The sequence below is a fragment of the Calypte anna genome, chromosome 6 (genome assembly GCF_003957555.1).
Source record: "Calypte anna isolate BGI_N300 chromosome 6, bCalAnn1_v1.p, whole genome shotgun sequence".
NCBI lineage: Eukaryota > Metazoa > Chordata > Aves > Apodiformes > Trochilidae > Calypte > Calypte anna.
The window spans coordinates 5,244,182-5,388,360 of record NC_044252.1 but is presented as its reverse complement, the minus strand read 5'-3'; the positions used below and the strand labels follow the sequence as shown (position 1 = coordinate 5,388,360).

The window sequence follows — 144,179 nt, the reverse complement described above, 5'->3', positions numbered from 1 at the left end:
TGCCATCACCCAACTGCAGGTCTCAACCTGAACTCTGAGAAATGTTCCAAGTACTAACATGATTTATTGGTACCAAGTGCCTCTGTGTCAGGCTGCCTTGGAAAAGCTTCCAAAATGACATGGCTTACAAGGACTTGGGATATTTTTAAATTCACGAGGACATTGACAAGGTACAGAAGATCTGTGCCCTCTATTCACTGAGTAAAAGTGTTCCCCTGCTTCCAGCATAAAGCACAGAGCTTTTGGAAATACTGGGTATTTCCAGATGCCATAACAGAGATACTCAAGGCTGTTAGCATGCCAGAAGGGCCTGGCCCAGAGGGGACAGCTCGTGGCTGTGAAAGGTGGCCAGTGACAGATGTAAGGAGTATCTTCAGCCTTCTTTGGAGCAACGAGGGATGTGGGTTCAGGGACCCTTTGAGGCTCTGTGTGAGGCTTTCAACTCCATCAGCTAACAAAATCATCCTCAGGCTGAAAAGCAATGCTTGCCCCGTCTCTCCTCCTCATGAGGATGCTCAAGGGACACCAAGAGTCTCCCTGTGCTCCCACACTTCATGGAGCTGCAGATCTCCCTTCACCCTCCTCTGATCTGTGCCAGGCAACCAGGTCCCTTTTGCCTGAAAGTTTGAAGATGTTCTCACCCATCACAAAGCTAAAAATCACCCCATCCTGTAGCCACTCCTCCTGCTCACCTCTGCTCTTTAGCAGCATGTGCAATCAGCTGAACAGAACCAGACAAATCAGTGGAGAAATTCCTTCCCAGCCTTCTGAAAAATCCACAGGTTTTTTTTGAGTTATTAAGCACACAGCCCTGCTGAGTGATGATTTTGGAGTTATAAAGGTATTCGCTGCAGGAATTTTTTCTCTCTTGCCATGGCAACCAGGGTATTGAAGTACTTCAGAGAAAGGCAGTGCCTCATAGTATCTAAAAAGCAGCACATCTGACTTGTTCATTTTTTCTAATGAATTAGGCATTTTTGAAGCTTTTTTAGAAAACCTGGTTAAAAAAAAAAATCCCAAAACAGTTTGAGTTTTTTAGTGGTTTTTTTTCTGCCTGCTTTAACTAAAAGATGTGGATACAGTCAACAGCTCATAGAACTAAGAGGTGCAGAATTCTAATAAAGGGCAAAGACAGCAAAACAGGACTAGCTTGTTTTCTTACAGTTACAGGGCACACCTAAAGGAAAGGGCAAAAATCCTAGGAAAAAAAAACCTAACCCCACTTTGTCTTTTAAGGGCAGTTCTGTGAGGATTTGTGGAAATGCATTAACTTGGGTTTTCCTTTTTTGTCAGTGCTCAAAGTTCAGGATCCTGCTTCTGCATATCTTATCTGTGTGCCCCTAGCCAACGCCTTTCCTCAGCTGTAAAAGACAACAAAGAAATAGAGGGGAAAATTGACATCCCTAAAATACTCTGTGTTTGTGGAGGGAATGAACTGATAGCTGAAGGACTCCTCTCACCCAATTCAGGACCAAGTACATAGCATTTATCCCAATAACAATGAAGCAGGAGATTTTCTCATTCCTAAAGCATCTGAAATGATTCCTGCACCCAGTCAGACTTTTATGTGTCTGTTGGGATGCAACAGGAGACAGGCAGAGGTAATGATGAACTGCTCTGATTCAACAATCCAGTAAAAAACAGTTGTCAAAATCAGACTAATTTCCATAAAAAGAAGACATTCCATTAGCAAGAATTGTCTTGCCTTTCTCTTGTTACCTTTGTTGAGGCAACAGAAGTGTCTTCCTAATAGTTATTTGAACAAAAGATAAATTACTTGCCTTAGGTGATGTCTTATGACAGTGCTTTCAGCCAGTTAGCTGTAACAACACTTTTGTACTCTAAAATGTTTCCTTTTACTCCCTTCCAGTAGAGTCCAGAAAATGGGGAGACTTAAATCTCTTACCACATTTTCAGAAATCTAAACCCAATTATTTTAGACTTTGGGAAGTCTAAACCCCATACATAAAAAGACTCTTAGTGGTTTTGGCAGACTAAAGAATAAGATAGAGTACATCTCTGCTCTCATCCTTCCCACATTTTAAGATTAAAAAAGGAATTGAAAAACAATTAAATGGAATGAAATAAAACTTCCAAGTGCCTGAAAATATCTTTTAGGCTTTCTGAGCATTGTGACAGAAAAAAAGGGAAATGTTATTCTCAGATATTTATAAATGAAATTTGTAGGAATTAAAAATAACAAATGCTTCCACTAATGAACACTTCCCAAATTCTGTCACATTTGTATTGATTCTGTTATCCGTTTGCTGAAGAACAGAATTTATCTACTCTTCTGCAATTAAAAGCAGAATGAAGAGTAGCCCACTTCTATATAAATCATGGCAGATTCTTTAGTTAAAACAGTTAGTAAATGATCCTACTGAATAACAACAGGCACAACTGAAATCCAGGGGTAAAAGCCCCTCCAGACAGTGTTGAAAACAGATTTCTTGCACACTGATTTTAGGAAATTAATTGCAACATGCCACCACCAACACCAAAGTTGATCCTTCTGTACCATCTCAATTTTGGAAAACGTTCCAACACCAGTCACCTGATGACTGTGTTACTGCCCACTTTAAAAAAAACCAAAACCAAACAAACAAATAAATGCAGGTTTTCTATCCAACCCCAGCATCGTTTCATTACCATAAAAACATTTATTATTGCCTATTTCTCAAGGAAGTTCATTTGCCATTTCTTTCTTTCTTATTTTTTTAATATGCTTTATTAGCAATCAATAATGCACAATTGGAAGGATGCTTCTTATGTCTGGAGAAAGTTATTTCCATGGCAATGCTTCTATAGCAGCCATCTCTTACATTTTCCCAACACCCATGGCTGCTGGAGTTTTGCTTAAAATTAACCAATAACACTGAGTACAAAGAACATGATCTTAATAGAGACTTCAGTGTTTCCCTTAGGTAACTTAGATATTCTTAGGTTTATTAGGTCTTAAGCAATTAAGATCTCTAATTAGACACAGGTGTACAACCTGTTGAACACAGTTCTAGAGACACATTCACCCAGATAAGACTCTTAATGAGGTCACAAGGAGTGGGTGGCCATAGGACCAGAGCTACAGGACCCAGTGTTTTCTCTTACTTCTTTTGCAAATACCCTAATGCAAAATTATTTTACTGCTGCAGAATCAGTACAATTACTGTGGTTTGCTTTGTTGGGTTTTTGTGGGTTTTGGGTTGGTTTTTTTTTGGTGGTGGTGTTTTGGTTTTTGGTGTTTTGTTTTTTAATTCACAGTGGGTATTTTAGCATTGGCACATAGCAGGACATGCAGTAGCACTGTTTGCTTGTACTCTTTATTTACCTTTATAACTGCTTTTATATCAGTATAGACAATGTCAATAAACTCCTCTTTAGTCTGACAGACCAAGCAGACTCTCTGATGTCTCTCCAAAACATGCAACAGTCCAGATCAAAGCTTTCTGAGCATTCAAAGTTAACACTGAAATAATAATTTTGATCAAAATCTGTAATGTAGATAATTCATATGGCAATCTTATTGGGAAAAAATGAAGATAAATAAGAAAGAAATATTAACACCTTCATTATTCTCTGAGTAGGGGGTGTTGCTTATACATTTTACCAATACAGTAATATTGTATATTATATATATATATGTCTTGTATAATATTTCAGTGTTAATACCAGCATATTAGCCAGGCTGGAGACATATGTCCTATTCCCCTGTCCAGAAGGGCAAAGAGACACACGGCTTCCACACCCAATTGCAAGGTAAGGGTTGAAGTTCAGTTGTGCTGTTGCTGTTAACCCTGGAGTCAGTTCTGACTGTACCAGGAAGATACCACAACTGATGGCAAAATGAAGATATTCTGACAGAGCAAACTGATAATTTTCTTCTAACCCTCTATGATAAATTCAGTTTGATCCAGCTAAGAGGGAACACAAAAGCATATTATAATCTGAAGCATATGGCACTAATCAAAGGAATTTAACTTTCTTTTCCAGGCTAAAATGGTTTTCTTTAGTAAGACCAGAAGTAGCATTACTCTGCTTTCTTCTTCATGTTTTAATTCAGCAGGATAAGAGTGATTTATCTGCATTTGAAAAAATGTACAATACCTTCAAGATGATTTACTTCAGGCCTGCTTCTCATTTAATGACAACAAAGTTTGTTTAGTAGTAAGAAGGCTGGGTGTTTGCTTATGTGCAACCAACAGCCAAATCTGAGGAAAAGACTGATTGTGTACCCTTAATCTGAAAAGGTTATACCATTCCCTGAAAAATAAGTAGTTGATGGAATGAGTGCCTCAAGAAGGGGTCAACCAAAGTAGAATCTAAATTGCCTAGTAACATTCTGATCCACTCTAAATAAGAAACATCTCGTGCAGAAGGCAGTTCAATGATCTGGCATTGCATTACTGCATTAAATATTGATACTGATATTGAAATGACCCTTCTGCTAATGCAGGAACACCACCCACCAGGGCCATTCTAAATAGCACTGCACTGAAAAAAGGCTCAGCCTTGCTGCTGAAGTACCATTTCAGGCTCTGAAACATCACTCAGGAACACTTATGGATCTAAGTGAAGTCTTGCTGAGAAAATATGGAAGCAGCTCAGTGAGTGAGGAAGGGGAGGAGAGGATATAGATCCAAACTAAATGAGGCAGCAGCAACCACTTTATGTGGTGCCAGACTGTGCACACATTTGTCAGTCCTAATGGAGAGATTTATGAACTCCCTTGCATAAATATATGTCCTTATATCAAATACTCCACGCTGCAGCTACATCAATGGCTACTACATTTTCGAAATATATTCACATATCTTAATAAATCTTCTTGTTTGGAAAACACTCTGACTGCAACACTACAAAGTGGGAGCTAGAAAGCCTCTCTTGTCCCTTGCTTCACTTTAAGGGGCATAGTACATTGCTATTTCCCTCCCCTTTCTTAAAAGAAGCTTCTTTCCACTGGAGGTCCTGAACAGACCTACAGTAGTGAAGAAAAGCTCCAACCTTTTCTGCATCTTCATTCTCTCATCTATTTTTTGGGTACCTCAGAGAACACAGAGCTGAGAACAACACAAATGTAACTTCACTGCAGCACAACACAGCTCCAAAGAATCACCTATTACTTCTCTCCCTAATAAATTGACTGTTCAGAATATCACACAGATGACTGAGTCCCCCTTACTCTTAGCTACATGGAACTGCATGGGAAATAATTTCCTTCCAACAGTCAATGAAAAAACTGCAATCCAGATATCAGAAACCAAGGAAAAAGTAAGGCTAAGCTTACAATATACAGTATTTTAGCATGAAAACAACAGTATCCCAGTCTTCAAGCTGTGTTTCCACCACAGATTTTGTATAGTGATTGGCTTAATGTTAAAGAGTCTCTTTGCTAAACTGCTGGAAGAGTAACACTGAATCAGTCAGGACTGCTACACATTTCTTTTTTTGGTGGTAATGCTAAACAACAAACCATTAAACAAGCTGCAGGATTGTGGAAGAGAAAGACACTGCATAAACTGATGGTGCACATCAAACACTTCCCTCTGAAACATGTGAAGAATTTGCATTAATAGCTTCAAGAGTCTACATATGGTTCAGTGGCATTTTGCATTCTGTATTGATCAAAAATTGGAGGGGGAAAGGGAAGAAGATTACCAGTTCCATAGACTGAAACAATACATATTAAAGAGGCACTATCTTCATCACTTAGACATGCAAACACATACCTGAATCAGAAAACCATAGAATATATACACACACACACTGAATTGTTGCCATTATATTTTGTACTGTGAGCCACGGTTGCCAAATCACTTATTCTCTCTCATTTAATTAGACTGAGAATTCTGGAACAAATTTCTACTGAGCAAAAATGGATCATATACCTTCCTGTCTTACATGTGAAGAAAAAATGGAATATAAAATCATAATCCACAGAGTGTGCTAAGGTGGTGGTTATTAGGGTATGACCCAATAAATCCTAGGATTCTCTCTCAAAATCCTCCTGTCTCCACCAGTATCTTCAAAGCTGCTGCTTCTTATTTGGTTGGAATTGAAAAGTTCATATTGGTCTTGGAGGACAAATCAACAGAATATCTGAATTTCCCCATAGACTTTAACAAGATTTTATGTTGCTCTCTTCCATTCTGAAAGGTTTTGTCATGTTTGCTTATTTTCTCCATTATTTTTAAAACATGAAAAGCAAGAGAAGAAAGAAAACATCAACCCACTACACAAGCTTCTGAAGGCACTAGTTTAAATTCCTTCACTTGCCAAATATTTCAAATGGTTTTGGCTTTTTTTTTTTTTTTAATTATTTTTTTTAATATAAAGAGAAATAACTGCTCCCCGGGGCAAAAAAATCAAAACTGATAAGTCACTCCCAGGTTAAAGAAACTGAAGGAGCACGACACAAGATTTATTCTAAGAAAAACACCCCAGCCTTCTCACAGAATTGTACCATACAGCCTGAAACATCCAAAATATGGCTGAGAAACTAAGAGAAATACAACAGCAAACTCTAAAGTGTACAGGGATTCTTCCTCATATTTTCTTTTTCAGCCTTTTGTTACAGAAACTGTGGAATGATTACATGAAAAGGACAAAAATACCTTTCTAAATGGAAAAAAGGACAAATCCCTTAGAGAAACACAGAAGTCCCTCTTTTGACATCTGTCCCTGCTTTTCAGTGACAGCATGCAATGTGCCTTAACTTTTTTAAAAGCTCAAAAGAACTGTAAAAATAGCTTGCTTATCTATTTATTCTTTGTTAAAGGAAAGAAAAACACATTGCCTGAGTGAATAATACAGAAAAAAAAAAAAAGTTTCTGAAATACTTGTTTTATCCAGACCTGGACCGTTCAGTGAGAAAATGTTGGGGCAGAACATCTCTACAACCTTAGTCTGATGAGGCAGGGATCCCAGCTTCTTAACCAAGTGACTGGTTCTAAAGTTATGTTTTGATACTGGATTGTAACCAGGCTATTCAGCTGATGTGCCCACTTAAATTAAGCAAGGACTTGCTTAGTAGACATTATAACAGTTTAGTTTTGATGTATTTGTCCTAATTTTCCTGAATCTAAGGCAGAAATTTAAGCAGGTTGATTTCCAAAATGACATTCTCTCCAATCTTGCAGGACTTCTCCACAAATGCAGATTTTTCTCTTAAGTATGATTGGACACATTAGGGTGTATACTTTTCCAGTGTGCACTTACTGTAGAGAGTTTAAAAAACAGAATAACCAGGGCACCAAAAGTAGCTGTAATCTGAGAAAAAAGAAAAATTAAAATAAATAGTTCAGATAGAAACTGAGCCATTCAGACTGGAAAAACTCTTTGGAAGTCTCAGTGTGCCACTAGTTGTCATTAAGGCAGCACAGTTTACATATTTCTATTCTTCATTTATTGTAACCACAGAACTTCTTTAAAAATATTTAGATACTGGAAGCTCAGAGAAGATGTGTTTACATAGCTGAAATAGTGAAGGGATAGGGATTTCTCTGCTGTACAATGATCCAAGGGGTTTTATCCCTTGGGCAGGAAATACTAATGCTCTAATCTAGATAAATGATGTTTTACTAATGTAGGCAGGCACTGAAGAGGATATTTCTCAAACAAACAGCATCACACGAAGCCACTTGCTGATTCACTGTGCCATGTAACATTTGGGCAACTGGGTATCTCAAGAGGAAGAAAGCCACAAGATTGGGCTTTCTTCAATGTCTTCATTGATGATTTAGATGAGGGGGTTGAGTCCATCATCAGCAAATTTGCAGATGACACTAAGCTGGGGGGAGTGTGGATCAGCTGGAAGGCACAAGGGCTCTGCAGAGGGACCTGGACTGGAGAGTTGAGCTGATTCCAACGGGATGAGGTTCAACACGGCCAAGTGCCGGGTCCTGCACTTTGGCCACAACAACCCCATGGGGAGCTCCAGGCTGGGCACAGAGTGGAAGAAAGGGACCTGGGAGTCTGGATTGACAGGAAGCTGACCATGAGCCAGCAGTGTGCCCAGGTGGCCAAGAAGGCCAATGGCATCCTGGCCTGGATCAGGAACAGTGTGGCCAGCAGGTCCAGGGAAGGGATTCTGCCCCTGTGCTCAGCTCTGGTGAGGCCACACCTCTAGTCCTGTGTCCAGTTCTGGGCCCCTCAGCTCAGGAAGGAGATTGAGGTGCTGGAGCAGGTCCAGTGAAGAGCAAGGAGGCTGTGAAGGGATCCAGCAGAATTCCTGTGAGGAAGGGCTGAGGGAGCTGAGGGTGTTCAGCCTGGAGAAGAGGAGGCTCAGGGGAGACCTCATCACTCTCTACAACTCCCTGAAAGGAGGTTGGAGCCAGGGGGGGTTGGGCTCTTTTCCCAGGCAACTCTCAGCAAGACAAGAGGGCAGGGTCTCAAGTTGTGCCAGGGGAGGTTTAGGTTGGATATTAGAAAGAATTTCTTTACGGAGAGGGTGATCAGACATTGGAATGGGCTGCCCAGGGAAGTAGTGGATTCTCCATCCCTGGAGATATTTAAAAAGAGACTGGATGTGGCACTCATGGGATCTGCAGCAGTAGTGGATCAAGGGTTGGACTTTATGATCTCTGAGGTCCCTTCCAACCCAGCCAATTCTATGGTTGTATTCTGTTCTATGATTAAACATATTAGGACTGATTTGCACAGCAAGTTAAGCAGCAGAACTGGCCAAGTGGTTGCTAATAGAACATACTCACACATAAGCCATAGTTTAGAAACCTCCAAGCAAGAATTAAAAAGCCCTGTTAGCCCTTTCCCCCCCTCAATTCCAGTGAAGCACAAGTTTTGTTTGAAAAAGAGAAACAAAAGGGGGGGAAAAGGACAGCTCTTTGGTACTTTTGCTGCTACTAAGACAATTCCCTAAAGAAAGCAGAAGGCCAGACACAGCAGGGCAGAACCCATGGGACATATGAGGTACTTTGTTAGGCAATTGTGACTGAGCTTCAGTGGATCATTGTAAACAGTAGAATTCAGTTTCAAGGTCAAGATAATATTTGCCTCGTCTGCATAATCTTATGGCAAAGATGACAGTTTTGATAAACTGTGGAACTCCCAACCTTTCAGACTGAGTTAATGCAACCATTAAGTTTACAGCAATAAGACTCAAGTCACTTCTATACTTCCTCTACAAGAAAGTGCTTGGTGTGTGAGAAATGTCATTCCTCAGCCACAACTGGATTTTCAACTCAGTTGACCTCATAATCACATATACCTTTGACCTGAACAGCAATTTATTTTAAAATCAGTTTATAACCACTTCACTGTTAGTATTTACAAGTAGTTTCTCTGGGAAGACCAGTGTGTACCACTAGTTGCATCTTATATATCTGAGTTTTCTGAAAGATAAGTTGGGGTGTGGAAAGCACACAAGTAAATCCACTGGATTAAAGGAGAGAATAAAATTTTTTAAAACGTGAAGGAGGAAAATTTTCAGCCTACACTGCAGCAACTGCTGAAAGCTACCAGAGAGCTGCTGTGAATCATAGCTGAGGCAATTATATAACACTGCAGAAAAAAATAAAAGCAGTCCTGGTAGGTAATGACAGGAATATTATATGCTATATGCAAGGCAGAGGAGGTAGTCATGCCCTTCTTGTCAATACATCCAAATGGGATACTGGGCTCAAACTGGAGCTCTTCAGAGAGTACAAAAGGATAGAGACAGTGCCCAGCAGACAGAAGCAGAAAGGAAAACACATTTTGGGAAATGAAACTGCATTGGTTCATTTAAAGAGCACCACGCTTCGTTTGCTGGTAAGTAAAAAATTGCCCTAAAGTGGACAGGAATAATTATTCTCAATGGCCTCGTGAACACTTCTGGTTAGGAAGGGGAGGAAAGAGGCAGCCACAAAAGTGTTGTCTCTATCTGCAGCAAGAAGCATTGCAGTTACATAGTGTGAAAATGTTGATCTGCTCTTACTGAATCACTTGAAGAGCTCAGCTACTGACACAGCCCTGGGGTGACAAAAAGAGTGCAAGTTTGCAGAGCAGAGACAGGAACCCACCCACTGGATATTACACAGGGGAAAGAGGGCTGAGGAATAGGAAGAGGCTCCTTACAGAAAACATTCTCTAGTTACATCAAAATGTTAAACAGATTTCTTAAAGTGTTTTCTTGATATTTACAAATAGTTTAGAAAAAATATCCACCAGGAAATTTGTAGGTAAATCTGATCTCGTTCAGTGTAGGGTGCTGAAGAAGGTTATCTCTCAAGGAGAAAGAAGCCTTTTTTTTTTCTATTATTCTAAGATGCAGGAAAAGACTAATTTTTGAGAGTAAATTAGAGGCTCTAAACCATCCTTTTAACTGAGATTATTAGGAAGGGAGTAATGAGGCTCAGGTCCTAATGAAACTTTCTGTCTTGTGGAGACCTTAATATAGTTTTAGGTTCACTTGTTTATTTATGAAATGCAACTTCTGAAACATAACTCAGAAAAGACAGTCAAGCAGCATCTATGGTTAAAATATTTGCCTTTTTTTTTTATGTGGCTTAAATTCTACTCCTTACCTTCAACAAAACCAATTAGCTAAAGATTTTAACCAAAAGAGAGCTACTTTATTAGCTTCACCTGGGCTTGCAGGAAAAATTAGGCTTCTACCAAATTTCCAATAATCTTCATGTACAAAACCCACATGATGCCAGAGAGATTACATCTACATCATTTCTCAGCAGGTGTTTTTTCCTAGGGACTGCCTCATGCTGTGCAGCATTTCAGACCCAGAGCAATCAAATCCCATTACAATAATCCCAGTAATGCATTGCCTATAGCCATGACCATGTTCCTTCAGTGAAGTGCTGGCTGGGATTTCAGTGATCCTTGATGGCTCCCTAACATTTTTAAGGGTTTGGGCACTGGGAGAAGCAGAGTAGTGGCAACTAGTGTTTGCCTTAGCTTCTAAATTAACTGGTTACTAGTTACACCTTCACCACTTCCATCTCTCTCTACAGTGTCTGGGTGGGATTCACTCCCTCATTTCCCATGCAGGACCCCTAGGTGGTACTGGTGAATTAACCATCACTTTACCTCATATCTTCCTCAACTGGGTCTTTTTTTTTTTCCCATTCCAATGGAAGGATGGATGGCATCTCTCTCTCTCTTTTTCTTCCTTTTTTTTTTCTCCCTCTCTCCAGAAAACCTCTTTTGCAATACTTTAATGAAGCTCTGAGAGGAATAACTATGCCAGAAATAACATTATTTTTAGATCTACATGACAGTACCCATTATCAGCAGTCTTATGCAACTGGCAGCAACTCAACTACTCATGTGCTGCCTCCTGAGGGGGTTGAGAGTTTTATAATGCACTCTGACACCAGAAATTCTAACAGCTGCAGGTAACTCTGGCAGTTCTCTCACCTGTATCTTTTATCACATGAAGTATCAAGCACTGTGTGGTATTGGGCTTATTTTACTCTGCAGCAGCTATTTTTAAATAGATCACTGTGCTGGAGGGTTCTGTGAACATGTATTCATGCAGCTTTTACACATTTACTTGAACAAACAGTACTAGGTTTAACACATAGTTTACACCCTTCCATTTTGCTTTTCAGAAGAACAAATTATAGGACAGAAAACAACAGAACCCTGAAATACAGACACACACAGTAATTTTATGTAGAAGTTTAACTTGTGGTCATATTTTTGAGATTTATGACTTCCACATTATCTCTCATTTCCAATTACTGCTGTGTGTGTAACTTGCAGGGTGTGTGCTATGCCTTATCATGGCCATATAGTTCAATAAATTAATCTGTAAGGTTTCCAATCAAAGTATTGGACTGGGGAGTAACAGGGAAGATTCAGTTATAAAATTAATTTTAAGCATCTCCACATTGCATTAATTTATAAACCTTTACTTACCTTGGAGAACCCTGCAAATGCTTGGTGAGGAAAAAATATTTCCTAGTCCCCAACAAAATAGGTGTCATTAGAGATGCATTTATAATGGAATTTGACTTAATGGAGATGAAGGTCTGCAGACACTGTTAATGCTTTACAGCAATAAGGTTGTAGCAAGCTTTTAGCACAATATAATGACCCACACCAGGCTAAAATTATACACTGAGCAGTGCTTGGTTGAACCAGCACATTATGTTTGCTGTTCATATGCACACAACTTGGCAAAACACAGCTCTCTCAAATTGCAAACATAATGTATAATAATTGGCAGTATCTTCCAGTTGTGCTGCTGAAGTTCCAGAAGAAAAAGGGGTTAAACAAACATCATCACAAACCATCATTGCACAACTAGTTTTATGGCTCCTTTAAAGAGTTTAATATTAAAACCACTGATATTGTTGCTTATAGGAAATTCATAATGGATAAAGGCTAAGTATACCCTTGTTTTCAGTAAGAGGTCATTTACAGACATTTACAGGATCTTATCAGCTCTGTATTAAATTCTTTTAGATGACCTTGTGGAATGCCTTTGTGGAGCAATGAACACCAAAAATGATCATAAGGATTTTTGTCAGAGTTTAACCTCACACTACAAAGAAATTTTCATTAGATACAGTGCATAAAATTTTCAGAAGTAATTTATGCCATCCCTCAAAACCAGCAAAACATGTGAGAAGTTCTTGCACTTTTTTTCTTTTGCACCTATGGGCTTTTGCAGAGCTGCTAGGAATAAATCTGCTACTTTTCAAGGTGAATTTTAATATGTATGGGAAGTGACAAACTGATGGCTACTGTGAATAAAGCAGCCTTTTTATCTAAATGACAGACACAGCACAGGCATCCTGAGAACAAGTTACTCTTATTGCCCTCCTGCTGATCTGAAAAATTGCAAGGATGGTCTAGTTTGTGCAGAATTACTCCTTGGCCTCTCAGCTGAGGCTGTGAGCAAAGGTCTTCTCCTTCTGTTCTTTATGATTATGATACCTTTCCACACAGAGATCCATCAGCTCCTCAACCCAGTCAGCTCAGATAGGAAAAGTGGGTAGAAATGCATGGCAGATGACAAAAGGCTTTCCAGCAAAGGAGGTATAAAACCTCACTGCAAAACAACATAGTATTTTATTTTGGTCTTGTGAAAATTCTTGTAGGCAATTTCTGTATTTGAAAGTAGCTGTATGAAATTGAATAAGTATACATTTCTTACTTCATTTTTCTAATATGCAAAGGAATAATGTCTGATTCATCAGCACAACAAACAAAAAATTAGCCTCATACTACAGCCAGTTCTACTAGGCCTCTAAAAATCAGGTATCAATAAAAGCAAAGTCAGGCATTTTACTTCCTTACATTTCCAAGTCAAAATGCCCTTGCACTGACAGTTAGCAAGAGAGAAAGGGAGCTGTAAAAGCAAATCAATAACTTGTCAGAATTATTAAACAGATCCGTGAATTACAGGGGTGTAACTGGGAGTAACAAGAGAAGATTGTTGAGGATTAAAAGCTGCATAGAATATTAGGAAAGAATTGGAAATATCAATATTCATTACCTACATTTCCATACTGCAGTCTTACTGCACCACAAGTTACATCCAGATGTACAGGGACAGCTCTGAATGCTCACTCAAGTTAGGGATTTGGGAGACATCGTTAAATCCCAATACTGTTTTATCACAAGTAGTGACAGATGATGACCAAAAATTAAACTCTGAGGAAAGATCCCTGAAGATGGTTAGTTAGCACACATATCAAACTGGCAAACTTGAAGGAATACCCATTTTTTTGCTATCTTTGCAGTATTAACTTCATCAAAATGTATTTTTATGCCAGATGCTCAGTTGGCAGCATATGCACTAATAAAACTTGTGGAATATTTATTTGCCATCTGAAGACAAAAAAAAAATCTCATCTAGAAACAAAATAAAACTGGGACAGACTGTTTCTAGTGCTCTGAAAATTTGGAAATGAGAGTAAAAGAGGAAGAAAGCCAGAGCAGATCTCTTGCACCTTACAGATTGTTGCTCACAACTCTTTTACAGCATTCCAGTATAACTTTTATGGAGCCTTCTGGGCCAAAACAAGTAGAGGTCTCTAAATTTAAGTAACAAGGGGTAAAGGCTGGTTCAGTTTGGAAACCATGTCTCAGAGAGGTGAACACCAGGAGCAGACACTGAGGCTGAAGATGCAGAGCAGCCAAACCCTGCCTGATCCCTGGCCCCTCCACACCTGCCCAGATATTTTGGCTTTTCCTTTTCCATGGATTCTCACCAGGGATGGCATTTTTCACCAGTCACTTCGATGTGCAAAGACAGTAGGAAAATCACCAAACACCAATAGCTTTTTCATTAGTGACACAGTGACAACTATGAGTGCTGAATAGATGGCAGAAAGCACTGGAATTGCTTCTGGGGATTTCCTCTCCCTCCCACACCCTTCCTCCCCCTGTCCACCCAAAGCAACCAGGACCAGATGAAGGAAGCAGAAAATTGTGCTTACTTTTAGAAGCTGCTCTAACTGGAAGGTTTGTCAGGTGTGAAGACAACACAGGAGTGAAGGTTTCTCTCTTGGCGTTACCCAGAATATAATCTGTAAAAAAAACAAACAAAAAACAGTTTGATTTTATTAATTTTCTTTCCTAAGTCAGCAACCAAGAGCACCTCAACTGCAGGTTTAGCAACATCTATTTGTTATTCATTATGAAATATTGAAATACGTATTATAGCAATATATTTTACAGACCAAAATACTCTTGTATCAAAAAGAAAAAGCAGTTTACCTCACCATGATGCATGTGTCTTTTAGTTTTATCACTGAGAATCACAGACTAACAAAGCAAACTGAGTTTGTACTCTGTATCCTAAATGCACAGTGTCAGTTTTACTTTGGAAGACTAAAGAAAAACACTTGAGGATAAACAAAAAACCATTCTAGAAATAAATCCCACAATTCTGGAAGAAGAGTTTACCAAGTCAGATAGGAATAATTTTTTTTTTAAAAATTAATATTCCTATAAATGCAAATATGATTAGCCCTGTTCTTGACTACTCCAGCTCAAATTCTGGATGTAGACTTTTTTCTCCATACTGTTTGGAGAATTCATTGATCCTTTGTGCTGCTATGTGTAGCAGAGAAAAAATAATCATATATTCAACTTCATATCTACAGAAATTTTACAGAAACCACCAACAGGACTACAGTGGGATAGTTTTTAAAAGGCAAATAAGATCATCTTCAAAGCACTTCTTATCTTTCCATGCTCTGTGACTTTTTATACTCCCTAGCTTGCAACGTTACTGCCCTTCTTTCCATACACCAGCTGTTACTGGAAGATAGGTCTGTAAAACCACTAAAATACAATTATTTAATCCAAATGACATCATGAGAAGCACTGTGTATTTTTTTTTTTAAATTGCAGTTGTATATATATACACACAAATCAATATCCATACAATGTTAACAAAACCAGCTAGACTCTTAACACCAAAGTTTACAGCTGATTTAGCAAACAAAAAACTCATAACTCTTTTAAAACAAACTTCTCAAACAAAACATAAAGGTAATTTCCAGCAATAACCTTTAAATAGAGTCAAAAGCAACTGCAAGGACTGCAAAAAGAATCCTGCTTTTCTGGGATGATAAAATTGGACAAGAGATATTTATCCACATAGTTACAAAAACTTTGTTACACAAAGTAGTAAATCTAGGTCTGAACATATGGGAAGGTATACTCAGAATTTATTAAGCATTAGAAGAATGCTCCAAAAGGTCAGAGAATATGAATTTACAATCTAAAAGGCAAAGCTTATTTTTACCACCGACCACAGGATTCCTCTCTTTACACAAAATATTTTAAGTAGTAGAGTTCTGCAAGTTTCTACAGGCTCCCCTACCTTGAACCTTTCATGAAGGACCTACCAATAAATGGGTTGGAGAAAAACTCACAGTGGTAATTTTGATACCTAACACAATCATCATCATGTTCAGAGCATTCTGATTAATAATCTGAACATCTTAGCAAGCTTCTGTAATTGTGATCCCCTTTTCTCTAGAAATTAGAATTATGCTGTAAAATGTCTGTACACAAGTCAGCTCACACGATTAATGGTTCTGGTTGCTGTCCTTGCATAGGAAAATGCTCATCAGCAGTAGGGAGATTGTCTATGATTAAATCACAATAAATCACAGTAAAAGCCCCATGATGACACTTATGTGATCTTTAGCCCACATCAGTCCTGCTAAATTTGTGGCTTTTTCTCTGTTCATCTGAGATCTGATAAACTTTCCCTTGATATCAATATAATATTCCCCTACCAGCCTCAAAAGGAGTTCAAAACCCAAGGGACAAAATTTCAGACTAACTTGCTACTATTTCTGAGATACCATGTTGTGCTTTTTCTTTCTGCTCTAGTAGGTCAAGGGAGGTTCTCCTCCCCCTCTATTCTGCATTGGTGAGGCCGCACCTGGAGTATTGTGTCCAGTTCTGGGCCCCTCAGTTCAAGAAGGACAGGGAAGTGCTTGAAAGAGTCCAGCGCAGAGCTACTAAGATGATTAAGGGAGTGGAACATCTCCTTTATGAGGAAAGGCTGAGGGAGCTGGGTCTCTTTAGTCTGGAGAAAAGGAGACTGAGGGGTGACCTCATCAATGTTTTCAAATATGTAAGGGGTGAGTGTCAAGGAGATGGAGTTAGGCTTTTCTCAGTGGTGACCAGTGATAGGACAAGGGGTAATGGGTGTAAATTGGAGCATAGGAGGTTCAAGTTGAATATCCGGAAAAATTTTTTTCCTGTAAGGGTGACAGAGCCCTGGAACAGGCTGCCCAGGGGGGTCGTGGAGTCTCCTTCACTGGAGACATTCAAAACCCGCCTGGACACGTTCCTATGCGAGGTGCTCTAGGTGGCCCTGCTCTGGCAGGGGGGGTTGGACTAGATGATCTTTCGAGGTCCCTTCCAACCCCTAGGATTCTATGATTCTATGAAACAAGGGACCTTGTCTTCTTGGTTGACTTAGAGACTCCTTAAGAACACGAGTTCAAAATAATAAATTGCATTTGTCTCATGAAGGAGTGGGTTTTACAGCAGGCTTGCAAGATGCTAGGAAGAAAGCTGATAGTGACTGTCCTCAAATCCAGTTTTAAAATAGGTGTGTTGTTAAATGACACAATTAATTCTTTCTACAAAGGCAACTCAAGCAGCTTGCATCCAGAGAATCTCTTATCTTAATGCTTTTACTGGAACTAATGCAGTCAGAAGGTCACTTATCATAATCTGTAGTCCAAAGATAAACAAACATTGGTATTTTTGAGGGTTAACAACTCCAGGTGAGAGTTACAGGAAGGAACAAGAGGACCTATCAGTTCATGAAACAGGATACCAGGAATGGGTGCAAAAAAGACTCAGGGGCTTTTCCTCTTTCAAATCAACTGAATTTGTGATAAGGTTCCCAAGAAATGTAGCAGATTTCCTGGAAGCACATTACTGCAACTGCTCACAAGCATGCTCAGTGCTAAGTTTGGGGATAAACTCTCTGCCCTGACTGAAACAACAAATTTCAAATGATTATATGTATTCTTTATAAGTAAGAACCTGAGAGGATGTGAAACACAGCAATGTAGGCTTTGCAGATACTGCAAATAAGGAATAAAACCTCGGAATCTGACATTTCTGTTACATCCCCCTGATTTGCCCTATTTTTTTGTGTCTCCTCAGGCCTGAGAAATGCAAATAGATCAGCAACAGGTTTTGCTGTGAAGCATTTTTGTCAAAGACACTTGGACATATCTGAGCAAAAGATGTTCAGGTGAATTGCAGACACTCTTCTTTCAGGAGCTGTTGAACAGCCTGAATTATGAGGGGCAGGGCTGGAACAGGTGAGCTTAGCATAGCAGCTCAGATCTTGGTGCAAAACCAGTCAAGGTTGTCCTGGAAGCTAACTGTATTTTATGAAGGATTTATAATCGTTGAAGTTTGTATGCAAAAATCACACCAAATTTAGAATGATAGTTCTGTGCGTGATGTAAAGCTGAAAAATCAGTTAGATATAAACATCTGATGTTTATTTAGGTTAATTAATCCTCTAATAGCTCAGTGTTCACATGAGAAGCTCCCGAGAACAGATATGTAATTAGTTTTCCAAAATTCCATTTGTGTCACTTGCACAATGTTCTGGTCTGTAACCAGCAAAGTGCATGGAAGGAGAGATGTTAAATTACTGCAGAAAGATCAACAGAGCATTTTAAAAGGTGGAAGCAGGAGGGACTCACTGTATTACATCCAAGGACAGCAACTGTAATGCTCAGGATAAAGCCAGGAATAAAATCAATGTGTAAGCTCCTAGAGAACAACCAAGTCATAGAATCATAGAATTGGCTGGGCTGAAAGGGACCTCAGAGATCATCAAGCCCAACCCTTGATCCACTACTGCTGCAGTTCCCAGCCCATGGCACTGAGTGCCACATCCAGTCTCTTTTTAAATATCTCCAGGGACGGAGCATTCACTACTTCCCTGGGCAGCCCATTCCAATGCCTGATCACCCTCTCCGTAAACAAATTCTTTCTAATATCCAACCTAAACTTCCCCTGGAACAACTTGAGACCCTGCCCTCTTGTCTTGCTGAGAGTTGCCTGGGAAAAGAGCCCAACCCCCCCCCCTGGCTCCAACCTCCTTTCAGGGAGTTGTAGAGAGTGATGAGGTCTCCCCTGAGCCTCCTCTTCTCCAGCCTGAACACCCTCAGCTCCCTCAGCCCTTCCTCACAGGACTTGTGCTGGATCCCTTCACAGCCTCCTTGCTCTTCTCTGGACCTGCTCCAGCACCTCAGTCTCCTTCCTGAGCCAAGGGGCCCAGAACTGGACACAGGACTCGAGCTGTGGCCTCACCAGGGCTGAGTACAAGGGCAGAATCCCTCCCTTGGACCTGCTGGCCACAAGTTGTTGCAAGACGAACCTCTCTTAGGGCACAGCCCTCTGAGGTCCAACAGGTGTTCCAGCAGAAGTGCACAAATAGTGCTCTGAGTTGGTTGCCCTCAGGACTGGTTAGCCTGGCTCCGTGCTACTGCTCCAGATTCAACTAACCTCTCTGCTGGCTGGCTCGCTCAGGAGTGATCTGAGCCTGTGTTTCAAGCCTCACCTTTTATTGGCCCCCTAATCCTGCTCATGCGCAGTTGGGACCTGCCCTAATCAGGCACAGGTGGGCTTAACACAAGCTCATGCCCATTACCTGTTAATTAGTGGCACCTGGTTGCCTCATTGCCTCATTTCACTACAAGTCATCAGAACTAGCCAATTTGTGAACCTGCCCAAAACACATCATGTCAAACCAGCCTAACTTCCTTCTTTGCCAGGGTAACTGGCCTGGTGACAAGGACAGAGCAGTAGGAGTGACAAATCTTAACCACGCTGAGCTCTTTGGTCTGTCACAGGAGGCATTCTCAAATGGAGCTTAAGAAAGTTACCCACAGGGGAGTGAGCACAAGCAAGATCCACAATCAGCTGGAAAATCCTAATGGAACCACTGGGATAGAAAGCTGTCTCCAGTGGGATTATATCAGGTCCAAGTTGTATTCTCCCCAGTCTATTCAGTATTTTAACACCATCAACAATGACATAAATCAGACATGAGAGATTTGGGAACATTACCAGAGTGGGAGGAGATGTACTTGGGAAGACAGCATTTAAATTCAAAGCGTTCCTGGCAAACTGAAATTTCAAAATAACAGGACAAAGTTCAAATTTGAGACATGCACACTCATGCACATTCTAGCAAATGCACACTCATACAAGCAGAGAAATTCAGTATGCAGGAGGTGTAGCAGATCACAGTATAAGCCAATAATCTAAGTCAGTGTGACTGCTAAAAAAATCATAGAATCATAGAATCATAGGGGTTGGAAAGGACCTCGAAAGATCATCTAGTCCAACCCCCCCTGCCAGAGCAGGGCCACCTAGAGTACCTCGCATAGGAACGTGTCCAGGCAGGTTTTGAATGTCTCCAGTGAAGGAGACTCCACGACCCCCCTGGGCAGCCTGTTCCAGGGCTCTGTCACCCTTACAGGAAAAAAATTTTTCCGGATATTCAACTTGAACCTCCTATGCTCCAATTTACACCCATTACCCCTTGTCCTATCACTGGTCACCACTGAGAAAAGCCTAACTCCATCTCCTTGACACTCACCTCTTACATATTTGAAAACATTGATGAGGTCACCCCTCAGTCTCCTTTTCTCCAAACTAAAGAGACCCATCTCCCTCAGCCTTTCCTCATAAGGGAGATGTTCCACTCCCTTAATCATCTTAGTAGCTCTGCGCTGGACTCTTTCAAGCACTTCCCTGTCCTTCTTGAACTGAGGGGCCCAGAACTGGACACAATACTCCAGGTGCGGCCTCACCAATGCAGAATAGAGGGGGAGGAGAACCTCTCTTGACCTACTAACCACACCCTTTCTAATGCACCCCAGGATGCCATTGGCCTTCTTGGCCACAAGGGCACATTGCTGGCTCATGGTCATCCTCTTGTCTACCAGGACCCCCAGGTCTCTTTCACCTACACTGCTCTCCAGCAGGTCAGCCCCCAACCTATACTGGGACATCGTGTTGTTCTTCCCCAAATGCAAGACTCTACACTTCCCCTTGTTGAATTTCATCATGTTTCTCCCTGCCCAACTCTCCAGCCTAAGTCTCTCTGAACGGCAGCACAGCCTTCTGGTGTGTCAGCCACTCCTCCCAGCTTAGTGTCATCAGCAAACTTGCTGAGGGTACATTCTATACCCTCATCCAAGTCGTTGATGAAGATATTGAACAAAATATCTTAAGATATTTTGAACAAAATAATCTTAAGAGATTTGAGAAATGTTATATGCAAGCAGTGAGGGTAGCTCTGTTCTACTCTTTTCAGTGCTGGTGCCTCTCCAGCTTGAATACAATGTCTAAATTTGATCTCTGAACTACAAAAACCCAGAAAGTATCCAAAGTAAAGCACCAGAGATAAAAAATACTGGGAAATATCCTACAAGAAGAGATTGCAATTGTTTTGTTACAATACAGACAAACCATTCTTTCATTAAAACTTCTAAAGAGCCATTGAAGCCATGTTCCAAGAAGACTGTGTACCTTCTCTGGGGTAGATTTTAAGTGATAACTCAAGGTCTTTTCCAGGCCTCATTTCTGTGATGCTCTTCCTGAAGTATTTCCAACAAGACAAAACAAACTCCACTACTGAAAGTTTTCACTGGATGAAACAGATGTAAAAGCAGAAAGGTTTGCAAGCAGTCTTGCAAATAAAAACAGCTTAATGAGGTGATCCATATAATTCAGAAGTTAAAAAATTAAAAGCCTACTTAATCTAAAATCAAACTATATACTACTCTTCTAAAAAACCAAAAAACCCCAAAAAAACATACAGCATCAAAAGATAATACAACAATCAAAGAACTCCTAGGCTTGATATTAAGAGAACAACCACTCCTGGTGTCCCTACCTGCTACAGTAGAGAAATGAAAAAAAAATGAGGAAAGAATTCTACTCTTAATTCAGATTTAACATGCAGTCATTGGGGAAAAACTCTCTTTTCAGCAGCACAGAAAATAAAAATATTGTACCTGTCTTCCAGATCAGCTAAGATGCATTTAGTATCACATAACAATGACAAAGAAGGACGTGAGAGTCAGAAAAATATTTCCAATATTTTGGTGCTCTGACCTCAGTGGACAGCATTGCTTGTTAAATGCAGACTCTCAGGGCTTTCCACAAGAGAACATGTGCCTGTTAACTATCTATAAGAAATTGCAAATACTTTTATAGATCTATGATAAATTATGAATAAGCTTTACAAAACTTTTAACAGTTAAATCTCTTTTCAGTCCCCTGAAAGCTAAAAGGCACTTGAAATTTCTTCACTGGTAGAAACTGTACATTAACTGCACAAAAGAGTTTTCCTCCATGGAGCTACAAAGGAATGAGGAAAGGTCAAAGAGAGGCAGCAATGCTATGGGGTTGTGTGGGGGTTTTCTACCAACAAATGAAATGAAGGGATCACAGAAGTGACACAGATGGTGTCAGAGCTGGACTGCCTACCTGGCTCTGCCATTCATTCAGAACAGCATCAGAGGAAAGGAAAAATAAAATTAAAAAATAAAATTTAAAAAAATCACTAAGCAGAGAACTTATTGCCACACTTGAAAAAATAAGTTAGTGGTATCACTTATGTTTTTGGAATCCTTCTCAGTCTATGAGGATGGAACATTAAATTGCTGTTACCCAGAGGAAAAAATAAAGTAACTACAGCAGCACTCCTGAGTTTTTGCAAACTATTTTAAGTAATTCACTCAACATCCTGTAGCCAGCAAACCTAGCTGTTAAAAAATATCTCATAAAGTCCAGGTCCCTGCAGGGAGCTGAACATTTCAAGCACTGGCAGCTTCTAGGACTTTTTTTTTCTAATTCTCATTTCTAATGATGGCTTTGAGGTTCATTCTTATAAAAGTTTGCACTGAGATGTTTTAACTCCTGACATTTCCAGGGATTACAGCAGTGTCACATGCTACATTATATACCTCATGCATCAATAAATGAGTTGGGTGATGCATTTTTAGTGCCCATCTCATTGAGGCTGCCAGCCTGAGCTGACCAGGTTAAATTTCCATTCAAAGAGGTGTGTTTGAATACCAATACCACTGTCACAAACCTCACACTAAAACACCAAGCATAAGCAAACGTGTGGATTTATGAATATAAATACTTAAAAGTAATCAGGCAGGACAGAAATTGCATTTCTCACCTTCATTCCTGATCAGCTCAACTTGTATTTGCTCATGTCACACACATCTTTCTCCTGAGGCAGAGATTAACATGTGACAAAGGGCAGACACCACACTCCGCTAAACAAGCTCAGTGGCACCTACCAGGGTGTTTGTTCACACCTGAACTTCCCCAGGTTACTTCCAGATCAAGGCCAATTCTCTTGTGGAAAGTGTAGCCCTGCAGGATGCCAGGAGAGGATGGGGATCATAGAATCATAGAATTAGCCGGGTTGGAAGGGACCTCAGAGATCATCTAGTCCAACCCTTGACCCACCGGAGCAGTTGCTAGACCATGGCACTGAGTGCCACATCCAGTCTTTTTTTAAATGTCTCCAGGGACGGAGAATCTACCACCTCACCGGGCAGTCCATTCCATAGCCTAATCACCCTCTCCATGAAGAAATTCTTTCTAATATCTAACCTAAACCTCCCCTGGCACAACTTAAGACTGTGTCCTCTTGTCTTGTTGAAGGTCGTCTGTATAGGATGCCTGTACCGAGCTGCAGCGGGCACATCGGTGCCTGGCCCAGTCCCAGGAAAACCCTGGGGAGCTTTTTTGTTGCAGTTTTGGGAAAACCACTCCTGGTTTTCATCACACCTGACTTGTGCCTCCCACATCACCAGTGGCAGGGAAAAGATGCAAAGCAAAAACCACAGCCAGACAAATCCTGAGAAGACTTTACCTTGCACTGTGGGAAAATTGAAAAGCAAAGGGCTGGTGACAAGTGCACAAAGTCATTGCTGCAACAGAGGGGGGACTTGGAAAGTCCTGATAACAATTTTCAGCACCCACTACTGATTTTTCTTCCTCCTCCCCCTTTTTTTTTCTGTGCCTCTTCATGGTAATGGCTGTCTACTTTCTGTAATTATCAAACGTGTCTTTCTTGGTTGTGTTTTCCCCATCACAGCAAGTCTGTAGTGTTAATAAGAAATTTTTTCCAAGATACAGAAATATTTGCTGACAGTTTTTCAAACTGGAGACATTTCTGCTGCTGGAAAGCCTCAACAGCCACCAGCATCAAATCATACCCCACTCTGTCATCCACTGGTTATGAGAAAAGGAGGGTAAAGAGGTACAGAGTTGTTTGAAGGAAAGGCAACTTCTTTTTTTTTTTTGAAGACAACTTTTCTAAATCATAGAACATTTTTGGTTAAAAAAGACCCTCAAGATGATCACATCCAACTACTAATATAACTTCGCCAAGTCCAGTGCTAAGCCATGTCCCTAAGCATCACATCTTTTAAGCACCTCCAGGGATGGTGATTCAACCACTTAAAACTATTTCATACAATTTGTCAATAAAATCCAAACTGTTCAGAGAAGACAGGTTCCATTATACTTCTAAACATAAGGAAAAAACCCAATACTTTAATTAAAATAATTAAAAAGCAAGGTGTTGATTCAGAGGACCCTGTCTGATAAATAGGGATCAGTAACTTCTCAGTAGCCTGAGTCAGGTCCACATTATCGCTGATGCTACAGTCATGTTGTACTTCTCATGAGCTCCAGACTGTGCACAGCATCACTTGCCAAAGTTTTGCCCATACTTTTCTCCAGCCCCATGAGGGCTGTAACATGGTAGGACTCAGAATTTCTAATTGTTTTTTCACTCTTCATGATGTTTCACTCCTGAAGCACTAAAGCACAGCATAACACTTTGTTTGAAGTAAATAAATAGCTAAATAAATAAAAGCACAGTATAGTGTGGGATACTAATCCAAAAAAAGGTGATGGAGCCTAAGATTAAGTGAAAGTAACTCCAAACAGATTGAGAAACTATAAAAAGTAGGGAATGCTTCTACTGGAACTACTTGACAAAAGAATGCCAAAGCACATGCATGCAAAATATCCTCAAGCAAATGTTCAAAAAGGAAGGATATGACCAACAAAATGAACACCTTTTTAAATCAAGTGCCCTACATTTCTTTTCCCACCTCGTCCTGAGAATATATGAGAATCTTGCTCTTTTCACCTCTAGAGAGCAGAGAACCCTAAAATAAGAATAATCTGCTGGCTGAGGCTTTCCTTGTACATTTTCCTAGGGTGCTGTGGAACAGTGGCCAAGTTGTGGGGTTTTTTTTTCCTTTTTTTTTTTTTTTTTTTTTCAGTTTGTCACAACAAGTTTTATTTATCCATTCAAGTCAACCTTCCATCAAGTGGCCTTTTGCATCTACCAGGAAAACAACATGCCACTGGGAAAATAACAACATTGTGATTCATGCTAGGAGTTCACTGTCTGCTGGCCCTCAGCCCAGAGCCTGAAGTGTCCACACTTACTTTGGGAGCCTGCATTACCCTAATAGCAATATTTTATTAGCAGAGAACTTCTTACTTTTGACATATGCCTGGTTTTTCATGGCTACCTAATGTATGCCAAGTCCAAGTTCTATTTCACTTCCTTTTCACTTCAGGCCAATGAAACACCCTGGCTGCAACATCAGCTGCCTCTTCTTTTCAGAAGTATTCCAGCAGCTTCTTCCATCCTGCCTTCTTCCTTGGAATAAAGCCTGTTTCTCAGTTCTCTGCTCCCCTTCTTCCACACTATCACTTTCCAACAACATTTACAACAGTTCTCATGTTGTATGAACCATTCAGAAATCCAAGAGATTGGAGTTGCCTGCAGACTGCAAAAATGCTGAAGGTTTATGTGAGAAATTGTTCGGTGCTTTCCAGGCTGGATTTTTTTTCACTTAAGCTGCTGGGTTTTTCCTTTCAAAATTAAGGATGGTTGCTTTTCCCACAGCTTCTGCTTTGGTCACATGTGGTGACCACCCAAGGTCTCATGATCTTCAGAGGATCCTCATTCTATTCTAGGACACACAGTGGGGGCCATCAGAAAACACAAGACTGCAGCACCAGATAGTAGCTGAATGCATCAGGTTATCCACTGATTGCTCTCCATGAACAGACAAGCTATAAAAGATCTACCTGAACATAAACACAGCCCCCTCAATGAGACAAACCAAATATTTTAACACAACTCTTCCAATGGAGAGTGTTTAGTAAGAGGCAAAGAAAGATTCATCATGAATGCAGATGTAAAGTGATTCACCAATAATGAAAATTGGGTTTTGGAGGAATTTAATGTTACAATGTGATCCTCGTATAAATATTTGTGCTAAGAAAGATGTGAAAAATTGAGCTAGAGTCCAGGAATGGAGATAGGCCACTTAAAATTTGGCTCAAAATTTGAAAATGTTGAGCTTGTGCCAAGCAATCTGCTTCACCAAGGAAATTCCCAGTAAATGAACCTATTTCCTGAAAAGTGTACAGCTATTCTACAGCCAGAAGTTGCCCTTCTGACTTGCAGATAGAAATCCTTCCTAATAAAAAAAGCAGTGCACTCAGTACAAGTAATTAAGTCCTGAATTCAGCACTGTAAGTAGTTCTACATAATGAAATGGTGAGGCATAGTACAGCCTTGCCAATTAGTTGCCCACTTCCAGTTTTATGTACTGAAATAAAAATGTTCATTAGGAAATGGATGAAGATGAAAGTGAACTTAAGAAATGGAAAAAATATATATTCTATCCTCCACTTTCCCAGGAATGTTTCAGAAAAAGAAGAGTAGCCAACACCAATACAGCCACATTGATATAAAGCAAAAGACCAGGGAGCTGACACACAGCTCACTAAGGAATCCACAGCAAAACCAGAAAATAGACTTGGTCACAACTGATGTCTTATAGAATCATAGGACTGGCTGGGTTGGAAGGGACCTCTGAGCTCATCAAGTCCAACACTTGATCCACTCCCACTGCAGTTCCCAGCCCATGGCACTGAGTGCCACATCCAGTCTCTTTTTAAATATCTCCAGACACGGAGAATCCACTACTTCCCTGGGCAGCCCATTCCAATGTCTGATCACTCTCTCCGTAAAGAAATTCTTTCTAATATCCAACCTAAACCTCCCCTGGCACAACTTGAGACCCTGCCCTCTTGTCTTGCTACATCTTGTCTGATGTCTTCAGACATCAGTTCTAATGAGATTTATAGGAGCAGTACATAGGTGAACAGGCAGCATACATATACTCTCCATAATCCTGTGCTCCATAATCAGTACAGTGAACAAACCATTGCATTTCTTCGTAAAAGATCAACACTCTGCTCTGCTACAGCACATGGAGAACAGGGAATTGCAGTCCTTGCAGCACTGCCAAGAGGGACAAAACTCTGCCACTGACAGCTCTCAGCTGTTCCTTACTCAGGTGGCCAAAAATGCTCACTGCCACCCCGAAAACTCTGCTCAGATAGCATCTGTCTTGTTAGTATTTGTAGTGTGCCTCAGACCTAATGGACCCTAGCAGAGGTGGGACCACAGAGGTTGTGGCCTGAAGTCCACATCCTTATTTTTCATTATGTCATTTTAGAAGAATTAAAGCCATTTAATGGTATCTACATTGGTATAACAAGAATGTCTTGAATAAACTGCAAAAAAACCCCCTGTGGCAGTTACTTAGTCCACAGTGTCTTTGGCTTGACAACAAAAGAGCTCTCAGTGAAACTGATATGGAAGAAAACATTTTCTTTCAGTCTCTCTCTCTCCACTATTTAAAATGAAGTATGTAATTGAACAGGTGTTAGAGGAAGGAATAAGAGTTGGGAGTTTAACCACAGCTTTTTGCATTATATGAGAGCTCTGAAGACTGAGAGTAAAACGCAACATCCCAGGCTCACTTTCCAAAGCACAGTCAAAAGTAGCAAGAAAACTCCATCTTTTTAAGTGCATATAAAATACCTGTCAAAGGCAATAATGTCACCAGCACATTTTTCCACATTTTGAGGGTCTAAATGTTGCAATTAGCTCTACAGATCTCAGTTTCCTTCTCTGGTGTGAAGGCCTGGCACACTATCAGACCAGTCCTGCTGCATTGCTTCCACATGTAAGCAAATGCTTCCAACAGCACTGATCTGTAGTGTATGCAGGAGCAGGGTTTGGGACATCTGTGTGATTCTCCACCTCCCACTGCAGATGGGCCCTTAGAGACTTGTAAGGAATCATGAATTTCCCCTTCCTTTGCTAGCCATTAGCCTATAAGCAGCATAACAGGCACAGCTATAGGGAAACTGATCTCATTTTAAAGGCAGAAATCTAAGATAGCATCAGTCGTAATCTGTTTGTTTTCCTACTACACTTCTGAGTTTATTGTGTGTTCAAAGTTTCCATCCTGTTGTCACGATCATCAGGAAGAGACTTTCTTTCGAACACCAAAGCCAGCTTCAAGCACAAAGTTTCTCCTTCTCTCCAACACTCTCAAGCAAAAAGAGCAATGAAAGAGAATCTCCAGAAAGCCACAAATCAGACATCATGCAATGATATTCTGGGTCTTTTTTTAGAGTGCTTCCTCTTTTACTACTTTAAATAAAACTGAAAGGGAACACAGTTTTATTCACAATACATGAGAAATAGCTCAGGGAGCTATTTCCTCAAAATCTGCACTATTCAATAAATGATTTAAAATAAAAAATGCAACGTTCCTGCACATTGAAAACCATCATGACCATTCTCTTTCACTATTCCAAGTTTACATTAAAAGTTTCAACATCAACAAATGCTTGGTCCCCAGAATCCTTGCAAACCCCTTGCTAGAGTAATAGAAAAATGGATTAACAATAACTCCTTCCAGGCCACGTTGCTATTGTCCTGTAACAGAATACAGTGCTTGACATTTCCTCACTTTTGAAGAGCATCATTTCCCTTTTGGCAAAAAGCAGGGAAAAGGTAGAACCAGCTCCCTGTTCTAGGCCAGTATTTCCTCACAGCAACTCTCACTGTGAGAGCTGCCACCCCAGCAAACAATTTATCTGCTCATGGTCCTAGCTAACTGGAAATAATAATTTTAAAAGCTAATAAAATCTCTGGATTTCCCACCTTCCTCTTCTAAAGTTCCATTTTGCTAACAGCAGAATCAATGGCACCAAAGAACAATGACAAGACACCAAGCAAGAGCAGACTCCAAGGTATTACCTAACACCATAACAAAATGCAAGTCCAAGTAAAGGTACCATGCACAAAAAGAACAGAATTAAATCCATATTCATAAGCTGCAGCAGTTTTGGCATTGCTTTGGGATAATACTCCATCAAAACTAAACTGCAGTAGTAACATTCAGGAATGGACACTTGGAACCAATCTTCCTATGTCAAAAAGGGAGGGAAAATTAAGTGTCTCCTTCCAAAGTCAGTGACTTCCAAAGAAAACTATGCCTGTGTTGGCAGCTGGAAATATTAGCACAATCTACCCAGTAAAACACAGTTTTTGTTCAACAGAACTCAGAGCTTTTTTTTTTTTTAGGAAGTAATTCTAATTTTCAGGCTGCAGCATCTTTGATACTAGGAACAATCACAATTGTTTGCCCTCAACACCAAACAGCACTTATATATTTAAGAACAATATTCAGAATACTATTTTAATGCTATCATAATAACAAGGAAGATGCTGCAGAAGAGACATAACTGCTGTGTTCTCTAATACCAAATTTATCCTCTAATGGCAGTTTCAGTGATTCCTTTGGGATTTTATTAGCTTTATGGCATTGGTCTTTTCCTCCAAACCACTACACACAAGTAACAGGGTGGATAGTGAAGAGAAAAAAAAAAAAAAAAAAAAAGAACTTTTTACTCCCACTAGTTTCCCACTTCTCAAAAAACCAACACACCATTTCACTTCTACACTTGCTGTAGGTTCCACTGCATAAAATGTCGAAGGGGATGGGAGTTTCCACTTCACCTACTCAGGGCTGTATTGCAGTATCCGTGCTAGCAAGAAGCTCTTCTCTTTACAAAAAGGGAAGCAGGCTGCCTACAGTTTTTTTGGGGGTTTTTTGATGTCACAGCCTAGTTTAACCCTACATGGGAACATGTGGCTCCCGTCTAAACCCAGCCCATTCAGGCTTTTCAAATGTGGTTGAGAGAAGCAGAATAAGAAGTGACAAAGTGTTGATTGCACCTGATATGCTTTACTGAAAAAAAAGAAATATTCACAAGGAAGATGCATAAACATATGTGGTTTCCTGGTAACCACATTTACTAATAACACAGCCTAAATACAACTCTCTGCTCCTTCTGCCTCAGGTTTTGATGGAATCTGCAGCAAAGTTTGAAAGGCCTGCCCTAAGGTCTGAATTACTTATACAAATGTTATCTTCATCCTTGGAGACATTAGAGAAGCTCTCCTGAATCAGGAGATTAATTTATTCTTGTAAAAATATTTATAATTTATTTTTTTTTAAAGAAAAGGCAAAAAAATAAAAACAAAACAACATTTTCACTTCAGTTCCAGGGCAAATCTGCAGCTGTTAGCATGGAAGTGAAACAGAATTTCTTCATTGGCATTATTGACACCAGAAAAGCCTCTATCATATGAAAGTAACAGAGCAATGTACACCCAACTGAAAACTGTATGCTACACATTTCTTGCTTGCTTCCTGTATTTCCTATTTATTGGTATAATGAGAAACAAAAAAATCAGATTTTGCTTTGAGAACAGTTACTTCAAAGTAACCCATAGATCAATTGAGACTTCTAAGAGCCCTGGAAGTTTTTTAGAAGTTAGTTTAAACTATGAGATTGATAAAGCACTACCCAAAAACATAACCTGTTGACCCACCTTGGAAAATTCAGACTTAAAGGGGCAAATATATGAAGTGTTTAGTTCTTAACTCCTCATGGTCATGAAGTCATTACCACTTTCATAACAGTTAACTTACTTGTTGCAAAATACTGAACAATATTTACACATTTAGTCTCAAACTGGGTTTTGTGCAAACGAGTGGTTTTGCAAGGGAAATGAGTTTTGCATGAGTAGTCCAACCATCAGACAAGCTACCCCACTACTTTATTCCAGCAAGCAATTTGAATTTGAGAAAGATAGAGATCTGAGTGCTAAAGAAATACTTTCTCAGAGAAAAATTACTCAGGTGCCATCAGTGAAGGAAGGAGACCCATGTGGCTCATGCCAGCCAGCACAGCTCTAGTTTAGTTTCTTTTTTTTTTAAAAAAAAGCATTAAAACCATAAACACCTTCACTGAATTCAGTGGTACTAATCACAACATAAGTTCAGTTTAGTAATGCAGCAGCAGTGAATTTCCTGTAGAAAAAAAGTGAAAAAAAAAAACCCATGTTCTACTAAAAACCTACACCAGACTGTTCTGAAGTTGGTCTGTGGTAACTTATCTCTGTGTTTATCATAACTACAAGTCCTGAAACAGCTCAGACTTGGATTATCTTCAGTCTTTTTTATGTTAGTTTACAACAGAACGGTTGCCAGTTTCTCTATATTCTTTATTTTATGTCATATTTAATACAGCTTAGTAGATATTAAGCACGTGCAGTTGATTTATCTGTCATTGTGATGAGATATGATTGTGCTGTCACTTTCTTCTGCTGCCATAGTACTTCTCAAGAAGAAAAGATTTATTACTTCTTCTATCACCATAACTGCACTAAGGAATAAAGCCCTCCAAGGCTTTTGTTAAACAGTTTTCAGCATGCAGTTTTAATAACCACTCAATTTAGCAACGTAAATATTTATATTTTACTAGATATTGCTTCTTAATGACCATTTGGGGTCGAAGGGTTTGACCCTTACAACTCCTTTCTAATTGCCTTTTCTCTTGGCACCCAGTAGTTAAAATTCTGCCTTTTCCTCTTTACTGCAATACTTTAATTTGGGCTATTTCCTTCATCTTATGACCCACCCATCTCTAAAACTATGCATGTCAGTTTTTATTCTGATACTACAATGCCTTTTCAGTGGATAAAACCTGTTCTGAATAGTAATCCATTGCACGCCTCATTTTAAGGGGAAGGAGGCAAGACACATGACAAAAATCATAGAGAGAAATAGCTGGAAGTCCACCCACTGGGAAAGGCTGGATGGCAGAACCACTGTGCAATGCTGCTGTAAAGAAATGCAAAGTGAGTATTATTTTATTTTTTGTGATTCTTACGTAAAAGTTTCTTCTTTTAAAGCACTGGTGGAGGATAATTTCTAGTTAGAGCTCTATACTGTTCACAAATCACACCAGGCAGCCTTAGACTTGAATAAAAAATAGCTCAGAAATTAGAAGACTGCAAGCAGGTGCAGGAGAAAGAATCTTGGAACTATTTAAAGCCCAGTTGTGCTACAGGAAATGCAGGCAAAGACACTGAACAGTATCAACAGTTCATAATAAAATTAAATATCACTGATATTTGCTTTCAAATACCCCCTTACTCTCTCTTCTACCCCCATTCTTTCCTTCCATCACTTCAGACAAATCTCTAAGGAACTCATTATGTGTACCTCAACCATCCAGTTGTCCAGCATCTACTTCTCAGATCTCTTCTAAAAACCCCACACATCACAAGTCAAATCCTTCTTATCCATTTCTACTGTTCATCTCAGATACCATGCCCCACGCAAGATTAAATTAAATGCATTGGACTAACCTCTTCCCAACATATTCCATTAGTCCATAACCACATTTCCATCTTGTTACCTTCCCTTTCTAAACTCTTCCTCCAAATTTCCTCTGTAGAATTTCCAGCTGCATTTCCATAAAGGTTTGTCATTGCCTTTTGCAATCACCTTTGTGCTTTCTCTCTCATTTCCTGTGGCAATTGTCCAGTTTCCCCAGTCCTTCTACATCCTCGTGTACATTTCCATACCTTCATAAAAAAAAAACAGTACAAAATAAAACAAAACAAAGCCCACCTCACTGCTGAGATATCATCTTCATTAACTACAAAACAAAATTATCTACATAGAAAACTTTTGCTATTATATTATTTTCCTCTGCTTGGAAGATATGCTGTAGACACACATGGAATATAGAGAATTCCTTGTTATTATTAATTTAATTCACAAGCCTGTAACACCATTCAGGAAAACCATTCAGGTGTCCAACCAGGCTACAGCTAGTACAGCATTATTTATCCCAGCTCCTGAAGCATGTTTGGTACACTGTGGACATAACTGTGCTAAAATCAAGTACAAAGAGTGGTCAAATGAAAACTGATTAAAATGAAAAGCAGCCAAGAGTTTAATTCCATTGTGGTTTTTCCAACCTGTCAGATTTCCATAGAAAACATTGTAATCATTTTCCAGATAAGTTTGGAGAAATTTTGCATTAAAAAAACAAAACAAACAAAACCCACCAGATAATCAAATTAGCACATTTAAAAGTATGCCAAAGCAAAACCAGACTTCTGGATAAATTTTATCAACAATGATTTAAGAAAGAAGTCAGTTAGCAAATGCATGTTCAAGTCCTGCTGGTAGCTGGTAGCATCTCTACACTGGTTTTAACTGGCAGACCAGTTCCTGTGACCCTATAAGAACAGCTTTGGTTTTGCTGCAGCTCAGGCATTGGAATGGGCTGCCCAGGGAAGTAGTGGATTCTCCGTCCCTGGAGATATTTCAAAAGAGACTGGATGTGGCACTCAGTGCCATGGGCTGGGAACTGCAACAGTAGTGGATCAAGGGTTGGACTTGATGATCTCTGAGGTCCCTTCCAACCCAGTCGATTCGATTCTATGATTCTATGATTCAGGGACAGAAGTGGAAGTTCCCAGTCACTCCCCAGCAGCCCACCACATGACACTTACGTAGGAGAAAGCTGAGACTCAGAACTTCCTCTTGTCTACTACCCTCCAGAGCACTTTCAGTTTTGGGGGGTACATTAGCAATGGGAAACCGAGGGCTCACACCACAGCTCTCAGCACCCTTTGCCTGGCCATGAGACAGAGGTGAAGCAGAAGGCAGGGACAGACCTTAGGACGTGCCCCAGTTGTGAGAAGACATGGTCCTTGAGACCAGGGTAAGTTTTGCACAGTGCTGTGTGCTCTATACTGTTTGTTCTGATGTTCTGGTGGTGTTTTAAGCAGCATGTATGGCTCTAGGGAAAGGACAGAGAGAGCATCTCTGGGCTGGGCATTGCTACTGCAGTGATGGCAGAGTTCAGCCATCAGGAGACCTCGAGTCACGCAGGTTGGAGACAAAATAACTTAAATCCTTGTCACAGAGATGACAAAGCTGTTGTGAAGAAATGGAAACAGAAGTTGGTATTTTATGCTATGAAATTTTCATGAAAAGCATGATTTGTTGTTTTATATAGCAGAATACAGAAGTGTTGATCTGAAGGAATGTGCACCAAGTGAGATGGTTTCAGTAATGTGCAGGCAGGTTTAAAGGGATGTAGTACACTGAAGAGCTCTAAACAGAATCAAAGTTCAGCTTTCCAGGGATGTTTGAATTTATCTTTTGGATGTTTGAGTCAAAGATAGGTATTTTGTCTCAAAGCTTTCATTCTCACTCCTGTCTTTTCCAAGTTAATGAAACAACTTACAAGTAACACCAAACCTGACATTTCAAGAGTAACTGGGCATCTGTTGTTGTATTACTTGCATTAATTGTTGCATCAATTGCAACTGATCATGCCTAACAAATAGCTTGTGGAACAGAATAAAAGAGATTTTCTGTAAGATTAAGAAATAGCAGGCTTTGGTGTATTACAAAAAAAAAAAAACAATTAGAAAGGGAGAGCTCTAATATTCAGACACGAGGGATTCATCCTCTCCAGAAAATTCAGTTCAGGAATGCTCTCACTATCATTTCTGCTCAGTACAAAAATGCCATCCTGGTACTTTACAGGGAAATTAATGTTTCTGCTGTAGCAAATAAGATCCAAAGCAGCACTGAGTTTCTCAATCTGGTGTATTTAAGCTTTAAGAGGATTGGTAGGGACCTGATGCACATAAGCCAGGCAATCCCTGGAGAAACGATTTTCAAATTAACTAACAAGATATTGTGCTGCTTACAGCTTATTAGAAAGAAACTGTGAGCAATAGCACATAGCTACTATGCCTGGGATTTAGAAGCTGGATTTGGCTGTCATGTCCATAATTCTTACTGCATTGATTACATAAAGAAGAAGGTGAGAGGAGGGTTTTGTTTCATATTAAGGAAAGTAAAAATACTCTGTGGAATGAATGTAGGATTAGTAAAAAATATAAGGCAGCTTTGTTCCACTATTTACTTATCAAGGCAATTTGTGGAAATCTTCACATAGAAGATTTCAATAATTGAAAATGGGATTCAGAAACAACTTGGTCTTAAATTAAAGGATAAGTAGTACAATTTTTCCAGATATCCAAATGATAGCACTACCTCTACGTGTTGTTAGAATTTCTATGCATAAGAACATTTTGACAGTAATTACCATTCTTCCTGATGTGGAAAGTTCAGGCTAAATGGACAGAGCAAGCAAATGCATTGCAAACAACCTGGGAGAGGAACCATCACAGAATGTGGACAACACTGAAGGACAGAGAAACTAGAAAGACAACAGCTGAGACCCAAACATGGTCTTGATTAAGCTAGCTGGGCAGAGAAACTAGAATTATTAGAATAAGTGACAGAATACATGCAATCCTGGGTAGAGAAAATGAGGGTTTCATAAAAAGGATTTTTAGCAAAGCTGCCACCTCAGTAGTATAATGGCACAAAACTTTGAGACTGTGCACCAGAATGCTTCAGTGAAGATTGCCATGGTAGAAGCTAAATTTAGTACAAAAAAAGTACCAAGGGAGCAAATTACAGGACAAAAGAAATATAAGTGATTGACTTGAGTCTGATAAAAATGCCATGTACTGGTGGAACAAGTGATCTAGTTGTGTGTGATTGCAAAAGGGGGCACTTCAAAACAAAATGTAAAATCTTTGCAGAGGATGGAAGTGAAAATGCTTTGCCTGAAGTTCATATAAAGCCAGTGATTATTACTTTCTAATTAGTGAAACCAATTTCAGAACCTTCTCACTGACACAGAAGTAGTTACCACCTTTTTTCATATAGATGACACGGTAAAGGAACTGAAAATGTAATAAATGCCTTTTCACCTTACTTTAGCAAGAAGGTTATTAAAATAACTAATTGATATTTGACGTGTAAGGACCTCTAGTTCCAACCTTTAGCTGCTCTTGTCATGGAGTTAAATTACCCTTTCTCACATAGCCATCCTTGCACAAGACCTTGCACAACTTCTCTCCTGTCCTAAGCTGTGTCCTAAGGAGACACAGATCAACCTCCCTGCCACATCCCATTAGGAGCAGAACTGATAAAAGGTACTGGTATTCCAAGGTGACACAGCTTCCTTCATTAGGTCTGTCACAATATTGATTAGATTAGGTCTGAAGTCCTTCTTTAGCCTCCTACTGCCCCAGCACATCTCCTGGGAAATTCTGCAGAGTAGGAAACAAATTGAAAGTGACTGTAAAAATAGGGATGCTCAAGATGGTGATAACTCATGGGACTCACACAGATGTGACAAGTGGGGAATTTTGCTAATTTTTGCATCTTGATCCATTAATCCCAAACTTGATGGCTAAATATTACATTATCTTCTTCACAGTAGTTAACCTTTGGAAGCTTGAAAATAACACACCAAATATATCCATTTCTTTCACTGGAGTAAATAACAACATGGTCAAAGTGCTGCCTAGCTCATTTCACCCACCAGAAATTTAAAGAATAAATAAAGAGCAGGTAGATCTGCTCCCTGGGAAGCCTTGGATCAGTTGCCTTCTGCAATTTAGTTTTAGAAATGGTGCAACTGAGCCATATGGCATTCAGCTAATCACAGCAGTCAGTAGCTAAATACAACTAAATACCTGTTCTTACATTTTCAACTGGCTTTACTTATGGGCATTAACTTTAATAGAATACAAGTCCTTCAGTGATGGAGCCTTTGTATGTGACAGATTTGACAGTTCTGAAGGCACAAAGAACAACTGTGAATTTCTAAATACCTTTTTAGATTTAGAAAGAATAGAGGATAGAGATTATTTTTTTTCCTTTTTATGTATAAGGTCCTTTTTTTCCTCTCACACATGGGCTACTCTACAAATACCACAAGTAGGCATATCTGAACTACAAGAAGCCTGAGCAATAAGTTGAGTAAATGTCACTCCTTTTTCTCTGTGCCACTACCTCCCCCACACAACACCCACTCCCTCTGACAGCACCAAAACTATGATTTGATTTTTCCTTTCTTACGAGTGTTCCCTCCTCCTCCTCCTCAACTTCACACACCTTAGGCAAATACGACAGCTGAGCAATTAGCATCCTGTAAGTAAAAGAAACATCTCTATTTGTAGTATGGAAATAGTACATCTGTCACAGTCAGTGACACCACTGGAGACAAGGTGACACACACTGTGAGAGCCTGGGAACCACAACTCTCATCAGACATTACCTTCTTGTATGCCTCAGTGGATAAAGCAACATAAAGCAGAACAAGAGTTGCATATTTCATTCCAGTTTAGTATAACAGAGGATCCCATCTAGAGCCTGCTCCTGTATTTATTTTATTTCTGTGAGTGTAAAAAAAAACATAAGGGGGCTGGATCTGGAATTTTCTGCTATGTAAAAATGTTATTCCCTATGTTCCTATGATAATGCACATTCCAGGTTACCCCTTTCATCCCATTCACAACTGCTAAACTTTTTTCAAAATTAAATCCACTTTCACCTTGTTCTTAAACCAGCCATGGTTTTTTTCCCACTTAGAAGAAAAGGGTAGAACTTCTCTTAATTTGACCTAGCTTTTTATTAATAGAAAGTTTTTGTATATTACTGAAAGATTTGGCAAGATAATTAACATCCCTTTAAAAACGAAGGGGGAGCAGGGAAAGAACAAGAATTGATTATGGATTCACTTTAATTAAATCTGTGTTAAATATGCTCTAGGATACTTAAATAGAAAGATTCATCTATCTATAGCCATAAAGATTACTCCAGGCTCCAAGAAACTCAAACAATGTATCTTCATGCTTTGCAGACTCTTGCCTGTAGGTTATTACTGTGCAGACTTTAATTAAGATTCAGTAACAGCTTTTACATCCCAAAACTATGGTTTGCACCTTGAGAATGTTAAAGAACCAATCTTCTGATGATTGTCCTGGAATAGTGGATTCATTTCTTACGTGGGCTTTTTTTGGGGCGGGTGGAGATTTCAGCAAAAATTAGAAGATTTTTCCTTATAAGGGTACAGGTCAACTCCCAAAGAAAAATATTTAGAAGATCCTTTCCTGAATTGTCAAACAGTATTCTCTAATTACTCTACACTTACGTCCTTGAAGATAAAAGCAGTACAACAGCTGCACCCCTCATGGATTACAGAATTGGGACATCCTGAGCACAGACACAAAGGTGGCCATTCCTCAATATTATAACACAATTAAAAGATATTTTTGTTCTAAGCACAGCCATTTATTTTTGCCCAGAATAGACCACACAATTCTAAGAGAACATTTGTCTTGAAATTCTTCATTCATGTTAACAATAAAAGCAACTTTTTCTTTCTCAAAGGAAGTAATATACACTCCACATCTGCGGAGAAAGCTTGGCAAGTTTTAAATCGTTTTAATGCTTTCAGGTCAAAGATTACTGAACATTTAACTCTGTCTTGTCCCACTTCTTCATTCCTCTCTCTTCATCCTCTTTTCTATATTCCCACTTTATGCATCCTGCTTTCCTTGCTCCTCTGTGTCTCCTGCTGTTCCTCCAGCATCTACCTGCTCTCTGCCTTGCTCCCTTCTCCACACTGAGGTGGCCATGCAGCCCAGCTGTCTTTTGGAGCATTTTTAATGACATTCCTCTCCTATCAATTACTGACCTCTTCATTACCACTGCTGGGTTGGCTTACCAGGAACAGGATTTGTTCCCACTCCCTGCTTCCCTTCCCCCCTCATCATCTTCAGGTCTAAGTGAAGAGGCACACTAGGGCCACACACCCATTTACACATCTCCACCTCTGTGGGTTTTCCAGGTCCTGCACTTTGGCCACAACAACCCCAAGCAGCGCTAAAGGCTGGGCACAGAGTGGCTGAGAGCAGCCAGGCAGAAAGGGACCTGGGAGTCTGGATTGACAGGAAGCTGAACATGAGCCAGCAGTGTGCCCAGGTGGCCAAGAAGGACAATGGCATCCTGGCCTGGATCAGGAACAGCATCGCCAGCAGGTCCAGGGAAGGGATTCTGCCCCTGTACTCAGCCCTGGTGAGGCCACACCTCGAGTACTGTGTCCAGTTCTGGGCCCCTCAGCTCAGGAAGGAGATTGAGGTGCTGGAGCAGGTCCAAAGGAGGGCAACGAGGCTGGTGAAGGGACTCGAGCACAGATCCTATGAGGAGAGGCTGAGGGAGCTGGAGGTGTTCAGCCTGGAGAAGAGGAGGCTCAGGGGAGACCTCATCACTCTCTACAACTCCCTGAAAGGAGGTTGGAGCCAGGGGGGGGTTGGGCTCTTTTCCCAGGCAACTCTCAGCAAGACAAGAGGGCAGGGTCTCAAGTTGTGCCAGGGGAGGTTTAGGTTGGATATTAGAAAGAATTTCTTTATGGAGAGGGTGATCAGACATTGGAATGGGCTGCCCAGGGAAGTAGTGGATTCTCCGTGTCTGGAGATATTTAAAAAGAGACTGGATGTGGCACTCAGTGCCATGGGCTGGGAACTGCAGCGGGAGTGGATCAAGGGCTGGACTTGATGATCTCAGAGATCCCTTCCAACCCAGGCAATTCTATGATTCTATGAATAATTGTTGAGTGCCATGATTATTCTGCTTGCTGTGTTTTGTAACCCAGAAAGAAGAAACATTAGCTGAAGGCTGAGAGTTCTCACAGACTTCAACAAAAATGCCATTAACTTAGCTGGGTTTGATGGTTTCAAATGCTTCTTTCCACCACAAAACCAGAAAGTTCAGGTATCCCAAAGCTGCCTTTCAGCTGTGTGAATATGCTGCTTTGCAAAGGTAGAAGGAGGCCACAAAAAGAGGGTGGAAATGCCAAAAGAAATGTCATTCTTTCGGATTATGCATAGCTTGCTTCTGCCAGGGTGCTTTCCTCTTCCTGGTGACTGAGCCAGAAAATCTGAGGGATAAATGTGTCCCCTGCCTGCACTTCCTTCTCACCTGCAGGGGAAGAGTTTGCGAGTCAAGTTTGAAGAGCACAGGAGACTGTAAAAAGAAGAGTAAAGGAACCCACTTCTTTCAAATTGCTGACATTTTGGAGGATAAAAGAAACTTGAAATCTCTAGGGCTCAAGCCTCACAGGCAGTAGAAAATATAACAAATCCCCTAAAAAGAAAAGAAATAGAAGGAGATAAACTGCCTACCTCTGTATTTAAAAGATCATATATATAAGTCTCCTGAGGAAAGAAACAGGTTAGGAAACTGACAGTGAAAAATTAGATTGAAAATAAGTCTGATTTTCTGCTGTTACTTTCAATTTAATTTTATTTTTAATGAGAAAGAGGTCTTAAAATGAAATAAATATATCTGTGAAAGCCATATTGATACACTGTAGCCACGAGAGGTCAAGAATTTAGGGAAATACAGGCTAGGAACAGCAGGAATAGCCTGGCCAAAATTTCATTTGCTTTCAGGAACTGTACATGTTTATCACCAGCAACAGGCATCCCATCACAGGACTACAGAACAGATGGCAGCACTGAGTGCTTCCAAATTATAACCAGATTCTAGCTTGAGTACCTTACTTATATTGCCTTCTGCCACATCTTTTGACCTCACTTTTGCAACAGAAAAAAAACCCAAAAAGTCCTCTGAAAACAGTGTTTACATACTTGAATGAGAGAAGGAACTAAGATCCCCTTACATTTTTCATTTCTGAAGGTCTTAAGGGAGGAGTGAGGATGCACAGTAAATAAATAGCTTTAGTTTAAAGAACAGACTGTAAGCAGCTAAACTTTTGCCTCTTGCAAAACTATAGCCAGTGTGATTGATGGCTCAGGAATTATATTAAAGTGCAATAGCTTTCTCTGCAGACTGGTAATACCCAGGAAAAAAGTGTCTCTGCTTTGAATGAGTTGATCTGCATATTCTACAAAACCAAAGAATAATATCTTAAAATAAATGGATTTCTTTTACAAAAGCATCATCTTCCCATTTTGGTCACAAATTAAACAAGAAAAAAAAAAGCAAATAGAAGTCAGGCTGCCTGAATACATGAAAGAAAGGGAGAACCTGCATGAAGCAGTCCTCTCTTGTAATTAACATCAACAAACTGATGAGCACTAATTCTGCTCAGCACCTTCCAGTAAGGCAACTCAGAACTGCAGTGTGAAGGCTGCAGACACTGCTGGCAGCTCCTTTCTTAAAGGGTTGTTTTTGCAAAAAGACACTTGTCAGCAAACTGAGTATAGAAGAACTTGGAGCTTCAGTTATTTCTGGGCAAAGATAGCATCCCAAACTTTTGGGGGTTTTGGAGTTTACTCTATATAATTGGTACTTTTCTCACCATTCAGACCAAGAATGAGGCACTTGGTGACTGACCTTAATTTTTAAGAAACACACTCTAGCAGAATACTGAATTATTAAAGGATACAGGACCACAACCACCAAAAAAAAAGAAAAAAAAATTAAAAGATATACACAGAGCACTCGAAAACATGGATGTAAACCATGATTAAAACACTGCTTCAGGTGCCCGTAGCCAGGCTCTCCTCCCTGCTGCTGGCATAGCAAGGCTGCTCTTTCTAAAGGCTGCTTTTCCCACTCTGTTCCCATGACAGCAAGCTCATGTTTCACCACACGTTCAGCAACTCTTTTCTGCACCACAGTCACTGATTAATGCCCTGACCCTTGACTCCTTAACCTCGGCAGTAACAAAACAGAAGGCAAAGGCTCACAGCCCCAGATTTTGAATAGATTCAAGGATGGGTTGCCCTATGTGGCAACAGTGGGACCTTCAGAGTTATTTGCATGAATAAATACAGGCTTTTCTTAACCCCTTTAGCCTTGTCTGAAATTTAGCAGCACTAGAAAAGTAAATAGGTAACCTTTCCAACACAACCTTAAGTGACTCGAAGGATTGTGTTCTCTGCCTACCTGAAAATACAGAGCAACCCCCATGACAGTAAAGAAGCTTTTAGCTGATTCTAAAGTAATAAGGATGTAGAATATGGATGGCAGGAAGATTTAATTTACTTTGCATTGGGCAATATGTAAAAGTGCCTGAACGCTCCTCTCTTAGGAAACTGAAATAGGAACAGGAGTTTTTAAATAACCTACTTCAGGGCACAGCTGCAGGAAGGACTCACTACTGAGCAGTTCTTGAAACGCTCTCATGCCATTTGATGCAGTTTTAACCACTGCAAGGAGCTTCAGCTATGCCTGGGTGTCTTGTTCTTCGTGGTGAGCATAATGGGAAAAACCTGGAAAACTGGAGGTTATTGCACCACAGGGGCTGATGGTGCTTCCATAGGGCAGAAGTCACGTGAGGGTGTAGGATGGGAGTCAAATGTTGGGATGACACTCGGGGCTTGTAAAGGAGGAGGAGGCAGCTGGTGAAAGGGCCGGGCCACCCAGGCTCTTTCCAGCCCCATGATTTGCACAGTGTCTGACCCAGCCCAGCTGCTGCCACTTCTGACTGTTCCCCCCCACACACCAAACAACAGAGGGGACACTGACTGCTGCCCGGCCTCCTCCCTCCTGCCTGGTTCTGTCTGGGGAGCTGTGCGTCGGTACCACAGGGCACTCTGCACACAGGGATCAGTCAGTGAGAGGTGTGTCCTGAGAACTATCCAGGAGTTCCAGTGGCTTCTTTGAAGTGGAAGGGAAGACTAGCTACAGTTCAAGCAGAGAGAAGGAGTTCTACACTTTAAAAGCTTTGATTTCTTAATTTTTCAAAGGGCAGAGAGTAGCAAGTAGGACTGTGAGGCTGCTGGGAAGCACCGGGCCGGGATGCTCGGAGGCTGAGCCCCCCAGCCAGGTGAGAGGAGCAGAGCAGCCTGGTTGGTTTACAGCAGCATCTGGAGGTCACAAGCTGAGCACCAGCCTGGAAAGCAGCAGCTCCCTTCCCTGAAATGATGGCAAGAAGAGAAGGGCCGTGTTTGCTAGGATGAAACAACCCCAGGGAGCAGGAGCGAAGGCTTTTGGCGTAGGCTGTGGGGCTGCTCAGCAGCTGGAGGAGGAGGAGAAGGAGGAGGAGGAGGGGGCAGGAGCAGAAATACGGAGCCTTGGGGACATTGACCCCCGACACCAGAACAACCGATGGATGGATGGATGGATGGGCTGTGGGGGTGTGTGTGGGGGTGTGTAGGGGTGTGTGGGGGTGTGTGGGGGTGCCAGGGGCTGAGCCACAACAACCTGGCAGACTTGACAGCTGCTTGCTGCAGTGATACCCCTTGCAGTACACCCCTGTCTTGTCTTACAGCTACAGAACCACTGCCCTCTGCTTGGGTCACCTTCATCCCCACGTTCTGATCCAAGTATTTTCAACCCTCGGTTAAGTTAGGATGAAAGAAGAAAAAAAAAATGAGGAGAGAAACGTAGTTGGTCATGCTTACAGTCTTACAGCTGTAGCTGTAATTTCAAACACAAATTACTTTTACATGATTGACAGGGAGAGAAAGCTACTGTCAGCACTTCCTAACCTCCTTTGGAGCACTCACAATACCTGTTTAAATTAACAAGCAATCAGCACCCACAGCAATTAACATCACATACACAGTGCTCCAGTTGTGTCTTCTCTAGCTGTTCTTTTCTCCCATGGAAACCTGTATCCCATTGGGCTTGTTTTGACAAGTTACCTGTTTTTCCTTCAAGAATCCTAAGTACTTTTCTGTCAGGTTTTCAGTTTCATATGGCCATTATATTCTCAAGGTGTATTTACCATCAACATAACTTAATCAAACATTTGTTTCCTCTTTGTTCTGTATTATGACTTTTTCTCCTAAGTTCACCGGGGAAATTAACAGATATTTTTTTCCTAGTAATACATGACTGACAGTGAAAAGCTAAGTCTTGAAGTGCAATTGATCCGACAAATTCAATTTACATTTGAATTTCTGTGTTTTGTTCTAACCCCTACAAACTCAAAACAGAATTCAGTTGGTGTGAATCAAAACCAGAGGTTTGGGTGAAAAAACAGTGACTGGAAACCTCTGAGCCTGAGAATCAAAAACAGTGCTTGGACCTGCACAGTGAACATGTCTTGCAGGCTTGGCACAAACATTAGTTTTTCTTGCAAACAATTCTAAGCCCAACTAGTTTTTTCAATGGAAGCCAAAGGTCTGGGGGGCCAGAGAAAGGAGAAAATTAATTTGAAACGGTATCTTCAAATGAGAAAAAAAAAAGCAAAAAAGCAGGGAAATTACCTTTGCATTTTTGGTTTTCAAGAGAAAGAGAAATGGAACTGTGGCCACAGGGGGAAAATGCATGAGAAATGCAAGTTGTGTGGTTCAGGCTGCTTCAGGGCTTGCTGAAAGATTTCGGAAGGTGGACAGATCCCTTTCTCATTAATGAAGGGGCCCTGACTCTAGAGACCCTGAACTCACTCTGTGGAAAGCTATTCAGCCCCCTCCTTTGATTGAAAGCATGAGCCTGTTACTTATGGGCTCTTGGGAGTTTTCCTTTTAAAAACTTGGGGGAAGGGGGAAGAAGATGGCTGGAGGATGGGAAGGATGAGTAGCAAAAAACACTGGTAGTTGAACATAGATAGGGCTTCAAGGAATTTGCAGGACTGCTTTTTGGTGAAAGGTTAAAAGCTTACAAGGTAAGCAATGCTTTTCTTGGGCTGATTATTCTTCCCTTAACACTGATATGTTAAGAAGAAAACTTTTCCACATCTTTAATTCAAGCCTTACCCTCCTACTCTCTCATAGTTTTACCAAAATCTTTATTCTGCTACAATGGAACTAAAAAAAATAATTTTAAAAAAAAGTGCTGTTCCTTTTTCTTGGTGGATATCAGTTGTATTTGAGTAATGCTAAACAAAAATTAATAAATAAAATCAAATCCTGGCCCTCTTTCCTGCAACAGGGAACATGCAGCTCACTTTCCTAAATGGCACACAGCATGAGCTCTTGTCAGACTTTGTGGAGGCTTGAAATGTTTAGTCCTTTGCAGCTGAAAGCTGAACACAGCTTAAAACCAAAAGGATAGGAAGGTGATGGTGGGACATTTGGCATAACTGTACAGGATCACCCCACATGGGAATCAAAAATGTGAGCAGATTAGTTAGCCAGCTCAGTTAGGAGGGCTGTATTGCCAGCTAGCTGTTTCTGTTAAAGGTTCCCTTTTCATATATACAAAAAGGAAAAGATTAAAATACAGCTAAAAGAAATCCACACATGGTGCAAGTGCCCCCGATAGGTACCAGCTTGTAGGTGAAGGGCAACACCCAGCAACAGTGTGTCTAGGCAAAGGGACAGAACTTAAATGCCTCTTCAGTCAATTTGGGCATAAGTGCCTTTAGTGAATTTTAAGATATTTAAGCATTAAAGACACCAAATAAATCTTAAATAAAGACACCAAATAATAACAACAACCTGAAATATTATAATTATTAAAGCAGCAGTATAAGTGCACTTCAGTTTGCAATGTGAATTGGAAGATTCCTAACTAAATATGTTATTGATGCTTTTAAAAGACAGAACGTTATTAGTAGTTGAATTAGTATTTAAATATTTCAAAAGCAGTGTGGTTACATGAAATACTTTGAACTCATTGGCTTGTAGCCAGATTTGTTGAAGCAAGAAGTCTTCAGCTGTTTCAGTGCTTGGACCAATCCACAGCTGTACCTTCTGGCAATTTTGTTCAAAGGCAAACTCCAGATTATTTTACCCTACTGTGATATTCCAGACTAGTTCTCAGAAATTACCTGTAAACTTCCTAGTTAGCACACAACACTGCACTAACTGAGAGAGGCTTCTCAGACAAGACTTTTAACTAAAATCCAAATTATTACTAACTAGAGCTTTCTGGCTGTACAAACGTGTGGCTTTCAGATCTCAGAGTCTGAAAAAAAGGTAACACAAATGAAGAGCTATTACCTTCAAAACTAATTAAGCATAACACATTATTAAAACTTGTTTCTTTCCAGTTTAACTACTTCAGGATTTCAAAAATCGATTGCAAAAGATCTCATTTTAGGTAAAATAGGAAATCGAAGTACTAAAAAGGAATAAATAAACCCACCTAATTAATAACTACTTTCTAAAAGCAAGTAGATGACTTGTAAGTAAACTACCTGATTGCCCAACAGGCACAGTAGAAATCATTCTTAAAGAGGGAGAAAATTGAAGTCCACATTTTCTACTATTTATGCACCAACAGAATAAACAGAAAAATTGAAAGGTGCAGGGAAGAGCTGCGATTCATTTATAATGGAAGGGACTACATTTTCAGATACAGGTACCAATCTTGCTGCTGTCTATAGATGCCTGATTCAAGATGAAGCTGTATTTTGTAGTTGTTATCTGTTTCTAAGGAAAAATATGTCAGCTATTAGCAGTCCATAATAACTTCTAAGTTATCTTCTAAGCTGAGCAGAGATCTTGGTAGGAAACTGAATGGACAACTTCAAGATAAATCTAAGTACTACCAAGTATTTACTTGGGGTGTCTCTTCAGTGCTGCTATGTTTGGACAGTTATAACTTTGATTTAGTAGAGTATAATATTAGCACTTTTACAAAGATAGTATATCCAGTCTTTAAACAAAAAACAACAAACCACCAACATAAGCAAAATCTAACTTTTTGCTCGTGCTGGGCACGTTCATAAGGTAATGCTGAAAATCAGTCTTTATTTGGGGCTTTATCTAAAGCCTCCTGAGGTCATTCAGATAAGTTCTGTTGCCTCCAATGACTTCTGTACTAAGACCCAGATCTGCAGCACTGGGCACAATAACCTGGGGCACCCCTTCTGTAAGATCATGATGAATTTATCATCATTTATATCTGAAAGGAGAACGGGGAATGTCCCAGTATCGCTAGCAAAACAATATTTCATTACTCTTTAAAACATGCACATGCATATACCAGAAGAACAATGCTGACTGCTGACTTGATGCTCTTTGATGTGTGAACATATAAGACAACTGGAGACATTCCAATTATCTCCAGTTCAAAGTTAGGCCAAAATTAGAAGCAGGTATGAATAATGTATTAGGTTTTAGTAGAAACAGCAGTGCTGAGCAGAATAAAGATGAAAGTTTAGCTTAGCTGTGAATACGTGAAGCAGGTAAGCAACACTGGTTCCTTAAACAGACACGTTGGAACACATCCTCAGAAGTTCAATTAACAAAACATATGTCAAAACAGAGTTCTTTGACAGGTTATAAATTGCTTTCAGATGCATTTCTCACATTTTCAGGGTAATCTTAGAAGCCCAACTTTTCTGTGAAAGTTCCTTTAACTTCTTTATGAGACTTCTTAAAAGAAATAACAATGTCATTTGTTAAAAACCCCTTGTCATTTACCAAAGTAGCCTGGAGTTCATTCCAAATCCAAAGATGTATTTGGAAGGCTCATTAGCCAACACATAACTCAACACACTGGCCCCAATCCTCAGAGGGTGCTAAGCAGTCTAATTCAATTAATTTCAGAAAGCTTACCAACTTCATTAAAATCTAGCATTTAATCAAGGAATAAACAAGTTACAAGTAGTAATGCTTCTGGCTGGATAAGCTATTTTTGCTTGGATGTCTGTTACCTTCCAGGTAAAGATGCCCAGTGAGCATTCCAGCACTGCCAGAGATTCTGGTTGGTTTGGGTTTGTTTTTGTTTTGTTTTGTTTTTTTTTTTTGCTTTGTATATTCTTTGAAAAAGATTGGTTCTCAGAAAATTATCATGAGAGTGCAGAATGAGAAGATAATTTATGGCCACTGTAATTTTAATTTTTGCACTCTTGTCAAAGACCTGTTTTTTTCCTTACCTGCCTAGTAAAGCTTCACAGCTCTTTGTCACTGTGGGGGATCTGGGGGAAGCCCCCCCCAGCAAGGCCATGGCTGGCACTTGGGCACAGGGCCCCCTGAGGGCAGTTTTGATAAGGGAAGCTGACAACAGGACAGAGGTGATTTTTCACATGAAGTTACCTGTACAGTTATTTAGATGCCCTTGCTAAAAGCCTCTGCTGCCTCCCTTCACTGGCTGCAGTTTCAGTTTCTAGTATTTTGTAAACTATAAAAATGAAGTGACTGCATAAAGCAACTCCATATTCTCTACATTTTTAGTGGCAGTAAACAAGCTTTAGCAAAAACAAAAAACTCAAGGGGCTCACTGGGGACTACAAAACAATAAAGCATACAGTCCAAAAAAATTCATGGCATGTCAGCTATAAAACTTAATCTACTACTACCTATTATGAATTATTACCTTCTATACCATGTAATGCTAGGGAAATTCTAGGCTTTTAATTTACTTTAGAAAATAACTTCTGATGGAAAAATTGTCATATGCAGTGCTTTCATCTTTTGTTTTAAGATTACAATTCTGTTTCCTAGAACCAACTGAACACTTGACCAAACCCTTCTTTAGTTCAATAGTTAGGTGTGAGAGGAAGCAGGCATTTGACTTCTCTGCCAAGGCCATGTACCAGAATTGTGCTAAACTGGCAGAGGCATTTAAAATGCCAACACTTGAGTGCCTCTAGAGTCTTCATTTTTTCCTGCATCACCTAATTTTTATGCCAGTAAGAGACCAGATCCAGTAAGAAATACATGAGTGGGAACAATGTGATTTTTCCTCCTTTTTGGACTGGTCTTGTGTCATAGTAGAATATGACAAGAAATTTTTCAGCCTACTTAACTCAGTGACACAATGCAGACTGGTGTCTAGGAGAATCTTCTCTATACTGTTTAATATTATGCTCATAATCATTCTTGGAACAGCATAAAATGATACCCTGTCTTAGGCTATATAGAGAACTCCCCTAATTAACATATGCCTATAAAACCCTTATGCTGAACAGACAGAACAAAGCATTTTAAAATCTGAACTAAATTAGGAAAGACTTATTAATGATTTTGAAAAAAATAGTTATTCAAGTAACTTAATGCATTTGCAACACTTCCTGTAATCCAAGTTGTATTTTTTTTACTTCAGGATCAGGCTGATTTCATATGACTTAAACCTACAGCACAATTACATCCCAGTGGGATGTCTTGTAAGTTTAGGATTTCCAGCTCTTCTTTGCCATGCACATATCCTGTGGAAGCTGCTAATGAGAAAACAGGAAATATAAAATGCTCGCAAGGAATCCGCCTCTTAAAAAAATGTAAAAGAATCTCATTTTCAGTGAAAGTTCTCAAATTACCAAGCAGTACTGCACCACATTTAAGTCATTACTATTAAATTGCTGCATTTGTAGGCAAAGCACTTTGAAGGGTTTTTTCCTGCATAAAGATCTTACAGAAATGGAAGAGTACCACCTGATCAAAAAATCCTTTTAAGAAGAGAGTTCAGGGCCTTACACTTAGGAATAGACTGCCCAGGAAATCTTCCATGATGGAAAGCTTTTACCCTTAAATCACTAGCTCAGACTTCAGAGAGTAGGTAACTGTAACACTTGAGGACACACACTGACACCAGGAGGGATGAAAAAGAGGAAAAAACAAAATCCCCTTGCTATACTAAGTAATTTAATTAAAAAAAGAAAACAATAAGTCTTTCAGTGTTATACATGTGTATACACATGAGCTTCACAAACGTTTTACATTTGCCATGTATAGTGATGCCAATTTATTTCAAAAGTCTAAAGAGAAAACTAAGTAGCAGAGCTGACCATGTTCTCCTGAACAAGAGGCAGCCACTCTCCTGAGCTACACTTAAACCTTCGTTACCTTTATTTTTGTTGCAGCCATTTCAAAAACTCAGACTATATTCCCCTATAGCTTCTCTCCTCAGATTAACCTACAGTCTAGACCCATTTCTATCTTGTCTAGCTCAGGAAGAAAAGGGAAGTTAGAGAAGAAGGAAATGCAGGGGAAAAGCCATGGGAGCACTCTGTGAAGTCTACAGAGATTAGACTTCTGAGTTTTCATTCCAAAAATCCATCACCAGCATTACTATTTATTTTAGGGAGCTTTGTCATCCTTGCACAAATGAAAAAAAAAAAAAAAAGCAAACAAATTTTTTAAAAAGTCTCCGAACCTGAGTTAAAACAGACTCTGTACATCATCTGCACAACTGTTGCAGAGCCAAGAACCTCATTTAATAAATAGTGAGCACAAACAAGTGAGCACCAGCAGGAACAAGCTTCCCCTGAGGAGGCAATATCAGCTTTGTTTCCCACATGCTCATGCCCAGGGGAATCCCCTCTGAAGTTGCTACCTGACCTGACATCTGTTTCATGCCACTGGAGCGAGGCAAACAGCAGCAGTAAGGTTGAAACCCAGACACATCAGAACATACGTGGTGTTTGAATTCACTGCATTTATTTTATGCTGTTTGATTATTCTTCTTTTGGTGAGAAAGGAGAAGATAAATGGTAATGTTTGAGTGAAATAATAAAACACACTCCCTAAGTGAACTTCAGTATTGTCACAATGACCTTGAAAAGGCAGAGCTACAAATTCAGTGATTATCCTACTGACATCAAAACAACCAAGTGTTCCAGGAAAAAGAAAATAAATATTGAAAAGGAATTATTGAAACTTGCTATCCTGTGATACAACTAGCTGTCAGATGAATGACCATCCTGGCAAAGCCAAACAGACTCAAGGCACACATTGTTCTTTCTTTTCAATTGTAACTTGATCGGTACATAGCACAGGGAAAAACTCCAGGGAAACACTAGATCTTTTTTATTTGGAATTTATTTATATTTATTTCCTTATACAGATATTGCCGTAAAGGGCTGGGTGCAGTCACGTTAATCCTTTGACTGATTTATGTCAAGATGCTTTAGCAAAACAGAAGACTAAGTAGTTGTTCCATTAATTTCACTACCATACAAGGTAGCTCATTTTTCAATCAATTTTTATTGATTGAAAATCAATTAAAAAAAAAATCAATTTTTATTTTCTCTTTTACTTTCAACATCTGTACATATATATGAGGAAGATTGTTCACCTGCACATTAGCCTCCAGGTTAATCCAGTGAAAGTCTGACCATGTAGGGTCATCATATTTTCCTGTTTCATGTTTAATAGTTTATGCTCAGACAGTGTGAGGCTGTGACCTAGAATATACAAGATAAATACTCATATACATGAGACAATATCCTATATTCTGTACTACTCAGTATCAGCTTGATATACATTTGATTATTCACTAAATTTGGGATTTCTGCAAGTTCTTCCCAAGTAGCTTAAACTGTGCTGAAACACTCTGTGCTGAGTCTCATCTCATCTATACACACATTTGTAAGTAGGCTTGGGGGCTCATCCATCTGTTCAGTAGCTCATTACTCATCAAAACGCTGTCTTAAAAAAAGTATTAATTTTAATACTTAATTTGGTGACAACTTATTGCTAAAATTAAACCATATTAAGCTTCATTTTCTCACTATTTCTCCACATCTTTTGCTTGATACTGTTAAGACTATCATACCTTGATTCTATTCACAGTAAAGTCATTAGAATTAAAACAACAGCTGTTGGTAAACTGAGTAGATTTTATCCCACTCTAAAATTTTCCTAATAATTGCTGCTTAACTTCTTGGCTGTGCTAGCAAAAGGGAGCCAAATGATAGATGTGTACAGGAACTGAATTACTTGCAGTTACTCAGGTAAGACAGATACATATCAGGTTTGTAGACTAGTAAAGGTGAGTTACTGCAAATGCATTTATCAGCCCAGCACTGCTCACCATCAGCTGTTTTGTAAAGCTAAAAAAAAATAAAAAAATAAAAAAATAAATTGATTCCTGATCACTAAAAGTGATCACTGGCCTTAACCTTCTAAAATACCTGTGTGCATGCTCACAGCATTGCTGTTGTAGTTTTTGCTAAAGCATACAGAAGCTTGACTAGTCAGACTAACAGTGTTGATCTGCTAGTTGTGATGCCCCGGAGCTTAAAACACTAAAAATAAACTTCTTTTCTGTTAGGCTGGCTAGAAGAAATAGCAACCCACGTGCATTTACAAAAATACCATATCAAGAAGATTGACATCAGCAAACATGCAGATTTTTTTTCCCCCAGGGCACCAAATTGCTGATCTGTGTACATGCTCCCTTCTTGGCATAATTGATTTTCACTTTCTGCACAGTGTCACATTCTTGGAATAGTTGGTGTTGGAACATGCATCAAAATATAAGTGAAGGACACACTAGCTGGGATAAAACCAGACCTTCTTCATCTTGAACCCAAGCTTGAACCCAATTTAAAATAGACTATCATCTGCTTTTAAGTATTCAGCTTAAAAGACTTTAAATAAAAAGAGAGCATATTACATAAACATAACTATTCTTCCATGTCATAGTCAACATCAGACTGAATCCCAAACATTAAAACCAGCTTTTTTATGCTTTTTCTGCCCTTTCTTGGAAAACAAAACAGAAGGAAGAGTGAGCAGACTCCATCATTTCCAGAATATACATAAGTACAAATGGACTAAGTTTACAACTACAGAAGTAGCTGTTCAGCTACTATTTTCATTTAGGCACGACAACTTCTAGCAACTTCTTTAAGCAGAAAATGCTAAGCAAAGTATCTTTTTAAGAACTCCTCCTTTCATTCACCCTCTGGCTTGTTCTATGCATTTAAATGACCTGAGATCCTCAAATCCCTGCAAGATGTTTCTCTTGTTACATCACTGATGCAAAGGAGGCACATCACCCCTTTTTATTTTAACCAAAGATAATTCATCTACACCAACTAAGAATACAACAAGGCCATCCATGGTATGTTACAGTGCCATTTCCCAACTGGATATACCTTAAATTAGCAGACAAGATAGTTGCTAAAACTACAGAATTCTGTGACTGAAGCATCTGTGAAAATCAGGAACCAAAACTGACTACTTCTAGCCAGCTTTCTCAGGCAGCTGTGCCATGTTAACTATTAAAATGTCAGTCACAAGTTAACAGCTCTACACCAGTATCATAGGCAGTTTTTGTCACGATTTTGTTATATCTCCTATTTTGGCAGAGGCACAAAAGCTTGGGGATTAGCACCGTGCCCTCTAAATGCTAGGGAAGAGCTTTCCTTTCAATCCAAGAGTGAGCTATGGTACTGAACATCAGTGAAAAAAGCAGTTTCAAACTGCTCAGCCAGTGGTTATCCTCAGTGGTGTCACAGAGCTGACCTTATGCCAATGAAAACACTTTGCTCCACAAATATGTAACTGAATTTTCACACCTAGTTTATCTTTCAGGTAGAACTGAAAACAGACAAAGTGATGATCCACATCTGAAGTTGTTCATATATTTTCAGCTTTGTTTGTTCTAAAAATTACCAGTTCTGCCCCCAAGATAATCAGCAAAGACCTCTTCAGCAAAACATTTTTAAAATGGAAAATGTCATTTTCAAACTACAACATTCATTGGCTCTGACAAAACTATTATGTGGAAAGATTCATCATGTTCCAGGTCAGGAAGAGAAAGAGAGAGAGAAGGCACAGTCAGTAATATCCCCAGACTGGTGGTTACAGTGTTCAACCTTACTTTAAGTCTCAAGATTTAAAAGCTTTGCTGGATTCAGAAGCACGATTTGAAACACTCTTCTCCCACTCCCATCTGCTACCAAGTTATTAATGTCCCATCAAGTTATTCTGCAGTGTAAACCTCTGAAATTTAGAAGTTTTCAAATTCATCTAAAAGTAGTTTGAGAACAGATTTCAAATCTTAAAACTTGGATGCAACAAGAAAATCTTGAACATCAGTGCAGCCCTACAAGTAAGACAAAAAACCCTAACATTTCCTGAAGACATTTCCCCAAGGCTTTGAAGCTCTTCCTACAATCTGCTCCTTATATTATAAATTCTTATAAATGGTCCACAGGTAGCTTGGCCATTGAAAAGTTCCATCTAAGGCCACTGTTGTTACTGCTTGTGGATTTTTATAGCATTTCCAGCACAAATTCCTTATTTTAGGACCACATAAAATGGTTCAGCCTAGAACCAAGGCCATCAATGAATAAAAAGCATTAATATGACATGCATTTTTAATTTACCTTTTTTTTCATGTTTCAAATGGGCAGCATTAGGCTGAGTGCCCTAAAACCTAACAAAATGTAAGAACTGGAAGACTGCAAGAACTATTCTTGTAAAGGTGATGGGCGTACAAAATAGTTTCTGGGATCATACTGCTTTGGGGGAATAATGTGCTAATAGAACAAAACATAACATGAAAATGCAGCCCCTTCTATACTCTGGCCACTTTCAAGGCCTGTAGATAACAGTTCAACCTCAGAGTAAGAACCAAGGCTACATACTGTGTATACTATGAACTATGTACAGCTTTAAAGACCAAAGCAGTGTGCTATATTCATCCTGCTGCGTACATGAAAAGGTGGGAATGTACAGATGGATACTTGATCCCATTTTGTTGTTTAATCAACACTATCAAGAATGCCTTACACAATTAAGTCTACTTCCCATGGGCTCTCTGCTGGTTTTGTCCCTTTAATTCCTTCACTAACACTGAGGCCTTAAATTGTGTGGACATATTCTGTTAAATGAAACCCAATGTTAATAATAACCAAATCTGTGTGGAAGGTGAACAGCTGATTTGACAATGAAAGCTCCAAGAACAGCATTTCTAGGAGAGTCCCGTTATACTTGGTTATAATCTCAGATCAGCATTAATGACATTGGTAATTACTTGGCCTTTGTTAAGCAGTTACATTTCAGATGTACACACAGGCCCAAAATGCCTGTTTCCAAAACACTGGTTTCTAAGACCAGTGGAGAAACCTCAAGTCTCTTCTTCCAGAACTCACGCTTTACTTGATAATTTTGACTCTCCAATTGATTTCTCCTTTGGTTTCACCCATTTTTCTTTGCTAATCTTCCTTAATTTTAACAAGCTATTGACCAGCAACTTTCCCATTAAAAGGAACTAGGCCATTGTATTCTAACACACTAAAGCAAAAACTGGCTGAATATAAAAACATTCAACATGTCCCAGACAAACACTGAGGCACAGTGGGATTTAACAATTGGCCCAGCAGGTCTGGAGCACAAGCAGGAACAGAACCCAAACACTGCCAGCACCAATCCAGTTCATTAAGCATAACTAGGAGAACATATTCCATCAGTGTTAGGCAGTATGGCAGAGTCTGAAGCTGCCTTCAAGGCTGAGACAGTCACAATGTGACAGCTGCTGACTCATGCTGCAGTGAGAGACTCCTCTGACCAGCTGGATGGAACCACAGCACTGCTGCCTCAAAAGCAAGCTACAGAACAAGTACCAGCTCTACTGATTAAACATGCCTTAAGGTCCACCCACCAGTAACATGAGGCAATGCCTAATGAAAACATCTTCAAAATGCAAGCTATTTGTTGAGGAACAGGAGTTACACAACAACAAAAACAGTTTGACCTTAGAGTTTCTGTACCATCAGATTTCAACATCCAGAATAGATAGCTAAAGGTCATAATCCACACTTTATACAGAAAACGAAGGTGAAATAAAAGGCTTCCATGATTCATGCTATACAAGCTGAATTTATGTCTTCAGCTTCTCTGGTTTATAAAAGCTACTCTTTCAACAATGCTGCAAGACTACACAATGCAGCGTTGACAAAAATAAGCATCAGAGTAGAAAAGGAAAAATAATACATCTCCCTGAACTTGCATTCTCTAGCCCCTCCCCCCTCAACATTTACATACACAGATATAGGTATGTGTATAAACAAGAAATAAACACACACACAAACACACATTCCTTTACATATACATACAAAAAAAAAATCTAAACTGAATCTGCTGAACTGCAGAAGGGAAGAGTATGGAAAAACACTTTGATACAGTGCCAATAAGCACAACATAAGGAACTGCAGACAACAGGGTAAGCCTTGGCTGTTTGTCTCTACATATATTACTTTGGATTTTATCCAACTATGGCAAGAATCAGCACACATACAATCTGTGCTCCAGGGAAAAAGTACGATCCACCAGGTATTCCAAAACCTTGGTAGAAACCCTGTCTGCTCTTCCTGAAGCTTATCGTGCAGTGATGTAACAGGCCTACAGACTGAAGTACAGTCTGTACTTTCAGAGAAGAGAGAGCATGCCTAGCTAATAGTTTCCTCTAATCTATTAGAACATTTCTAAATTCCTACATTTCTTAGCTCCAAGGAGAAGGGAGATCAAATTTCTGATGTCAAAAAACAAAGAAAACAACAAAATAAAACCCCCAACAAAACAAAAAAAAAAGATCAGGGGTTATTTTCACGGCAGATTGAATCTGACTAGAGCTCAATTTACTGTGTATGTTTTGCTAAGATTAATGGATGTATACTTCTACAAGTCTCAGCAAATGTTTGAGCAAGGTGGGGAGAGACTAGCACAGAAGCAGAAGGAGTTCTGATACTTGTTTTTCACGTGCACGTATTTGCAGGCTTACTGGCAGTGTTCTTAGCTGTAAATATTAGATGACTTATTAAAAGGTATTCATAGCCCTCAGAAAAAAAAATATTATCAGATTTACTACACAGTGTTAGCCTACAAATTGCTACCTGCTGCTTTAGATGACCTTTTATAAATATCTTAAAGATGTTTGAGTAAGATTTAACAAAACTTGTTCCTCACCCTCACTCCTCTAGGGTTACACATCCTAATGTGGCCCTGCATTAGGTCAGACCACTGGATTCAAAGCTCACGCCTTCTGGGACTTCCTTAGTGTCCAAGGCAGGCAGCATGCTGAAACCCAGTAAAGCCTCAGGGTGAACAGGTTTCCAATCTGCTACAACACCTGCATGCTCTGAAGGTTGTGGAGTACAACTAAGACATGGGAATGAGACTAAGAGGGAAACAGGGAGGAAAAGGACTGACTTTTCATGTTGTCATTTAAGAGAAAAAGCTAACTTTAAATAAGGAAAAGAGACTTTAGAGTCGATATGTTAAGATTCTGAAACCAAGAAGGAATTTAGTAGGCAAGCAGTAAAGATGATGAGTAGATACAAGTCTTTTTTTTTATTTTTTATTGCAGTTATTGAGTGTTTAGGATGGATGACAGTGCTTGTCCTCAAATAGCAGGCAGATATGAATATATTCCTTATGTTCTTGGGTACGTGCGTGTTCCCAAATTCATTGCCCCACCCACCTCCCTACACTGGCACGCATGCTTACTCTTCCAAAAAGGCTTTTCACACATTAATCACCGTGGAAACCAGTGAGCCCTTCTGCTACATATTCGGCCAGAGCTATTAGATGAGTTTAAAAATAAATAAATGAATGAACGCCTGGAGAGAACAGGGCAAATATTCAAACCTCCCAATTCAAACAAAAAGAGAAACAATGCAAAATATATGGTTATGCAGGGGGAAGGCTGCAAGGATGGCAACCCTCAGTGGGTGCTGGGTATAGATGAAGGAGCTTGTGGGGCTGCTGGACACACCCACAGTGTCCACAGGAGAGCAGATTCTGGCTGTGCCCCCCATCCTGTGTGTGAAACAGGGGGTTGGGCCCAGCACCATCCCACAGCCCAGAAGTATCAGATGACTGTCTCGGGTAATTTGAAAAGAGGAACAACACGAAGGAAGAATAAAACCCAATTATTATCAGGGAGGGTTGGGCGGCATCCCTCGGCACAGCAGTAATTACAGCGGATGCCACCACGCGTCCGGGTGTAAACAACCTGACAGGGAGAACAGCATCCCAAGGCTCTTGGGCCACATCTCCCAGGTTGTCTCACACCAGGCTGTGCCACGTGAGGACCATGGCCCTCACAAGGTGCCCATAGCTGGGTTACTGGGATATCTCACACCAGGCTGTGCCACATGAACAGTGTGGCCCTCACAAGGTGCCCATGGCTGGGTTCCTGGGTTATCTCAAACCAGGCTATGCCACATAAAGAATGTGGCCCTCACAGAGTACTCATAGCTGGGTTCCTGGACTGTCCCACACCAGGCTGTACCCCATGAAGTGTGGCCCCTAAAAAGCACCCATAGCTGGGATGTCTCATACCAGGCTGTGCCCCACGAAGTGTGGCCCCCCCAATGTGCCCATGGCTGGCATGTCTGTACCCCAGGAAGTGTGTCCCCTACAAAGTGCCCATAGCTGGGATGTCTCACACCAGACTGTGCCCCATGAAGTGTGTCCCTCACAAGCTGCCCATAGCTGGGCTCTCAGCTGCCCCCTTCACTCTGTGCCTGGCTTAGGTTGGGGAACCGCAGTCAATGACTGTGCTGGGGAGGCATCTCCACTCTCGGTGGGGGAAAGCAAGCTCAGGTGAGGGAACTCCAGAAACCCACACAGCTCTCGGGATAGAGCAGTCTGGTTGCTTAAGAACATTCTTTTTTTGCGTGGAAAAAAAAAAAAAACAACAAAACCCCCAAAAAACCACAAAAAGCCCCCAAAGAAACAAAAATCCTCATGGGGGAGAAAAAGTGCTTAAAAAAAACAAGAAAAAAGTAGTACCTTCCAGCCAAAACCCCGCGGCGGGCCCTGCGCCAGCCCAGCCCCAGCTGAGGAGAGAGGCGACAGCGCCGCGCGGGTCCCTCCTCCCGCCCCCCCCTCGCGCCCGCTCCCGCTCTCCGCACGCGCCCCCGCGCGCCGTTGACTCGGCTCCGTTTGAACCCGCCACGCTCGCGCTCAGCCAACAGGGCGCGGCGCTGGGCCGTGACGTCACGGGCGGCGGGAGCGGGGCCGGGCCGAGCCGAACCGGGTCGGGTTGGTCCCGGCGGCAGCTCCGTCAGAGCTGTCAGCCACGGGGCCGCCGGTGCTGCAGCCCCTTGCCCAGGCGTATGTACACGTCGCCCAGGAAAATGAGGGTAAGCGCCTCGGTTCGGTCGCTGCCGGCGTGGTCCTCACCCACCTGTACGGACACGGGGAAGGGGGTGGGAGGGGGACGGACGGTGCGCGGCGGGGCGGTTCGGTGGTACCGAGGGGAAAATACCCCGGTTACGGTGAAACGGAGCGGGGGGTTCTCCTCGCAACTTCCCCAGCACCGCGGAACCGGCAGCTGGAGCCCCGACCCGCCGGGGACAGCAGCGGCAGAGCGGGGTGAGCGGGACCCCGGGGGGGGCTGCCCGGCAGGTGGTTCCCGGGGACGCCGCAGCGCTCCCCGACCGCCTCGGGGAACCGGGAGCCTCCGGGGACCGCGAGTCCCAAAGGAAGGCGGGGGTGAGCGGGGCTGCGAGCGCTGGGGCTGTTCACAGAGGGGTCAACTCGCCCTCCTCCTCCTCCACCCCCAGTCCTGGGGGAGCGGCGGGTCCGGTCCCTGGGGGGGGCAGTGGAGCTGGCAGTGCGGGGAAGGGGTTCGGCTGCTTGAAGATCGGGCTGCTTCCGAAAAGGATGTGTGAAAACAAACCTGATGCAGGCAGGGACGCCATAAAGGGATTTGCGGCACTTGCTGGCAAAACCTGCCTGTGCTCCCTTCCTAAAGCGTCTTTTCTGTGGGTGCTTAGTTGGGGGTCAAGGTCCCTTAAATCCCTAGGGCAAACTTCATATTGTGAGCCAAAAGTACCCATCGCAGCCTGTCCAGGCCGAGAAGCAGCTTTCAGCTCTCTCGCTGTGGACCTTAAAAGGGAAAGAAATTACTGGCGAGTTACATAGTAGGCATAGCAAAGCTGGCTGCTTCATCATGTGCTCCGGTGATTTGTCAGGTTGTTGTGTACTGCAAAGCTCAGGCCTGACAGATAAAGCTGTGAAATACTGAGTAACCTTAATGCCTGTTTGTGCAGAGTCACCAGTTCTAATTTCTTGTGATACGCCACTAGGTCCTGCTTTTTCTGTTTTATTCGACTGCATCCTGAACTTTAGAGACTGAATTCCACTCCTCAGGATGGTCTCCCTGGTCACTGTTAAATAGCTGGTGTATTTTAACTTACAGTGAGTTCTGCTTCCCTTATATCTGTATCATGTATGAATACATAAAGGTCTCTGGTTAAAGCCACAAAACAATTCTACTTAATAGCCTGAAATATAAGTAAATCTGTTACCAGCCTGCAAGGTAAATCTGTTACTTTGTTGAACAAGTATTGTTAATACTGGTATTTTTTCCTTACCAAAGCATTCATCTGGGTTTAAAGACAGAAAGGTGTTTTATATCCCAGGTTGTAAAAGCTTGGGGGGAAGAAAGGGCTGTGTATTAAAAGAATACAAACTACATCTTTGCTACTATTTGAAGTGGTCCCTAAATGAAAAAAACAACCCCAAACCTTTAGAGCATTTAAGGTTTTCATTTCTTAAATTGAAGAACCTCTAAACAGAGAGAACTTAGACTAAGTGCAGTGAGAAGCAGCGGTCATTTTAAAGGTCCCTGGAATTGCCTAATCCCTTTTAGCTCCATAAATGCTTTTCAGAATTTGACATCATCGTGTTTGTTTCCTCAAGGGTAAGGGAGCAGCTCAAGAGTTAATTCTGCCTTCTTGTTGCTTTACCTTCTAAACAGTATTAACTGTTTTAGCAGCCAGGGGGAACTGTTTTGATACTGAACAGTATTTTCAACCTTTATGTACAGTAGCAGGATGTTTTGTTTCCCTGTCTGCATACATTGAAGCTGTAGCCACTTTAAAACAAACAAAACCCCAGGGTTTGCTCCCAGCTGGTAACTCTGGTGTCCTGGTAGAGCTTGTGGCCAAGAGGAGGGAGGTGGAAACCCCAAACCTTTGTGCAGCAGGTTTGTTTCACACACACACACAAATTCTCCAAATAGACTGTTTAGTTAGAGTTGTATATTACAGCATATGTCACAGCATTCAGTTCCACCCAGTTGATGATTTTGTCTACTAAAACAACACAGTTTTGTTCAGAGAGCACATCCTCCACTGTTTCCAGTGGTATCTGTGTGCAGAAGATGCACTTCTGTCAAGATCTTGATTACAAATAGCTAAGGAAATGGTGAAAAATTTATCATCACAGGTCAAGTATTTTGGCCAAAGATAAGACTTCAAGAAGACTAAAATGAGAGGCAACTAAGGTACAATGCTTTTTGTGTTTTCTTAGTAAGGCACTGCTTCAGTACCTTTGAAATTCAGAGAGCATTTCACATTTTTGTGTAGTTTTATGCATGAAGAGCCAGAGGAAAAAAATGGGTAAAAAGGAGAACCCAAAACATGATGAAGAAACTTCTTACAGCTTCTGCATCTAGAACCATAGTGATTTAAATTACAGGGTATTTCAAGACCCAAAGCCAGCTTACAGATATGCGACTGCTCAAATCTCTAATGCCCAGGCTGCGTTCACTCAAATATGTAATTGTGTTGAATCTATGACTCTAAAACCCACACATGACATCCTGAAAGCAAGCTGAACCCTCTCTCTCTACTTTTTTTGCCACTTCTGCAGGAAACTATGCCCCAGACGCCAATATTTTCCAGCATGCTTGGTTCCAGCTGTAGTGGACAAGTGCAGCCAGATATGGGAGAGAGGTGTGTGGACCCTGTGTATCAGGATGGAAACCTTGTTTCTGGATCACTGGAGGCCTTGATAGAGCGCCTGGTGCCCACCATGGACTACTACCCAGATGTAAGTAGCCCCTGAAGCTTTTTGCTTTCCATAGTTCTCCTGTATTAGTATCTGAATTGGTGCTTCCCTGCATCTGATTCAAGATAAAGATGAAGGCTAAAGATGCATTTTATTTACTTGCAATGTTCATTCACTCAAGATGTTGTTCACTGGAGATAGTCTCTGTTTTGAAATGAGAACACTTGTTAGAAAGATAAAGCTGTGTTGAACAAATGGGTGCCTTAAGAACCAATTAAAAGCAGCATTAGCCTCAGAATTTTCAATCCCTCTAAGCTGCCTTAGCTCTAATGCAGCCAAGATTAACTACTAACCAGCTCCTACCTAGGGAAGCAGACCTGCAATCAGCTCTGGTATTTTTTCCTTAATTTTCTATGCATCTTCTAGTTAGACCATCAGAAAAAAAACCAAACCAAAACAACTAACCAACCAAACAAGTCCCCTCCCCCAACACCTCCCCACAAAACAAAACCAACCTAAAAAAACCCTCAAAACATTTTAATTAACATGCTCTCTTTCTCAAGACATTTTAATGGGTTGGCATTGTAATAATGTGTGTTCCTGAGCCTGAAAGTTATTTTGCTACTGATTAAACATACTCAGTGCAGTCCCCTGAATTAAATATTAGTCTAACTCCAGGGCGTGCAATAAGATTATAAACCTTAGGATATTATTAAGAGATCATTTTATCAGTTAAAATGACCCTTTGTACCCAGTATTGACAGATGTTATTTAAACAAGCTGCCAAAGATCAGAGAGTCTCTAGAGCATGTATTTCATGTGAGCTCTGAAAAAAATGGCAGCTATGACAGGAGCATCCCAGCTCTTTGTAAAGACTAGCATGAGGGCAGGAAAAATGCAATCATTTTTAGCTTTTGTGTTCAACTTAATGTTTACAGTAGTGTGCCATACTGTTCTTCTTGTTTCTCAGTCTCATTCATGAAGAACTTTTTACTGTGGTTTCACATCAATCACAGTAAAGTCCCTCTGAGCTCCCCCCCCCTCAGAATCTCCATACACAAGAAAGGAATTCCCCACGTGAGGTTTCAGTGGGTATCAGCACCAATCATCAGTAGGAGATTAAAAAAGCAAACCAGGATATTTTACTCTTCCAGTTCAAAATGAATCTTCAATATTGCATTTAAATATGGCAAAAGCACAATTGCACTGCCTGTAATAGGTGCTGACTTAGTACCAAATCCTTTATAGGACACAGAAGTGTAACCATTGTTAGACATTAAATCTTTGCTCCCAGCTCCCTAACACAAACTGTAGAACAGATGCAGAAGAAAGCAGCAGGTAAAGCTGCTACAGAATAACAGTGGAAAATTGCTTTAGGTTGCAGTAGTTACACCTTCCAAGGAGTCAGTTCCTTGTCTTTTGTGTGATACTAAAATGTAGTCAATTGCTGCTTGGATTTCTGGACTAAGTTTAAGCAGCTGCTAATGCACATCCTTTATTGTAACTCCTAACATAGGTTCTATTTATAACTCAGCTTCTCTGAAAATGGCTCCATAATGTGAGCATTACTTAGGGGGTCCAGAGCTTACTTTGGAATGCTGCTGGTTTCCATGGTGCTACCCCACACCCCAATGCAAGGGAGCATTACAAACCAAGCAGTCAAGGACCCCACCCTGTGAAGCTTCAGCTTAAATAGACAGCAAGCTGACAGCTGAGAGATGCAACAGAATCAATTGAGGAAACTCCAGGAAAAGAGAGTTGGAAAGCAGCATTAAACCAAATTTATCTCCTCTACATCAGGACACATTCTTTCAGTTAAATCAGATCACCCAATTTAGCTGAAAGGATTAATTATAAAATGAGTAGATAAGCAAGCTTTGAACAGCACAAAGGAGGAGCTGTCTTTGAGTCATCTTTAAATCCAAGCTTTCTGTTTTGGTTCAGGTGCCTGTTAACACTTAATTTCATGCTCATGTTTATTTTTAGAGAAGTTGCTGCAGAAGGTTAGAGTGACAGCCATTTACACTGATATCCTTTCAGCATAGCCAATACTGTATTTTCAAGAGCAAGGCAAACACACCTCATGTCTCTGGCTGCACATGCTAAGACAGACAGCAAGGCATCACCCATTAATTTGCACCAAGAGAAGCCATTGGTAATATTAGGAGATGACCACAGTTTCAGAGTAACATATCTGAAAGTTGCAGTACTCATCCAAATTATTAGATTGGGACATCTGAGCACAGTGCTTAGAGGGCATTCCCCTCTTTGTGGACATTCAGCTGAAGCTCACAGTAACCTTCCAGACAGGAAAAAAAAAAAAAAGGAGTGGGGGAGTAAGCAAACACTGAGTATCTTGCTGTGCTAGTTACAGAGACAAAAATATATTTGCCATGTTGGCAGAACACAAGACAGCCAAAGGAGAAGGGGGAAGATAAGAGCCTACAGTTGTGTATTGCTCTTTGGAGGCTTGTTTGTGTAGAGGGACATGTTCAGCACATAGAAAAATGTATACTCATGAGACAGAGGAGTTGGGGAGGTTAGGAATGGAATGTACCAGTCTGCAACCCTTGTGCCCAAGCAAGAAAACGATTCAAGGAAATATTTCACAAACAAGGAGTTCCAGAACAAGCAGTGAGTGCAAAAGAAAATGAATTATTTTTTTTTTCCTCCTCGACATCAGTGCATTCTTGGGTCAGACAGTAACAATTCCTTCTTTAGTCTTGTGTGCTCATGGTCTCTTTTTTTTTTTTTTAAATATAATTCTGCTCATCTCTTAGCAACAACTTTAGGCACTAAAGGAATCTGGCTTCTTATTCTATTGTAAAGCACAAGCCCCTTTTGTGTCAGCTTATGTTGTTCCCAGTGCAGAAAGGATTTTTATTTTTTTTTTGCCTCTCCTCCCAAATACCTGTCACTTCTATAGGATAAATAGGGCTTAACTTTCAATCCCATAGTTTATGGAAGCATTTTTTAGTCAGTCCTTGTCAAACTATCTAGCTTCATAACTGAATTTCCTTTTTAAAGGAAATAACTGATTTTTATTCCAAACCATTATCTTTAGGAGTTTGGGACTGCCTCAGAGGGTGTAGGTGTTTACACTGTTAAAACATTTAGCCTGTATGTGTCTAGTAGTACAGATGCAACAAATCACAGAAATCCTTGATCTAGATGAGGCAAATGACATTAGTATGAAATATTTCCTATCCAGAACAACTGTGTTCCTAACCCCTGAGACCTACCACTAAGCTGAAATGTGTTGCTTAGTGCAGCCTGACTTTTCTTCATCAGGTAGGGAATGGCTATCAGCAGAGATGGGAGTCAATACCACTGTCAGACCTATGATTTTTTAATTTGGTTCCTAATTGCAAGTACTCCTTGTCTCTGCCAGCATAAAAGTATCAAAAAAACACCCTATAATTAACATTTTCTTTTGAACATAATGGAACAATTTTGGTTTCCAAAGTCCTGAACCTAGCTCCAGTTAAGTGACTTTAAAAAAATGTTATAAAAATACACGACTGGGTTCCAGAAGTAATAACAATTTGTTTCTAAAACTTAGTAGCCCTGTATTGTCTGGAAAAGCATTGCAAGAGTCCAATACAGATATTAGTGATTACAGAGACAACAGCAAGACTAAAATTTAAATCTCACAATTTTATGGCCACGTGTCTTCCTGCACCTTGGCAGTTTGGCACTTTTTTTATCATATAAAACATTATCAAAGGAACCAAATAAAAGCACAAGTCATCAGGTCACACTCATCTTGCAGTATAACAATAGGGAAATGATACTCTGAGTTGGCCTTTCTCAAAGTCACTCTGGATAAACACTGTCCCACATCATAAACTTCCACGAAGACAACCAACACTAGAATTAGTATGAGAAGGAAAATGATATCTTTCCTTAAAATAATACGTTCCAGTTTATCAGAGCAAAGGTCACTGGCAGGACAGCATGGCTGAAGTTGTGGTTCTCCACTACTTATATGTACAGGCATCTTTGAGACTGGCTTCTGAGCTCCCAAAACAAGAATATGGGGGAAGGAACAAAAATATCAAATGCAAAATAGGGTAAAAGTGAGGGCTGCTTCATATTTCCAGAAGAAAACTTTTCATGTAGCCCAGTGACAGCAGACACACCCAACAGCTAAATTCCTTTCCCAGATAGTCCAGGCTCAGTTTTAAATCCAGGGACAACACTGATAGAAATTAACACAGCAGTTAGCTACAAAAAATAACAGAGGGTAACCAGGCATAGTTTAAAACACAAAGACAAAAAAAAAGCATATCCTCAAAACCTCCCAGAAAATGCCACAACCCAGTGCAGTACTTTCATTCTGAATGGGCAGGGTACCAGTTCAGGGATCCTTCTCACAAACATAACAGCAAGAGTTCCAATACATTGGCCTGTAACATGAACAAGTCTGCTTTGGGACTCAGGTCAGCTCTTCAGCCTAATTTAAGGACCCATAAGACACCACATACAGCACTACAGAGGTTTTTTTAGAGCTTCTCCAAAGCTGACACAATGTCATCAACTGCTTCCAGGTGTAAGAGACACATTCCATAGTTTTATAAAGAATTTCACTTCTTTTGCCATTGTAAATGCAAAAAGAAACTCTTGAGATACTGGAGAGAGACAAAAAAATAACAAACAGGGGCCCAGCTGCTTAAATTGAGAAGGAGGACCATGTCCTGTCACTACCCTGGGACACCTGCTCCAGGTCACTGAGGCCCAGCTGTAGGTGGCCCTAGGTGTGCATCTTCTGTAGGCATCAGGGGAACCTGAACTGCTCTAGTAATGACCAATAGATTAAGACTACTGATCAACTCCAGTTTTGATGGTACAGAATTCAGGCTATTCCTAATTTAAAACAAACCCCAGTGCTAATAAGATCTTCAGAATCAGCATTTTAAATGCCTCTGCTCTATCCCACTCCACTCTGTCTTTTCCTTACCATCCTCCACAAGCTTGGGACAGAGTGGGATGTTTAAGACATATATGCTTAATCTAATATGTTCACTCACTCTTAGAAAATTGTGACTTTTAGTTAACTTGATTTTGATTTTAAAAAACTATTCCTTTTACCCCTTCTGATATTTGGAGGATTTTTGTGCTGAATTTATACAATAGGGCATACTGCTGAGTAGTAATGAAGGGGAAATATTTTTCATTAATAGCATGTTTTATTGTGATCAGAGATCTAAACCTCAGTCCAATGTGATCTGTGCTCACTGACTACTTATGTGCACATCTGGCTGGTGTCTGCAAAATCCCATTTCTAAAAATATGGTACAAAAAAAATTCCCAGTGCACACTGGAAACATAACAAAGGTTCATTGAAATCTATTGTCAAGCAGCTCCCCAACTCCAAAGTCAAAATCCCAACTCAGAAAGCCTAAGGGAAAAGCAGAAGTGTTAATGAGATGCTACTGTCATTGCTCAGGCAACTGCATTTAGATACAGAAGCCAAACTTCAAAGGCTGAAGCAAGCCTAGGCCAGGAAGGAATTCTCACTTCAACTACACTGTCCAGAGGATGATTTGGCATACAATGCATTATAGCTTTTCAAATACAAATGGAGAGGCTATTTCTAATGAGAAATTACAATTGTTGGCATTTCTTAGCAGTGTTCATGCTCAAAAGACTCTAAAACAGGCTCCAAATAAGTGAAGACAAGCTTAAAACTGAATTATTGTCATATGGCCACAATCTAAGCTAAAGCTTGTGTCAGAGACTGTGGGAAAGTGGAACAAAATACCCAAGTTAAAGAAATTACAGCTGTGGTTTGGAATACACATGAAGCAGTTTCTGCAGCTCAGTAAAAACAAACACACTTAAAGAAACAGCAGCAGAAATAATGGTTTTCAAGAGGCATAACACCCTACATTGGACATAGATTTGTGGTCTTGGTAAGTGATGAGTAGTTAGGCATAATAAATTTAATGTTTTAAAGGGAAATAATTTGGGAATCTGAAAACACCAGAGTGAACACTCTTGAAGCCTACAGCATTTCCTTTTAACAGAGCTAGAAAAGACCATGTCTCTGGAAACAGGAAAACTTCTTAAAAAAGTTTAAATGAAAGAAAGTTACATTGATGGTTTATGAAGTAGTTTTTGCATGGAAGACAGATTACTTTTGCTGTTGTTATTCAACTTTTTTTTTCCTTCTCTGCTTCCACAGAGGACTTACATCTTCACTTTCCTGTTGAGCTCTCGAGTCTTCATTCACCCACACGAGCTCCTGGCTAAAGTGGGACAAATCTGCATTAAGCAGAAGCAGCAGCTAGAAACTGGGACTGAGGCAGAAAAGGTAAGTGAACCATTATGCCCTTCAGTTAGCTGTGCTACTGGCCTCTATTTCCTGCTCCCTCCTCATTGTAAAGCTAAATAGATTAATAACAACTTGAAGTTGTAATTTGTGTTGGATGCACTTCTACTTGGGTCTCTCTCCTTGAAGCACTGTTGTTTCTTTGCTAGCCACAGAGGTTAGGTACTTCCTCACCACTTGGATACAGGGGATGGAAATAAAAGTTTGCTTATGAGTGCACTGGATCAATGTGTGTCTGCCATGAAACCTGTCCAGAAAGGTGCTTTGCACTTTTAGGCTTTTCCCAAGTTAGGCTTTGCTGGAATCTGATTCCCCTTTCTCCTGTTGTCCTCACCATCCTATTAGAATTAAGTGCTCTGCCAGAGGTCATTTTCAACGTAAATCAGAAAGCCCATGAAAATTAAGGGACAATAGCCTATGCTGACACATGTCACCATGCAGTTTTACTGCAACTGATTAAACCAAACTGACTCAGTTGATGATGTGCAATTGCATTGGTCTGAGTCTCACCATTATGGAAAGTGGGAACTGAAGGGCTGTTGACTGAAACTGAGGTACCAGAACAGTCCAAGCTGGTATGAAAACAAAAGCACAGAAACAAGGGTGAAATCAGCAAGTATTTAAAGACTTAATTTGTTCAGATCCTGTGCTTGTTTTGGATCCATTCTTCTCTGGGGAGAAATTACATGCTCACATTCTTCTTCGTCAGCACACTGAGAGTCTCATTTTGTTTTCTCCATGTTATGTCAGGACTCTTAAGTGGGGAGCTCAAAAGCTAATCCTGTGGTTTGGCAATACAGAATTTTTTACTGCAATTCTGACCCAAGGGCTTCTTTCTCCCTTACTATTCCTGGGGTGCAGTCTCCTGTTATGTCACATAATTCCTCTGAAGAAAATAATTGGTGCACTTGGTGCAAAATTACTTTGATCCATATCTGTCCCCTGATCTACTCACCAAATCCCTATTGCTACTCAGCATGTAGGTGTTAGGGAAAGAAAGTGCAAGAACCACTACATCCAGCTTCATACAAAGGTGACAAACATTCCTATCTCCACTACCAAACTAGTTCATGACTGAGCCACCTCTCAAACTGATCCTCTGTAAATTGTGGTGGTTCTTTGGTGACACATAGCTAAAACAACAGAGGCAGAGACTTCTAAGAGATGCTAGGACAATCTGAAACATGAATTGAGCAGAGCTGATCTGTAACATACAAAGACTGCTGTCAGTAGCTGCTGTCAAAATACCTACATGAAATACCTGGATTTAAAAATAATGGGATACAAGATAAAACTTATGTGAATAACAATACACTTCAAAGACTGAAAAATTAAAACAGTGTCTGGGGGCTGAATCACCTGGCTGTTTAAAGACATTAGTTGTTAAATATCATTTTTCTGCCTTTTCAGCAGCTGTGTTAAAAATAAATAAATATCCCAGCTTCCACGTTGAAATGAAACAGCATTGCATCCTAACAACAGAATGTAAAATAGAGCAGCTCATATTCCAGACACCTACACTCTCACACCTTCTGCTGACAATTTGGAAATGTGCCTACAGGAACACCAACAAACAGCAGGGTGACAATAAAACATGAGTATTTAAGAGGCTACTTTAATTTACATGCTTTGCTAGTTGCTCTTCCTACTATGCCCTTGATTCCTTCCTATCCCCCTTCATATAAACTGTCATTTTTTTCTGCCCACCTCATACAAAATTCTTGGGAAACACTACATAAAATTCTGGCATCTCAAATGACTGCTTTACTGTCCTCTACTGCAAGCACCTGTATAATTTGGCCACTACCATTTGCAAACGTTTGTTTTTCTATCTGGCAACAAACAAAACTCATTCCACACGGAGCATAGAAATTTTTGACTCAAGGCATTCCATGTATTCAGTCATAACCCATTAAGGAATCATCAGCTACCAGCACCTTCTAATTAAGTGTTTCCCTAGCAGGAAATAGCTGGCAAAAGTAGTTAAAGCAGCTCTGATTATTTCTGATAGGACATCTGCATAAGCAAACGAGGTGCTCACCTGGATGACAAGTGAGCTGAAACAATGTCAAGGAGACAGGTTTGGAGGTTACACACCACAATATTTCTTTTACCTTTGTTTTTGACATCACTGGCTAGCAAAAAGAGTAATATAAAAAACTAACTGGAGAATAGTGAATTAAAAAAAGCCAACTTTGGGATGCCTTAGAGCACACTTAGAGGCCTTTTGGCCACTCATAAAAAAGAAGGGTTTCACAATTTAAGACTATCAATTATAGTATAACAAGTCAATAGTTAAGCTTAATCATAAAGGATAAAATATAACTCTCCATAAGTGCATTAGGCATTGGAAAGACCTAAACAAGAGCATCACAGAAAAAAGCACTTGTCTAGTATTATTCAGTGGAAAGCTGTGTTGTTAAAACTACTGCATTATTTCTGCAGCTTAAGGGAATTAATTAAAAAGTTGAACAACAATAAACAAAAAGTGGAAATTGCTTTCCATTAAACTTGTCTTGCCTGTCTACAGAAGCCCCTTCAAAAATTATGATTTCCCATGGGTTTGGGTTTTTTTGCCAGCAAGTTCTTCTTGAAAACAAAAAACAAACAATACTCATAGCTGTGTCATTGTTATTAAAATTCCCTCTCTTGCAAGCACAGTACTGCTATTGCCATCCTAATTGGTAGCTGTTTCTCAGTGCTGTCTCTTGTCTCAGCAGAACAGGGCTGACCCACAGTACTTAAATTAATAGAAGTGTTTTTCTTCAAGAAATACTTTGGTGGGAGAAGTATTTCCAAAGACTCCACAGAAGGCTGCATCAAGCATCCATTTCACATCCAGGGCAGGACTAGAGAAAAAGTGGATTGGTAGAGTTATTGCAGCCATTAAAAAAAGGAAAATGTGTGCTGCTGCCCACATATCTGTGTGAGTTCTGGCTAGGTTATAAGAGATGAGATGCAACAAGCCTGTCACACTGCTTTGGGATTCAGAATGCACATGAAACTGGAGTCTTAGGTTTTGCTATATTGTTTTTTAGTGTTACTCTCAGAACGTACCTCATTTTCATAAGAATTAAAAGCATCTGATAAAACATTAAGGTTTTTTACACCTGAAGAGTAATTAGATGAAAAGTAATGGTTTGCAGTTTGCCTTGCAACAGATACCTACATTTCCATAATGAGAGAAGCAAGCTCTAGAAACTCGTGAGTAGATGCATGAGATGAGAAGTCACAGTTTATATGCCATGGGCTAAGAAAAGCATTTTAGAACTTTCTGCCCCATCTCTCCTTTTTCAGTTTCAGAAGTTAAAAGAAAGAATAGACAGAATAATTAATACCAAAAAACCATTCTGTAGCAGCTTTTGAGAAGAGCAGTGGAGCGGGCACGTATCCATTAATGTTAATTTTAGGAAAGTGCATTGGCTAATTGATTCTTCATCATCACCACCTCTGACTTGTTCTAATAAGCTCAGGCTCCATGCATTTCCTAACAAAGTAATATAAATTGTCTTCTCCCCAAGGCAGAGGACAGTGGGAGTCTGGAAGACAGACAACTATAATCTGGAACTCTGTGCCTCACTGGCAAGAAAATCTTGAAGCTGGGCTCCACTGGAGCAGCATTGGCAGAGACTGCTCTGCAGTCTTGGTAAACAATCCCATGCATTATAAATAATGACAATGCCACTTATTTTTTCCCAACGTTCAGTACAAGATTAAACTCAAAAATTTAAATATATTTTGTTTATTGCATGCCTTTTTCATCCACTATGCATTTGGATGCTTCTATATAAGATTAAATATCAATGCTTTCCTTTGAGGCATTTTTACCTATCCTTAAAACTTGTTCTTTCTGAATTCACCCAAGTCTACTCATCCAAATTGGCTGTAGCTGCTACTGGCAAAGAGAATTTGGTTTTCTTTTTGCTTCACTATCCAACTATTCTGTTCTTCTCTCACTAGCAGGATCAATTAAATGTTATCAATAAGAAACAGCTACAAAAGCGCACTAGCAGAGTTTAGTTTGCAGCTCTGGAAAAAAAAACAACAAAAGAAGATTCATTCCCTTCAGATTTAAGGGAACACTGGCTCATTTTCAGATTGAGGATTCAAGGGTGCATGGTTTAAATTCAAAGTTCTTATTAATCATTATTAATATTCCCACTGACCGTATACCAAGATGTAAAAAAGTGCAAAAAAAATAGATCAAGTTAATAGACTGTTGGTTTTGACTAAATAAATTGGGGCATACTACAATCATCTGATGTTCTGGCAGGAGTTCCTCCCAGCTCCTGGAAGATATTTACTACTTGTCTTAAGAGAAATTACACTGATTTCCCATAGTGACACTCACATGCTAAGTCACCTTCTGTAACCCCTGAGGGGCTGATGGTGAGCACTATGAGGAAGCACAGTGCATGGGGAGAGGGAACTGCTGTGTAGTGGGACTATGTAGATGACACGAATGTGGAGGCAGACACAAATGCAAGCTTCCTCTTTTTCCTCTGGGCATCACGAGTTGGGTGGGAGTAGAAATATAACCTGAATTAGGCTTTGATTCTCCTTGTTCAATAAAAGCACTCACACTCCCAAAATTACCAGAGTGCTCCCTTGGATTTACTGATTCTGCTTCCCTTGCTAAGATAGTGGAGTAATTTGAATCCAATTCAAGTCTGTTAAAAGGCCTTAGAAGATTCACAAGTAACAGAAAAAGTTGGACAATACCTCTGTCTCCACTTTCTGTGGTTGATAGTATTTTGAATAAGAGCCAGTACTTCTTATTTTCATTTTAATTTCGATGTCATGAGCGAACACACACATCTGTCATGTCATTCATTTATCTTAATGCACAGCTCAGTCTGGACAGTCTGATAAATTCTATAGAACAAAAATGTTTTTGTGAATGTTTCTCAAGAAGGATGCTTGGTAGAGAGCTCCACTTTGTATCCATTTAAATTCAAACACTAAGGTACAGCTGTCTCAGATGGCATAAATCATCCTAAGTCCCATTGACTTCAATCAAATAATTCACTTGGACTCTTCTGTCATCTTCCTGGCTTTATACAACTAACCTTGAAGTATCTCCAAAGTATTTGGCAAGACACATTACCAAGCTATCCTGACAGGGGGTTAAATCATACTGCTTAGCGACCTGGCTGACAGTGAAATATGTTCTTTTTTTATCCCCTGCACCTACTACTAATGCAAAGTATTTTCAAGGGTGTCTCTAGTTTTATGTGAGCTTTCATCAGCTAATTTACTCTGCAGTCAGAAAGGTCTATGGTCAGTAATCAATTCACTGTTTCTTTCTAGGCAAAGCTAAAATCCTTCGCTGCCAAAATAATTCAGCTCCTGAAGGAATGGACTGAAACTTTCCCCTATGATTTCCAAGATGAAAAATCCATGAAAGAGCTGAAGGAGATTGCTCACCGGATCACACAGTGTGATGAGGTAGGGTTGGGGAGAGAAACACCATTAAGTGGGAAAGCAGTATTTGTCAACTTATATATATCATTTATCATATTCTAGAAAAGGCTTGCACTGCAGGACTTTCTGAACAGACCACAGGAGCAGTTTCTAAGCTGTCAGTGTAACTGCAGGACACAAGCTGAGCGATTAACTTAATGGTCCATTAGCAGAAAACTGTCTACATATAATCACCAACTGTAAGAAGAAGGGAAAAAATAGTCATGACAGTGTGAAAAAAAAAATATGGACATGGTGCAGGAGAACAGAAAGAACAGTGACTGTAATGGTACAATATAGTTATCTTTCATAGTGAATTATGTACCATCCTTTGTACTTTGTTACGACTCTATCTATCCTGTGAGATACATCAGCTATTCCTAACAAATGTACTCTTGCTCAGGGTGGAGATGTGTATTATTTAGTAGTTAATTCCTAGCAATAATCAACAACTGGTTTGTTGCTGTTTTTCAAGTGACATGTGCAGGATGTCACTTCTAGGGAGGCTCTTGTTTGAGCTCTGCTGGCTGGTCAATCACCAGCCTTAACAGCTCTGAGGTTTTAGCCTCTGAAGAAAACTCGACCTCACTGAAGACTTCTCTAAAGCAAACCGATAAAACAAACCCAAGTAAAATAAGGAAACAAGGGCTTTTATTTTTCTGGTGGTTTTTTGGGGTGTTTTTTTCTTTTTGTTCTTCTTTGGTTTTTTTTTTTCCCCTTTTCCCCCCCAGCTCTCTCTCACTTTTTTCCTTGAGCAAGTCACTTGTAACTACCAGTAGGTAGAAGAAAGTGTGTGCTCAAGATCTGCAAGGGCATTAACTGTAAAGTATTTGTATGAATGTGAAGATTTACTTCTATGGAAGCAGCAGCTTCTTTGTTTTTAAACCCACAACTTCCAGACATTTCCGAAAACAATTACTAGGAAATGGGAAGACAATTGCATTATGTGCTTTTGTTGATTCAGATACAGAGAAAATAAAGAACAACAGGTATGACAGCACTGCATGGATCTGATAGGGCACAATGCAATTAGGTGTTAGCAAGCTGTCAAAAGGAACTATGTCAGTTTTGGTGCATCAGCAGAGCTCTTTACCTGGATGTTACTGTGAAAATGCCAGTGCCTTAGTAGCAAGGGAAAAAGCAGTTGGATTGTAATATATTCCCTTTGTAGGCAAGGGTGAGGAGGTGTATGTTGGCACTTTGGAAAGGGGACTTGGCAGAGGTTCTATTAAGCTTCTGTATCTTGGTATTTAATGTGTGTATTATTTACTTTGAATTAGAAGTTGTGGCCTTTTCCCCTTCCCTCCCACTCTGTTACATATGAATGAGTTGTCATTTGAGAAAAACACATCTTCATGGAGTGGCTCAGTGCTCTGGTGTCTGAGGCATCTGATGACATCCATTAATTACAGCTTCACTGTATTTATCCCCTTAACAAGGCTACAAGTCAAGCTTGATCAGTGAAGATCTACGTCACATCTAACCCCTAGGAAACGTTATTTACACTGACAAAAAGCAGCTCTTGCTTTCAAGTATTTGGTACCACCAAAGTTCCCCATACTGTGCTTCAGCAAGGGATTCTGGAAGTGCTTTGGGGTTTTATTTTCTGTTCTAGAGCTTTTCCAAATCCCCTGAAGACACTGTTCTCCATATGTAGGATGGAAAGTAAATGGAGAACTCACACCAAATGGTCAGGTGCTTGTCCTACTGATATCAGACAGAATACCAAATATCTGTACCTTGCAGCCAAGGCAGTGCCCCGAATGTCTTGTTTGAACTCAAAACAAGTTTGAACAAAACTCCTTGTTATGTCAAACAAGGACAAATTTTTGTATGCTTGTTGACTTATTTTCCATGGGTCTAAGAAAAGTAAGTAAGTAAGTAAGGCTAGTAATGAAAGGAAACTGCCAAAACTTGTAAGGGCATTTTCCTAATTAGTAAGATGCTGATAAATTCACAAAAGCCTAAGTAAGCCACATTTTTTCATGCCACTGCAGTTTCTTTCTTTGCTTTTGTGTAATATCTATGATAATGTCACCTGCCTTCGAGTTTGATTCTCTATGATCTGTATCTAGGAACTTTGCCTCCTCCTAGACACGTGGCTAAGTCAGGCACAGCAGCAGCTGAAGTCAAATGATTTATGAGAGAAAGCTCAGCATACCAGAGAGCAAAATTAGTGCTTTATTTTTGTTCCCCCACCACACTCCCTTGGTATTTCTGAACACTTGTAGCACAATATCTGAAATGGCTCCAGCCAGCTGCTGCTCAGCCATTATCCAGTTGCCTCATCAAGATGAGCTACACTGCCTTCAGCTTTTTGCTTGATTTCACTTGGGAGTCAGATTATTGCCTTGTAAAGCAACATTCTGACACTATTATTGCTTAATTATAGCATGCAATGTATAAGTATTTGGTAGTCATCGCCTCTCACATCTGCCACATAATTTCAGTCATCACTGCACATTAGTGGCTTCTTTGAATGATAAGATTCATTGCAGTTCTTTCTAATACATCCACTTGGCTGGCAGAAACCAACACAGCAGGTTGTAAACTAACTGTTAACCTTGTGGCTAACTTCAAGAAGTAATTTGCATGAAGATAGAACAACTATGTAGGAAAGAGGAGAAGGGCTGTCTGGTAGAATTACTTTTTCCAGCAGCAGGAAGAACATGGGTAATTTAAGACAATAACAAGAGAGATAAAAGAAGCAGGAAAGTAATGAAGTTAGGTCTTTAGGAATGCCCTCATGGAAAAGTATCTATAGGACAGAAATGGTCAAGGGCATGAAGAGTTTGACTTGCCTTAGCTGTCAGAACACTGAGGGGATGGGTTATATTTGTGTCTTTACCAGTACCTCTCTTTATAGATACCCTGAACTGATACCTGAGCTGAAAAGTATTTTAGTTTTTCAAGAACATGATGTACACTGTGCTTTTACCTAAATCTTTGGATACTATAGTTGCTTAAAGCCAAGCCAGGGGATTACAGGGTATATTGCTGGATATAATGTGAATTCCCTGGGTTCTGCCTGGGCCAGATAGGCTTGATCATCAGTGGGACTGAGCAGAATGAGTTTTTTGGTACTTGGAACACACAGGATCCAAGAAGCCTTGAGCAAACAACTCAACTCACCTTTCACTATGCCCACTTTTAAGCTGTTCACCCTGATGCCTTTGAAATAGGGTACCAGCCAAAAACCACCCCAGGGAGCAGATCAGCTGAGCAAGTGAAACAGAGTTGGGAAGGCAGGGAGGCATAACAATGATGGTTTGAAGCTGTGGGGAGTGTTAGGACAAGTTAATTTGTCACAGGATAATCTGCTCAGGGGTAAGAGAAAAGAAAATGGATATTAAGCATTTATTTTTTCCAGTCAGAAATTCTCAGGCAGTCCATGCCTGCAAGAACTAAATGTTTTCAGGAGTCATTGTTTCTACCTTGTGCTTAGGAAAATGGAACAGTGAAAAAGATCATTAGCCAGATGACACAGAACCTCCTGATGGCCCTCTCTGCACGGAGCCAGTACCAGGAAATCAGAGAGAAATTCCGGCAGCCAGTTACTGACAAAGGCACCATCCTCAAGGCCAAGCCACAGTCAACTCAAAAGGACATCCTAAGCATCTGCTGTGACCCTCTGATCTTGGCACAGCAGCTGACCTATATTGAACTGGTAAGACACTCATTTGTGGGAATTATTTTCCCTCTATTAAAAGAAATTTGCTGTGGCTTCACTGAAAGCCTCAATGTTTTAATCAAAAAATACCATGGAATGAACAAGACCAAATAAGCACACCTATAAAAAACAGCTTGCACATCTATACTGTAAGACAAAAGTTACCAAAAATGTTCCCATAACTGTGGACTTATTGATGTGTTTTTCACTGAACTCCTTGTTGGTCTGTACAGTGACAGTCTCTCGTCTCCCAAAACAGGAAAGGGTGAGCAACATTTACCCAGAGGATCTGATGCAGATTGTCAGCCACATGGACTCCCTGGATAATCACAAGGTACAAGACAGGGTATGGAGAGCAAAATAAACAGAATAACCAGGGTAAAGAACCCCCATGATTTGAGTGCAAAGAAGGCTGGCACCTTCTAACCTTAAACTCTCAAGAAATAATCCAACAAGATGGTATCAGGACATGAGAAGGAAGTTAATAATTTGGTGTGTTGACTGTATGATGATACAGGATGGTATTTACAAGTGTCTTGTTCTCTTACAGTGCCGAGGTGATGTGACCAAAACCTATAATTTGGAAGCCTATGACAATTGGTTTAATTGTCTCAGCATGCTGGTGGCTACAGAGATTTGTCGGGTAGGTGTTTGGGGGGAAAAAACCCCACCACCAAAAATTTGAAACATTAGCAGTGCAATTAAAGTTAATGGCATTAGTCAAGCACTGAGTTATTTCCATGCTTTTATGATTAAGAGTTTATGCTATGTTTGGCTTCGTGTATATTCTCTAGTTTTCTGTAGCTTCCATAGCATCATACTCGTGTGGAGTTTGAGCTTGGAGGTCTTTTTAGGTTTAATTTTAAATATATCCATAAATTCTCAAAGATACTAGTCTTTAAACATAGATTTTTTCAAAAAACAGCTGTTCTTAGACTGCATTGACAAATCATTAGCACTGTTATGTATTCCTGATTTTTCTACAACAAATACTAATATATTTTCTTCAGAAGTCTGGAAAGAAAGCAGATTACAGGAAAGGTTAAATACAGGATTAACTAACTTCTGTCATGAAATAAGCTAAGAAATGGAAAGTATACTGCCCCAGAAACCTTCTTTTTTGCATATTCTGTCTCTCTATTCCTATTAACATACAGCAGTTCTAGCAAATGGGAGATTTTCTCTCTATTCTTGCTTTGTCAGTAGCTCTTCTGTAGAAATGCAGCAGCCAGCTGTGGTTTCTTGAAGATCCAGATCTCTTTTTAAGATTTCCTGCTCTCACAGAAGCTTATTACAAAAACACCAAGACATCTTCCAGAACTGACTAAATGGCTCATTGAGTCAGTCAAACAAAAGGCTTTAGCATATCAAACATTAAGCCAAGCCACTACTGAACTATTTTCTTTTGATATGACACAGAAACAGCAGTGTTTAGGTAAGAGGGATTTTTTAAAAAAAAAAAAAAGAAAAAAGGAATTCCCAGGTGAATTAATCTGCAGTTACCACTCAGGACAATTTTTCTATAATCCAGACCAAGCTTCTAGATCTAAATATGAATTAATGTTATCTATGAAATAATACTAACTTTAAAAAAAAAAAAAAAGCACAGATTTTCAACATCACTTGCTAGAACTTTCCTTTGCATGACTGGGAATTTGTACTTTTGATCATCATCACTACGTGCTCTTGAGGTGATTAAGGAGTAGACACATTAAAATGAGAAAAGCAGCACATGACAATGTTTTTCTCACAATCATGTTACATGTCCCTGGTTTTAAGACTGCCCACTGCTTTTTTTCCTTGTTTAGAGGTTTACATTTTTTGTATATATTTTTCTGAAAGCAGCTTCATGTTATCTTCCTTTTCCAGTAACAGGAAATTGCTGAAAAGTATGCAGCTTGTTTATCCAGCATTCCCTAAGACACTGAACTTTATGTATAAACAAAAATTTACATTGCTTCACAAGTGGACAAACAATTGATAGTAGGTCCAAATACTTCTGCTATTTTATTAAAAATTCATCTTAGGAAAAATAGCCTCAGGACTATATCAAGACTTTAGCTGGATAAAGTCTTGAAACGTCTGTTCAATCAACCTGCTACAATACCTTTGACTGAACATCCCATTCAAAGCTCAGGCCATCCCTTCTGAATAGAACTTATTTTTTTTTTTCAGGTTGTAAAGAAAAAGCAGCGTACAAGAATGGTGGAATTTTTCATTGATGTGGCAAGAGAATGCTTCAATATTGGAAATTTCAACTCAATGATGGCCATTATCTGTGAGTATCCTTAACAAAAAGCACTATTTTACAGCTTGATGGCAAGACTCTGCTTGTACTTGCCTTAAATTGTCTGCCCACGTCAGCACACAAAGCTCTGCAGGGGCAGGCAGCACCTACCAGTGACAGATTAATGTGTGGGTGTTAGCTACAACTTGTTTGTCAGGCTGAACTGCCTTCCAAAACGTGTGGTACTGATGCATAAACACAGAGTTACAAGTCCTATATTTTTTTTTTCTTCAATTTGTTTCTTTCTTTGTCTCTCCTCCATCCATTCAGCTGGCATGAACTTGAGTCCTGTGGCACGGCTAAAGAAAACTTGGTCCAAGGTCAAAACAGCCAAGTTTGATGTTTTAGAGGTATGTATAAAGTTCAGACTTTGTGTAGAAATCCACCAAATAGTTTCATTCCAAACCTCTGATGGGGAATTAGTAAATCAGAGATGTTTTCTTTATGTCATTTCTTCCTGGGATACATTTCCCAATTGGACATCAAGGTAGTTTTCAATTAAGTGAATACCATTGTGCTACCCTTAAAACTAGATAGAGTACTCCATCTAGTGGAGAGCTGAATGAAAACAAAACCTCATTGAAATAGTCAGGGGCCTGCTGAGAGCAAATTAGAATTTTGTGCCCTCCATCAGTCATTTAGTTCCTTTCAGTCTTCCATTAACCACTGGAGCAAATCACCCCAGTAAAGAACCCTTCTCTCAAACAAGACAGACCCTATGAGGAGAGGCTGAGAGAGCTGGGGTTGATTCAGCCTGAAGAAGAGGAGGCTCAGGGGAGACCTCATCACTCTCTACAACTCCCTGAAAGGAGGTTGGAGCCAGGGGGGGGGGTTGGGCTCTTGTCCCAGGCAACTCTCAGCAAGACAGGAGGGCACGGTCTCAAGTTGTGCCAGGGGAGGTTTAGGTTGGACATTAGAAAGAATTTCTTTACGGAGAGGGTGATCAGACATTGGAATGGGCTGCCCAGGGAAGTAGTGGATTCTCCATCCATGGAGATATTTCAAAAGAGACTGGATGTGGCACTCAGTGCCATGGGCTGGGAACTGCAATGGTGGTTAAAGGGTTGGACTTGATGATCTCTGAGGTCCCTTCCAACCCAGCCAATTCTATGATTCTATTCTATGAAATTTGAAAAACCTGAATCCAGATCCAGTCAGTCTCCAGTGCTCTTAGAAGTTTAAAAAGGAGCCTAGTCAATTTATAAAGAACAAACTCTCCTCACGGTTAGGTCAAAGCTTTTTCTATGTAGGAAACGTGTTACCTGACTGCCTTTTCCTCCCAGCATCACATGGACCCATCCAGCAACTTCTGCAATTACCGCACAGCCCTGCAGGGAGCAGCACAGCGATCTCAGGCTGCCAACAGCAACCGGGAGAAAATCGTCATCCCTGTTTTCAACTTGTTTATCAAAGACATCTACTTTCTGCACAAAATCCACACCAACCGCTTGCCCAACGGGCAGATAAACTTCAAGGTAGGACTCTGCTCTTCTAGGAACTCTTTGCACAATGTTTTCCTAGCCTTAGAGGTGCCAGTTTTGAACTTTTAGCTCCTTATTTTACCAGTTATTTCAGCATTGCTATGATCTAGACATAAAACAATACCATTTATTTAGGGGAAATGATTTCACTGGGTTTCTGTGCAAGCACTTGCAGCAGATACACAATGCCATGTGCAGAAGAGAACCTGTAAAGCAGCTGGAATGTAATTGCATCCAGTTAAAAGATTAATAAGTAGTGAAATAGAGATTAATTTTACATTAAATGAGGACAGATGCAGGGCAAAACAAAATTAACCTAGGAACAACTGACTGGAATAACATTGATTTGATTCCAGAACAGATACATGAAAAGACTTAGAAGAAAAGAAGACTTTCCAAAGCCAAACACCAAGACAAAGCCAGCACAGCATAAAAAAATGACTTAAGTAGTGCAGAAATAGTTTAATGTTAGCTAATGATAAAGAGAGATCTCATCAAGAACCCTTGTGCTGCAAACATTTAAAATAAAGAACTTGAAGTCATTAAGGGTAAGAGTTTTAATTTACCACATGTGACAACAGCCAGAAATGTGCCATTCCTCAGCACTCTGCCTGCCTTAGGTTCAAAAGGGACCTGGAGGGAAAGCTTTTCTGTGGCAGCAAGCTGTCCTGGCTGCTCACACTGTAATAGGTTGACTTCACCCTAAATCATTAGGTGATTTAACCTCATTAGCCCAGCTAGCTCTAAGTGCTACAGTCAACCAGCAAATGGCATTTAACAGGCACTGAAGGGGGTTTCTACAGGTTCTGGATTCTCTCTCCCTGACTAATAAACATGCCCAAAAGAAAATGTCTGTCAAAAGTATATTTTTTGCCATTATGAAGGCTGGGTAGGGAGAGGGGGGCATAAAGTAAAGTAAAATTCTATACTGACCAGTTCCAGTCAGGCTAGAGATAAAACAGAGAAAAAAGCACTTTATTATATGTGAAGGAATGGTTGATAAAATAGTTGAATGCAGAAGACCAGGCAGTTAGCAGGAATACACTGTTCTGAACTTGAGAGCTAACAGGTGAGGAGCTAAGAGCAAGAAAGAGCCAAAGGCAGCAATAAAAAGAAGGATAACAAGGGAGATGACTAAATAAGAGCTAATAAGAAAAGCAGCCTGAGTAAGAACAAGACTGATGCTCTAAGACTGATAGAAAACAAGTGATATTTGAAAGAAAACAAACATGATTTTAATATTTTAATTACACCCCGTGCAGAAATTCTGGGAAATTTCAAGACAGATTCATGATTTCCTGACATGGAAGCAGGTAGAGTGCCCTTTTGAAAAAGACAAGAAGATCCAGAGCTATCTACTCACAGCACCCATTTATAGTGAAGAAGGTAAAGTCCTTTATTGAACATTAAAGTCTTGCTGCTTGTTGAAATGCAGAAAGAATATGCAGATTAAAAAAATAACACACAAAAAATATTTTATTACTGCATTCTCACTTTTGTGTTGACTTCTAGTGAGAATAAGCTTCATTATGAAGTCTAAGTTACACCTGCTATACTGTTACCTTTAATTATTTTTCCCCAGTTAAAGAACCCACATATCTCATTGTTCTTATTTTATTTACTAGCTCTGTTCATTGCATCCTTTGAAAGTGAAGGTCCAGAAAACCACATGGAAAAAGACAGCTGGAAAACTCTCAGGTATAAAGCTTCCTCAGAACATGAATCTTTCTGCAGGTGTTAACATCTCATCATCAGTTTCCTCCCTCCAATTTGCCTGCCCAGTGTAAGACCATCTTGCCCCAAGTATAATTATTTTTTCTGGAAAATAATTAAACAAACCCCTGAGACACAATGATTTTGATACAGCTTTTCCAGGCAGATGAGTTCAGGTTTTAAGATTATTAACAAAAGAAAATGTGCTTTATCTAGGCTATCATGTTCAGTAAAAGAATCCAGCTTTGTAGTAGTTTTCAGCCATGCTTTTCTCAGGGGAACAAGTATATATAGGGAGATCCTAAGGAGTTCCTATCATGTATCATAGCTATGCAGTACAAATCCTATAAAAAGACAAAATTTTATAAAAGTAATCTTAATTTTCAGCCTAATCTTAGGGGAGAAAGTCTCAATGACTCCTTCCTCTTTGAGAGGGAGAAGCAGCTCTTCCATGCACATGAGATCAGTTCCTTTAGAGGAGATTTCTTATAATCTCCTGATGATCTGACTGAGGCAGAAAGACTTAGATCTTTGTAAATCATGTTAAACATTTTGATTTGACATATCTGTACCAGGTAAAGACCAAATTGGGAAGTCTGTACATCCTAAGATGCCACATTATGACTGTGCTGTCCTAGATGAGACAGTTTCATAGTGATCCCAGTTTTCCTAGGAAGATTTTCCATGATTAAACCCATTATTAAACCCATACCTTACATGAAACCTGATGCTGTTCAGCAGGCAATGGCACAGGATGACAGAGGAACCTATGTTATTCACCTAAGCACATCTTAATGGTCAGAAGTAATGTTATGAAGGTTAAATTTTAATTTGAAGCCAACATCTTCATAGGATTTCATACATGTATTCCAGTTTATAGCAGCTGAAAATCTATCCCTTGAAGAAAGTCTTCCAGCTAATGATGCAACACAGATCTCTTGCCAACATTTGCCAAAAACCAGAAAACTTTGTCATGAAAAAAAAACCAATTATTTTTTATTACTGCTTCTTTCTAGGACAACTCTGCTTAATAGAGCCTGAGATTTCTGGATCTGATCTGCAGACTTTGAGGCACATCAAATGAATGTGTTTTTACAACCTGAAAGACTTGGACTGAGCTAAACCAGACCTCACTGGCTGAGGTCTCTTCTTTTGTATATACAGTAACTTTTATGAAATGTGTTAAATATTTCACATGTCAACCTTAAGGCACTTAAGTGAAGGGTTTTGGTTTTTTTTTTATTTTAAATATAAGGGCAGGGCCCTGTTCTCAGAGATGAAATGTATCATGGGAGATGGTATCCCTGGGGAGATCTTACTCTATCAGCATCCAAATTTTTATTTTTTTTCTTACTTCCAGCAAAATAAATTAAAACTATAACATCCATCCCAACTAAAATCAGTGTTCAGGTGAAATACTCCCTTGGACCAGTATCCTGCTGAACACTGAACACCTTTGAAGGGTCTCCTTCAAATCAGTGATGCCATGCACACGTGTCAGTGTTTGTAGAGCCTTAGACATCTGCTGTAAGCATGTTCCTCTCCTACATCAGAAAATAGTGCCTTAAAAAGGTACTGATCTTGCTTAGTGTACCTTCTATTACGCCGGGCTGGAAGTCAAGAAAATAAAAATACGGATGTCTTGAAACCAGCTACAATGTACTTTTTAAATGAAATGGAGAATGTGGCACATGAAGTGGAGTCTACCTGCCTGTGACAGTGATGGTGCAGCAAACATTATTTTTGTTACATGATTTAAAGAGCTCAGAGGGGGGGAAACTGCTGGAGGGTGTGCGTTTGCGTGCGAGGAGGTGTGGGTGCACGTGTGGAGATGCACACAGGTCCGAGTTTTAATACTTCTGGGAAATATCCTTGAAATTCTGGCTGTCAAAATAGTTTGTGCTTTCCTTTTGAAAAAAAATCAGGGATTTTTTTGTTTTAAGAGAAAAATGGCTAATGTAGATTATCTCTGCAAAACAGGCTCGAAGTGTTTCTTCTGAAAACAGGTTTTGGAAAATAAAAATCATACATGAGCTGGGGAGGGGGAAGTGAATCAGCTGATGTCCAGTTTGAAGTTTAGGCTGGATTTTCAAAAGAGGCTTAAGGAAGGTTTATCACCACTGAACTGGGTATTTAATTCCCTTGTTTCCCTTAAAAAATCTGGTCTGCACTTACAGACATCTAAAGCAAAGTTCAACTTCTATCATAAGCTTTTTCTAGTATTTGGCAAGTCATGATTAAATATCAGGGCCAAGAACCCATTAACCCACCATAAGAAATGGGTCAAACCTTTGAACCCAGGTCAGTACCAAAATTGGAGATGCTCTATAAACCCCTTGATGCTTACCAGTTCTAATTTCACCATTTAGCCTTGTGTTTACAACTATTTTGAATATCCAGATTAGCACCTGAGGAGCTTTTGTTGGGTGGTATTAATTTCCAGGGAAAAATATACAGTTCAGGACTTCAACTTTCTCACCTCTCTGCTGAATTAAGAAAACAAAACAACCCTCAGATTAAAAGTTGTTTCATGAACAAATTAACCATTGATATTTGTTCTTTCCAGTATTTATTCTGTGAAGGCTTGAGGGCTGGATTTTGCATAGAAAACGACCCGAGCCAGATAATTACATCTCTATTCTATTTTTTTAACAAGGCCCCAGAGTTCACAGTGGTTGCAGCCTCCCTCTCAGAGGGAGAAGACCTCTGTATGAGCTCCTTTAAAATTCAGCAACTTGAATTAGGTGGGTTTTATCTTATTCTGCCTTCTGTTGAAGAAAGGGCAAGAGTCTGGTTTGTTCCAGTCAACTCTTTTTGCCAAGTGCCACTGTTTCATACAGCATCTGCAATCACTTTGGAGAAATTATTTGCTGTTTTGGCCCTGGAGTATGGTGAAAAATCCAAAAGCCTTCCTTCTCTCCTTGGTCCACTCCCCCCTTGACAAATACTTAAAAGTGGAGGCAAGGGAGGGAAATAAATCAGCATTTTCCAAGTCACATAAGATTGACATCAAAGAGAAACAAAGCAACTCACATCATGAAGGACAAAGTCAAATATTGTTAACAAGAACAGCCCAGAAAAGGGGAAGGGATAATTCTTATGATCTGCTGCTATTTTTCCTGTGTTGAAGTACTGACCTTCAGCCCTGGATTAGAGTAAGAATATTTATACTGTATTATTACAGTGTTTTGCACTTTCAGAGATGCTCTAGCTTGTAACATTGTTGGACACTATAAGAGGGATTGTATATCAGCTTTGTTTATGTAACTGAAATTTTAAAAGTATGCTTAAAATTTAAGAAAAAAAAATATATATTTGAAATGCAATTTTAGAACACTTTCTGTAAATGTATAAAAAAGCTTCCACATGAATGTGCACTTCACTGGTCAATCAGTCCTAGTATATACTTGAAATCAATGCAGTATCCACATCAGTTCCTTTTAATTTTTCATCCCTTGGTTTGATACATTCCTTAAATACTGTGTTTTGCTATTCTGAGCTGAGATGTTAAATATAAAGCTGTAGCATAAAGCAGGATTATTCTGTGTTTGATTGGATGTGCTTGCATTAATAATAAAAAAAATTTGCTTCAACCAGGTCACTTCCCATCCTTGTTTTTCACTTGAAAACCAACCAAGCCACAAACCAACAAGTGGGAAAGGGAAACAAGTGGGAAAGGGAAACAAGTGGGAAAGGGAAACAAGTGGGAAAGGGAAACAAGTGGGAAAGGGAAACAAGTGGGAAAGGGAAACAAGTGGGAAAGGGAAACAAGTGGGAAAGGGAAACAAGTGGGAAAGGGAAACAAGTGGGAAAGGGAAACAAGTGGGAAACAAGTGGGAAAGGGAAACAAGTGGGAAACAAGTGGGAAAGGGAAACAAGTGGGAAACAAGTGGGAAACAAGTGGGAAACAAGTGGGAAACAAGTGGGAAACAAGTGGGAAACAAGTGGGAAACAAGTGGGAAACAAGTGGGAAACAAGTGGGAAACAAGTGGGAAACAAGTGGGAAACAAGTGGGAAACAAGTGGGAAACAAGTGGGAAACAAGTGGGAAACAAGTGGGAAACAAGTGGGAAACAAGTGGGAAACAAGTGGGAAACAAGTGGGAAACAAGTGGGAAACAAGTGGGAAACAAGTGGGAAACAAGTGGGAAACAAGTGGGAAACGAAACATCACAGTGATCCAACTGGTTACTTAAACCTTTTAAGTTCTGACTTAAAGATACATTAAGAAATATTTCAGTACCTTCCCACAAGGGCAAGAGCAACACCAAAGCAACAACACTGAGGTGCTCTCATATTATTTTATGGATTTGACACAGTGTCTCTGCTACAGAGTAGTTTCATTCTCTCAGTGACAGTGATCAGCAGTTCCACTGGGCAAAAAAATGTGTTTTAAAGGTTGAATTTCCTTTTTTTTTTTTCCTCCCACATATTTATCCTTTTTAACAGGAAAGCACAGAACATTTTGCTGGAAGGTTTCCTATACCAAGGTTCTGTTGAGACGTCAAAGCTGATTTTGTTTGCAAAGCCACTTCCACAAGGACACTGGGACAAGCACAGGGAGCAAGGAGAATCCAGCTTTAACACACTGCCCCAATGCTACCCCCTCTACCACCTTTCCCAAGGGTAGAAACCTTCCAAAAATATGAAGTCTTGTAAGTGCAGGAGCTCTAGAGACCCTGCATGCATTTTCAATGTGTTGAAAACTCCCCAGGGAAATTGTTTTGGTATCCAAACATCCCCAACAGACTCCCAGAGTAGAATCTGATGATTTTCCATCAACATGGCTCATTAGAAAAGATAATGATGTTTACCAGCACTAAGAGGACAAAGCAGAAGAGTCTTCCTAATGGCCAGTTCAGACTCCTAATTAATATGCACAGCACATCCTTGAAAACTCCCTTCCAGTTGCATCCCACCCAGTCATTAGGATAAATTAGCTGTTTACAAAGGCAGAAGAGCAAACAATAAAATTGTTTTCCAGCCACTTTGCTGCCATTAGAGCAGGACACAGTGTGACAAGCAGGAACTCAATGCCAGAAAAGCACCTTGCAACTTGATTTATCAAGTTAATCATTCCCAAGGAACAGCTTGCTTTCTGTAAGGAATCAGTCTAGGATAATTCAGCTGATGAGCCAGCTGACAACTGATACTAGCACAGCTTCAGGAAGGAAAGCAGTCATTTTGTAACACCTGTAATTTCATCAGGGCAAGCCCAGCTTCTTACCTAACCTGAATCATAAAATCAGCTGGGTTGGAAAGGACCTCAGATCATCAAGAGTGTATGGAAGCACAGTTTTGCCTCATGGTGCTCTGCAGCCCTTAAGTAGGGCTGTGTGGACAGTGAGATACTTTAAAAATTTTAAAAAATTATATTATACATTAAACTTCTTTATTATATTATACATTATAACCACTGAGGAAGTTCCCAAGGCAAGGAGCATGCAAGTATTAGCAAGAGTTGCTTCCAAATTCTGCCTTCCATGCTTGTCCCTGCAGAGATACCTGGGTGTGCTGAGAGGTTTGGGGACATCTCTGTCACTGCAGAGGTTTTGCCTTCCTCTACCTCTCCCCAAAGTGGGCTTTGGAAGAGAGAAAAGTAACATTTGGGAGTTTTTGCAGTGATTTGGAAGTACCATCTAAAGCGTAACCACTTCTGTAACATTATTCATAGTAAGAAAATATTTAATATTCCCAATACCATATGGAATTCCAGCATTTTTGTGGTTTTTTTATACCACATTCAACTTTTGCACACAAATTGGATACTGTTGTCAGCTTTTGCATAGCAAATGGATGCAGGTAATTGCTGCAAAAAAACCTTTAAGCCACTATTTATTTTCGTAATAAAATATTAAATAGCATTGAAGTTCAGTGTCATGCAGGGAGTGGTGATACCATCTCTGATGGATACTCTGCCCTCTCCTCAAAGTGCTCTGATAAGGAAGAAATTCAAACCACCAGGAAATGCAGAAGACAATAAATAAAACTTTGTTTTACTAGGAAACCAACCATATGATTCTAAGAACACTTAGGCTTCTAAAAACTACTCAAATAAAATGCACTTTCTATATGAAAAAGTTCTGTAGGAAACAGTGGCAAAGCCAGGGACTTGAAACTATTAATAGCACCTATCAAAACTTAAAAAAAAAAATAAATGAGCAACCAAAAACCTGCACCAACCAACAAACCACAACCAATCCACCCCAAACCCCAGGGCTGTTGCTCTGCAGAGGATTCCTGCTAACAGCCTCACCCTGACCCAAGGTGCAGAGACCATTTTACAAGATATTAAGCTAAAAGCAAATATAAACCCCAGCAGCTGATTCAAACGTGCCTGCCTGATCCAGGAAAAAATACAAGGAAATCTAATTTTAGTGGAAATTTACTTCTAATTTTCCTATCCTATCTAATCCCAGCTTCTTCAGATGAACCAGGTATCTTTATATTACTCTTACTGGAGGCAAAGGTCCAATGCAACACAGCAGAATCTCATTACAGGGACAGAAAACTACTTAACCTCTTTTTAATCACTGTCACATGAGTACACTAAGGCTTCTTCTGTGGATTATTAAATTCACTGAATCTTCCTTCCTTTCAACTTTCCTTTCAAAAGTTTCCTTCCAAATATTTAAGCAACATCCAGTTGTTCACATTCAATTCCAAGATGATACTGACACCAAATTCCTAAATTTCTATAAAAACCAGAGAAATGCAGTGCAATCAATCCATCCCTTGCAGCAACAGAGCTCCCAAGACTCAGCAAGATGAGGAATGGGATTAAAGTCTTTAACAGAGCACTAGCAAAATCTAATGAAACACTGAACTACTCATTCTGTGGACATGATAGCTCAGTACTGAGAAACTCATCTTTCAACTTAAACCAACTTCTAAAATACTACAAAAATATAAAATGCCAGCAAAAAATGAATAAATCCACAAATCGAGGCAATCTGCTTTTAATCTCCTATAAGTTTCTCTCCTATAAGCTTCCCTCCCTTCCCAGAAATCCCCCAAGAAGAGTTTCATAGGAACTTGACAAAGATTTAAATAGAGGTTTTAAAAGAGCTGGAGGAAAGAATTAGAAAACAGAGGTCAGGAAACCTAAGTCACACACGAGACACACAAATCCTCTAGTTGCAAGGCAACCTTAAAAGAACAGGAATTAACAACCACTCCACGGGGAAAACTCAAGAACACCACACAGAAGCTTACAGCATTTCAAACAAAGTAGTTACAGCACCACAAGCTCCTACATAGATGTTTTACTTCAAGCCTGGTGAAACTTACCTCTCATATCCCAGAACAGACCTAAGCTGACCAGCACAGGGCTGCATTTTCCTCCAACTTTATCCAAACACTTAGGCATAAATGTAAAATTTAACACTTTTCCTGAAATTCAGAAGGGAAATGCCACACAGGTCCCAACTACACCACCTCTTCTCCAAACCCACTTAAAGAAGCACATGAACCTTCCTGGTACAAAGACCAAAACCATTCTCTTTTTGGGGTGTCCTCAGCATCATATAACCCAGAAAAAACAATAAAATATTTACCTTATTCAAATGCAGTAAGAAACCAACAGCCCAACGTTGCCTGGGGAAGAAGCAGGAGAACCTTCCAGACTTAAGCACCAAATGAGAGCAGAAAATTCCTCCCTAAGCTCTTAAGGAAAGGGCACAGGTGCCACCAATGATGCCAATTAAGCCCCCTGAGGGGTGGGGGTAATTGGAGGGACTCAGGGGAGCCCAAAATTAACTCTTTAAGCACTGGCTGGCAATCAGGGACCAAAGGAGGTGTGAGCTCAGTCTCCCAGCTGATCCTAAAGCCAGCTGAGCCTGCTGGAGGCAATCATGATGCTGAAATTTAAAACAGCTGAACTGGACCCTGAAAAGAAGGACTAATGCTGCCTGCCCTGCCCAAACACCCATCTCACTGGAATGCATGAAGCCCCCCTCCCCAAATACTGCATCAAGAAAAGCAGAAGTCTGGGGGGCCAGTGCAACCTCAGAAATAGAAAAAAACCCCATCCTTTTATCCTACTTCCCTGTCTTGTAAGGGTTGTCCTGTGAAACACGAGGTGGAGCCTTCAGTTTGCAAGCAGCCAGGCCTGGGGAGCAGATGAGCCAAAGACATGAACCAAACACTGCTTAACTTCAGCCACAGCTCAATGTTCCTCCTCCTCACAGCTGAGTAAAATTTGACTAATTAATCTCTTTAAGATGCAGGTGGGGTCATATAGACACCAAATGTACCTCGGGCAAAAAACCACCTTGGTTACATGAAAAGTTTAATTTTTACACCAATACATCCATCAGCTTCTACATTTATGATGAATTGTCTGAAGGCTATCTGAAGCTTTTGCCCTTTCATTCACTTAAAAAATCAAAAAAGCTGTTTAATTTTATTCTAAAGTTTATACTCCAGCATGCACTGAAGGAAACCTGTGATTTAAATATGTATCTGCATTCAGATAGAAGCAGTCAGGGCCTACTCAACAGTTCTATTTCCTTCCTTATGCAACTCTTCAGTCTTAAATACTCAACACTGACCATTGCAATCTAAGCAATTCACAAAAATAGTTTTAAAAAGTGTTTCAGGTGTGTATGTGGCAGAGTGGAAAGGGTCATGGGCTTTTATGAACTTAAAAAAAAAAAGCCACCAAGTAGTTCCTTCTGGATGTTGTGTACCTTGAACTAAACATTTTCCCTGTCCTTCCACTTCTGTATTTTCTGTTTCTCACAACCAGTGTCCCATTGAATTTTTTAACAAACTAAAAGTTTGCAAGTTCAAAAGCACAACCTCAATTCACTCAAGAGTGTAAGATAAAAATGTGCCCTGAGATAACCTCATTTTGGCTTCCCTTAATCAAGAGCACTTCCCCTTCCCTCCAGGTTGCAAGTTCCTCAGAAAAGATGACAATTGATGCACACAGCACACAGGAGCTAAAAGAACCCCCCCAAAAGTACATCCCAATTCAATGGAGCATGTTTCTATTTCAACAAATCCTACTATATTTACTACTCTAGCACAAAAATGGAGTGACTCCAGGAAAACAGCTGCCTTTTCACACTGGGACTACAGCTCAAAGGGAAAGATTGCACTGCAGAAACAGCATCTGTCACAACACCAGGACATGGCTCAACAGTTGGAAACCTGAGCTCCAACTATGGGTGGAAAGCTGATTTTACCTCCAAAGCAGAATATTTTCCTTTATTTTTGCAATGCCCCAGCAAGAGCAGGGGTTTTATCCTCCCTCTGCAGGCAGAACACACCTGGGGAAAGCTGTGAAAGGTTTAAGGCACAGAGTTGGGAAAAATAAGAGAGGAGCCACACCAAAGAAATAAATTAAGACTGGGTCAATAAGGAAGGTGGAGCATAACACAGCACAAGAAACATGTCAGGATTAAAGAGGTCATGAAAAGAACTGTGCATGTTTTCAGTATATAAAATGTTTACTTGGCACACATGATTTCTTTCAGGTATGCTAAGACTCAAAGAAAACAAACTGCTCTCCAAATTTAATACATTTTTCTGAGTAGTGCTGATCAGTGACTTAGCTTTGTGTTAACTCCTCAGTTACCTTGGGGTAATGCAGCAGGAACTGCCAAAACCTGCAAAGATTTAGTCCTGAAATAGGCTCTTCCCATGCCTTTCCCCCAGCCTGTGGCAGAGGAGCAGGAAAAAGTGAAGCAGAGGACTTTATGCAAGAAAAACTCCCAAAGAATTATGGAAAACAGAGAATGGGCAACAGTCACAAAGTGATCACCTTACAATGCATTTGTTTAAGTCTGAATCCCTTTTAGAGCAGGTCACTGAACAGAATCATCCTCTCTGCAACTGGCAGACACAGAAAAGGTTGAGACCTATTCTGGGATCACGAGGGATACATAGATCTTCACCTCTCCTGGGGAATCCCTGTTAAAAACAGACCAAATTATTCATTTGTGTAATAGTTATCTGTTAACTTATCTCAGTCAGGGCATGCTTACAGGAAAACATTGCATCATACTTCAAAAAAAAAAAATCAATTCATCAAGGGACAGCAATTATTAAAAATAGGATTTTTAGGGTTTTTTGGTTTTGTTTTTTTGCTAAATAATCAAATTCTGTAGCCTGCCCTAAAGCAAACGTTGAAATACTTTAGAATTATAATGGAAATAATTTACTCTAAAGATATAATTAAAAACTGTAATCTTAAGGTAGTTAATAATTGAGACAAATGAGTAGGCAAAATGCTGTCATTAGGGAACATGAACTGTACACAAGTAGCAATAATTCCCTGCAAGTCCAACTTTTAAATCATGAATAACAGCACTTAATTTAACTGATTTAATTTCCATTGTCAAAGATATGAGTAGGCTACCCTGCAAGTTGTACAGCACTGTTTCAGCCAAGTATTGCCCTGCTGTAGCAGTAAACCCATCCTCTCTGCAGATGTGAGGTCTGTGTTCCCAATCCAGCACTCAAAATGCATCCAAGGAGATTCCACGCTTAAAAAACATTATTATTATTACCACTGGCCTGACCATTGATGCATTTTGGGATGAACAGAAAGCAAGTTTTCAAAAGCTTTAATTCCTTTCTCTTGTGCAGCTGAGCCAGGACAGCAGTGGCAGCTTAAGGGTTTGAGTCCCAGATGGTCCCAGTTACATCTTTACCCCAGATCATCATTCCTGCTTATTAAATCTTTTCCTCGTTGGTATCTTGTGTTTTTTTAGAAATCATAATGGTATCTTAAAGCAAGATAACATCTGGTGAAAGTTTGTCTGTGGAACTGACTCCACTTTCACATATGGTCAGGACAGATGGAAAAGTGAGCTGGTTGAAAGTTCTTGCTGCAGAATCTGTGACTTGAATCCAACACGTCCTCTGCCTTGTAAAATGCTGTAAAAACCTTATTTCAAAGAAAGAGCTGAAAACCATTTCTAAAATGCAGAAATTCAATTTATTATATTGAGAACATTAATTGCAAGAAGTCTTGCACTGCATTCTCTTCATTCTAAGTACAATACAGTTCACTGTTCTCCACAATAAGTTACATAAAGGCAAATTTTATGTACATATAAAAAGGATCAGTGCCCAGAACTCTCTGTGCAGCATGTCTGCTCTTCAGAAATCAACCACTTAAATCTTTAGTTGCTTTGAGAATTCTGGAAGCAGACTAAACTCATAAACAAATCTTGATCCCCTGGTTGGAGAAGGGTTTTCATCTAATGTCTAAATTCAGTGGATACCATGACCAAATGGTTAAATCACTGAATTAGCATTCTCAGCAATCATTTTATAAACAAATGTATTAAAAAAATGAGGCATGCCATATGGTAGCATGTAAGACAACATGGGAAAAAAAATGACCTGCCTGCATTTAAACTGTTTATGCATCCCAAAATATCCAAAAGGGAAGTAGTGAAGTAGTAGTGCCACTGTACAAGGCACTGAGACACCAGCAAAATTCTGCTTATGCATGCTTTAAAAAACAAACAAGCAAACAAAAAACCCCCACCAAACTAGAGAAAGAAACCCAAAAACCAAAAAATGCCCTCAAAATAAGTAAGTGAAGAATAAGGCTGTTAGGCTAACAAGTGGAGTGGACAGTGTATGATAAAGACTGTAATAGCACTTTTTTTTTTTCAGTCACTGGGACAGCTAAAGGCATAAAACTGCCTCCCAAGAGCATGTCAAGAAAATGCCAGAAAAAGAATGCAAAAGGACAATATTGGCACAATAGCAAATGGGCCTCTCATAAGTGTATATGGGAATAAAAAGATGACTCCTCAGCTTAAATAATGAGATGTACAGGCAGGGATTTTAAATAAAGTGGGGCAAAAAAATAATCTTCAAACAAATGAGCTTAATAGCACAGCTCAGTTTATAGAAGGGATTCTGTGATGTGGCATCTACTCTGGGAAAAGACCAGACCCAAAAATGCCCAGCTGGAACATTCCCAACTTGATCCATTACCGAGACAAGAAAGTGGTGTCTCTTTTGCAGTGTGTAATTTCATTATATGCTCTGAAGTTCTGCTGAAAAAGGGTTTTCATCCCCCAACCTCACATGAATTGTTCTATATTCAACTGTATGAATGTCTCTTAACACAGGCTGTGAAATCAGCAATTGAACAGCTGCATCCCATACAACTTTCATCATGAGATTCTTTTTCACACTTTTCTGCTGGTTCTACACTGAAAGGAGTGTAAGTGGAGTATCCTTCTAACTTCTCAGTGAACCATACAGACTGAAATTACTCAAGACAACACAAAAGATTATTTATTATTGACTCTTAAAAGAATGCAAATATAAGAACTGAAATGTACCATGTGGAAAAGTTGTTGAGTTTTCTGTTCCACTGATTTTTTTCAGTCAATACTGAAGACACTTTTCTTGAACTACACACACTTCCCAATTTATTTGAGGTGCTTGAACTTGCAGGATAACGTAGGTAATAGCATATCAGTCAGGAATTACTTGGAAAACAAATACAAGAACCAAACCCTCCCCTAAACTCTTCTTCACTGAAAAAGAGAGGCACTGCATTTTGACGTGGAATTAAGGCTGTAAAAATGGTGCTGGTTCGCTGGGAATTTGAAGTCAAAAAACATCATGGGGGGGGTGGTGGTGGTGGTGTGTGTGTGACATTTAACCCACTGCTTCACTGTTAGTCCTGTAAGCCTGCTTACGGAGGTGAGTCTCAATCTCCTCCCTGAAGACCAGCATCCCAAGGTGTGAGTGAGAGGCCTCGTTCATGGCTTTGGACTGGATGCACATGCGGTACTGCTCCGGAGTCAGCTCGTCCGCACAGTGCTTCTCGTGCCAGAGGTGAAAGAGACCAGGAACAGGTGTCCTGATGACAATAAGGTCACCGTGCAAGTACTTTCTGTAAAGGTGAACGTCCTCACCACCCCAGCCTTTCACTTCCAAGTCAAAACCCCCTAGAAAAACAACCATCGGACAACGTTATTTTGGCATGCGCGGCAAAAAGAAAGAGCACTCCTTGGGTATCATATTACTAAATCTGGTGTGACATACCAGAAATTCTGGAGCAATAACCCTTAAGTTCTCCCTGCTAAAAGCATATCAAATTGAGGGAGAGAAGCTTCAAACCTACCACATCCTTTGTAGTGGAAGGAAACTGCCTGGGACACAAGATCATGCTCTGCCGGCTTCAGAAAGTTGTTTAGAACAGTGTCTCCAAATCACATTATGCATGACATCCCATTTGACAGCTGCAGAAAACTGCAGGCAAACCTCACTGGCTATGCTTGTGGATTATTTTTAGCAATCATAATGGATTTTAGCAGCTGGAAAATGAAGCAGTCATGCACCACATGCAAAGCCCTCTCTAAAAATGCCAGCAATTACTCCATAGGTCACAACTCGAAAAGCTGGTTTAAGGAAAAGAACCTGTTCCACCATTTTTTAGCCCTCTTACCTTCCCAAAGCCATAGAAAAAATGGTCCCGGACTTGTGCACAGTTTCTAAACTCTAGAATTATGAAGTCTCCAGTCAGCATATAGGATCCACATGGCAGTAAGACTGCTACTAGAAATCAGCTTGCACTCGAGCCATAATATGCCACATAAGGCTACATCATTACACCTACTGAAGACTATCTTCAAGACATGTCTTCCAAATTTAAGCATTTTTACCTGTTCTCAGTTTTAACAGCATGCCACGAGAGGGGGCCAGAGCACACTGCTAAAGCCTGGAACTCAAAACTACTCAAGATTATTTTAAACCAAGAACTTCAATGCTTCTTGTCTAAGCCAGTGGTTTACAAGAGGGCTGTGTTTCTTAAACCTGATTTATTTGCTTCAGAGAGTAATAAAGAGAATAATAAAAATGAAAGACTGTTAGAAGTTCTCGAGGGCAATGCTTTTGCTGAAAATACTGTGACTTGTAACAGATGGGACATCAAAGTCTAGAAAACTGATTTATCTCATTGGTCAAACTTGTCAAGCAAAGCTGACTCCTCAGATTGGGAAAATAATTGAAGTAGCAAATGCAGCACTTCCCCCATTTTTATATAAGAATGGAGAATCAATTTTAAAACAATCTTTGCATGTGTTTAGGTTTTTTTCTACTGTTTCACCTTACCCACAGTCAGAAAGTCTGTTCGATACTGACAGGTCATACCGAAGCCAAAATCCCGCCAGAAACCAGAATCCTTCTTGTGCACCTACAATGTTAACACAGGATCATTTTGAAATGCAAAGATATACCAAAGGCAGTTTTGGAGAAATGAGCTTTTTGATTATTTTCTCAGAGTAGGATACAACATGTAACACTTGTGGTATTTCTGTCTCATGCAGAGATGCAGAATTCCTCATTACCTGCTCTTCACACTTCATCCTTTGCCACCCAACCCCAAATACTTATGAGCTTCCCTGTTTACCTACTGCCACACCACCTCTATCTTCTATGTATCAGCTCAGAGCAAGCAGTAAATTTTTGGCTGTCTATTGCCAAATCATCTGTTCCAGGTACTCCAGTTCCTACCTGCCTTCGAGGCTACATTTACCTTTACCATTTACCTGTCTCTTTACCTTCTGATATGAAAAAAAAAAAAAAGCTTGTGACAGCAGTCAGCAACCATAAAGTTGTTGGATTCAAGTAAGTTACTGGCAGGAGTTCCCTCCTCTGAGCTGTGATTACCCAAGGCCATCTGCAAAAGCTTCCCTCCTACTTTTAGTAGAGTCCTTGCAAACAATGGAGGGGATGGGGATAATTTTGGTTTTTCTCTTCTTTTAGTAAGAGTGTTGAACTCTCATATCCTCCAAGCCTGTCTGTGTCAGAAGTTCCAGCTGCAAACCCCATTTCATTTATGCAGTCTCCTGAAAGAGAGTCAGGCTGGACACCTGATCTTCAGGCAACACAGACCTAGAAATCCAGCACTTCCTTCTGTCTGCCACCCCAAATGATCCTTCACAACCTATTCTCTTCAGTGTTTGCAGAGTGTATTCATTATTTTGACTGCAAGCTTCCCTAGAGGAAGAAGAATTTCTTATTCCAAAAGCGAGATGAGGTTAGTGGTGTAACAGCCAATGGTTCTGCTAGATGTTGGATGGCAAAGGTAAAGAAAACATTTGCACAGGGTACAGCTGCCCACAGCATGAGAAAAGCAACTGACTGAACAGCTTTGCCCACCTCAAGTTACATTGCACACTTCATGAAACTACCATTTGGCAGCCAAAATGGAGCCAATACAGAGGGCAGCTTATCAAACACCCTAAGTTGTAGTGGTTTTTTCCTCCCTTTCATCACTTCTTTATTTGTTGGAACATAAAAACAAAAGTAGCAGCCATTTTATGCCACATCCTCCTAGAATACAGGCTTTCCAAGCCAGAATTAAGCAATAGATCAGAACTATCAACTTATTTTTTATTTGTTCTAAAATCTTGGCAGAACCCCAAGTTTATCTTAGAACAAGTTTTGTAGTGTTTGGGAAACTTTCCTTCCAAGTGCTTTGCCCATAAAGAAGAAAAGTGTTCAGATATTCACTGCCAAAGGTCCTATCTCAAACAGATTATTAAGTTACACTTAATTTTGGTTTAATACAAAGCACAACCAATTCTATCCAGAGTAAATCACAGTGCTTACCAATTGTTGCTCCACAGGGGGTGGTAGATCTTGGTTGGCATAGACAATAGCAGGATTATAAAGGCTGAATACCACAGGATAAAAAACCTTTTTCCCTGGAAATCAAAAGGTCATTGTTACTCACTCTGGGCAAGCTTTCTGAAGGCAGGAGGAAACTACAGATGTTCTCTTTATGTAAAATATTAGCTATTAGCCATCTAGTGAAAATAGACAAATACAGAATTTAACTATTAGGATTTTCCATTTACGTAGCCCATAACATTCAGTAGGGCAGAGTCCACAGGATTAAAAACATGTATGTACACATATTTATATATACTCTATGGGTACACATTTTTACATACGTATACATACTTAAATATGTCTAAAATTTTATATTCTATATCACAGTTATCAGATTGTATGACAGTGTAAAATCACTGCAATAATGGTATTTAACAAAGCTAAAAAAATAACCAAGTCCAAGCAACACCTTGAACAGCTTGAGTTTTACAAGTCTGCTTCTTAACACAAGCACTTAAAAGTGTGTATATCCAGGATGGCAGTAAGCATGGTGAGTATCCTGTTGAGACTCTGATACCACTTCTGTAATTATTACAGAAGAGAGAGACAATTTTTAATTTTTTTTCCAAGGATCTCTTGCATTACCAGTGGTGCAAAGTTACCAATGGCAGCCCATGAGAATATTCAGCACCCTGATCTGGGCATGAACTCTGAATGTGCAAGCAGCCTTCTCACTTGAAGCAAAGGTGACAAAATGTCAGTATGAGCTGTCAAGCAGTCTGCCAAACTCCCTGTCCTTGTAAAAGCTCACAAGATGCTCCTCTTCAAAGTTTTTCCAATTATCTATGCAACTCGCTTCATTAAGTGCAGAGACAGACAGAAATGAAAGAAAAAGCAAGAAACAGAATCCAAATATCTGGCTATTAGCAGGTTTTCTTGCCTGTTTATTATGTGAAGAAAAAGTATCTATTCGTTCCAAACTGACATTAGAAGAAAATGGTTTCTGGCTGCAACAAATCTGGAATAAGAGTAAGCATTAAAAATAAACCAAACCAACAAACAAATGTTTTTACAGGAGAAAGTCTTAACTAGCATGCTTGTTAACCCAAAAAAAAGCTTTATCCTTCTTGGTAGAAGCTTGTAGAACAAGCAAGCTTCATAAACACTTGAGAAAAATGGTCAGAAAATTTCAGGTCTGGTACTGGAATGTAAATGTGGAATATTAGCTCAGTCTCTGTACAGTGAACACTGTGTAGCTCTGCAGAAAATATCTGTAGGTGATGCACCTTGGCCACGTGAGTGTGAGAAGCCAAACCAACTTGTTAAGACTGCAGCATAACAAAAATCATCTTCCACCCTAAGTACTGCACTGAGTTTTGTTACATGCAGCCTAATTGTTCAAGCAATTAAACTGTCCACCTTTCTTTTAGACAGCCAAATAGTAAGAAAACATGAAAATTGTACTTAATACTAGAAAAGGATAAGATGTTCTTAAAACAAGCTGCACCAAGGCAGAAGTTATTTCTCACTCTAAGTATTTTTTTGTTGTGCACGGAGGATTTTTCATTTTCCAAAGTGCACTGTCTTGAATAAGCTCCACCATTCAGATTAGTTTACTATCTGCTCAACACAGGTCAGATTAAGCCAAATAAGAGGACAAGACTGGGTTACAACAACTGTGAAGGAACATACCAGGCTCAGCATTTAAGCGACAGCTGTTGAGGAACTCTGCTGTGAAATAAACATCAACATCACAGAAGAACATCAAGACCTCCCCTTTTTCCCAGGCTCTGGCACCCATGTCAAGTCCCCGGCCTCGGTTAAACTCCTCGTTCAGCGAGACGAGTGTGGAATTGTGGAAATTAGTTTCTCTAGAAGAAAAACACAGCCAAAAAACCCAAAATAAAGCTGTGGGGGGGTGGAAGAGACCATTTACATTTTTTTCAGCATTTTTACAGTAATTTAATTCTGGATTTTTTTTTAAAAAACAACTATATCAAGATGAGATAAAACTCTCTGTTCCAGTCACTCATCTATTTTAAGTGTCAGAGTTCAGATGTTGCAAAAAGATGGACCTCAGACTTACCTGACAACTTTACTATGCATTTAATCCCTCAAGCAGATTGAAAAGACCTTTTGGTAACTGGCACGAATTCAAGTGTCCTCTGAAATGATGATGCCATGTAGAAGTTGTCCCTACAAGCTAAGATAACCTGACTAATAGACCAGTGTCTCTGTTTTATCAGTCAGTGCAAAGGGAAAGCCAGAGTCCTGGACCACCAGAGACAAAACCCCATCTGCCTGGTGATGCCAACATAACCCAGTTAGTTTGCTGCTCCCCCTCACCATCTCACACCAGTAGCACACATGACTGCCCTCACCACAGGAGAGAGAAGCAGCAAAAAGAGACAGGAAATTAACCTGGGGAATATCTTCCAGGAAAGTTAAATGCCTACTTCAGAGGGCAATGCTTGCAGTGAACACAGTGTAGATTATTTCAACAGCAGCAACAAAGAACAAGATGCATGCCCAGGGAGTTCACAGCACTGGATATTACTCAGTTCTGTGAGATGATGAGGACATTTCACAAGGAGCACAGAAGGCAGCAGAGAGGCCACAGAAACAGCAGCAGGCAGCCCTCAGTGAGCTCAGTGCCAGGGGGATCTGAAGAAGGAAGGCAGCAGCATTCCACCCTTCCCAGAAGGTGGCTGTGCACACCAGGCCACCTTGCTGTCACTGTCCTGGTTTGGGCCAAGATAAAGGTGACTTTCTGTCTTGGACTTTTGCTTTCAGCTCAGTCTCTTGTAAGTAGCTGCACTTGCTGAAATTAACAGCAAGTTTCTCAGTCAGTGTCTGCTTCTAGGACGGATCACACTCCATGGTTATAGTTACAGCCAGAGACTGGTGTGCAGAACCAAGGGCACTGCTCAGTTCTGAGGAACATTTTGCCCTCTGTAAGGAGAAAAGAGGTCACACCTGCAAACCCTCCTTTAGGGAGGAACAGACAGATGTCCAAAATTGACCAGAGTATTCTATCCCATACACCTCATACTCAGTATAAATTTGAGGGATCACAAGTGTCAAACCCCTTCCTGCTTCCCCTGTCCCTGTTTGCTTTGGCATCCTGTGAGGATTCCATCCATTCCTCTGCCTGTGGTCCTGATCCCTGCCAGCCTGAACCTGTGTGTTCCTGCCCCCAGCTCCTCACTCCAGGAGTCCAGCCTGGACTTTCCCAGGGCTGCCCTGCAGCCTCGGTGGTGACGTGAGAGTTATTGGGGATAAGGGGGGAGAAACGTGGTATCAATTTTCCTGTATATTTGTATAGATATAGTAATTTGTTCCTTTTTATCATTACTGTTTGATTAGAGCTGTGTAGTTTAGTTTCCAATCCATAAGTCTCTCTCCCTTATTCTCTCTCCTTTCTTTATCAGGGAGGGAAGGGGGATTAATAGAATCTGTTATTTGGTTTAATTGCTGGGCCAGTGTTAAACCATGACAGTCACCTTTTAAACCAGTGACACAACAGGCTGTGCCCAATACATTTAACAGAGCAGAGCCTTGGCTTGTGCTGCGAGATGGGGGTGCTGAGGAGCTCAGCTTAGTCTTGGCTAAGAAAAAAGAGACTACCAGCCCAGGGATGAGCATGAGAGTTCCTGCAGAGGAGAAGCCCCTCAGCTACAGGTTTACAGATGCTATTGCCAGTTCCACCCTTCTGGAGAAAAAAGGAAAAAGCAGTATTTGGAAATTTTACATCCATACCACTTGAGTTACCCAGCATACACTGAGGGCAAAGCTTAACTTCTCAGCCTGAGCAGCCCACCAGCCTGTTTGACAACAGCACTCTTCCTTATGAAATAAAATAGATTCTCCAGTGGAAGAACTATTGAAATGTCAACCTCAGTTCTAAAGACCTATCCAATCAATCTATTAGCACTGAACAGTCACTTCAAAAAGCACCCCCGTTGCTTTTTTTGGCTGTTCTTTGAGAAACCTCAAAGTCACTGCTGTTGGTCTTTTTCAGCCTGCAATATGATTTTTAGTAAGTCTTCATGACACTTATGCAACTTAGGCTGTAAAATGCCAACCAGAAAGACTATACCATAAATAAATTTTACTTCTAATAACCTGTAACCAACTGTAAAATAATACTTTGTGTAACTTCATCCTTTTAAAAAAAACATTTCAATGCAAATTAAATGACTGACATTGGATGGACACACTTACCTGGCTACAGACTCTAGGATGCTTTTTACTTCTGATAGCCCATCTTGTCCAAAATATACCACTGTGAGGTGAACACGTTTATCCTGATGGATACATACATCCCTACAAGCACAAAGATAAGCTCTTATCAATAATTATTTGCAACACAACTTAAAAGCTACTGCACTTAAAGTATTAGCAGGTCTAAGTATCCTGGCCAGACTTCAACTAGCTTATAAACCCAAGGACAAAAAGTTTCCCCTCATTCCCCTCCTCTTTCCCCACCTTTCTCATCTGAATCAGAAGGTTCCAATACTGTGTGTCTCATTCCAACACATTATTTTATAAACAGGAGCACAAAAGCTGATGCAAACACAAATGCTGTTCAAGATTACCTGTGCCCAGGTTCACAGTGACTCTGGCATTCATTTTAAAGGGGGATTTTGTGCAGTTTTACTTAAACCCTTTCATAAGGAGTATTTTCTCCATACAACAGGTCCAATTACACACATCCCAAGGCAGTTGCACACAATGTTGGAATCATTATTTCTGTTAAACATCCACCAGAACAGGAATTCATTTGGAAAAGGTTACAAAACACTGAAAATCAGCAATATAGCTCACTGTATAATCTCATGCACCTACCTAAAGTTTTGCATAAACTGTGCAAATGCCTCAGTTCTTCCAGCAAGAGGGACAATAATGTTAATCATTGATCTAGAAATATCGACCGTTTCACTCTTCACTTTCATGAGGGGTCCAAAAGGTCTGAACAAGGTGACATGCCTGTATTCCATACCATCCATCTTCTTATAAAACAGCTCATACTGTGTCCCTTTATCTCTTTCTGTACGATAGTAACCTGAAGAATAAGTCACAGGTAATTTGTAAAGTCAAAGATCCCAGCAATTGTATTTCAGAAACACTTTATTTCCTGAAAACTACACAGAAGTAAAAAAAATAAAGCTTTGGGGGTAAAGCTGCCGAGTTTTTCCTACAAACAAAAAAAATCCACCAACCACCACCAATCACAGTCACCCTCCTACCCTCTTAGAGCAGATCTGAAAAACTACCTCAAAAAACCTCCAGCTTTTTAGGTTTTATCACCATACATCAGCTTCTCAGGCAGAATTAGACCAGGATCTTCCCAAGAAAATGGGAATACAATTATTTGCTATGGAGAAGGATTGCTGAAACCTAACACTGGCTGTCCTTAAGCCCATCAGCAAGGATCTTCCCTGGAGCTAGCTCACAGTACAAGCTGAGATCATCTGGCCAGCAATCAACACAACACAAGCTGTGGGCAGAACAAATGACACAGTGACTTGCTTGACAAAGCCTGTAAAATGGGAAATGTACTACCTCAAAAGAAAATAATGCATGTGAAAAATGCTGGAATGCTTCTGAACTGTTTTCACTGCTGACCAGTAGTTACAGTGCTTTTTGGCCCATAAAGAAGTGGCATTTTACTGCAGCTATGGTCCTCTAAGGACACAAGAGGTTTTCTACATAGCTGTAACACTGAGAAAACAATAGCACTTCTGTATAAACAGGATTTAGAGGCATTTTGATCCCAATGGATAGAGAAACACATCCTGTTCAGAACAAATATTTGGGCTAGCTGACTGCTTTCATTTAAGGACCATCAAGGAAGAAAAGTCAACAGCCTCTTTAATTTTACACCAGGAAGGAAAAGACAAAGACTCATCTGTGCTCTGTGCTGGTAATCCTGTATCTATAATAACCTGAGAGTATGAAATGATGACAGGAATGATGATCCAACAAAACACAAGGAAAAGCATGTTACAGTGAAGGAACATAAGCTGCACTATAAACCAAACAACATTCAGCTGAGCTAGCCACATGGACCACTGAGAAAGTCCTCAACAGCTGCATATCCCAAAGCATGATGAACACACCAACCTTCACACCATGCAACCAGTGTGCTTCCATTCACTGGGACACCTCACCCACCTCTTCTCCTCTAATCCACCCCCCAGAGCAATTATTGTAACCTCATTTCTGCAATTCTCTCCCAGCCTCCAACCCAGAAAGTTAGAAGGAATGAGATAAGTGAACTGTTCTGGTCAGTATTAACACTTTTTTTTTTTTTGTCATTATCTTTTTGCAACTGGTATCAGGAAGGCTCAAGGTACATGAAGGATGGAGCCCTCAAAGATCAGGTTTTTTTTGTTTATCTAACTAGAAAGAAGTGGTTTACAGCCTACAGTTCCATACACTCCAACCTTTCCCCTCTAAACCCCACTCTCCCTTGACAGAGAGTCCTTTCCCCTTATCTAACTCCCTCCATGGACTTATGTTCTACTTTCCTTCCCCAAAGCAAATCCCATTTCATTCACTGATGTCCTCCTTCTGCTCCTGTCCTGTATCTGCCAACAGCCTCTTTTACAGCAAGCTCCCCATTCCCTCCATTATCCAGCTCCTTCTGGGCAGGCATGGATTATCCCCACTCAGGAGCCATGGGAGATGGAGTGCAGTGGAACAAACTGGTGCCATCAAACCAGAAGTTATTGAAAACTGAATCTAACCTTTCTCCTTCCAAACAAAGCTTTGCAAAGCACTCCTTTAAGACACAGAAATCCATCTCTCTTCCTTGGTGAACACAGAGATGCATAAAATTAATGCTCAGGAAAAGCGTGGCTGTTTCAAATCAGTATTAATTACAAGAACTGACAAGGGTGTTCCAGTCAAACAATACAAATCCAGTGGTGACTGTTGGACTCTGAAAAAGATCTGACATCCCTCTCAGTCCTTTCCCACTCCAGCCCTTGAAAGCAGCTTCTTGGTTATGGGAGCAGTGTTTGCATCCATGCTCCCACATGATATGCAAGAAATACTTCCTACCAGTACTCCTGCAAAAATTAAGTATTCTATGTTATATTCCTTTCTCAAATATCCAGCACTGGTTTTCAGATGGAAATACCATTTCCAACACAAGGGAAGTTTTTATAAAGCATGTCACAGCTGTCAACTGCTGATCCTCAATCAAATCAGAAGTTTAGATGGCAACCTACAACAGAAGGCTTAAGTACAGAAGAAAAATTTCTAGATTAAAGTAACTTCAAGAAAAGCACTGCTGTAACTTTTCTAAAGACCTTAAATATGCAAGTGTTGAGTCTGAGTAGTGCCTTGCCAACATTCAGTTTCTGGAATAAGATTCCAAACTTTTGAATCTCAACAACCTTCCAGCACCACACTGTTTAAACCATGAGCGTGTGCTCCTCAAGTTGTTCCTGCTGTGAGCTAACACCTTATGTAATTACTAATTTGAATACTTTTATGGGATTAAAACTTCTATACACAGAAGCCAGAATTGAGAACAGCCAGAAAAAGAAACTGTGTCTATTTTACTTCTTAGTGTGTTCAGGTTTTTAGCAGTTGGGACTGACTCAATGTATTAAGAACTGCTACCTCACCTTCCACCCAGCACACCCTGGCTGCCATCCAAAATGGAATTCTGTAAGCTAGGAGGTAAAAAACAGCAGAAATAATTTAACAACTGTTATTCCTGTTCTGTTAAACTTTACTCCTTTTGCATAAGTTCTCTTTCTCTAAATTAAATTCAATCTAGGAGTACTAAGGATCAATTACTAGCAAGGCCAAAAAGCTGCTCTTCCATTGCCTTTAATATTATTACTGGTTTTACTACCAAGAATGTGTTTGGTTTATAGAATTGAAGACCTATGTCTTTTTTTTTTGTGTGTGCATTAAAATTCTCCATTGAAGTTCCCAGGACACTGGCCAGGTTCTGGTCTTATGCAGGAAGTTTTTTCCATGACAAAGAGTCCACACTATTCCAAGGACTCTGGCAAGGACCCTGGATGAGTTTTGACATGGGGATAAACAAATTTGACACACCAAGGATAGATGGGCAGTCTTCCCTGGAGATTCAGACCTAAAGATAACTTCTGGCCTTTACCCAGTTCCATCTGGAAACACAGAAGGAAGAGAAATGGATCCAAACAGCAGCACTCCAATTCTGGTAGACATTCATTATGAAAACCTTCATTAGAGATTACCTAGTTGATTATTAACTTCTGAAAATATGCTAATGGTTCTATTCCAAAGGCTAATTTAAAATGTCTATCCAATGGAAGAACTTCTTATCTCTTTATAAAATAAACCCATTACACAGATAAATAGAACCCAAACAGACCAGTTACACTGACAGTACAGATGTCCATCACAGCTCCTCAATGAATCCTGCATCACTGTTTAAGATTTAACATCACAGGCTAATGAAGAAAGAGGACAGACATATGCAATACCATCATGCTCTTCCCATCCTACCCTGTTTCTCAGTAACATCAAACAATAGTCTCAAAGAAATCTACTTTTAATCCACGACTATCTTAGAATGCCCAATTCAGCACCCAGGGTCATTGTTTGTAATCTTAGTGTCTTTATTTGTGAAAATTTTTGTGCAAGGATACTCGTCATTCAAGGGGAACAGTGTGATCCTGTTTCCCATATTCTTAGATCAAGAAATCTTGAAATATTAAGGAAAACCAATTAAGTGTTTCTCAAACAGCAACTGTGGGACAAGGTTTTTTTTAAGGTCAGATTTTTACTGCTTTAATATTAAAATTCTTCAAGTTCTATTGTGGGTAAAAAAGAAAAAAGGTAACAATGCACCACACAGAGCCCTACAGATCTGAGAAATGTGATGATTTTCTCTTCATCAGCAGAGCAAGTCAATTGAGCCTTGAGAAAAACAATTTGAAGATTCCAGAAGGTACCTTTGTAGTTGCAGTATATACTTGCAAAAAAAGTATATACTTGCCCAAAACCTTTTCACTTGGTGCTATTGCTCAAAGCCTGCCAATAGCCATGACGTGGCTGTGGCAGCTGCACCAAATCACAACTCCCAAACAGATTTTGCATCACTACTTTGTCTGGCAACAATAAAAAAAAAAAAAAAAAAAAAAAAAAGAAAAAAACCCATCTGTTTGGGTAACACTTGAACAGATTGCTCCCTACTGTGGATACTGCTCCCTTGCACCACCAGAAGTCACAGGATCTCTGCATAGTGACCAGAGAGGCTGAGCAGGCAGCAAAGGAGATGCATAAACAGTTAAATCAAGGGCATAAAGAAAAAGAACAGAGCAGAGACAAGAAAGTTAGCACCTCCCAGCACGTATTTTGAAGGTTTTGGCCTTCAAAATCAGTAGATTCAGACTACCACATCCTACTGAGTAATTAAGTGTACTTTTCTGGAAAAGTTTATCTAAGAGATTTCTGTTTATACAATAGGCAGAAGGCAGATTGATTTAAAACCATGGCATTTAGTCTATGTTGTCACAAGGGACTCAAATATAAGTAAATCCTAAAATATAATAAAAAATATTATTGATGCTTTTATGAAGCAGTGATATTTCACTGACTGGGCCACCAGAGGCAACATAAATGCTAGGGAAGAACTTCAGACATACTCTGTAGAAGTTAAGAGACACCACTAGGTAGAACTGTAATAAAAGAGATTCTCATCTTATTTAAACAGCCACCAAATTCTCTTAAGGATTTACTAAAATATCTCAAAGTACCACATTACAGAGCTCAAGGCTTAGTCTTGTCTTTTACAAGTCTAGCAAAAAACCTGAAATAATTGCCAGAACCAACTGTTCACCTAAATGAAAATTTAGCCTGTTGAGATAGGAAGCTGTAATACTTTTAGAATTAAAATGCCTGTTTCTAGTTTAGCTTGGGTTTGTGGCAGTTTTCTGAGATTTTGTAGGTAGATCCAAGTTAAATTTTGAGGAATAAAATCCTACAAGTCAGAAAAAAAGCAGAATCAGTTTAGTTACACTAAGCATAAAATATGATGGTTAAGTATTACCTACTGCAGTATCATGCCAGATGACTTTCAACAAGACAAGAGGGCAGGGTCTCAAGTTGTGCCAGGGGAGGTTTAGGTTGGATATTAGAAAGAATTTCTTTACGGAGAGGGTGATCAGACATTGGAATGGGCTGCCCAGGGAAGTAGTGGATTCTCCGTGTCTGGAGATATTTAAAAAGAGACTGGATGTGGCACTCAGTGCCATGGGCTGGGAACTGCAGCAGTGGTTCAAGGGTTGGACTCGATGATCTCTGAGGTCCCTTCCAACCCAGCCAATTCTATGATTCTATGATCATGTTTTCTGTTTTGCTCCAGAACTAAAAAATATCCATGCTCCAAATTTTTCAGCCTCCTGTTTCAAACTGCATAGAACCCTAGTCCTAAATTACTCATTACAAAATAACCTATTAACAAGTGATGAAGATAAAGAATGTAAACTGGTTTAACTGCAGATGACTGTAACAAACTGTTTCTCCAAATAAGCCAGGTTTATTTCTCCAAATAAGCTGGGTTCCATTTCTCACCTCCAAGGTTTGAAAACAACAGAGCGGGGGGGGAAAGGCAGCAGCCTATTTTTCAGAAGCAGCCTATTTTTTTATTATTTATTTTCTGGCCCAATGTTTAGCCAATAGTTTTCACACATATGAAACCAGAGAAAACCCACCCAACCCACAGCTTCTGTCTCAAAAAAAGACATTGCTACCTGTCACTGTGGCTAGCTGCTAACACACCCATATTTTTTTATAGTTCCTGTAATCCTATGCTTGAAGAGACTGCCTTTACAGCAAAAGGAAGGAAGTTTGATTTCAAAAAACATGTATCATTCTACTGGTAAGAAGAGGCAGAGGTATGAAGCACAGTTCTAAGGCCCTAAATCTGCTTGATATCATGGGAGGTCTGCAGTCATAAAAGGCAGTACACTAAGAAAAAGAAACAGCTACTTCAGTAATGGTAAGAAAAAAATCTGCTGGACTATAAGATGCCTCTAAAACTGCAAAGGAAAAGCAGCTGCTTGCTTAATAAAACAATTAAAAGGCTCCAAGAGTGACTACCTCCAGACAAATTACTGTCCTGGTTTGGGCCAGGATAAAGGTGGTTTTTCTGTTTCTGTACTTTTGCTTTTAGCTAAGTCCCTTGTAAGTAGTTGCACTTGCTGAAACTAACAGCAAGTTTCTCAGTGTCTGCTTCTAGGACTGATAACACTTGATGTTTATAGTTCCAGCCAGAGACTGGTATGCAAGGCCAAGGACACTGCTCAGCTCTGCATGAAAACATTTTACCGTCCAGGAGGATACAGAGGTCCCACCAGAGCCCTCCTTTAGGGAGGATCAGACAAGATAGATGCCAGAATTGACCAAACAGAGTATTCCATCCCATATACGTCACACTCAGTATAAATTTGAGGCATCACGTGGGCCGAGCCAGATCTTTTCCTGCTTCCCTTCCTTCACCCGGCATCCTGGAAGGATCCTGTCCATTCGTCTGCCTGTGCTCCTGATCCGTGCCAGCCCATATCTGTGTGTTCCTGCCTCCAGTTCCCGACTGCTGCCGACTCCAGGAGTCCAGCCTGGACTTTCCCAGGGCTGCCCTACAGCCTCGGTGGTGACGTGAGAGTTATTGGGGGAAAGGAGGGAGGAATGTGGTTTCCATTTTCCTGTATATTTGTATATATTTAGTAATTTTACCTATTTATCACTACTGTTTCATTAAAGTTGTGTAGTTTAGTTTCCAACCCATAAGTCTCTCTCCCTTATTCTCTCTCCTTTCTCTATCAAGGAGAGACAGATTAATAGAGAGCGTCTGTTATTCGGTTTAATTGCCGGGCCAGTGTTAAACCGTGACAGATTTATTGGCGCCCAACGTGGGGCCCGAGCTAATTGGCTCGAGTCCAGTTTAAATTTTGACTAAATTGCCTGAACAGTTTGAATTCCAACTCCAGTGAAAGAATGGCTTTCCTGAGCTGGAATCAGACCTTGTTCTTTGGAAATTTCACAGGGTTGGAGATTAAACCAATCGTGCCATATCTTTGGTATTTAGGGTATGCAATCTGTCTTTTTGCAGCTGGAATTGCTGTTACTTTGTGGTTTGTCTTTCGTAAGAGCTGCTTAAGAACCATCATTGCAATATTGTCCTCAATACTGGTGTATATCATGGTGCATGGTGCAGTAGTGTTTCATACAGAGATAAAAAACTTGGTTGGTAATTACACTCCCAGTTTTAATTTGGGAAATTATACCATTCCATCGTATTTTGGGCTGACTCCACCTGATTTTAGTAACAGTAGCATTTCATCTCTCAATCTTTTAGTGGGTGTTGTTAATCTCTCTCATATATTGGTGAGGAGTAACACAAAAACCACAGTAATGAGATTGAGTATGCCTTTTCGGAGGCCGAGAGTTGCTGTTCGGAGAGTGAGAGCTGCTCCTCGTACAGAGGGCACCCCCACTCCTGCCTCCCCAGCCGCTTCTCGCCCCCCCTCACGCAAGGGCACAACTCAGATAAGGCCGGCCAGCATCGCCAGTGTTTCTGCTTCAGCTCCAGTTGCTGTGTCTACTCCCACAGACACTGCTGCTGCTCAGAAAACAAGCCCTGCTGCTGCCACTGCTGCAGATGCCTCAGCCTCTCCCCCTCAGCCCACACAGTTACTTGTTAACCCTGTAACTAGGAGAAAAGGAAAACAAGGGAAATCAGAAACGAGCCGTAACCCTTCCAAGTCTGAACAAGATGACCAGGTGATAGAGGAAATAGAGGATAATGGCTCTCCTCCCAGACCAGGTAGAGCAGCTAGTGCAGAGTCAGATGAGGACTCAGACTCAGAATCTGCTCAGCTCTATTCCATGAGAGACTTGCGTACTCTGAGAAAAGATTTCAGCCGTTTTCCAGGTGAACCACTTCTCTCTTGGTTACTCCGATGCTGGAATGAGGGGGCTGCTACCATAACATTAACTCAGAAGGAAGCCAGGCAGTTGGGATCCCTGGCCAAAGATGCAGGTATTGATCGGGCATTTGGGGAAAAGGCTGGAACTACCAGCCTGTGGAAACGACTCTTGTCAGCTGTAAAGGAGAGATATCCCTATAAAGAGGAAATAGACTGCCCACAGATCAAAGCACGCAACCTTGGAAAAGCTATCAGGTATCTCGAAGAATTGGCTGTGCGAGACGTGATCTATAATAATGATGACATTGAAGATCCCTATCACGTACCATGCCCTAAACCTATGATGCAAAGGTTTGTGCATGCTGCACCACCACCTTTTAATCATACACTATCAGTAATGCTATGGGTTCCTGCAGAGACAGATACAACTGTGGGTGATGTGATTAAAACTGTACGAGAGTGTGAAGATGCTGTCATAGCCCCTTGTCGGGCCTGGGTCTCAGCTATTAAGAGAGCATCTGAGGAATGGCATTCACCCCCTTCTCCTCAGACAGACGGAGGACGCCGCATTGCAGCCATTAAGAGGAGACGCCCTCCTATGAGACAGAATCGAGAGAAACAGAAATCAGCAAGAGGGACCCTATGGGTAATCCTGTGTGAGTGTGGGGAGGACATGAAAAAGTGGGACAAAAAACCTACTGCTGCCCTACAGGACCGAGTGATTGAGTTGATAAGTAAGCCAAAGGCAAAAGGAGGTCCTTCTAAAAAGATGGCTGCTCAAGTGTCCAGTGTGGAGTTACCCAACCCAAAAATGCTGGTGACTCAAGATCCATGCACATCAGGTGTGAGTACTGGGGATGCAAACTCCAGTAATGCACATACTGACAATGCTGTATGTGCTCAAGCTTAGAGGTGCCCTGCCTCCAGCCAGGTGGAGGAGAGGGACAACCGAATCTATTGGATTGTGTGGATTTGATGGCCTGGCACATTAGAGCCACAAAAGTATAAAGCCTTGGTGGACACTGGTGCACAGTGCACCCTAATGCCATCGAATCAGAAAGGCACAGACTCCGTCACTATTTCTGGAGTGACGGGGGGATCTAAAGAACTGACTATTGTGAAGGCTGATGTGAGCCTCACTGGAATAAAGTGGCATAAACACCCAATAGTGACTGGTCCAGATGCTCCGTGCATCCTTGGCATAGACTACCTCAAGGGAGGTGATTTCGAGGACCCGAAAGGGTACCGCTGGTCCTTTGGTACTGCAGCTATTAAGACTGAGAATGCAGAATGGCTGCATACTTTGTTTGGCCTTTCAGATAAATCCTTTGTAGTGGGATTGCTGAGGACTACAAACCAGCGTCTGCCAACTGCTACTTCAGTAGTGCATCGTAGACAATATCGTGTCAACAGAGATGCTGTGGTCCCCATTCACAAGCTGATCCGGCAATTAGAGAGCCAAGGAGTGATCAGCAAGACTCATTCACCCTTCAACAGTCCTGTATGGCCAGTGAAAAAGCCAAATGGAGAGTGGAGGCTGACAGTGGACTATCGTGCCCTGAATGAGGTTACACCACCACTAAGCGCTGCTGTGCCAGACATACTAGAACTTCAGTATGAGCTGGAGTCAAAGGCAGCCAGGTGGTATGCTACTATTGACATTGCTAATGCATTTTTTGCTATTCCTATAGCACCAGAATGCAGGGCACAGTTTGCCTTCACCTGGAGAGGTGTCCAGTACACTTGGAATCGACTGCCCCAGGGGTGGAAACACAGTCCTACCATCTGCCATGGACTGATCCATGATACCTTGGAAAAGGGTGGAGCTCCAGAACATCTACAGTACATCGATGACATCATTGTGTGGGGTGACACAGCAAAGGAAGTCTACGAGAAAGGTAAGAAGATAATTGAAATCCTCCTAGAGGCTGGTTTTGCTATTAAAAGGAACAAGGTCAAGGGACCTGCACAAGAGATACAGTTTCTGGGAGTTAAGTGGCAAGATGGACGTCGCCACATCCCAATGGACGTGATTAACAAAATAACTGCTATGGCCCCACCAACTACCAAAAAGGAAACTCAGTCCTTTTTAGGAACTGTTGGTTTCTGGAGAATGCATATTCCTCTTTATAATCAGATTGTGAAACCTCTCTATGAGGTTACCCGGAAGAAGAAAGACTTTAAATGGGGCTCAGAACAACAAGCTGCTTTTGAGAATATTAAACAGGAGATTGTACAGGCAATGGCCCTTGGACCAATTCGAACAGGGCCAGACATCAAAAATATTCTTTACACCGGAGATGGAGGTGATGGTCCTTCATGGAGCCTCTGGCAGAAAGCTCCAGGAGAGACTCGAGGCCGACCTCTAGGATTTTGGGGTCGAAACTACAAAGGCTCCGAAGCCAACTACACAGCTGCCGAAAAAGAGATATTGGCCGCATACGAAGGAGTTAGAGCTGCTTCAGAAGTGATTGGCACTGAAGCACAGCTCCTCCTAGTGCCACGATTACCTGTACTAGGTTTTATGTACACAGGTAGAGAATCTTCCCATCATGCTACCGATGCTACCTGGAGTAAATGGATTGCTTTAATCTCACAGAGAGCTAGGATAGGAAGACTTAATCGTCCAGGAATTGTAGAAGCAATAACACATTGGCCAGAGGGCAAACACTTTGGAATGCCACCAGGAAAAGTGGTAAAACGGGCTGAAGAAGCCCCACCATACGACCAGCTACCAGAGAATGAAAAACAATATGCTCTTTTCACTGATGGATCCTGTCGTCTGGTAGGAGGCCATCGAAGGTGGAAAGCTGCTGTATGGAATCCTACACGACTAGTTGCAAAAACAGATGAAGGAGATGGTGAATCAAGTCAATTTGCAGAAGTAAAAGCCATCCAATTGGCTTTGGACATTGCTGAACAAGAAAAGTGGCCGAGACTTTATCTCTATACTGACTCATGGATGGTAGCAAATGCCTTATGGGGTTGGTTAAAGCAGTGGAAGCAAAACAACTGGCAACGTAGAGATAAACCTATCTGGGCTGCTGAACTCTGGAAAGATATTGCTATTAGGTTAGAGAAACTTGATGTAAAAGTGCGTCACGTAGATGCCCACGTACCTTCATATCGAGCTACTGAGGAACATCGAAACAACCAACGAGCAGATGAGGCTGCTCAAGTGTTCCAAATAGATCTGGACTGGGACCATAAAGGTGAACTGTTTTTGGCCAAATGGGCCCACAATGCTTCAGGTCATCAAGGCAGGGATGGAACATATCGATGGGCTCGTGACCGAGGGGTGGATTTATCTTTGGACTCTATTGCGCAGGTTATCCACGATTGTGACATATGTGCTGCAATTAAGCAAGCTAAAAGGTTGAAACCTCTATGGTATGAAGGGAGATGGTCAAAATATAGGTATGGGGAGGCCTGGCAAGTCGACTACATCACACTGCCTCAAACTCGCCAGGGTAAGCGCTATGTGCTTACAATGGTGGAGGCAAGTACAGGATGGCTGGAAACATATCCTGTGCCTCATGCCACAGCCCGGAACACTATCCTGGGCCTAGAGAAACAAGTCTTGTGGAGACATGGTACACCAGAGAGAATTGAGTCAGATAATGGAACTCATTTCAAAAATAATCTCATAAATAATTGGGCCAAAGAACATGGTATTGAGTGGATATACCATATTCCCTATCATGCACCAGCCTCAGGTAAAATTGAAAGGTACAATGGACTGTTAAAAACTACCTTAAAAGCAATGGGTGGTGGAACTTTCAAAAATTGGGACAAGCACTTAGCAAAAGCCACCTGGTTAGTTAATACCAGGGGTTCCATCAATCGAGCTGGTCCTGCTCAGTCAGATCTTCTACACACAGTAGATTGGGACAAAGTGCCTGTGGTGCATGAGAAGAATCTGCTAGGGAAAACAGTTTGGATTTATCCTGCCTCGGGCAAAGGTAAACCCATTCGTGGGGTTGCTTTCGCTCAAGGGCCTGGACACACTTGGTGGGTGATGATGAAAGATGGAGAAGTACAATGTGTACCACAAGGGAATCTAACACTAGGTGAGAATTCCTAATTTCTGTTTGTCTAGTTTAATCAGTAATGCATGGACTCTTTGGGAGTCATGAACTTGTATCCCACCATAACTACTGTTATGTGAACTGTTGCATAAACTAACAGTGTTCTATGAGTGTTTTTCAGGATGGTTTTGTGGTGATGAAACCAGAACTAGGTTCATCGGCTGGCATCCAGTAACTTCTTTGAAATTACCATCTGCAACCTGCAACTTGTGGACCATGGACATGAACTGTGAAGACTGGTCCTTCTTTTGAGAATCTGCTACAATAGATGAACATCTGCAATTGTAGACTGAATTACTTAGTGAATTTTAGCACTGAGAGATAGTAATAATTTGTGTATAGATGTGTTTAAGGATAAGAGTTAGTAATGATTGGAGCATGACGCAAATGGTATGGAATAAGGGGTGGAATGTCCTGGTTTGGGCCAGGATAAAGGTGGTTTTTCTGTTTCTGTACTTTTGCTTTTAGCTAAGTCCCTTGTAAGTAGTTGCACTTGCTGAAACTAACAGCAAGTTTCTCAGTGTCTGCTTCTAGGACTGATAACACTTGATGTTTATAGTTCCAGCCAGAGACTGGTATGCAAGGCCAAGGACACTGCTCAGCTCTGCATGAAAACATTTTACCGTCCAGGAGGATACAGAGGTCCCACCAGAGCCCTCCTTTAGGGAGGATCAGACAAGATAGATGCCAGAATTGACCAAACAGAGTATTCCATCCCATATACGTCACACTCAGTATAAATTTGAGGCATCACGTGGGCCGAGCCAGATCTTTTCCTGCTTCCCTTCCTTCACCCGGCATCCTGGAAGGATCCTGTCCATTCGTCTGCCTGTGCTCCTGATCCGTGCCAGCCCATATCTGTGTGTTCCTGCCTCCAGTTCCCGACTGCTGCCGACTCCAGGAGTCCAGCCTGGACTTTCCCAGGGCTGCCCTACAGCCTCGGTGGTGACGTGAGAGTTATTGGGGGAAAGGAGGGAGGAATGTGGTTTCCATTTTCCTGTATATTTGTATATATTTAGTAATTTTACCTATTTATCACTACTGTTTCATTAAAGTTGTGTAGTTTAGTTTCCAACCCATAAGTCTCTCTCCCTTATTCTCTCTCCTTTCTCTATCAAGGAGAGACAGATTAATAGAGAGCGTCTGTTATTCGGTTTAATTGCCGGGCCAGTGTTAAACCGTGACAATTACTATGATTTTAAGTAACAAAAAAATTTCTAAGAGCCAAACACTCTGCCAGCAGAGTTACATGGACACAGTTGAGTGGATTCTAAGCCTTGCTCCACCTTCTGGAAGGAGGAAGGGTACTTGCATTAAACTTTAAAGGCAGTAGCTGTTAAAAGCAGAGACTTTGTGCTACAGACCAATTACATCATCTCAGACTGAAAGAACTGATTATTTCAAGGCCAACAGTACCTTTCTCCAGCATGTTTGCTTAATAGTGCAGACATCAGTACTGCTGAGATCCAGAATCCCTTTTACAGTAATGCTCCTATAACATGGTCCAACTTTGGGGTTTTTTATGGCATCATGAACTGTATTTAATACTGCAAATACAAAAAAGAGGTACTAGGGCAGTTTTTGTTAACACTCATCTCCATCACCATTACACTGTGCCTTGAAAGCCACCTTCTATAGGAATTCTCACTAACACATCTCTGAAGGGTGCCACTAAGTGCTGAAAGCATGATGTGCCATTATAAAAGCAAATAACAGCAGTTTTCTGTTAATTGATCTCCCAAGCACTGAGAAAGAATAAGAGCACAGTTCAAGGTTGCATAGCTTAGCAGAAACCATAACTAGTACACCAGGAAGGGTCTATTCAGGACACCAAGTTTTTTCAGCTGACATGACCAGAAGACACAACCCTGCCAACCTCTCCCTTCCACGTCAGCATGCCAACCCTGACAGAGTCAAAAGCCTGACTATTAACTACAAGTGGCACAAAGAAAAACCCTCTAGCTTCACATTGACTTGCTAAACTATGCTGGAACAAGAGACATGAATCAATTCCTCTCTCCTGCTGCTACCAGGAAGCCTTTCAGTCACTCAGTACCATGAGCTGTTGTATCACGCTGACTTCAGCTACAATAACTTATGAATGTCTCAGTATTTCAAGAAGATACAGCCTCCCCCATACACTCCTTTTGGTGAGCCCTTCTGAAATGGATTGCTTGCTTCCTACTCAAAACACAACCCTAAGGAAGCTCTAGTACTCTTTATTATGAGAAATAAAGGTTCTCACCAGGGCATTTCTGTTCAGGACACTATTTAAGTAGGTAAAACCCCTAAAAATATCAGCAATACTCAATACCTGTTGTGACATTCTGCTAACAGGCTGGGAAGCATGCAGCAAACATACCTTCTATGAAATCACTGTCACCATACAGCTGTTTCTCTCCTACTCCATCATCTTCATCTTGTCCATCTTCTTCATCTGGATTATTAATAACTTCCAGGCCAGCCTCAATAACTTCCACCAATTCATCTCGTTTGTCCTTCCTAACAGGTTTCTCTTCTGGATGCCGAGTGAGCCCCATCTCCAGCTGGAATACTTTCATGGATGTAAAGCTTTCAAAAGGAATGACTCCATATTCACTTGGCAGCTTGGCCCCCACGCTCACCTCAGCTTTATCAATCTGGGAATGGAGAAACTCTAGGAGGTCACTGGATGCTTGTTCTTTGGTGCCCTGGTAGTTCACACCATTGACCTTAGGGCTCTTTTTTTCCTGCAGGGATTTCAATTTATCACTCATTTCCTGAAGCTCTTGCTTTAACTGGGCAATCTGACGTTTCAGACTGGTGGCTCGGTTTTGGTAATGCTCTTCCTGTTCCTGCAAGAGAGCCTGGTAGTATTCTTTGCCCATGCTGTCACCTACAACACCAGGCAGAGATCCATTACTATCAGTTTGGGGAGCACACTCGAGCAAATACATGAGCAAGACTAAACTGAACAGTAGAGCAAGGCCCACTAAAAGCCAACGAGTCCTGGCTTGAATTACAAAGCCTCTTCTGGGCATTCTCATAATATTTCTGTTTCCAATCCAAAAAGATCACTTAGCTGCTCCTGCCTTCCAGGGAACATTACCCTAGAGTTCAAACTTTAGAGAAAATATGACCATAGTATTTCCTAGAAGTTTTGACAAAGTAGCTTATGAGTAGTTCTCAACCTTTGCCTTGATCAGGTGTCATTGCAGGGACATAAATCCAAGCTCCTGATTTATCCATAACCATCAGCTCGAAGCTTGGCCGACGCCATACAATTTGTTCACGATTTCCTATCCCAAACAAGAAACCTTGCAGAGGGGAAGGAAGATGGAAGACACCAGCAAGAAGTCATATTTCCATTTCCTAATTGAACTCTGGTTGAAGAATCTTAGACTATTTCAAGTTCAGAGAGAAAAGTCTGCACAAGTCATTTTAGAAGCTTTGAATCAGCAGCAATTTTCCCCCCCACTATATGTAAGTGAGAGCAGTGGGCACTTCAGTAACAGTAATTTTCATTGGCTGATTTGGCTTTTCCTCTGGCACTTCAGTGTTTTATTCCCCTTCCCCTCCTTTCCTTGGAATCTGCGACTTGAGTCAGCAAAATGAAGTCAAAACCTAAAATTAAAAAAAAGGCACATATTAGAACTACAAAAACAATCATTTGGAAACACATGAACAAACTTGTAATACATGGATGCAAAGGATTGGGGGGAATAGGAGGGAAAAGGACAAAAACATTCACTCTTTCCACTGCATTACCCATCAGTGATTCCCTTTGACACAGTGTCCAGAAAACAGCAATATTGGGACAGTCTAATCAAATACATTTTTCATTTAGCTCTCTTAAGCAGTATGGGTTCTTCCAGTTTCATCAAGTTTTACCTAACTCCCCTGTACCTTCTTGGTCTTTCTTGCTTTTTTATCCTTTGTGGAAGGGGAGGATGCCCAAAACCCACGCCGTTCCTACTCCTTATACTGAACAACTATCTTGAAGCAGCCAAAACTTGCACTTCCATTTGCTTTCACTGTAAGTAAGTATCTTTTAGGGAATAATTATTCACTCATTAATAAAGTATTGCAGATTTAAATATCAAAGTTCACAGGAACAGCATTTCAGAGCAGATCAACTTCAACAGAGCCTCTCCAATACTCCCTGTATGCATGTTGGTCAGACTGTTACTTGGCACCACCAGCAGCCACACATCCTGTCTTCCTCTATGCCCTCAAATAAGTCACAGTGCCACAATGCACTCCATGTGTTCACAAACACCTTGGAAAGTTTCTCCCCAGTTACATCTTTTTATCTTTTGGATGTTTCTGCTTTCCCACTTGGCTTCCAGCATCAGAATATTGCTATAGTGAGGACCAGGTGCCACATATCAGTGGCATCATGACATTGAGCCACACCATCTGCAAAAAGCTCCAATAAAAAGGCCTAAAAGATAAAGTGATTTATTCCTATCACTGACACCAATGTGATAGCTGATCCTAAGTTTGCATACATGTCATGCACACCAAGTTTTGCCTGAGCTGCCTAGTGTTGTCCAGCTAAGCCTACAACACTGCCTGAAGCAGTCATCAGTATTTCTAGTGCTCCAGTCACTGCCTATGACCCTGTTCATAAATAAATTATCTCCATTATGTAGAAATCAGTAATACAGCAGCTTAAGGCATTAGTTACCTGAAGCCTTTTGAACTTGGGTAAGGAGTGTGCATCATTTTGATACCAAAAGTGGCAGTTTTACCAACCCAGTTCTGGATGACAGGCTTTCAAGTCCAAATGAGACAGGAGTTAGTCACTCCTCACTGCACAAACACAACACTATGTAAGTGCAAGTTAAATGCCTATAAAGTGTGATCAACACCAGATGTATCCTCAGACTATTGACCAGGGTCCAGATGTGGTGCATCAAAGTGAGACAGAATTAAAAACAATCTACAGTATGAAACCAGTTCACAGAAATGATGTAATATCATCCCAGGCTTTCTTTAGCACAAAGTTGCTTATACCATGTTTTTTTTTTACATTTCTTCCCAAATTCTTGTTCTGTTAGACCACGAGAGGTAAAGTCACAATTAATGAACAAAAAACAAAACTCCCTTATGTTTAATTTAAACCTAGAAAAACATTACATTATCCTAAAGCTGCCCCACACAGAAGCTGGCACATCTTACATCAGTCCAGGCATACTGAAAAATGATCAAACTACAGAACCTATACTGACAAATCCAATCCCAATTATTTTTCACTGCACAACCTTATTCCTGGTGCCAAGAACAGCAGCATTTTTGCATTGCAGTATACACACAAGCACAGCTATTGTGTAACTACAGGAATCAGGTTTCCAAGTGACAAGGAGAAGCTTTTGGTACTGGGGACAGGGTAGGAAATTAAGCTGAGCTTTAAGAAGAGAGTTTTTCCTTTACCTTTCTCCTAATTTTTCCAGGATAATTAAAGAACATCAAAGCATGTACTAGAAACCAGGAGCTAATGTGTGTAGATAACACTGTCAAAAGAGATTATTTGGGTTAACATGGCACACTTTGGTCACGAAGTGACCTCAGCCAGACTTGGTTCATCACTGAACTTGCAGCCACTAAAGTCACACAACCTTCTACCCCCATGGCCTTTAAACAATCACAAACTGTTGTTAAGTGATCAACAGACACCTCTGAACTGGGCCTTTCCTTGATTCTTGCTCTACCAATACACTGCCCTGTGCTCAACCTCCACGAGTCACTAAGTTTCTGTAGGTCTCATTCCTGTCTCAGAAGCAAGTGGTGATTGGTTTCCTGATGGGGTGACAAGGGGACACAATGTACAAGGAGAGGAAAATTCCCCCAGACAATAGCAGTGGGCAATGAAAGAACAACTCTGTTCTGAAAACTTTGCCTGTGGCCAAGTGTACATCATTCTGGTAAGCAGGGATTAAGAAAGTCAGGATGCCTCAACAGGGACTCGCTGCTAGCATTGCATCAGCAACACAAGAAGAACAAAAGACAATGAAAAACTGCAGATTTCTGAGCCTTTCTACTGGCACTGTACCTATCTATGCTGCTGGGTGCAGTATTGCCTTAAGGAAGGGAGACAATAAGGCACTGAAGCAATGGAAAACACATGTGGAGGGTGGTAGAGAGCTCGCTGGTTCTTCTTCTAGGCTCTTGATTCCCTCCTCATTAGCTGAGGCCATTTTGCAGTGATCTAGTGACAGTCCCAGTATCAAGGCAGCCTCTGCACAGAGACAGCTCTTGCCTATTTATCTTTGACAGGTTTTGTGCATTTTCCCCATTACAGATTCCCTGTGGCCTTTAAAGGCAAGTCATGTTTGTGCAACTAGGTATGTTAAACAACATTAAAATTTTAAATTGGAGAGCTAAAGGAGGAAGTTAGCTGGCCAAAGATGTGGGCTTATCCAATCTGGATATCTCCTTTTTTTCTCTCCAATTTTACTTATGCTGAGAAGAGTCATGAGGCAGTCAGTCATATCCTTCAAGGACTGAGTGTCAGTCACTGTCTTCATTCTAAGCCCATTAGAAAAGGAGGGGTTTGAGGCCTCTATTTCAGCAGTCTCTCTTTTCAGGAAAACACTAGTTTTGCATAGTTAAGCCCAAATTAGGTAAGAACTGCACCTGGCACAGCACTGTTTTAGAGTTCCAGGAATGACTCTGTAGAAGAAGACGGCTACTAGAGAAAGCAGGCTGTGAAACACCAGGATTAGCAGAAGCTCACAAGATCCCAAGAATCACAATAGGAAAATTAATTCAGTGTCACATGGTTCATTCTGAAGTTTGCAGTGAGATTATCTGGAAATAAGTAATCATACAGAAGTCCCCAGGATCAGCACGTCAGTGTTTAAAGATTAAGTTCCAAATCTCTAAATTGCATATGCTGATATTTCACTTTATTTCAATTCTTCAAACAAGTCTATTTGAAACACCCCCTATGATCTCCAAAAAGCCATCTGAGGCTAACACAATGCTTAAAAGATGTGCAAGTTTTCCAGAAGTAACTGGTTGTTATGCTTTCTGCATTTCCAGGGCCTTATGTATATTCAACTATGGAAATGCTTCTGTTCCTTACAAAAGGACTCACTGATTCTCTAAGCACAAGGCAATTGACCAGCATGCTAATTGAAAAGCCCTTAAAATTTGTTGTTATTATATTAGCATTCTGTTTTGGTTCTTTGTTGCAAAGGATGAGTATGACTTTCTGAAGAGGGAAAAACATTTAAGACTTAAAGCTGTGACCTAATTCACTGTGCACTTGATCTGTGCCAGACTGTACAGACATTCCTCATTTCAGCATGTTCTACTTCAGACGTATCCTTTCCATTCAGCATGCCCTAGATGGTCATAGTTTAGCTGCTTATGAAATTTCAGCTGATTTTCATAGTTATTTTATTGTTCATAATTTCACCCAGATGCCACAAATATTCCCTGTCCCAAGCCCCCTCCACACACACATTCTTCTCTCCTTGGCAAGTTACACAACAAAAACATAAGGTCCAGTATTATCCCCTGAATAACCCATCTGATTCTGAAGCATCAGTGAAAACAAAATGTCTTTTTAACATTAGAGAAACACAGGGTTTTTCCCTGTGCTGAAAGCAGCACAAAGCAAGCTGGCTGCCTTTGCTGCCACAGACAATCCTTGCAAAAACCCTACAAAAAGAAACCTCAAGTCATACCTTAAGTATGCAGAAACACAGCATCTCTGAGCATCTGGCTGCTGAGGCATAGCCTCAGGAAAGACAAAAAGAAATTTGTTCAGGGTTTAATTATACAGTTCTGGTCAAATGAGTACCAAAGTCAGATTTTTTCCACTGTTGGAAAGGTTAATAGAAAGGGAAAAAGCAAAGAAGAGAAAAAATACCCAAGAGGAGAGTTAGAGGCCACAGTTCTCGCTTTCCATAGCAAACTGATCTTTAGCCTGCTATCTCATCATCCCTGGACTGCCTGAAAATAACTTGTTTTTATCACAATTCCACCATCTGATGCACTCACAGCTACAGCTCTGCCTCCCAAGCACACACACGCTGATGGACAGGAGAGAATTCAAAAGCCACTATCAGTTTATGGAAAGAAGAGTAACACCAGCAGAGAGCAAAAATTATCACAAAGCACTTAAGACCTTCCCAGTTTAATAATAAATTCTGAAGAATATGAAAGCTGTGCTCATACACATTGCAACTATTACCCACGTTAAAATCCATCATAACAGGCACAAGCAGCAGCTTATTTTCAACTTTTAAAAAAAGTTTAGAGCATAAGACATCATTCCAAACACATCGCAATGGGCAGGTTTAGTTTGTAAGCCCAGAACTTCAGCTTTTCTACTCACATTATCTAAGACTAAAGTGACTTCCAGCTACCTCTTACAATTTTCATCAACATTTCCTTGAAATCTGAGATCCTTAATTCTTGTAAGCTTACCAACTCCACTTGGTTGCTTAGTGTCCCTCTGCTTTCTTTGTTATAAACTCCCTCTGGTAAACACTGCCAAAGCCTGAGTCCCATGGGGACTGAGGGGCCAGTGACAACTGCACACTAATCACTCAGCATCTTATTTAATTTTCAATTAAGGACATGGAAACCTCAGCCAGCACGAGAACTACTGTATGCATTATGAATAGTCTGGGATGAATTATAAAGCTCTCAGGCAGATCTGCAAGAGGTAACTTCAGATATTTGTTTAGTTCCTGAATGGGAAGGTAAAAAGTCATGCCTTTGGCACAAGGTTCATAGTAGTATTCACAGTATACCAGGAAGAAGTAATTCAGGCACGGGAACCCGTAGGAAAAAGTTACGACAACAATCACAGGATTTATTACTCAAAAAGATAATATTTCTCTGCAAACAGGCTTATTTTACAAAAGCAGTACCATGTTCTTGCCAGCAGAAATGATGTGCTTCAGAATAAAATTAAGATTAATCCTCCACAAGGCTCCTCTGTCACCTTAGAGACTTCAGTGCACCCCCAGTTTCTTATCTCCTTTGTTTCATGCATTAGGTATCTCCTAAGTTTCAAGTTCACTGCATGTGTTTTTACAACAATACAGACCATCAGGCTTGTGTCAAGGACCCGTTCTGCCCCTCGTCCACATAACCCTTGAATATGCCCAGAAGATAAACCAGAATGCCAAGGCAACACAACAGGAAATAACCAGAGGTTTATTGGCACCATTCTCAGTGCCATAGCCCAACACAACCAGAAGGTGATTTCCAGCAACACAGAAATGCTGATAACTTTGTCACAACAGCCCTAGAGAAAGCAGTCATGCTTTCATCCTCAAATCAATGAAACATTTACTGCACTGAAATGCTTTTCATGCACTTCTTACATAACCTACTGTGAAATAAAAAGGGATGAAAGACGGCCATTTGCTGAAGCATTTTATCTCCCAGAAGTTTGAGAAGCAAGTTATTGTGTGTTGCTTTGTTGTTTCTACACAAAACCAAATCCATGACAGAGTTAAGTGAACCAAAAAAAAGAAGAAAAACATAATTCACATTGTTTACTTTATACTTAATCCAAAGTACACACTGAGCTGACAAACAGGAGCCCTGCTCTGGCTGCAGTGAAGCCAGAGCAAGTCAATTTGTCTGGAGACTGCTGAATTGAAACTGGAACTTGAAACCCAACCAGCTACACCTTAACTCCCCTGGCCAGCATTATCCTATTTCAGATAAGGCCAGGAAAGAAAAGTCAACTCAGTCACTTCACTGTTTTTATGAAGAAACACATCTGCCTGGCAAGAACAAAGCTAGGTGAAATGTCCTAGGTGACACCAGAAGTAGTTTTCTTTGTTTGCTTGCTTGTTTTAAAACTATTATAGTTATCCTGAAAGACTTGCTGCCTTCACCTTCTGTAAGATATAATTATTTCTCTATTTTACATACCTTCTTCTTTTTTAATAAAATACAGCTTGTGGGGTTTTCCATTGGTGCAGGTACTATTCCTCTAAATTTGGCAAAAAAAACCCACAAACCCCAGACTTAGAGAAGCAACTCTTTATTCCCCCTATTGTAAGGGAATTAAAGAAACAGCAGTATTATAGAACTGCACTTATTTTGCCTGCCACAAGGGTTGTGAATGGCCAGCCAAACAATGGGAACAAAAGCAGAAGTAGCTACCTCAGTACAATTATCAGGGAAGCACTTTCTAAAGGTATTTCTGACATCTCACAAAGAGCAGGCCATTTGTTACATGAGCATTAGGCAAGGCACTGACCTACTTATACCATGTGCTTTCCAAAAACCTTGTCAACATCACAGTTTCCTCACCCAGGGGATGGCAAGACCCAGGGCTGTTCAGGGATGGGTGGCATCACAGACACTACAGCCAAAGGCAACAGGAAGGCTGCACCAGGGTGGAAGAGAGCTTCAGCAGAATTAAATCACACAGCTTACACCTCCAGCTGATCTTCAAGGATGCAATGTGGTCTCTAACAGAGCACAGGCAGCCAAATCTTTGTATTCCTTTCAGTGTGGCTAGTGGGAGAAAGAAACATCACTATGTTCAGTTGTCTTCCATGAGGTAATGATGTAGGAAGGTCTTCTTGAGACAGTCTGTTTTAGGACAGAAAAAACAGTTGTACCTAAAGTGCATCACCTTACAATGAATGAAGGAAGCAAAATACTCTTCTGGCACCCAAAGTGTTTAAATATCTCAAACTGTCCCAGTGAAGTATTTCCCTTGCACAGGACCAATGTGCTTCAGCAAACACAAGAGGTAACTAGTGAAAAGTACCAGGAAAATGTAAAAGGTGACTGTAGCTCAGGTGCACAGCATTTGCACAGCACACTTCTGTTTTCACTGATGCCACTTTCTACTAAAAAGCCCAAACACTCAAAATGTCTGAAATTTTCCATTGCAGGAATGGTAGCAGGCAAAAGCAAAGAGCTGAGAAGGATGTGGTTCCCTTGGAAGCTCTTCACCTAACTTGTACCATATCTCTCAGTACCAAATCATCTCCTGTTTCCTAACATCTCTTAATTACCCAGTTAACAGTATATTGAGATTAAGACAGTGAAGTTACTGTACCCTGAGCATAGTAAAAATATATTCCCCAATGTAGGTAAAGCCTCATGCTATTTTTAAAGGGCAGTTGTTACACAAGTTCAGAGCCAGTGGAACACTTGCCAGTGGGGGAAGCAAGGAGAGAGGCAATGAATGGAGTTTTCTCACGCATGTAAAGGAAATCTGAAATGCTGTGGGGCAAAGCAGATCCCCTTGGAAGCTCTCAAGGGTGCCTAACAGGTGGTTAGCATTTAGAGATTTCTTTCTTTACTCTACCAGAAGAATATTTAGAGAAGAACAGTCCTTAGCCAGGGTGTGCTTTCTAATGGTTGAAGAGCTCATTAGCCAGCATTTAGAAAAGCAGTGAGACACTTCATCCTGTGGAAAAGTTGAATTTTAACTTTTTTTCTATGGTCACAGCTATACTCTTTTCAAGTCAGGTTATGAGTAAGATGTAGTAGTTGAACTAAAACCAGCAAGAAAGTAAATGATCAAGTGCACATGAAGTTTTCTTAAAAAGACTTTCAGTCTTCTATTAGTATCATCTTGAAAGCAGAAATGCATGGAGCAATTGCTTTAAATACCACTAAGAAGTTTCACTAGACAACTATGCACCAAAGAGCAACACAGAAGATTCTTATTAAAGTTCTGATTTATTGCTAAATTTTGTGGGAAGTGACCTTGACCAAGCGAAATCTGCACAGAAATCTCTTCACTGGAAGTTTCAAGACCACCAATACTCCTGAAGAGACTAAGGGAAGACATTTCTGTGCATTTTATCCCTCTGGAAGTTTGAATTGTATGCTTTAAAATATCTAAAATTAGTTTGAGACACAATTAGACACAGAAATCCTGAGAACAATGCTGCCTTGAAAATCAACTACCCTAAAGTCTTTCTTAAATAAACTGAATCAATTATTTCAGTACAACATGTGGTATTCAAAACTGGGCTTACTTTGCTATTCCTCATTCCATGGATCTACGATTTAAGGAGGAACAAAACAAAAAAATATTTCTAGAATGGCTGAAAGATCAGAATAGTAGCTTAGGTTCTGCTTCCAGCACAACAGATCAGCCATGCATATGTCTCCAGAAGTGAAAGGTGGATGCCAAAAGATTGAGAAACATCTGGTGTGTTCCAGAAGCACAGCTAGATGCACTGATGTCATCTGTAATTTTTCAATTTGACATTATAACTCATTATTAACTTAGTCTTAAAGGACCAGCTTCTATAAGGCTTCACTGAAAGCAGAGAAGCTTGCAGCCTGTCAGAAGTACCTATCTTGATATTCATGGTTTTTTTTAAAGTTGCCTTGCAATGCAAAAGACAGTGGCAGGAAAGAGAAACAACACTCAACACTTGGCATTACTCTGCTCCCTCCCTCTGTGTTTTGTTTTTTGAGCCCCTGAAGTCAGTCTCTGGACCACTTGCAGCATTCTTCTTCCTCCTCTTCCCTTCAGTGATTTGGAGGCCAGAGAAGCCAAAAGTTTTTATAAACCACTGCTGAGCTTTTGCAGGTTCCTTGTGCCCATATTACACAATTTTTGTTGTTGTTAGTTTTTGTTCACAGCATGGACATAAAGGTTTTTAACACAGACACGTGTCACAAAGTATTCAAAGTTCCACATTTAACACATGGTCCTACTGGTAACAACTTCTATTACACTATTTTAGTATTATTAATAATATTATTATTATTGCTATACTTAGAATTTTAGTATTTATTATCCTGTTAATTTCTCCTCTTGCCTTTTTGAATAGATGATTTAAATCTCTCCCACCTCTCCACCTAGCTAGGTTAAACTCATAAATGCTCAGGACCTTTCAATACACCAACAATACAATAATACACCAACTGAAAGAAACTTACTTAGATTCATAGCAGAATTTAATAGAGCATTTTGGATATTAAAATTCACTCCTCTTGCAAACGTTGGGAGCACAGGGGAAGAGCTTGGGAGAGGCAAGCACATCAACCTCTGTCTAACCCCAAACCATCCTCGTCCTCCTAGCTCACAAATAGTATTTCTCTTCTTTGGAAGACTTCTGCCCATATCAGAAGGTCCCAGACGACAGGGATGATGAATGATCATCACTCAGCAGCCTGAATTTCCACTCTACCAGATCACTAGGATGACATGAAAACCATGTGCTGCCTGCCCCCAGGGCAGTGAGTAGTATCCACAGTGCTGACAAGTAGCTTATCGTTTTTGACACCATTGCTTGGGGAAACCTTGAAGAGACAGCAGAAGTGCTACCACAAGTCATCTGAAAGCTATCATGCAAAACACTCTTCCAGGACAGCTTTTATTTCTAGTTTTAGTCCTGCTCTGGCAGGGGGTTGAATTTGATGATCTTCAGAGGTCTCTTTCAACCCCTGACATTCTGTGATTCTGTGAAACTAATGACTTTGCTCTCCATATAATTCAAGAGACTGTGCTCTAGGCTGTCATTTTGCATTTTCCCCTGCTGTAAAGCAGTGGTGTTCCCCATAAGCTTCAGATGCTTCCTGTGCACTGCTGCTCAGCACCTGCCTTTGCAACAGCAACAAACTCAACCTAGAAGAATTGTTTATTTTTTTCCTATACAGCTTTTTTGAGATCTCGGGTATCCTACACTTTTGATCTGTTATGAAGGTGATGATCTACTACTGCCTGGACAAAAGACACAATCCACAGTGCAGACACACAGACTAACATTAACAGCAAAAGGTCATTAAACTTAAATACAAGCAGCAGATATCTATATAGAGCAAACAAATCCTAAGCTGTTTAGCAATTTTACTTAGAAATACAATACTGGCACATATAAAATATTTCCAAGTTTACCTTTATTTCCTAGCTGTTGTGCATTGTTTTGTTTTAGCTTTGAACACAGAACCAGCCTAGAGTTCTGTTCAGCTCCATGAGAGGAGTGCTGCCTGTGACAGCCACTACATATGTGGCAGGACCCATCTCCAGAGAATTCACTGGCCACAAAGAAATTTCACTTGTGTTCTGCAACTGGACTATCACTTGCCTTTAATAGGAATTGCCAGCAGTACAGAGAACAGTAGAATTAGTTCCCTTAGTTTTTGCTTTAGTGATAAATGCATCTGCCCTCTCCCAGCATCCATCCATCCATGCATCCATCCTATGGTGCTGAGACAGCTGCTGCAGCTTTGCACATTTTTTCTCTACTTACAGTGGTATCCTTGCACTCAAACTCCCATGGTTAAACATTCCTACCCCTCCATCATTGACAGCTTGGGTCACTTCTACCCACGGCAGAGAAGCTGCACCTAAGGCTTACAGCCAACACCAGAGGGACATGTAGGCTGGGTGCTGATCCCAGCTTCCAGATGGCTGCCCCAAGTGACACCCCCACTAGTGCCATAAAGGAGAGGGATCCTCTTCCAGGAGCTGCTTCACCAGCACAGCTTAGTATGGGGGAGGAAGGGGAAGAAAAACAGTGAGACAGACCTGCCCTTTATCACCTGCCCACTTTACCAGGGAAAGGTTTAAGATGAAGGAGAAGAAAAACACAGGCAGACCTCCCCTTTCTGTCACCCACCAATTGGGGGATGTCCCATGGGCTGGGAGGCACCTGGGGTCCAGATAAGGAGCTCCCCAGGACCATGGAGGAGCCAAGGGAAGTGATGAGACTCAAGAGGAGCACAGTAGTGGGAGACACACGGACTGCAGGCCAACCTTAAGGAGTACAGGGGCCAGTCACTGGAGTTTTTTGTCATTACAGTTGGAGGTGATTCAGACTGGCAGGAAATGGTTAGCTTCAAAAAAAGTGAACACAAGACTTCCTTACATGATAGCTTCCTTGCCTCAAGTCATATTTGGATGCTTTGAACTTCTTTTTGAATCAAATGCTGATCAAACCACTGAGCTTTCCAATGCCCACATTGGCATTCTCAGCACCTGCACTGTCTTGCCAGCTTTACCAGCTCACCAGGAAGACTTTCAGAGCATTTGGTTTGTGAATCAGAAAAGCCTTTAAAAACAGGTAAGGTAAAGCAGAGAGCATTCCAAGATCCTCTTCTCTCCATAGTCCACCAAAATATCCAAGTGTCTCCTGCCAGCCTTACCACACACCAAAAAGAGCAGCAGGATGGAGAGCCCAGTGCCAGCACAGAGAGCTGCTCACATAGTTTTATATCTGATACCTGCTGTATTTTCATATGCAGCAGAAATCTTCCAGGACTAGGAAAAAAGCTCATTTTCCTTTCCCATTGATCTTCAGTGATTACATTTAGGTTGCAATGATTATTCGGTTACTCTTAATTAAAAAAAAAAAAGTTTCTCAGCTAGCAGTGACCATTAGAATTAACAATTTAGATCAGACATACAGCAGGGTGTAAGATGCTCCAGAAGTATTAAGCTGCCTAACCTGCCTGTCAACATTTTTAGGTATAAGCAAGATACCAGCAGCCTTACTGCAAAAATTTTTAGGCTTAGAAGAAAGCAGCAGCTAGACAAACTTAAAAAGGGGCCTCAAACAGTATCCTGTCCCACTCCTTTGCACCAGAAGACACATCAAGGAGAGTAACATCTGCAGTACTGTTCCTGCCTTCAGAAATTTTATATTTTTTTTCCAAATAAGCTTCATAAAAAAGAAATAATGAGCATTAAAGTCATTGTACACTTCCAGATTTTTCTAACTGAAGTCATTGTACACTACCATATTTTTCTAATAAGCAATATTAATGGAAGTGCTGTGTTCTTCTAATCATTATTCAAAATGAAACTGTTCTGGCAGACAGGGAGAAGTGTCCTTCTGCAAACACTTCTTACAAGCTGTGGCTACAACTCAGAAATAAAACTATATTCCCTTTCCCTCACAAAAGAAGTAAATTTCTGACCATCTTGTGAGTTGCAATTTCATTTTCCCATTTCAAACACTAAGCTTGCAAGAATATAATTAGATGCACAGATAATGTGTTGGTTTTTTTTTTTTACAAAAGCTATTATGTTCCTGAAATATTTTCCTCCCATAGTACCATTTTGAAAAGACTTTTTTCTTTTTTCTTTTTAAAGAAAGTCTTGTGTTTCAAACCCTGAAACCTATTTGATGGTGTTATTTTTCTTCCAGAAGCAACATTATTATACTCTCTTCCCACACATTAGCAGTGTCTTCCCGAGCACATTATCAATTCCAATGCCACCCAAATCCTCATCCAAAGCCTCAGTTTAACCTCACATCTATGATCCTGCTTCAGCATTATTCAAAGAGAAAATACTGCAAGTCATGAAGCTTGCTTTGTAATGACAGACTGCTTCAGAGTGAAGGAAAACATTGTGCAATGCTTCCTGCATTAAAAAAAAAACCAAACCAACAACCTGGCCTCATTTCCCATACCCCTCCCTACTCCAAGTTTAGTTTTATCTCTCAAAAGATGAAGTCAATGTGGTCATCCTTTTTATAATGGGGTGCAGAAAAGCAGCACAAAAGTACCCTGTGCTGCAAGGGTAAAAACTGTTCAAGATATACTTGTGGCTTTTCTTGGCAACTGACCACAGCTACTGATCATTTAACCATGCCCTCAGGTGATGTTCCTCAATAACTCATGAAGACTCCTATCCAGGTACTGAAACTTAAAAAGAATTTGAATTCAAGAATAACTTGTTACAACTTTAACCACGACACAGCAGCCCTAATGGCCAGTTTGGAATTTTCATTTTTTTCTTCCCCCTTTAAGCCTGAGGATGACACTGAAGCTAAGTCATGAAACCAAGAAGGGAAAGAACCATTTGCAAGCTACTCATCTGAATCACACAAAAGCTTTCATGGGTTTCCTTCCAGAGCAGACAAAATAAACAATTTCTATTTGTACCACAGAGCCCTGTACTTCAAATCATTGCTCTTCCTTCCATTCTCAGATTACTGATGGTTTAGGAAGGTGCTGCTGTAGCAACACTCAACCCGGGTCTCCTCATCCGTACAATGGCACTTAAGTCCCTAGAAGCCTCAGGGTATAACCGATGCCCACAACTAACATGCCAAACACAACCACCTACCTCCTGTGACAGCTACTGGGAACACTGCCAAGTTGTCTTTGACAGCATTTAGAGACTCACTATCTGGCAAGTAAATACAAGAAGTGAGAAGTTTCCTTCAAACACACTGAAGCAGAATAGGAACTTTCAGTTAGTGTATGCTGGAAAAGAAGAAACAGCTTTGCTCACAGGCCCTGGCATTTACAGTACCCAAAGAATCAAACTAAAAAAAAGAAATAAAAAAAATTTCTATATGACCTTAGCTTGAGGGATTTTCATTCTTTTTTGCTGCTCTTTTAAGTTACTCATCAGAGCAACAGAACACACTTAGCCCTTATCCATCATCTACAGGCTCAGCAAAAGACATCAGTGTCTCTATTTCCACCTGGTAGAAGGAGAAAAAACACAAACTGCAAAAACCACAGAATAAAGATTAATCAAGAAGATTGGGAATAAACTTAACTGAAAACATTTAGTATCCAGTTTCATTTTTCCTACACTCAGCTTCAAAAATCACCTGCAAACTGCAAACCCCCTGTTTCTGCTTTACCATTCCTCTGATGAGTGAGTGAGGGAATGAGTTTCAGGATACAATTTTATTTTTTATGTCGCTCAGTATCAGAACGTTCCAGCTCTCACGATTTACAAAACACAGAATTTAACAGAGCAGATGATCTCCAGAGGTTCCTTCCAACCCCTACCACTCTGTAATGAGCAAGAGCCTGGCTGATGAAAATAGGAGTTAAAATAAGCTCGAATATCCCACTGAAAATCATGCAGTGCCTTCTTCTCATGATCCTTTCCTCTAGTTAGGGTGGTGGGGGGGAATGCTGGAAGGAACTGAGGTTTGTAGGGGTCGGAGGAGCTGGAGAGGCATTCCCCACAAAGAGGGACAGGGTGGTGACACTGTGACCACCCATCTCTGCAGTACTGAAGAACAGATTATTTACCAGGCTGCTATTAACTTGGACAGGGAGTGAAGTGGAAGGAAGCAAAGTTAATATCCCTGGATATATTCAAGATGAGGCTTGATGAGGCTCTGAGCAACCTGACCTAGGTGACGGTGTCCCTGCTGACTGCAGGGGGTTGGACCGGATGATCCTGAGAGGTCTCTTCCAACCCAAATTATTTAATTATTCGATACCACCCGTGACCCCCGGCTGGAAGGAGGGAGAGGAGCCCAGCGACGCCGCTTTTACTGCAGAGAGATCAAAACCTCCCCGGCACCTCCAGCGGTGCCACCGCCACAGAACTGTGTCCCCAGGACACTCCGTATAACGGAAACGCACCCGTGAGGAGGAGAAGGGATTTATTCGATTGCCGAGACACCCCTAAGCTTAAAAACTGAATTCGCTGCCAGAGGCCCCCACCACCAGGACTCGGAGGACCGGTTCCGATTTCACAGCCCCACCTGCCCGCCCCGGGGCGCGGCAGCTCCTCGGAACGGAGATTGGGGGGGGGGGAACCATACGTTCCCGGCCCCGCTCCCCTCCTCAGGGCTGCGGGCAAACCCCTGGGGCTGGCCTGGGCCCCGCAACACGCTCCACGCCGCCCGGCCCAGAGACGGACCCACCGGGCAGGCTCCAGGGGCGCCGCTCGGAACCGTCCCAACCCCCCGTGTGGGCCGAGCCCGGCGGGCAGGTGAGGCACGGAGAATGCGGGTGAGGAGCGCAGCAGATCGGAAGGAGGGAGGTGACGGAGAGGGGGAAGCGAGAGAGCCGAAGGGAGCGAAGAGACGCGGAGCGGCCGTACTCACCGGGCGGGCCCGGCCGCGGAGCCGCAGCACCACTTCCTGTGCGCTGGGGAGGGAGCGGGAGGGTCCCTCCGCCGCCGAGCTTAAAGGGGATGGTACCGACCGCCCCCGGGGCGGAACCAACCGCGCTGCTGGGGCGCCCGATCTCCCCCCGCAAGTGCCCGGCAGCGCTGGGCTGCCCGCGGTGTGGAACCGGGGCGGGGGGGATGAGGCGGCGGCGGGGATCGCTGCTGAGGGCCGGGAGCGGCGGCTGGGGGGGCGCACAGCGGCCCGGGAGCCCGCAGCCCGTCCCCCGCACCCCTGGGGCTGAAGGGACGCTGTGCACCCAGGAAAAACAATAAGTACGTGGCTGAGGGCTCATGTCAGCAGAGTCTCACACTCACACACTCACACACACACACACCCGTAGGCGGCTGGTAACAAGCAAGGCGCACACATGGGCACGTTCGGGCATCCCCGCAGCGCCCCAGGGTCCCCCGCACTGAGCAGAGCTCCCCGAGCATGAGGGAACAGGGAGCGCCTGAGCCCAGGCCCAGAAGCCGGTACCACTGGGCTGGACGGGGCCTCCACCGGTCCGCGGCGTCCCCGGGGGGTCCCGGTACCGCCCCGGAACCCCCGGAACCGCGGCCGGGCCGCGCTTGCTCCGTGCTGCCTCTGCAGCTGCTCGGCCCGGGTGGTTCGCTGTAGGTCCTGGTACCGAGTGCGGGGCCGCTATTATCCGGTGTCTACAAAAGCCACAGAATTGCAGCCTTGGTGCTAGAGGTGTAGGGCCTACAACAAGCAGAATTCATTGGCAATTATTTTCTGGTTGCCCAAGTGTTTATTTACAGTCTTCCCAAAAATCCCTCATTTTAAAAATTTGGTTTTATTTTTCTGCAGGGCTTGACTTGAATCCGTGCTTAAGGTCTCCTGTACTTTTCAGCTTGTTTGCATGAAAAGTGGCCTGGAACAGCTTACAAGGGTAAGGCCAAGAGCTGCTCAGGAAGCAGGTAATGTAATTTTATTTCATAACTGCATCCCAGATGTTTCTGGCCCCACTCATCAAAAAGAATCACACACACTCCATCCCAGGTGAAGGCTCATGCTGTAAAGGCCTGCAGTCCCTAAAATTGACATCATTGCTGATGTGTCTGTGACTTCTCAGCAGCCTCAAATGAAGGCACTGATACTTTCCAGAGTGGAGCTTCTGGTGGCCTCAGTAGCAGGGGCTGTCCCCTCCATCACCCCCATTTAGCACAGAACAACCCTTTGTCTTCAGACAAGGAAACCAAGTTGTTCATAAACAGCCACACTGCACAGCCTGGGAGGGGGCTGGGTGTGCAAGGACCTGCTACCCCAGCCTAGAGTTCAAGGTGTCAGACAACAGAGGTCTTTCCTGGGAATACCTTAAATAAATAATTTTAAATAGGGTTTTTCCGGATAAACTGGGACCCTTGTTTGCTGCCAGCCTCCAGCTCACTGCTCTGGTCCACTGACAGGGTAAACACACTTTGCTGGGGTGACTATCAGAGCACTTTCCCTGAAGACTGTAGTGAGGCTGGATCATCAAAGTTAGGTGGGTATCAATCAAAAATATATTTTAAGAGTCTCATATAGAAGAGAGTTATAAGAAGGTTTGAGATTTTCAAGGATGTGCTCATGAAAACAGGCAAATGTGGGTTCATTCTTTTCCTTTAAACAGTATGTAAATATACTACAATTTTACACCTCACCTCATATGAAGTTTCAGTGTTACATACTGCTGGTGACTTGAATATTGCTCAGGTCCTTCTCAGTGGTGATTAGTGGGTAGGAGTTTACTAGACCCTTGTGTTACTGTACTCATCCTGAAAACTGCAGTGCTCTGTAGACATAATATTATTTGGAAGACGATAACACAATGGAAATAACTGAAGTTATTTAATTAACTAATGCTACAACGTAGATTTCACAGAGGTTCTGACAATCCTGCATCACTCACTGGTACAGAGTGCAACCCCTCTGAATATTGTCCTTCAGGCTTCTCAGGTTTTTCTGTGCAAGAGAGAGTTGCCACTATGTGGGGAGATCTCTACAGTGCCTTACAGGATACTGTACACAGAATACTACTTCTTTAGGTGCCAGTTTTCTCTATTTACCAAAGGTCTTTCACTTCCAGAAAGAATTTTTTATTTTTCTCTCTATTTTTTTTTACAGAGAGAAGGAAAGAATAGGTTTTCTTAAACTCCAGTAATAACAACTTGGGTACTTATTCACAGTAAAACTCTGTATATGAGGTCTACCACAAACTATTTTTTTGCAGTGGTGCTGTGCATAACTTCTGTGTCTTCTATCAGAATAAGCTGTTCCAAGATTAGACATTTCTTCATAACCCAGACCTGTATTTGTGCTGACTTCTGTTGTAGTTCCCATTTGGTGTTATTCTTACAGGCCTAAAGAGGAATTCCTGGTCTATTTGTGACCATAGCAGGCAATAAAACTTTTAGCAAATGTCTGTATTTTAAGACACAGTTCATTCCAGCCTGGGGATTTTCCTTAGAGTGGTATTTGCAGCCCTCTTAGCCTCTGGAAGCAATAGGTGTGTATATAAACAGGTAACACAGCTTTAAATTTTATTAAAATACTATAATTCCTTCAGAGACAGACTTTTTTCAATGTTTTTGCTAAACAGTAAATGGTGTTTTATAACTGGTGCAGTTAGGGAAAAGGAAGTGACTGGCAACAGCTGATTGAAAAAAAGAGTTTTCCAGAACAGCATTAGCTCCATACTTGAGTGGGGTTTTTTTTGTTTGGTTTGTAGTTTTATTTGGGGTTTTTCCTTTTTTTTTTTTTTTTTTTTTTTTTTTTTTTTTTTTTTTTTTAATTTTTTTTTTTTTTAGCATATGTGTGGGCTGGAGGGGAAGAAACAATAGAAAAAAAAGATCGAGGAGCTGATCTGGGAGCATGATGCCAAAGTGAAAAATAATGTAAATGAGACCAAAGAAAAGGGGAAAAAAAATAGCAAAAAAAAAAAAAAGCAAGCCTTCAACAGTGAGTATTTTTGTTCTCTTATCCTCCCAAGCTGAAATGAAATGTGTATGTGGAATAAGAAAAATGGTCTGTTGTGTTGCCTGAAGATTCAGAACTATAATTGCCCAACAATAGTCATTAGTTTGCCCCAACACAGGGCCCTTTGTCAGACAGCCTTACTGATGGCACCATTCCCACACCATCCCATGTGAAGCTGCTTTCTTTATCCTTGCTTCAATTGTTGCCAATTATTTACAACAGATCCTGAACAACACAACCATAAGTATATATAATTTTTAACAGCCTGAAATAAACCACCCTCCAGCATTTTAATCCTCTTGATTTATATTTTCTGCCCTTAAAATCCTCGTTTTTGCATTTTTATTCCAAAACATAACCTTTTTGTCTCTGGTCCTATCCAAGCACATCTTGTTGCTATGGGCTATGAAATAAGGGGTCATTGGAAAGGTGGAGAACCACAGTGGAAATAACTTCTGTTTGGTTTGGAGAATCCTAACCCTGGGCTCTGCTGGTGACTCCATCCTGTGAGCATCACTCAGGCCACCAAAAGGCCAACCTGAGGCTTGCTTTCTGTGCACCTCCCAGAGTCACAAAACACACCATGACTGTCTTGTTGTTACTGTGGGGCATCTAGGATGATTATTAAAGGTGCTTGGAAGGTCTGGGTATTTCACTTCACTGCTTTAGAGGCTGAAATAATCTCTTGACTTAATAATAGGTTTAGGAGAGACAGTGCATGTGTAAACTTACCTTGTACCAACACCTCAGAGCAACTCTACCATGCAGTAATCATCCTATATTTACTGTGCCTGTTCCTTTTATTTTGCATTCTTGCAGCATTTTGATTTAGGCAATGCTTAGACTTTTGGCCTTTACTTCTGGCTATTGAAAGACTGCATTTTTTTTTAATTTAGTGACTTGATATCAAATAAGTACTAGTTTTTTGGCATTATGATGTACTAAATTTTGGACCCAGAAGCATATAATTTATATAATGACTGGGAAAAAATGTTACAGGTTGTTTTTGCCTGCTGTTTTGGGGTCACAGTTGCTAAATTACATAATTTCAGAAATCCTCCTTAGAAAGCAGTCTGTTCAGACTGCATCACCTACTTTAAATTCCTATAGACTCCTACATTAAAGCAGACTCAGTAGTACTTATTAATAATATTGATGAAAAAAGAAGGCATTCCTTATTGAATAAGATAATACAATCAGTCACAGCTGTAAGTTAATTACTTTGCCTAAAAACAAAAGCTTTCATCTGGTGAAAATTGCTAAAGAGGCTAAAAATGCTTATTATAGTCCAGTTGTTTTTTTCTTTGGATGATTAATTTCTCTGTACTATTGTCATCTGGAAATGTTTATGGAAGGATAGAGCAGAATTGTTAGCAGACAGTTACTTAAAATAACTTTTTCTTTTTGAAATCACTTCTACAGCCCCTGTTGCCAACACGAGTTTGCTGGGTGATGGATCCCAGAAACATGACAGCAGAAGTAGGGGCATCACTTTGGGTTTTGTCACCGAGGAACAGGAGGGGAGAAAGGGAATTGGAGGGAGCTGTGCTCCCAGCTCCACCTCCAATCTGCAGTTACAGCTGATGATTTTTCCTGGCCACATAACCTGAGTATTTTCTGGCAGGCACAATGGGTCCTATGCCCAGGGCTCCACCATTCATTTGCAACCAGGGTAATCCACCCTATGGAATACTGGAATTCTATACTGGTTTATTTCTGACAATTCCACAACACCTTTAACTTCTGGCTAATGACACCAAGAAGTGCTTTAGGCTTATTTCTAAAAAGATAAGACAATTTTATCACAAATACAGCTATGACAAAACAGCTCTGAAACAAAGTTCAAGCAGCTGCATTCTGTAGCTGGAATGGAAAACAAACTAAAACTTTGACTAGAGGAGTCAATAGTATGCAAACCATACCAAAATAACACACTTTTTTTTTTTTTCTTCCTCCAGTACTGTAGATCAGTATCCTGTTAAAACTATGAAGTCATATATTTAAATCAATCCTGTTAAATTCAGTAGACTTTACTGTCTAGGATGCAGAAAGAAAAAGATCAGATCTCTGTATAGATGAGCTTTAAGCCAGACAATCTTTGATGAACACTCCTTGTCTGAGAAGAGTATAAATTATCAAGGTCTTTGGGTTTGTTATCTGGCTGTGTTCCTTTTTGTACTTGAAAAGGTTTTGCCTAAGTTACTCAGATAAATATCTACATTCAATACTGTATCTTTATGGAGAGAAATAATTTGGCTCCATTAATCTGAAATGCTTCATGCTTTACCCAACATATTCACCCTATCAATATTTAATAATCTGACTGCATAATCTGTTGTACTCACCGGGCCTGTATTTAAAAAAATACAAAATACCATAAATAAAAAATATTTTCAAAAATACCATCACCTTCTGCACAGAATAAAGACAAAACAAGGGGAGGTACAGTACAGTATAGGGGTGAACATCCATGCTGACAGCAGCAAAAGGTTAGTAAAAAACTGGTGCTCATTTCTTTCTCAGTAGACAGGACCAGAGGCAAAGGAACCTCTCGTGTTCATTTTCTTAACTGTGCTGGCACATTTCTGGCAATATCTATTCACTCCAGTTCTGGGGTTTGGTTTTTTTTTGTTTTTTTGGCAATGTTAGCTACAGCCTTGTCTGTAACTACACAGAAAAACTTCTTCCCCTTTGAGTCCAAACTCCAGTGAGTTCATAGAAGAAATGTGATGTGTGCTTGGTGTTGAAACACTTGCTGTGTTGAAACAAGACAAGGCTAAAGGAAAGCAGGATGTCTGCTTTCTGCTTGACAAGAGGGAACCCTCCTGGCTACCACAGAATATCAACAGACAACCAGAAAAAAACCCAAACCCTACCTCAATTGAGCATTTGAAAACACTGTGTTTAGATTTACCTAAAAATCAGCATCTGTTCTCCTGGGTCATAAAAACAGCTTTTTTGAGACATATGTTCAAGCACACTTGTGGAGGCTTCACTTTTAGCAGTGTAAAACCAATTGGTAAAGATGAACTCATTTGCAAAGTCAGGATCAAATGCCACTGCACCACCTTTCTCATGGTTTCAGAAGCTCTTTAATTTTTCACTTCTAATAATTGCTTTATCTCATCATTTTTTAAGAATCAGCTTTGCTAAGGTGAAGCTTTCATTGGCTCACATCTGTCAGTGGAGCTCCAGATCAAATGAATTCAAAGCAGGGTTTTCCATTAGAAATGCAATCATAGGACAGCTGAATAGCAATAAGCTTTGAAATTCACTTGAATTTGTTCCTGCTTCTGGTGAAGAGCAAGGAAAAATTGCTCCAGCTTCTCCTTTCATGATCCTATTTATAGAAGTAGAATGACAATAACCTGGCAGCCTGTGCCCCACTTAAATTATGGAATATCAGGTTCAAGAGTATTTTCTAGAAGGAATGGATTGCTTTTACATATCTATTCCATGTTTTTTTTTTAATTTCAAGAATGTTAGTTACCAGTTTTTTAACTGTGCTAGACAAGCAGTGATTTGTACTCTTTAAAAACACCCCAAGTAATTATTAAAACAAAACAAAACCCAAAACCAAACCAACAAACAAAAGAAAGGATATTTATGGGAAAAAGTGGTAAAACAGAGGTGCTGGAAAGATGAGATGTTGCCAGAAGGAAGGGGTCCTTGGGCACAGGGACACAGGGATCAGAGCCCAGGGACTGCATGGGATAAGTAGGTAGGCTAAAGGCTCTAATCTCCATTTTTAATTGAACTTCAGCATCCAGATTAACTGGGGAGTCTTGCTTAGCTGCGACACATAAGGCAGTGCTGTGTAATTGCTGGGGAGGGGGGATTTTTGTGCACTTTCTACTGAAATGTGGATTATAGGGACCATGTGCAAGGTACTGTGCCTGCTTCCTCTGCTCCCCTGTTCAAATCTTGTATGACAGGGTCTTTACTGCATGTTTGATGCCTTTTCTATCAGGAAAGTGCTGCTTTTACTACTGTGTTTCAAGACATAATACCATGAATAGTGTTCTGTTAGGTGTTGCCTAATAGACATATGATTACCCTTTGCAATAGTAACTATTATAAGTAATCTCTAGTCTCAGGCCTAGCATTTCAAAACATTCCACATTTCATAACATTAGCAAACCATGTTGGAGACTTGGTTAAGCACATCAAAATGATTCAGTAAACATTATTTCTGTTTATTTAATAAATTGCCTCCGGTGGCAGCTTGTTGCAATCTAATTCTTTGGCTTACTTTGGGCATGTAAAAGTGGTGATGTCGCTCAGTAGAAATAAAATCTTCTCAGTAGTGTTGTTAAAAGACCCCACATCATCTCTTTCTGCTCAGCATTTAATGAATTGTCACAGTTTGTTTTAACAAATGTTCCTGGAAGAGCAACACTGGGTGAGACTTCCAACTGTTCTAAAATAAAAATCCTTACAATCAGCATAAACTTAATGCCTATTTGCTATGTCTGGACCAGGCCACTCTTCAGAAAGCCTCTGCACAGGAAAAACCAGTCAAGTAAGTGTTTGAATCATTTCCTGACTCAAGGCTAAAATCTGAATTATTTATACCCTGTAGTAGAAAGAATAATTCTTCTGCTGTCAAATCAATCACTGATGGCCCTGGCCAGACAAAAACTGTCTTGGAGAACAGTGAACCCTGCATGCTACTTGCTGGCTGACTGCTGAAGCTGCACAGACATTAAAAAAATATACTATAAACCTGGTATTTATCTCCTGGATATTACCTCAGGCTTTCTCAGACTTTCCAAGCCTTTTCTCAGCTTTCCAAGAAGATGGACCTCTTACCAGCTTTCTCAAGGAAGGAGAGCAGCCCCCTTGGCTGTCATACCAGAGACTCTATTTGGGATCCCACCTTTTTGACGTCTTCTTTTCTAAGAGATATAAGGTTGTGATGAAGTTATTCCAAGTCTCTTCCTTTTTTTGTAAAATACTCAAGTAAATGGATACTATTCTTGTGATAGCAACATGGCAGCTAAGAGGATTAGTGTATCCTACTCTTCTATTGATTTTTATTGGGCTAGAGCTGCCATCTTCAGAAAATCTGAGAGGAATTAGAATTGTTATTTTTTCCCCAAAAATAACTTCAAAGTTTCCCTAAATATATGGCAAGCAAGATTTCCCCAACTATATGGCAAGCAAGATTCTTAGCAATCTAAACCCTCATAATATATGTTAATTTGGTTTCATTTTATTAAAAAATGTAGAATACTGCCAGCCTTAAGCACAGTGAAGTCAGAGAGGACATTGCAATGGCAGGGAGCTATGAAGATGGCATGTTACAAATGAAAACCTGTGCTCACATCAAAGTCTTTCAACTATGATCGTGTCAGGAGGGAAATCCCTGAAGAGCTGAAAAATTAAATAAAAGCTTTAACAAAGACTTCTGTGGCCTGCAGAATACAGAAAAAAACCAGACAGGTAACTGTACTGATTGATATCCAGATCTAGTTTGTAGAGGAATTCAAAGCTGTGGCTATATCATTGGCTAAAAAAATTTAAGTTTAGCAATCCACAGTTTCTGAAGTTGTTCTGAATGAGGTGTCCACCAGCATGAAGCAAAAGCTTTTGTTACATTGCAGGGTTTGTGACCAGAGCTGAGCTCCCCGCTGAGCCTCCTGCCAGCCCTTCCCCAGGGCCTGTGCCTGGGGGACAGACAGGACATTTCTGCCAATTCCATCAGGTCAGGAGCTTCTCCTGTCAACAAACTCCAAGAGTTTGAAGACAAAGAAACCCCATCCAGCAACCAGTGCTGCCAAAAGTGTTAAAATCCTATGTCCCTGCAATATTCAATAATAAGTTACTTTGCAAGCATAATTCTAAAGCTGAGGCCTTGATGTGTTGCCTTACATTCTCTTCTGTCTCCCTCTTAGAGGAGATTATGAAATACATAAAAACCTCATCCTGTTTTCCAGCAGGAGACCTCTATTTCTCTTTTGGGACATGCCAACGTATTTCTGAACTTAAGAAATAATCATAATATCCAGGTCTGTTAATACCAGGATAAAATGAAGCTGATACATCAGTTTTGGTTTGTTGGTTTGGTTTTTTTTTTCCTCCAAGTCTCTAACTTTGTGCTCTATTTGTGTGTCATCTTGTTAAATACAAGAGGACAAAAATTCTGGGCCAACCTAACTTCCCACAGGAACCTCTGCAGGTGCCAGGCTGATAGGACCTGCCTCTGAACTACAGATTACAGGGGGGAAAGTGACTCTTTTTGGTTTCATACCCTACTCACATTTTCAAAAACTTCATTTACACCAAGACATATTCAATAATTCTAGCAACTAGTGGCTCCTTTCACTGTTGTGGTAAAATAAGCATCTTTTTAGATTGATATTTAGAGGCAGGATTTGCAAACTGTCCCCATGATATTAAAATACTTTGTCCTCATTAACATCAGCAGAGCTTTATCAGGGAGGTGACCTGGATCAAAGCTGAGTGCTTCCTGAAAACCCAATTCACTTTTAGATGTGGGAGGCAATAAAAACTCCCCAAACAAACAAACACCTAAAGCAAACATCACTATTTATTCCAAATAAGCACATTACTTGCTATCACTGCAGTGGGTTGAACCTCTACAAACTTCTGTGCTTAGCTCATTAAATGGAAAGCTGTTCCTGTGGCCAAGTAAAAATGCACTTAAGCCACTTATCTTCTGTGTTAATACACATTTGTCTGTATAAGCAAGGAGAATCAAGCTCCCAGCCTCATATCTAATGACAACAATCAGTGCATTGTCATTGATTTACCAATTATTTTATCAACCTTGGTGATGAACACATGGTTTCTTTCATTCTCTTTTCTAAAAGAGAAACTTGGAAAATTATTTCTTGACATGTAAAGTAACAACTGCAATGCTCTGGAATTGTTCATACCATTTCAGAATGACCTGTAATCCATATGAAACAGCTTCCAGGTGAGATGAAGTTGGGTTTTTACAAAATGTGCTATATTAGCCCAAAATAAGGATGTAATTACTTCAGATGAGCTTAAGGTGAGGTGTACTTCTTTGTACACATGTAGGCAAAACATTTATATCTCATTCCAGAAAAATGAACTTTCATTACAACCCAAAAAATACATTACCATCTGTTTTGTCTTGTTGAGGTACCATACAACCCCTCAGGAAACTAAGTATGACCAAAAAACACACTATAAAAGAGAGAAACTTCTCAAAAATGCATTAGAAGTATCTACATTTCTGTCTAAACTGGAAGACACAGTCTGCTGTCCCAAAGAATTAGAAATGAGAAGCAAATATGAATTCTAATTTATGTGAACAACTCCTTACTGAAGAACTTGATAAATACTCAGTATTTCATTCACTGTCTCTTCTGGATATACATCAGAGACACATTTGTGCCTACTACTTGCTTCTAAATGCTGCTTTTAGGCAGACAGTAAAGATACTGTCCTAGGCATGGGTAGACCTGGGCTATTGCTTCTTTGTCCATATTTTTAGAATATCTTTTGTTCTTTTGCCAGCAGACAACTGGAATATTTGATTTTATTCCAGCAAATTATTAAGAATAATTTAACTAACTTCAGACAGGCTAATGAAATGATATGAAGTCAGATGCAGTAGGCCTGAATAGCTGACATTTTCTTAGTTTGGACAAACTTTTAGACATCTTTAGGAAATCATAGGGTTCTTTTTCAGAAAGATAGCTTAGGCTTAAGAAGCCTGAACCATTCATCTCACTATGGACAATCTGCACTTTATTTAGGGAGAATGTTGCCTGGTGCTACCAAGGAGCTGGTGAACATCATCTCCAGTATTCTGTTACATATTTACTATTGTTGG

At 40.6% G+C, this 144,179-nt stretch overlaps 2 protein-coding genes across 8 annotated transcripts; one reads left to right on the top strand and one right to left on the bottom strand.

The window, feature by feature from the left end:
• Positions 1 to 33,385: 33,385 nt before the first annotated feature.
• RASGEF1A (RasGEF domain family member 1A) lies at positions 33,386 to 85,543 on the top strand. 5 transcript variants are annotated; one of them, XM_030453166.1, is made up of 13 exons: positions 58,230 to 58,341; positions 60,860 to 61,039; positions 67,185 to 67,313; positions 72,642 to 72,779; positions 76,240 to 76,461; positions 76,724 to 76,798; positions 77,015 to 77,107; positions 78,640 to 78,742; positions 79,022 to 79,101; positions 80,035 to 80,226; positions 81,495 to 81,618; positions 81,858 to 81,930; positions 82,962 to 85,543. In XM_030453166.1, exons 1-13 carry the CDS (start codon positions 58,315 to 58,317, stop codon positions 82,984 to 82,986), a joined length of 1,461 nt encoding a protein of 486 aa, XP_030309026.1. In that variant the 5' UTR covers positions 58,230 to 58,314; the 3' UTR covers positions 82,987 to 85,543. The 5 variants fall into 5 exon arrangements, with proteins under 5 accessions (XP_030309025.1, XP_030309024.1, XP_030309029.1 ...); XM_030453165.1 differs by lacking the exons at positions 58,230 to 58,341; positions 82,962 to 85,543 and adding an exon at positions 33,386 to 33,495 and having other exon boundaries at positions 81,858 to 82,046; XM_030453164.1 differs by lacking the exon at positions 82,962 to 85,543 and having other exon boundaries at positions 58,224 to 58,341; positions 81,858 to 82,044.
• A 7,329-nt stretch (positions 85,544 to 92,872) lies between these two features.
• CSGALNACT2 (chondroitin sulfate N-acetylgalactosaminyltransferase 2) lies at positions 92,873 to 133,411 on the bottom strand. Of its 3 annotated transcripts, XM_030453453.1 has the most exons (9): positions 133,325 to 133,397; positions 124,971 to 125,129; positions 116,935 to 118,175; positions 102,395 to 102,611; positions 101,771 to 101,872; positions 99,239 to 99,417; positions 97,544 to 97,638; positions 96,041 to 96,122; positions 92,873 to 94,875 (listed from the first exon to the last, which is right to left on the bottom strand). In XM_030453453.1, the coding sequence occupies exons 3-9, from the start codon at positions 117,596 to 117,598 to the stop codon at positions 94,583 to 94,585; spliced, it is 1,632 nt and encodes a 543-aa protein (XP_030309313.1). In that variant the 5' UTR covers positions 117,599 to 118,175; positions 124,971 to 125,129; positions 133,325 to 133,397; the 3' UTR covers positions 92,873 to 94,582. The 3 variants fall into 3 exon arrangements, with proteins under 3 accessions (XP_030309313.1, XP_008495321.1, XP_030309314.1); XM_008497099.2 differs by lacking the exon at positions 124,971 to 125,129 and having other exon boundaries at positions 133,325 to 133,411; XM_030453454.1 differs by lacking the exons at positions 92,873 to 94,875; positions 96,041 to 96,122; positions 97,544 to 97,638; positions 124,971 to 125,129 and adding an exon at positions 98,486 to 98,564 and having other exon boundaries at positions 133,325 to 133,411.
• Positions 133,412 to 144,179: the final 10,768 nt, after the last annotated feature.

What these genes read in the sequence shown, in the direction of transcription:
- RASGEF1A (XM_030453164.1), top strand. Translation starts at nt 58,315, where the DNA reads ATGTACACGTCGCCCAGGAAAATGAGG. An exon ending in CTGGGACTGAGGCAGAAAAG is followed by an intron (nt 67,314 to 72,641) that starts GTAAGTGAACCA and finishes GTTTCTTTCTAG; the next exon opens with GCAAAGCTAAAATCCTTCGC. An exon ending in TGGCTACAGAGATTTGTCGG is followed by an intron (nt 77,108 to 78,639) that starts GTAGGTGTTTGG and finishes TTTTTTTTTCAG; the next exon opens with GTTGTAAAGAAAAAGCAGCG.
- CSGALNACT2 (XM_008497099.2), bottom strand. Translation starts at nt 117,598, where the DNA reads ATGAGAATGCCCAGAAGAGGCTTTGTAATTCAAGCCAGGACTCGTTGG. An exon ending in TGACAGTGATTTCATAGAAG is followed by an intron (nt 102,612 to 116,934) that starts GTATGTTTGCTG and finishes CTTATTCTTCAG; the next exon opens with GTTACTATCGTACAGAAAGA. An exon ending in AACAGACTTTCTGACTGTGG is followed by an intron (nt 94,876 to 96,040) that starts GTAAGGTGAAAC and finishes TTGTTTTTCTAG; the next exon opens with GGGGTTTTGACTTGGAAGTG.